Here is a 121,896-nt window from a genome sequence, read left to right on the forward strand (position 1 = left end):
AATATTTCTATGGGTTTTAAGATGTATATTGTAAATATACACACTGCTGTAATTCATAGATTAATAAATATATATATATATATTGTACCCTTACATTCAATAGCTCCTAAGTTGACTGCTTTCACTTGACAATGTAATAGTACTATTTTTCCTAATAAGGACATTCGTAGACCTTCTTCTGGGTCTCTTAAGGTAGAAAATTCAATGGTGAAAAAATATTTGCTACATATCTGTAGGGATCCACCTTAAACATGATTTTCCAAACGTTTGCATTAATGGATTATATCAAATCATATAAAAGACCTTAACATTCTTGAGTTCGATGAATTTTGGACAAGAAACAATTTCAAAATATTTTTTTTAAACCATTTAAACTCATATGAAATATATATGATTCTCAGTCCCATAATAAAGTTGACTAACAAGGACAGGAACACCAATACTTCAATCAGCTGACATTAATGATCATCATAACCTAGATATATACATGTCAATACATATTTGTGGTTTTGACTTCATAGCACCATATACTATGCACTTTAACTTCCTTTCGCATGTACTTTTAGGGGGTTCCTTCAAATATTGACATTTTTCAAACAATGTTTTTTTAATCGCAAGTGGGAATTCCCTGATTTCTATACTTTTTCAGCAAGACAAGTTTGGCTTTTCTTTGTTGTCTTTTTTATTTTGAAATAAAAAAAAAACAACTTGTGTTTTTTGATATTTCAAAATTGGTTAATTTTATGTAATTTAATCACTCCCGGTTTTAGTTGGATTCGTGTTGCTCATCATCTTCATACATAAACAGTTTTCTAATATGGGTATACTGTTGGTTGTCACTTTGTTGGTTTTTTTGTCAAAGCATTGACTGTTTGTTTTCAGCGGAACTTGTTAGTTTGAATATCTCCTTGGTATCTTTCGTCTCTAATTAAAAATATTATTGAAAAGAAAACAAGCTTTTATACAACCACCAGGAGTAAAATAGTGATTTCAAAAAACAAACATTATTTGATATATGGTTCCTGACTAATGTTTGAATCATTTTTTTTTTATATAAAGCTTTCACTTCAGAAATTTAAATCATCCATAACAAAGGTTTGTTTTTTCCTGCTGCTTTTCCCATTTGACTTAGCACTTTAATATTTATAGAATGCAGCACTTTTTTCCTATGATTTTGCAAACACTTGCACTTAAATGTACTATAGCTGAAAAATGCATTTCTTAATGTCAAACTCATAATATTCCATGTCTCGAAGCAATTCAAGGACTGTTAATCTTTAAAGAAATTGATATAGGGGTTTTAATCGTTATAGATGATACAAACTAACTTCCGGTTGTAGCAAGCTTATTCAAACTGTTTAAATAATAAAAACTAATATATGAATTTATCTAAACGTATTCTTAAATGAACGATCTATTAGCACATTTATCGTAACAAAAATTGTCCCATGGTACGTTGAAAACGGTCAATGAGTGTAGCTTAAAAGAGGGGCAAAAGATACCAGAATGACATTCAAACTCATAAATAAAAAAAATAGAAAAAGAACAGACAAAACATAACATAGAAAACTAAAAACTAAGCAACAGGAACCCCACAAAAACCTATGGGTGAACTCAGATATTTCAGTATTTGGTTGGGAACCATTGTTGATTACGGCCAAACTTAACTTTGAAAAAACACACACTCAAACACATGCACATGCTGACTTTCCTTATATGTTTAATTTTGTTCTTTTTCCCCAAATTGTCTCGGTCTTGAATTGTCCCTGAATTTATGCTCTACTTTGTTTTTTGTTACACATTTGTACCGGTAGTACACTTCTATGCACTTCTTTGACGATATCACGAAATATCTGACTCATAGTGTTCCAGTATATTCAAAATCGTTCAACGGTTGGTGATAAAAAGATAGAATTTATGACTGCATCTGCTTTCCGTGACTTCAATGCATATGCTGATATAGAGAACACTCTGCATTATTGCTATATATTAAAACTTGAAGATGTGGTGTTTGCCAAGGAGGCATCTCCACCAGAGAGAACCCTTCTGTATGCTCAAATTGTCTATAGTCTGCACAAGTGGAAAATTGCCTCACACACAGTGTATAAAAAGACACTCTGATGTCCCGCTAAGTCTCTTTAATCATAATGTCCTTTTAGCTATTTTTGTTTAATGATGTCTTTTGAACTGATAATTTCCAGACATTATTAAGTAAAAATGAAGCAGAGGTAATTAGGTTTCCAACATAGTATAGAAAATTTCAGCCAGACATTTTTTTTTAATTTTTCTTTGTTGATCTTATCTTTTTAATAATTTATAAAAACAAAGTTTGATCTTGTAAAGTAGGTTATTTTGACACGATTATCAAAGAAAAAGATTTGTCTGGTTTTTTTTTTTATATACGAACGTAACAGTACACAAAAGAAACTTAAAACAAAGTTAATTTTGATAAGTGCTTCTTAATGTCTGTATATCACTTTTAAACTTTTGTCATCCATTTCGACGGGTTTGACTTGTTTTTGGTCTCATAAGAATTCATACAAAACCTTCTCAAAGACAGGTCAAGATCTTCAATTTTACTTTCGGTTATTTGATGTTCTGTCACTCAACAACCAACATTTCAGTGAGTGCTTGCAATTCATATATCCACGTAAACCAAAACTAGAAGATCTGCTTCATGTCTTGATCATTTAGTTGTTCCCATGGAAACGACATCATAAAGGATTTTCCCCCACAAGATGCTTGCCATTGTAGGCACAGAGTCGGGAGACTTTGGCCTTTGTTAGCCCGTGTTCACATTGACCTAAACTCGGTGTTGTGTTAGTGTAACTCACACGTAAACTAATCACAATTGCGTTCTCATTGATAAAACTCAATGTTTTTATGTAGTTTAAATCATGTTTTGTCTACATGCAGTCGATACTCAATGTAGGCCTTGTGTAGGTTAAGTGTACACAAAACTAGGCATTGAAAAAAAATTTTTTACCATGTATATTTAAGGAAGAAACGATTTTTTATTTAATTGGATGTTTATGACAATTATTAATGAAGTTCTTTACAGGGTGTCATGTTCTTTTTTTCTGCGCGAATGTTTTCATTCAGTTTTTTTTTCGATGCTAACAATCAAATAATTTTTTTTTCAATATTGTATAATACTGTATGGGGAAACTCTGAATTCAGATCTATCTTTTATCATCTGTATGACCAGAATATTTTATATGAAACTGGGGATAAGAATATTTTTCAGGAAACACTCCACCCCCTTCCCCCTTTTAAATCAAATGATCGTTCCTTAACTGCTAGAAAAGTTGTCAGAGAAATGTGTATTCGGTTTTACCAGAGACATATAATACTGTATTATATGTCTCTGGTTTTACGTAATGAACATTTAAATGACATATAGTTTACAAGTGTGCACAAATCTTATGAACAGGTAATTAAACAAGGTGTATAGATGTGAACAAATTTAATGTGAAACCAGTGTACATTACGGTAAACTAATTGTAAACATGTTTACTGTACATGGCGTTTGGTAAGAACACGGCCTTAGTCTTGTATGATTTTTAGTTTTAGATCATTTATATGTTTTGAAGTTTAGTATGGCCTCAATTATCACTGAACTAGTACACATTTTTGTTTAGAGGCCAGCTGAAGCCAGCTGAAGCACGCCTTCGGGTGCGGGATTTTCTCGCTGTGTTGAAGACCCATTGGTGGCATTCGGCTGTTATTTACTCTTTGGTGGGGTTGTTGTCATTTGGATGCATTTCCAATTTCTATTCTCAATTTTACATACATACAACAAAACATTTTTAAAATAGTTTACAGTTTTGTTTTTTAATCATGTAATGAACTTGAATCAAAATCAGGAATGTTCTATACACACTTCAATCAAACAATCAAGTGTTTTATGTTTTACAATCTATCATATACTTCCGCTATCATTTGTGAGTACATAAAAGTCATAAAAAAATTTGAACAAGACATAATTGTTTGACCTTTCTTAACTTAACCCACTATGTATTATTACAATTTGACTGTAACTGTATGTTAAAATAGATATTTTTAAAGTATACATCTATAAATATATTTTTGCGGTCTAATGATTTACATATATTTTTATTCTTCCTGAAGACAAATGTCTTGCTCGCTTTTCTTTTGTAATAAAAAAAAAACTATAATCAAAGAAACAAATTAGTATAACATAATTTACAAATGTAAAAAATAACAACAACTTTAACATCAAACTTGTTGAACATCTTATATTTCGTCAATATACACTTTCATTTTCTGACAGGATATTCAAATCATTCAGTAGATCAGAAAATTAGAGCTGTTTTACTGTTACATAACTGTTGAAATTACCAGTTATTGAGACACATGTAATTGCAATAAAGGGACATTATGATATATTTTTTGTAATTGGTCAATAATCAATAAGATTGATCACAAAAAACTAACTTGTTTTACACGTGAATACGATTACGATTTTAAGCTTGAAATGTGTTGACTCCATTTTGAATAAAAAGGTTCAAATAGGTGAAGAAAGTAGGATCGGAATTTAAAAGGTTTTTTTTTCTAAATATATCGAATTAGGAAAGCTAACATCATAAATATATTAACAGTATTTCTGAGATATTCATTCTCAAAAATTTACTTCGGAATCTGTATTGTTCGTAGGGGGGTGAACAACCCAACACATGCAATGAATGTATTAAAAAAACTCATTGGGTTACTATAGGATGATTTGTAGTTGGCAACACTTTGCAAGTTTTGATTCTCAATCCTCTCCAATTTCGTTCGAGCGTTACTAGTAATGAAATTGAGAATAGAAATGGGGAATATGTCAAAGAAACAACAACCTGACCAAAGAGCAGACGACAGACGAAGGTCACCAATGGGTCTTCAACGCAGCGACCCGCACCCGTAGGTGGTTCTCAGTTGGCCACTAAATAAAATTGTGTACTATTCCAGTGAAAATGTAGGTCACACTAAACTCCAAAACATATAAATGAGCTAATATCAAAAATCACAAAAGATTAACAAAGACCAGAGGCTCCTGACTTGGGTCAAGCGCAAAACTGCGGCGGGGTTTAATATGTTTTGTGAGATCTCATCCCTTCCCCTATACCTCTAGCCAATGTAAAATAAAGAAACGCATAGCAATATGCAAAGTAAAACTCGGTTTAAAAGATGTCCGAGTCCGATGTCAAAAAAGGTAACAAAAGAAACTAAGCAAAATGACAATGATACATAAATTAACAAAGGACTACTAGCAGTTGCTTACATGCCAGCGACAGATTTCAATTAAACTGATTGAAAGATTTTGTCTTCATAATATAAAAATCAAGTACAATCCCTCTCGTTATTGGTTTATTATCATACCATCATAAAATATATGAGAAGAACATAACCCGATCATGCCAAAAACTGGTTTTAGAATAGATAAGACTAGTCCTTTGTACATATAATGCGCGTCTGTTGCACACAATTTTGATTCTGTTGTCTTTGATAAGTTTATATATAAAAAAAATATATCAGATAGACCTTATGGGTACAATCTTTAAATCAATTTCTGAATTATATTTTTTAGATTAGATGGAATTTAAGAAATTATAAATTCTGGCAGAATACAGTAATATAATACATTGAAATATAGGATACGGAATTAAGTGCACGTTGTATGATTAATAGGTTAAATTGACCAGTAAGTGTCTGGACATGAATAACATGACATTAATGGTACATGAAAAAGTCACAGTGGACGGAAACTAGAGGTGACAATTATTTTACCCATCGGCCGCAGATTTGTCTATGACGTCAATCACTCAATGTCTTTAATCGAAAATTACAGGTACTATGTATAATACCCTTTTCATGTGGTTTTATTAAATATTTTGTGGTTTATTGGTCTGATAAATTGTTATTGCTGAATAAGCGATGTGATTAAATTATGTCATGAAAATTCAATAGGTATTTTTACCATAAAAGACAACTTAAACTATTGTGTAATTATAATCTGTATGATATCATATAAGTAATACATTATTAACGGTCGTAAAATCTTCGTACCAGAATTTTCTTTTTATTATGTGCAAGTGCAGATTAGGTGTTTGGCTCGTGCCCATCCGGTTTAAGTTCAAAACCATAATAACTAATTCGTAATTAATAAGGCAATGTAGGAAAATTGAGTACAAAATAATAATGATTGTGCACTTTTAAAATTCATGCAGAATATAATAAATACGCTGTCATTGCCTATTTGTGTGGTCCAACTTTTAATTTTCTTTCAAGGCAGTATTTTAATGGATATTATTATTGAAAAATGTTTTTCAAACCAAGCAAGGGTTTTTTCGTCAAAGCGAATGATTGCATTAAGCAAATAGGAATATAGCTTAATATTTTGGAGATACTATATAAATCAAACTTCCAAGAGCCGTTTCTAATTGGGACTTTGTTAATATTTAAATGAAATGAAAAGAAAGGCAAATGATACCAAAGGGACATTCAAACTCATCAGTCTAAAATAATCTATCACGCCATGGCTAAAAAGGGAAAAGACAAATAGACAAATACCATAGAAAACCAAAGAATGAGCAACACGAACCCCACCAAGAAGAAATTAAGGCATAATTGATAAACCATGCTGCATTTGTTTGACAGATATTACCTGCACAGAAATGAATTTAAACGTAGCGTCCCCAGGAAAGAAAGATAAGATTTGCCCATATTTACTTGAAGTAAATTCTCTTTTGTACTTTCATGGTTAATATTCATAATATCGGTTTTTATTCTCAAAGTTGCATCAAACTTTAAATAGCTAAAAGCTGCAAAATAAAGACAAGTAGCTTTTGAATTAATAGTCATCAAAGGTACCAGGATTATAATTTAGTACGCCAGACGCGCGTTTCGTCTACATAAGACTCATCAGTGACGCGCTCATATCAAAATATTTAAAAAGCCAAACAATCATAAAGTTGAAGAGCATTGAGGATCGAAAATTCCAAAAAGTTATACCAAATACGGCTAAGGTAATCTGTTCCTAGGATAAGAAAATCCTTAGTTTTTCGAAAAATTCAAAGTTTTTAAATAGAAAATTTATAAAAATGTGTTCTCATTAGCAAAACCGTCAACACTTAAACATGCATATGAAGTGTAGATAAAAAGGAACATGCTGCACAAAAAGGGAAGATAATTAACAAGATAAGCTTTACAAAAAATTTTAAGTACTAATTCTATTTAAGAAAACGACCTTAAAAGGGTTTGCTTTTTATATGATTTAGTTTGCATGTACTAGTATTTTGAAATAAACATTTTATATATCATGTCACCATCGGCATAATGTCGGTGCTGTCTTAGTTGTAAAAGCATTTTAAAATATATGAAAAAAATGACGCGGTGCTCTCTTACTTAAATGTAAAAATGTAAAACAAAATGTACATTATTAAAAATAAAAAAAAAAAAATAACCAGAGTAAAGGATCGTGAAAATTAACATGGAACTAAAGTTCCAACCCCTTAGACAAAGTGACACTATATGTTCTACGCTATTTGTATGTACCTTATGTTAGTCTTCGGATTTTACACATCTTTGGCTTTCAAAAAAAAAATTGATTTCAGGGCTTTGATGATTAATCCAGAAAAGCTCTTCAGACGCATGTTAAAAAGTTTGTCTTTTATCATTGTGTTTTAAAGAAAAATAGATAAAAAAAACATAGTACACCAAATGCAAAGAAGGTGAGCAATATGCAATTCTTAAAAAAAAATGTATGTCAAGAGCTTTAAAAAAACATGCATTCACACGAAAGCTAATTATAAGTGTAATCACGTCTAACTCTAAAGATTCGAATTTATAATATTCTCTTTGTTTATATTAATTAGTTTCAGAGTAGGATCAGTTTTCAATAAAATACATAAACAACTGGTATTGTGTATCGATAACTGTTATAATTCATTCGCCACAACCTTTTCAATTCATACAGCAGCAATGAACATACAAACAACCATAGGACACGTTGAAGATTTTTAAAGGAAATCAGAAAGAAAAAAACTCATAAAAGATTCCAGACTAATAATTTGGAAGGCCAGATACGCACTGCATCTACAAACCACTCATCAATGGCGCTACAATCTAATCAAGTTGAATGAGCGAATACGCAGTTGAAGTAAGTTTATCACCGCACATTCCTCAAGTTTGTGCTAAATACGGATAAGGAAATAGAATTCCGGAGTATAAAAACGTCAGTGTTTCGACTCATTCAACATTTCATTAACAGTGATTTTGCAGAACATGAATGATATGGTTTGTCAACACTGCTGACTACAGGACTGGTGATACCCCCGATAACGTTACGTCTGCTATCAGTGGAAAAGCACAGTGGTTGTAAAAAGTCACCAACGATACAAGGCTTTATATGCGTTAAGTCTACATTGGACTCATCAGTGATGCTCGAATATGACATTTGAAAGACCAAATTAAAAAGGGAAGTTGAAAAGAATCAAAAATAAAAAACTAAGACAGAAAATATGGCTTAAGCAATATATGCCTGCGGGGCAGAAAAAAACCTGTTGCTTCGAACAATGCCAAATTTTCAGTTAATAAAAATATCAGATTTAATCCATCATTTTCCACATGTATAAGGACATTTCAATACCATGCCAGGAACATGACAGTTATGTCCCATTCGTTTGATGTGTTTGAGCTTTTCATGTTGCTATTTGATAAGGAGCTTTCCGTTTTCAAAGTTCCTTGGATTTCGGTATTTTTGTATTTTTTCTTTTTATCAATGATATTTCATGTCAATACAAGGAGATAGTTGAAATAGCAAGACAAGGGACAGATCGTGGACAAAATAATTTGACATACAACTGAACACATATCTTCACACAGAAATATTAAAAATGGAGCAACACGACAACAATAAAAATTGTACTTAGACAGGATACGTGATTCATGCTTTCCTAGTGCAGCTATCGGGATGGAATGGTTATAAGTAAAACTCCGTTTAAAATTCGTATTCAATAATATGTCACAATGGATGACAGGTCATGATATTGCCACAATAGTTAACTGATGTTTAATTTCATAATACGATGAAGAAGACAAATCAAGGAAACAAACAAAACCTATTATATTATATTGTAACTCTTTTAGTTCACGTGTTTTTCCTGCTAAAGTAACATGCATATAATTTATTTCTTATTACTTGATTGGCGAAGTCATGTTCTAGTTGATTACGACATACAATGTTATGACGTCAAGACTCCACTCCCAGCTCCACCATTACGTTCTTAGTAAAAACCGCACTATACACTTCGTATGTGTCCTCCTAAAAGTGACCTCGACCGTGAAGTGCTCTTTAGTACCTTGAAAACTTCTGGTAAGTTGTGCGTCTGTCATTTCATTGGGATGTGTACGACTAGGAAGATATTGACTGATCATGTACTCACATTGAGGGTGATGCATGCTGCATGCATAGCAGTAGTAGCTTACTCTGTCAAAGTACCTGGTCTCGTTCATTTTGTTGTTTGTGCTATTCCCTTAGGTTTTGTTTATATCCTTGATTTGTCTTCTTCATCGTATTTAAGATGACATTCTTGGATTTTCCTTTTTTATTTTGGACTCTCTTTGTAGTGTTTTCTGTAAAACATTTTATAACAGCAATATACGAATTCATGTTTGAAAAATTACACGGAAACGACAATCAGACAAATTTATTTTAGTAAATATCAGTTATTTGCGTTGTTAAAAATCGAATCAAAAGTTATAATTCCTGTCTCATATATATATTTTATTTCAACATGGCAAATATGTTAACCGAAATTTGAAATGAATATATTCAAATGTTAGGGTTGTCAAAGTTGGTTAATGAAAATAACTTATCACAAACATGTTGACTTATAGCCTAGACGAAAAGGTAGTAGCATTTTAATTGGTTAAAATACATATGGTTATAGGATTTAGTTTAGAAGATAAGCAGAGGAATACGTAAATTTGATTACAACACAATTAAATCTAACTGATAATAAAATTATACATTTACACGACCGATGAACACTAGCAACGTATATTTGTTTCGCCTGAAAGATGTACATTTGTACCTCTAGAATCTTTGTTATAAACAATGTTATAATATCTGTTCTAATTCGAACACATATTCAATACTAATTATTCCGTTAGGAAAATTATACTGTAAAAAAATGTGTTTTAGGGGAAATAATATTCCAGAATACTTTTTTCCATTTTGATCTTATAATATTATGAAGGAACTTCTTTTTCGTGACAACACATCTGAATCACTGGCGTTAAACTTAAAATCACCTAACACTACATACATGTTATACATAATCAATTAAATAATAAATATGACAGAAGACTAGATTCTTTAATATAATAAAAAGATAAAGAGGTAATAACAACCATACAAGATGCCAACATTAGATCAGGCACGTACATTAGTTTGTGAACACTCCCCCAACACATTAATCATTGAGAACTTTTATACACAAGAAAATTCAACCCAGAAATAAAAACCTTATTTAAATTGTTTGCAATACAAAACAATAGAATTTATGCATATTTTGATAAATGAAAGGTGTAAATAGGAACTAACAACACTTCGGTGTTGACATGAATATCAATAATGAGAACACATTATATATTTTTTTCCTTAAACTCGAGTTTACTGAGTGCTGTTGTCTGAAATCATCTCGTCAGCAAGTACAACAGGGGTTGAAGTCATAAAACTTTGCTCAGTGCTCGGAGCACAAAAATCATGCTCGAAACATGAAATCTAGCATTTTGATTGGTTGATTTTCGAGTACGAGTACAAAAAACTGACTTGAAAGTTTTATGACCGCAAGGCCAGAGCTTCGTCTCTTATTTTACAGCACCTGTACAGCTTTAAGAGTCAGGTGGGTGATTACAACCGTTGTAAAAATAATCGAAGATGTACAGCGACCAAAGTCATCAGAACGCATTTATATATCAAAACGTTTGACCTGTTTCACAAGCACATCTCATTTAAAACCTAAAGACCTTTGTTTCATTAAACAAAATCAAAAATGGAGAAAAGTGTCTTGTGTCATGATGAACAAATCTTATTTTCTAAAAAAGTCTTTTTCACATTTTAAAAAAGACATGTGTCTGAAATTGACAATATCAAGACAGTTTAGGCTTTTTTTTAATTGTCAACATAGTTGTTTTGTGTAGTTCTTCTTGTGTTTTTACAGACTGTGCGCATTAGTAAGTAACTAGACTGCGTTACTTGCCTGCGACTTATTTTATTATTTATAGACAACTGTATACAGGGGATTGGAAGAATAAAGTGACTCTTGTACTATTCTTTCACTTCACTGTGTTATGCATACGTCTAAAGAGAGACCATTATATCAGATCCGATCCACTCAAGCGGAAATTTCACTGGAAGAGTGCTTTCCTTGTTTTTATCAAACCCTTTAAAGTTAGAAATGTGTTGGATTCGTTTAAATGACTGAAATTACTCCTATTTCAATCTACTGCAGACAATGCCTTAACCATATGAATTTGGCAGATGTTTTCCACATGTTCCTTTAATTCTTAAAGTGTTTGATTTTATAAGTTTTTATGGACTTCCCTTTTTTTACTTTGCCCACACGTATTTTTTGTTATACTTTTTATGTATGAATGTACATATTTATTTTTAAAGTTTGTCTTATATACACTGCTGATTATTTTAACGCGTTATTATACAAAACTATCGCGATACTTTTGTATATTGTACAAATGTAATCTATCGCGATATTTTATTGGAATTAACGCGTTAATTTTTGATATTTGTACAATGATGTTAACCAATCACAAGCGCGGTTCTAGATTGAATCTGAAGAGACAAGGGAGATAACATTAACAATAAAAAATGTCATCTTTGGCGCAAATCCACGGCTTACTAAACCGGGCAAGAGAGAGGACAGCTCCAGATCCCCAACAAGAAAATGAGGATTTTGTTTCAGGGTAATTCTAGTTTGCAGTATTGGATAGGGGTTTGAAAGGGATTGATGCCGATGATGGACCATTTCATTTTCTTGGTCTAGTAGATGGGCCACTCTTTTTTCTGTCCTTCCATCAAAAAAGGTTTGTGTAATCTGCCTGCAATAAGCTTGCACTTACATGTTATGTTAAACATGTCATTTGTTTTTATCCCAAAAATAACCAATGCCACAAAAATGTTTCTTGTGATTTTGAATGGAAGATTTTCAGACACTCATGAGGGGTGATAGGATGGATTGATCCCAATTTAAAAAGCCTTAAATAAGTCATGGACCATTTCATTTTCTGGGTCTAGTAGATGGACCACTCTTTTTTCTGTCCTTCCATCAAAAACAGTTTGTGTAATCTGAAAGAGCTTAAGCTTGACGTCAACTCTGAAATTTTGCACAAACTGTCATTGGTTCTAAACACAGCGACATTATAGATTTGTGTCCCCCCCCCCTTTTGGGTTCTTTTAGAGAAGAAAATGTATTTTGCAGACGGTACATTGAATAAAGCATTGGAGGTCCAGACATCAATTTCTCTTGTTACATAATATATCTCCTGCTTGTAATTGAAAGCCTTTTGTCATTTTTATGGGGCATCGGTGGCCAAGTGGTCTATGTTGTTACTACTGTGATCACTAGCCAGTCAACACTGAGGTTGTGAGTTCGAATCTCGCTCGTGCCAGTGCACTCGACTCCAATCTTAATTGACTAGGATTGTCAGTTTTCCTATCGAAGGTCAGTGGTTTTCTCCGGGCACTTTGCTTCCTCCAACAATTAAAACTGACCGCAACGAAATAGCCCAAAAGGGGTGCTTAAAAGTGGCGTTAAAACACCAAAAATCACTTTTGTCATCTTTATGAATTTTCTTTACCTTGGTTTAAAATAATGTGTCAAAATTTCTTGCTTAGTTTCAGACACTTTCGTCAAAATAATAGTGCCAGGGCTGGATCTGTAAGACCAAAAAGAGCCTCTGTATTTACAATCAAAGCTGTTTGTATGGATGGACCTAACTACACTGAAATTAATCCAGGAATCATCAGGAAGATGAATGAAAAACAACTAGGTAATGAAGCAACCATTCAATGTTAGTAGATTATTGTTTACCTCACCATTGCTTTGTGTCAATATATGCATTTTTATGCCCGACCTATGATAGTAGAGGGGCATTATGATTTCTGGTCTGTTTGTTTGTTCAATCATCCGTCTGTCCCGTATCAGATTAAAGTTTTTAGTCAAGGTAGTTTCTGATGAAGTTGATTCTTGTTTGTATATGTTGTCAACAATTATATTGTGGTATGAATGTTTTAATGAATGAATGAGGTGGTCCTCAATGAAAATAAAAAAGATAAACCTCCACCACGGAAATTATTAACATATATGTCTAATTGGGTTTAAGATCAGATCAATATCCCACAGAATCCCATTCTCTAACCAGACTTGGTATTTATAAAGACATTGGGTTCTCGGGGTATCAACCTGATCTAACACCTTCTTATCCCTATGTTATTTATATAATACTAGAATACACCCGCGAAATCGCGGGCATATATACAGCTTGTGAATTATTGTAGGATATTTTTTGTAAAAGATATTATGTATGGAGAATATCATAAAAGGTATCAAAAGCCCTCTCCCTTATTTGTTTCCTTTCTGTTAAATTCAATTATTTTCGTGTTTCTGGCCTTAGACCACAATTATTCTTCTCCTTTGCTACAATGCATCTTTTGGTAAAAGCCAAATTAAATCAAACTTTACACCGCTTCAAACATGAAATAAATGTAACTGCTTATATAGAGACCATTATTAGTCTAATAAAATATGCTTCAAGGACAATCCATCAGTGCCTTTTCTTTTGAGAGCCTTATTTACATGCAAATGGTAGGATATGAATTTTGTATAAATGACTAAGACCAACTCAGGCTTATTTGAGGTGTGGTCGGAGGGGTCCTGATCCCGAAATCCCGGGCATAAAAATATGAAATCCCGAGATGCAGAATTTAAAGAAATTCGTATCCCGAAATCCCGAAATTGAAAAAAAATATATTCCCGGATCCCGTAAGGATCAATCCCCAAATCCCGAGCTTAAAAACACCTGATCCCGACGTCCCGAAAAAGGTCCTGCCTCCCTCTAATCTCTACCCTACTTTCATTTTTGCCAAATCACTACTTTCACTTTCAACAATAAATTTGTATGTCCATTTATGGACATTATGTTTTCTAGTCTGTGAATCCGTGCTTTCGTTCGTCCGTCCGTCCGTCCGTCCGTCTGTCCTGCTTCAGGTTAAATTTTTTGGTCAAGGTAGTTTTTGATGAAGTTGAAGTCCATTCAACTCGAAACTTAGTATACAAAAAAATATGTTCCTTACGTCGTAACTACAATCCCCTTCCCTTTCATGAATGTGACCTACCGAATTAGACTATTTACCGGATTTGTTATCACATAAGCAACACGACGGGTGCCACATGATCTGCTTACCCTTCCGGAGCACCTGAGATTACCCCTAGTTTTTGGTGGGGTTCGTGTTGTTTATTCTTTAGTTTACTATATTGTGTCTTGTGTACTATTGTTTGTCTGTTTGTCCTTTTTCATTTTTAGCCATGGCGTTGTCAGTTTATTTTAGATTTATGAGTTTGACTGTCCCTTTGGTATTTTTCGTCCCTCCTTTAGTAAATACTAAAACACACCCGTGATATCGCAGGTCCGTGACTGAATTCAATATATAACTATGCGTATGCCTTATTTTAGTATTGGTATTGTCATCTGATAAAGTCGTGCCGATTATAAGATGCACAGTTTTCTGTGCTTTCAAAATCTATCTGTTTGAACCCGTCAACCTCGAACCTATCAATTATTGGTAAAATCAATGATTTGGAAAACAAAAGGGCCTGGACTGGAGTATTTTTTACTCAACAGTATACAGCAAAATTCTAAATACACCGTTTGGTGGTGCGCCTATCAGATGCGGGACGTACAGATAAGGTAATAGGTAACAGGTGAATATACTATTGGTATCGGTGTCGGACTCGATCCGGAACTTCTTAATTATTGGCAATATTAATTACGTGGAAAACAAATGGGCCTGGAGTGGTGTAATTTTTAATCAACACCATTGTACTATATTAGTTATATATAAAGTTGAACTCTTTGATTCATCGTTTTTACGTGATGACGGCTGACAAATTGGACCTCGTCATTTTAGTATTATAGATAGAATTAACAAGTGAAACTGCGAGCTACTGCTCACTGATGATACCCCCGCCGCAAGTGGATAATATTAATAGTGTAAAAATATGCAAGTGTTCGGTAAACAGGAAGTTGTCGAGTGATGAACCTGAAAACGCATCACACGGTATAGCTGACTTATATAAATCCTGAAATCAAATTTCAGAAATTCTTGTATTGCAGTTCCTGAGAAAAATGTGACGAAAATTTTCAACTTGGCTATCATGTGTAAAATCATACAAGTGTTCGGTAAACAGGAAGTTGTCAAGTGATCAATCTGAAAACGCATCACACGGTATATCTGACTTAGATAAACCCTGAAACCAAGTACATCCTTAAGATTATAGTTCACATCACTTGCTCCTCGATATTTTATATGTCGCCGAGCAAGTGATGTGAACTTAATGTAATCAGATTGATTCTGTATGAAAACATGAAGGGAAATAAAGTATTCTCTATGAGAACATGAAGGGAAAGACTGGAACATGTTGCACAGCACTATTCTTTAACTGTTAGCAGACCCTAACCCCCACCCACTGAGCCGAATGCACTGCCGGACGAAGGGATATTACACCTCAAACTATTGTATGTTCGATGAAATCAATTAAAATTATTCAAATTTTGACCTGAAGTTAATGTTGGTTAGATTGTCTGTCTCTAAAATATCTGATGATCCCAATCTAAAGCAATAATCGACTGTCTCTTTAATTCTTTGTAAAAACCTATCTCAGTCTCCGTGGATTCCAGCCATTTTGCATTAATTCCAAAACATAGAAGTAACAAAATCTCTCATTGGATGATGCTTATTTCCGTATTATCGCGATAGTTTTCATAAATATCGCGTTAATAGTGAAAACTAACGCGTTAGTTTGATAATATTTCAAAGTAAAAGCAAAAATGAAATATCGCGATAGTTTTGTATAATAACGCGTTAAAATGAAGAAATAACGCGTTATTTTAGCAAAATAACGCGTTAGTTTAACAAAATAACGCGTTAGTTTTTACTAACGCGTTAGAATATCGCGCAAATGACACGAACGGCCACTCATATCTGATGTAATAATTGCAAACATTGTTAGAAGCAACCCGTGCCGATATACATCAGCAGTTGTTTATTCAAAAACTTAAACGATTGAAAAACTCTTCAAAAACAATTAAACATCCTGATGAAATCTACGCTGTAGATAGGCGGTGAAGTCGCTCAATCACGTATTAATTAACCGCAATTTGTTTTTAAATTCTTTGATATACTTAAATGTATATGTATGTCAAAATTAGCCAATTGTTCATCTAATTTGCACCTGCAGTATAGTGCAATTTATTACCATTTATACGTGACCAAAACCACAAGGACATAAAACACTAGTTTTAGTACGTATACATGTAAGGTTCAGTTTCTGCGTTTTGTTTTATTCTGGGTTAATTTCTGGTTTTAAATATTCTAGCTAATAGAGAAAGGAAAACTGTCAACAGCAAAAATAATGAACAGGACAGTTATCTTCTGATGTGAATTATTGTCCTTATATGACGATGTTTACATTTGTTCATGTGTTGGACTGTTAATAAAACAAAATCCCTAAAACAGCAAAAATTATCAATACGCGATTTAAAAATAGGTCAACTTAACCATTTTTTTATGGAAGATATTGTCCCTGACTTATGATTTTGCTAATCGTTTTTTTTTTTGTTTTTTTTTTTTGTTTATTGGACAATAAGTATAGTTAACACAGATGCTTATAATTTCACTGATCTTGATTAAAGCGAAGGGATCTCTAAAGACTAGCCAAATTACGTTACATATGTTAATGTGTGTGTCTTAAGTCAGGAACATTGCAGTGGGAGTCTCTAAATATATCTTAATCTGTTGTCATGAAAGGAACTAGTGATGATGATAGATATTTGAAAGGAACTTGACTAAAGATGACGAATTGCCATGTTATCCTAGTCATTTGATGTCATGTGATGTCTTACTTTGTTGTATAAATAGGTTAAATCCATGAACATTTTTAAAATTTGCATTTTTCAAAAAAATGTGCATAATTTATTTTTGTTTCATATATGGCATGAGTCAAGTTTAATCCTGTCAAGTACTACTGAAAAATGTCACATATATTTCTTTGCACTTTAAATTATAATCATCACTGCGTATAGTAGCTTTAGTAACCATGTAACCTCAAGTTTCAAGAATATTCTATAGAAGCACCAAAATTAAAAAAAAAAAGAATTGTGTTTTGAAACACCCTAGATATATGTTTATGACTGAGAAACTTTTTACTGTAATGAAATCATAAAAATTTCCTACAACTGACCTTTTTGTATACAACGGAATGTGATGCAAGGGGATTCAGAAATTAATACATTGTGAACATACTTTTCCTTTGTTTAGGTGATTGAAGGCGATTTGTTTTTGTCGTTAGGTTACAATCACAATGACGATTTCTTGTATCTTTATTATTAACATTTTTCTTCGAAATTCGATATATTGTTGTCCAAACGAAATATGATTTTTTTCCCCAAATTAATGTCTGCGTAACACTTTTCAATGGCCTTACATCATTGAAAAATCTGCCTTTAGTTTATAACCTGGAAATTGTAAAGTCAGAAAAACGATACTAGAAATATACTTCTAACACGTAATTATGTACCCTTCGGAATTGTGGGATAAAGTGTAAGGTGCAAAAGTAGTCCAAAATAAATATTTAAATTTCTAATTTTTAATATTTGTATCAAAGTTGAATTGTATCACAATGCACAGAAAACCACATCAAACAAAGCAATTTCGGTGCGTGTGGTTACTGTTCATCTAAATATTAACCACGGTGACTGAATTATAACACAAGGTCATGTAGTCATAATGTGAAGCAACTAGAAATCATATAAATCATGACTGAAACCGTTAATATTATTTTAACAAAACCACATTATACCTAACGGCAGAATCTTCTTATTGAAAACAGTTAAGTATTCATAATTTACGCAATTGAAACAAACAAATGATGCAGTCATCATGTCAGGGCTTACAATTTATGATAAAATAGTGTAAAAACAAATTTTACTAATTTGATGTGCCTTTCTATCATCTAGTACAGTTCTTGTCGGTAACAAGATGCATATCAATAAAGGGAAAACCCGCGAGGTAAAGTAGTACGATAGGTCAATAAAGCCTCATCAGTCACGATTAACACGTTACAATACTGTCCAACAAATTAGAACAAAAATATGAAACGAAAGATGTCTGGATATCATTGTTAATTAGTCACCAAATTATGATTATGCTTAAAATACGTAAAAATTTAATGTACAAAACCTTTTGACGTACTTTTTCATATTACCTGGTAATAAAAAAAAAGGATAGAAAATACTATTGTAGTTCATTAAAATTGAATTAAAAAAAGAAATTCTAGTAATTTCAGAAGTCTGTTCTGTAGGTTCACGAAAAAACGAGTTTCTTGTAGTTTTCATACTTTAGAGGTTAATATTGTTATGTTTGAAATTGTATAAAGATAATTTGAACTATGAAACGGGGCCTTCATGAAAGTTGCCTTTTTATTCTTACTTATTAAAAAGGCAATTTTGCTAGTATGAGTAAAACAAATGTTTCAAAATAGTTGCATTTTATTACTTTTTATATAACCCTGAATACAGAATTTGTTATGATTTATTAAGGAAATTACTATTCCCACTAAAATATTTGGGGATCGCGACAATTTAATTTTTACTAGTTCATGGTACTTTGCTATAATCGATTTTGGTAAAACGTTCATTTCTATAAGATCAATGCAGAGACAAACTTTTTAATTTAATTCAAACAGTTGACCATAATTTGAGTGAATATATAAAAATACTGAACTCCGAGGAAAATTCAAAACGGAAAGTCCCTAATCAAATGGCAAAATCAAAGGATAAAACTCATCAAACGAATGGACAACAACTGTCATATTCCTGACTTGGTACAGGCATTGCCAAATGTAAAAATAATGGATTGAACTTGGTTTTATAGCGATAAACCTCTCACTTATATTACAGTCGCATCAAATTCCGTTATTTTTACAACGATGCGTGAACAAAACATACATAATTGGTATAACAGTCAAAAAATGTTTACAGCAGTCATCACTGTGTTACAATCTCAAGACAAACAAACATTTACCAAAAAAAAAGCATCTATCGAATCAAAAAAAAAAAACACGTTCCTTGTTTCGCGTGTTTGGCGTCAGAAAATGCAAACGTCACAAAGGAAGAATTTTGTCGTAAAATGTCTATTCAAAACAATTTTAATTTCACATAAGGAATTGTGGTATGCAGGAAGAATGCGTGCATAGTTTTTAATGTTTTTCTTAGTATTGTAGCCAATTATTTTTACATGTGTAAAGTACAAATTAAAAAATTCTATCAAAGCCATCTTCTTCGCACAGCCTTTAATTGTGCATAATGTGAGATCTGAAAATATAATAAATACATCACCTGTATGTTATATCTATGAAATTGAATATTGTTAAGGATCTTCACAGAACTCATTTTCCTTGTCAATATGTTACCTCCCCGTAGCCCGATTAACGATTATATCATAGCGATGTACCCTTATTTGAACATTAGTTAACATTATTCTCTGCGCTGTTTTGTTCACAGGTGACACGGTCTCATATCCTCTGTCGAGGTAGCAAATTAAATTGCGTAATTAACCTTTACATCTCATTTATGTAAATTATAGAGTGAATCATCAAATTATATAACAGTCTATTATTAATTTTAGTTTTATGATCGTTATAAGTGCCTTCATCTGAACTGTTATAAAGTGACTCTTTATATACCACAACGTGTAGGAAACAATATGTCCTCAAATAAAAGATATACATTCTTTTTGTATAAAGGGTACGTCTTATTTATTCCTATTTCCTGGTGTAAATAAAACGATCAACATAATTTTGTAGTTTGGTTTGATTATAACCAAAAAAACTTCGTATCATAAGCAAAATGATCCTAGAAGTCATTACTATAAGTTCGCAAATACAATTTTGTGTGTGATTATATTAATTCTGTTTATTTTCATAATTTTAGGGTTTGTATAAGTTCTCCCAAAGTAAAATTGCAAAATTTCTAAACTCCAATGGAAAACCATTGTAAATTGTGTGAAGATAATTCAATGTTATTTCAACGAAGCTACCATGTCAGATGAACTTCTATTTTTATACATATATATCAGATTAATATTTTGATATGATGGGTGATGTGGAAATCCAGGTAATTTTGTGAAAATGTTCACAGGTGTTGCACTTTTATTTTAACTTTTAACTTTTTTATTTTTAATTAACCCTGACTACAGTATTTGTTATGATTTTGGTACCTCATTCGTTTTTGGAATCCTAATAATATGATTCATTCAATTCTTTAAGATATCTTTATTTGCTATTCATCGGATTCGAAAATCTACAAGATCATAGTATTTGGCTATATACAACAACTGTAAAACAATCAAATTCGAGGTTTCAATAAAATAACAGTTCTGAAGGATTCTGTGATGACTGCAAAAGTTACAAAATGTTTGCATTTTGTATTACGAAGGGGATTCATAATTGTGCAAAAACAAATTTTGAATGTCTAAGTCACTTGACTATTTACTTCTATAAAAGAAGTTGTCAAAAAAGAGAGAATGTCTCTCTGGTATGTATCTTCAAACTTTACTAAAATTGTCAATTTATAAATTTTGAAATTATTATGAAACTAAGGTTTCAACTCCCTCAGGCAAAGTTGGCTTTAGATGAATTTGGCTATTTATTTTAGGTATTTTTGACATAAAGCTCTTCAACGATTTTCGGTACTTATACATCTTCGGATTTCAAATGTTTGGCTTTGAGCGTTCCTGATGAAGGTAAATCCAGAAAAGCGCTTCGGACGCAATAAATTATAAAACGTGTTGTTTTCCATTTTTTTCACAATCAAATATTGTGAACAGTAAGTTAGACGAAACAAACAAAGTTTGGCAAAAACACAGAAAACTAAAAATTGAGCAACAAAAGCCAACCAAAATTCAAGGGTTTATTCAGGTAGTCTGGAATGGTAGGAAAGCAGTAATCGCTCCTGTTCCACATATTGCATCCGTCTTGGTGCTTATGTACGTTAAAATCCAATGTTAGTCTAAGAGGGCAAATGTTTCTATCAAAAAAAGAAAATATGTAGTGTGGTAACAAAAATCACATAAATGATTAAGCTGTCTAAAAACAAAAATAACAGTGTTGTTAATAAGGCACTAAAATTTAATTGATTTTATATTATAATTTAACGTACATAAACTTCTACCTTATATAATCGTATCCACTAGTGTAAATAACCAGAGCCAAAGTACTACTGTCTATCATCTAAATAAGTAATTAGTTCGTGCAGGAGGTATAGATCAAATATAGTAACAATAAACTGAGTCGGTGCTGTGATGAGTTCACGAATAAAAATTTACACGTGTGTTTCTTGATTTATTTGTAGTTTTCTTCCTAAAAACTAAATATTAGGGAATAAATATCTGCTTTATGACAACTTTATAATTTTTCACGAGACTTTCATGTCGATAGGATTTCTTATTCTTAGTAATAACATTTGCAATTTTGTTGCGATGAATTAAAAAAAAATGAATTCTGGTTATTCAGGGACAATGTTCTTACACGTTCGTTACTAGCGTATATTTCGCTCGGAATATAGTTTAGTATTATATATTGACTTCTTTTACATTCTTTATAATTTATTGTTCGACATTCTCGCTTGAGCCAGAACGGCGAAAGTGAGAAAAGCAATCGAATTGAGATGACCAGTGATAATCTGTTTATCGCTATATTACAAATGATGACGGTTTCATTGACAACCGACACGTGCGTCTTTGGTTTCTAGCGATAATTTTTCATATCACTACTGTTATGGGAAAGAAAATATCAGTCAGTAACATCAAAGGAAGTTTTCGTAAAATAGCGATAAGCGTGATCATTTACGGAATTCCTCTTTATGTGGTATTTTAGATTAAGGAAATCCAGATATATTGATCACTGCGATTATAATGCATACTTATTCACGATATATAGCTTAGAACAAATCCTGTTTAGTACATTTTGTTTAATTTATTTAAATGAAAAAATTGGCAGAAGAAAATAATTTTTTAAATATGCTTCTACAGAAAAAAAAAGGCATTAATTCAGATGAAAATCATGAAAAAAATGTTTAAAAAAACAAACAAAAGGAAATAGGACCGGTCAGACGGGTTGAAAGAACCTTAAATCAATTTTATCTTTAAATGTACTTTAAAGATAGGTGGATATATATGTGCCTGTCCCTGGTCAGAAGCCTGTACTTTAGTGGATGTCGTTTGTTGCTGTGTAACATATTTGTTTTTCGTTCATTTGTTTTGTGTACATAAGTTTTGCATTTAGTCTACTCGTTTAAATTGTTTTACATTTTTGACTTCGGGGCTTTAAATAGCTTACAACGTGGTATTGGCTTTGCTCATTGTTGAAGTCCTATTATAGGTGTTAATGTCTTTGACTTTTTGTCTTATTGGCAATCTTACCACATCTTCTTTTTTCATTCATGCCTAACCATTTGAACTTGTATTTGATCGAGAAAAAAAAACACCATATAAATCAATGTGGTGAAGATAAAATCTTAAATGAAAGTGTTTTTTTTTTAACCCTTGCATAGATTATACCATATGTTTGAAGACAATCTAATAAAAAAAAAAAAGGGGGGTAACAGTAGTATACCGCTGTACATAAATCGATTTAGAGAGAACAAATCCGTGTTAAATTGATACGAAGTCAGGACTTTTACCTGTATGCAATGCAATGGCAAAAACTCACCACTTGTTAAATTTTAGAAACAAGTCAGGAAAATGGCCATTGTTATATTATAGTTCGTTTTTGTGTATATTACATTTTGATGTTGTGTTTCCGTTGTGTCGTAGTTCACCTCTTATATTTTATGTGTTTCCCTCAGTGTTAGTTTGTTACCCGGATTTGTTTTTTTTCTCAATCGATTTATGAATTTCTAACAGCGGTATACTACTGTTGCCTTTATTTGTTATATTTCAAAAAATATATTGTGGAGGTTAAAAGTATGATATTTTCGTTAATATAAACAAACACGTCTGTTCAGCCATAACTTTTAATAACAACTCAAAAAGCCCACGGCGACGTCACTGAAGTCGCCAACGTCGCCAATGGTAATGTACAAACTTAGGAACGTCGTAATCCCGCGGTAATCTCGACATACTGGGGGCCACAAAAAGTGCAAATTATCTTAAATTTCACATTAACTGTCCATATTTGTAAATAAATCAAATTAAAAAAGTCTCTATCTCCATGAATGAACTAAATTGAATTAACTAAGTTCTTGTTCACATAAATGAAAAATTGAATTAACTTCGAAAGTCCTTTTTAAAATTGTTAAAGTTCTAGTCTTCTTCATCATTTTCGTCTACATTGGTTATCCACTTTCGTATTTTCTCCCGGGCCTTGATGCTCGCATTTCGTTTCGGTCTAGTACTTCTTTGCGTTGTGTCTTCATGTTGCTCGTCAGTGTGATCGCTTGAAGCATTCGAACGTGTCCCCGATACTTCCAACGGAAATAGTTTAACGATCGGTCGGGATGTCTCACCATTGCTTGTCTGTATCCGTGCTGCTCGTACATGTCCATCATTGCCTCTAATAAGTTCATTTACTATACCTAGTTTCAAATTAACTCTAGGCGATTCATTGTGTATTTGAACTATGTCCCCAATTTGAATAGATTGTTCGTTTTTTCCTAAAGTTTTGTGAAATTCGCGCAATGAAGTTAAGTATTCGGACTTCCATCTGGTCCAGAAGTGTTGTATTAATAAAGTTTGTCAGTGTGCACATTTGTTGAGTTCTTTATGATTCATATAGGTTGGATCGTTGAATTCCTCTATGTCTATTTGCGGATAAGGCAGCGCTGATATTCTTCTACCATACAAAAGATGAGCGGGGGTTAACGTCTCGCAATCTCTGATATCTGATGAAAAATATGTAAGTGGCCTGTCATTTAAAATTCTTTCTATTTCTGTCACGACAGTCTGTAGAGTTTTCATACTAACTTGAGTTCGTCCAAGTGTCTTTTTTAAGCTTGTTTTGGTTAGCGCAATAAGTCTCTCCCAGAATCCACCATACCAAGGTGCGCGTTTTGGTATGAACTTCCATTCTATTCCTCGTATAGACAACGTTTCTTTTAGGGTTGCCGATTCACATAATCGTTTTAGTTCCTCTGCTCCTGCAATGAAAGTAGTTGCATTATCTGATATAAGTGTCTTAGGTATTGATTTGCGGCTTACGAAACGCCTAAAAGCTTGAACAAACGAATGTTCGGTTAGGTTCGGTACCACCTCTAGATGAACGGCTCTGGTAGAAGCGCAGGTAAACAGGCATATATATGCTTTTGTTAAAATTCTATTTTCGTCTCTTACAAGTAATGCTCCTGTAAAGTCCACTCCAGTGACTGTAAAGGGGGTGCTTCCTGTAATCTGATTTTTGGTAAAGGTGGTGGGTCTGGTGCAACGTACGATTTTCCATTCACTTTGCGGCAAATAACGCATTTGCGGAGTAATTTCTTTGCATACTGTCGAATAGTTGGTATCCAAAACGTTTGTCTTATATAGGTGACTGTAGCATTCATTCCACTATGAAGTAATTTTTCGTGTGCGTCCAATACAATTAGTCTAGTTAACGGATGATTTGCCGGTATAAGGTACGAAAATTTCGCTGATTCTGGTATTGGTGCGTTGTGTATTCTCCCGTTACATCTGATAAGACCGGATTCGTCTAAGAAAAGTCCCAATTGTCGGACTCTGGGTACTTTTGTGTGTCTGTGTTGTGCTCCTCTCAAATATGACATTTCATCTGTATACGTCGACTCTTGACAATCTATAATCCAAGTATTTACTGCTGTTTGAATTTCATTGACCTCCAGTGGTCCGCTTTTTCTGGAAATCCTATCCCGTCCACAGTTGCGGATAAAACGGATGACATAGGCGGTAATACGTAGTAATTTCATGTAAGATCCATGGTTCGAAATATCCAATATATTTGTTATACTGCCTAGACTATTTTGGTGCGTCATATCCAAGTTGTCTATTTCCTCTTCACTTTCGCTGTCATCTACTTGTGAGGTCAAAACGGTGTTTTTTGCGCTGTATAGTTCTGGCCATTTTGTACTATCTGTTAACCAATTTGGTCCTTTCCGCCAAAGTATACTCTGGTCAAATTGTTCAATTGTAAGTCCTCTTGTAAGAAGATCTACCGGGTTGTTATCAGTAGGGCAATACCGCCATTTGTATGGATGCGTCAATTCTGTTATTTCCTTCACTCGATTAGCTATAAAACGTTTCAAAGTCTTCGTAGATGTTAGCCAATGAAGAACAATGCTGCTATCTGACCAAAATACAATTTTTGGATAATTAAGTGTTGAATGAAGATGTGCAGCTAGTCGTGCGCCGATGATTGCTGCCATAAGTTCAAGTTGTGGGAGGGTTAAACATTTGACTGGTGCTACTCTGGTTTTCGCCATTACTAAAGTTGTTTCGTTTTCGTTACACAAATAAGCTGCTGCGCCGTACGCCTTTGGACTTGCGTCTGTAAATACATGAAGTACTAATTCTGTTGATGCTGATGGCTTGCTAAAATAATATCGAGGAATAGTGAATTGTATTGCCTTTTCCAAATCTTTGGTCAAATCTATCCACGTAGTCTTTAAATTATCTGGTATAAGTTCGTCCCAATCTAATCCACATTTCCATAACTCTTGTATCAGGATTTTCGCTCTAATTGTAACCGGACTAAGTAAGCCAAGTGGATCATAAATCTTTGAAGAATATTTCAAAACTTCTCGTTTAGTAACATGTTGAAGTAGTTCCGGTGTAGGAATGTCACGCTTAGGGTAAAAAATCTCGTCGCTTCGACTGTTCCACAACATTCCAAGTATTTTTGTATACTTATCCGTATCTATGACATTTTCCTCTTTAGCTAATTTTAGTAATTTAGCACTGTTTGAACTCCATGATCTCAATTTGAATCCAGCTCCAGCCATCAAGCTCCTTGCTTCTTTGAAATACGTAAGTAAATCTTCCTCTTTGTTCATACTATACAATATGTTATCAACGTAAATATCTCTTTCTAGACTCTTAGCTGTTTCACTGTTTCCGAATTGTTTCAAATGTTTCTGTATTGTGGCGTTGAGTATAAATGGCGAAGACGTCGCTCCAAATAACACTGCTTTGAACCTATAAGTTTTCAGCTGACTTCCTGGGTTTGTAGGGTCACTAAGCCATAAAAATCGGGTAACGTCTCTATCTTCTTCGCTCAATCCAACATGTAAGAAAGCTTTCTCAATATCAGTACATGTAGCAAACTGGTTGGCTCTAAACTGTACTAGGAGTTTTGTCAAATCATTTAATTTTGGTGGGGTGTCCATCAGACAATCATTTAGACTTGGATGACTTGTTGATTGACGACAACTGCAGTCGTATACTATTCGTATAGGAGTGCTAGATTCCTTGTGTATAGGGTGGTGTGGAATGTAATGAATTTTCCCGCCTTTTTGTTCTTTTTCATCTACTGTCTCAACAAATCCTCTGCGTTCCTGTTCGGCGATTACATCTCCATACTTCTTTAGTAGTTTAGGATCTTGACTAAGTTTCTTAATAACGTTCTCTGTTCTTCTTCTTGTGACTGTATAGTTTGATGGTAGTTCGTCATGTTCCTGTTTCCATGGCAATTTTGCAAAGTATTTATTACCTCTGAGTTCAATCGAAGTGTTTTGATATGTTTCCAAAAAATCCGTATCGTCTTCGTCTGTTTCCTTCGAGTTAATACCAATCGATTCCAATCTCCAAAATGCTTCTATATCATGCTCCTCCGTTTTATGAGAAACAAGAATATTAAAAATGCTAGTACCCATCAACGAGTTATCCCTCTTGTCGCTTACTGGACCGGAAAGTAAGAAACCTAACTTTGACCTCACGGCGGTTGGACCATTTCCCCGTATGACTTCATCCTCGACTAAGTCCCAGTAGTAGTCAGCTCCGATCAATAACGATATTTTGAAAGACTCTTCCTGTGTTACCGGATGTGCTAACTTAAGACCCGGAAATAATTCAGTCCTCTGTTGATGTGGCGAATATTGTTCTGCAAAGGTACGGCAATCATTGGTACAATTAGAACGTGTATCGGTATTTTCTGCCCTGCATCTGTTTCTACGAACACTGTCGATTTATCTAAATGTCTTACGTTTTTGTTTCTATCTCCAAATGATGATAACTGTAGAATTTCAGTTCCTTCTGAATGTAAATTAAGTTTTCTAGCTAAATCTTCAGTCACAAATGATCTCTGTGCTCCCTCGTCAAAAAGTATATGGGTGTCTCTACATGAGTGGTCTGACCATACGGGTGCTACTGCAGTTTTTAAAAGAACCTCGACTGACGATGAGTATAAAATTGACGTGTCCTCTTCCTTCTGATTCATGTCATTTACCAAATGTACAGATGTCTGATTAGCTTGTCCATTGTTACCATGAAAATTCATATGCTGTTGGCTGTAATTTGTATTTTGCACGCTTTGTCTACTCTTGTCATTATCGTGGTTCTTGCTGTTAAATTGGCGTACAGTACACAGACTTGTGTGGTGTCTTTTGTTGCAATTTCGCCATAAATGTTTTGACTTACATTCATTTATACGATGTGTTCCAAGGCAGTTGAAACACAATTTCTCCCGTTTTACAATGTTCATGCGTGAAGCTGGATCCGATACGTTCGCGCAATGCGCTGGTGCGTGTACATCGCGGCAGAATACACAAGGTTTAGTGTCTAAATTCTTGCGTATATTTCTTGTATTTAGAGCTTGATTTTGGCGGGGTTTTGTTGATTTAGTTCCGGTAAAGAAAGATGATGTACTTGGTAAATTGTTAGAAGTTTCAGTGTCTTGTCCCGCATCAATTATGTTTATTTCATTGCAAATACTTTTCCGGAGGTCTCGTAATAATCAGTTTTCTGTTCCATGTTCACGGGCAAGGTTTTTTTTAATTTCTCCCGGTAATTTATTCAAAATAATTGGTACAAGTAGTGTTCCGTACGAGTCTTGTGATTGGCCTAAAGGTTCTAGCCCTCTTACATAAGTTTCCATTTGATCATAGAATTGTCTCAAACTGACAAGATGGTTTCGTGGTGATGTAATTTCTAATAATGCTTGTATGTATGCTTGCGTGATTTTGTGTGTTTGTCCGAATCTCTCCTTCAATAAAATAATGGCGTCTGCGTAGTTTGCATTAGTAAGTGCAAAACCAGCTATGGTGCGTAATGCTTCATTCTGTAACTGCGCTTTGAGGTAATTAAATTTCTGGACATCGGTCAATGAAGGGTTTAAATGTATGGCGCATTCATACGACTCCCAGAAAGTTTGCCACTCTAATATATTCCCTGTGAATATCGGAAGTGAGAGTTTGGGTAAGTAGTGATTCTGATTGCTTGCGGATGTATACGAATTTATATTAGTACTCACTGTGTTACTAGCTTGAGAGAACGGATTTTGTGACGACTGCGTGCATGATTTTTCTGTGAGGTTTGTTGAGACGAACGGATGAGAGTCAACATTTAATATTTGCGATGAAGTATCACTCTGACGTGTCTTTGATGTGGTATGAGTATCTTGAATAAAATTTCTTATGTGTCTTATTTTTGTTTCTAACGTAATACAATACTCATCTGAGTCTAGAATTTCACTTTCAATATCTTCTGCTTCCGCTAGGTTGAGTATCTGCTCATTCAAATTTTTCAGTATCTTTTGCTTCTGAAGAAGGTTTTCAAATGTTGCGTTCAATTCTTCTGGATCGAAATCTGTATCTTGCTTCGCTGCATCTATCTTCCGAATAAGTTTTGTAACAGCACTTCTGTTCCCTGATCTTATCGACTTGAGCTTGCTTAAATCCATTAGTCACGGTACCATAAATGTGGAGGTTAAAAGTATGATATTTTCGCTAATATAAACAAACACGTCTGTTCAGCCATAACTTTTAATAACAACTCAAAAAGCCCACGGCGACGTCACTGAAGTCGCCAACGTCGCCAATGGTAATGTACAAACTTAGGAACGTCGTAATCCCGCGGTAATCTCGACATATATAAGCTCCAGTAATATATTGAAAATAGTTATAAACATGAGTCAGATTACGTTTGCTGGTAAAGTAAGACTTTTTATGCTTTATCATGCTTTACAAGCTATTTTTTTCTAAGTTTTAGGGAAACAATTTGCGAACAAATAATGAAAGTTGATTTTTTTTGTGATTTATCTGGCTTTTGTTTTGCTGTCCAAATCGAGCGTTGTCATCGTTCCATCTTTGGCTCCCTTCGTGTAACTTTCTTTCTGCCCAGTCATTAGTTTATTACGAAAGATGCTAAATAACCTCTAATAACGCTAATATATTTGGAAATGATGAAAATAGGAAATATACAATAAGGTACTTCATTATTGGTTGTCTGTTGTTTTTTGTTGGTGACCTTCGGTTGTTTTCTGCTCTATGATTGGGTTGTTTTCTCTTTGACACATTTTCTATTTCTATTCTCAATTTTATGATTGTTCAGTGTATTGATAGACGTCATGTTTCGGCCGCAAAGTTTTATATTGGCATCAATATTAAATATTGTTAAATTTAAAGCCAGTCTATTCAATATAGGTTGCTTTGTCTGTTGCACTTATAAGTCATTGTTGAAAAACTCTTGCTGACATAAAGGAAAGACCAGATGTATTTGCTTCTTGAAATAAAATCTAAATCATGGAATTTATCGTAGAAACATAATGTCGTTAGACTATTTCTGAATTAAGTGATCTCTGCTTAGCTTTAATCGTAATAATCGAATTATAAATCGCAGAGATGGCAATAGTGTTTATTAAGCAAAAATTTTAACATCCACTTTGTAGCAAACTTAAATTTTATTTGTTAAGATTTTTTGTAATTCTAAATTCTTTTACATGAAATTAAAACATCTTAAATGAACTACAACAATAATACTAATCCAACAACTAAATGACAACATGAATAATTACAGTGCCTATTCTAAAATTCTAATCAAAGCAAACACTTTAATGTAAGGTCTTAATTTATTTTTGGTAAAGTTTTGCATTTGAATCATAAAATGAATGTCTTTCGGTTTACTGCGGTTAGTTTTATGTATCTCAAAAAAATAAAATATAAAATACCGAACTCTAAGGAAAATTCAAAACTGAAACTCACTTATTTAATGACAAAATCATAACACCAAACACATACAACGAATGGAAAACAACTGTCATAAGAAGGCATTTCCTTATGTAGAAAATGGCGGATAAAACCTGATTTTATAGGTAGCTAGACCTCTACCATGTATGAAGTTTCATAACGGTTAAATATATAGACAATGATGTATAAGCAAATGACCTGTTCTATTGGTTACTTGAATTTTTTTCTAGTCTTACACGTGTCTTCTATATTCCTTTTGTTTTAAAAACAAATCTAGGGAAATTAAAGATCAGGCATTGTTTTCCCTGGTGTCATTGATGAGTTTTAATTAATTTGATAAAATGAGTAGGTCAAACATCCAATTCTAGATACCATTTGAACTTTATCATTTTCATATATTATGTGTACATTGGACGATGCATGACTATCAATTTTTAAATTAATATTTATCGACAAAGTTGTATTGGAGGCTTTATATAATAATGAGATGTGGTACGGTGTGGTAATATTGCCAATGAGACAACTAATAATCAGAGACATGAATGTTAACAACCTAAATTGTATGTACTCTTAAAGAATACTTTATTTTACAATAACTATTAAGCCCAGTTTTGTTAGCTGTTAACTGTTAGTAATTTGATGATAAATGTCCTGGAGAAATTAGTAGATACTGTGATATAACATAATAACAGTAAATCACGTAAAGGAAACTTTAGAGTGAGGTCAAGTTCAGTTTTTCATCTTTGTGTTCAATTCCAAAGGAATTTACAACAGACCGACACATTTGATGTTTTAGCTGTCTTTTTTACCATTTGGCTTCCAAAATGTTTGTCTCAAATCTAACTAATTAGGATGACATAGAAAACACGTCTTGTTAAATAGTACGGAAATCATTTCAGGTTTTACTTTTGTTATGTTCTGTTCTGTTCTTGTTTGGGTTTGTTATGGGGGAAAGAGGGTAGGGAGGAGGAAAGTTTTGTTATTTTCTCTGATGTCGTAGTTGCTGCATAAATTTGAGGGGAGAACTTACCTACCTCTTCAATAAAACTTGTTATACATTAAGATTCGATGGAAGCAAGAACATGATTCATTGTGATATTCTTTGTAAAAGAATTAGCCCACTATAATCCATCAGTATATATTTTTTTGATATTTACCTTTCCTAATAAAGATTTATTTTTAAGTTAACTGGGGAAAACAAGTTCAAAATAATAAGTGCATAATGCGAAATGATTGAGTAATGTTGGGTTAAAGTTCATTAAGTGTAAATAATTTATTAAGACTATATGCACTTTTGTATGTAAAAGAATTGTACTTTGCTATTGGAAAACATTCTGAACATTGTGGTCAAAAATCTTTCTTCAATCAAATGTTAATCCTCCTTGATTGCATTTTGTGATTTATCGACTGCAATACAATTCTTCGGTTACTCTTATCACAGCTTTCAAAACGCATTGTTTTACCTAAGATAAGGGAAAGGTATGTACATGAATCGATAACTATATGATATAGTTATACCCCACGCAACGAAGTTGCGGAGGGTATAATGTTTTCGACCCGTCCGTCCGTCCGTCAGTCCTGTTTCTTGTCATCGCAACTCCTCTCAAACCACACAACAGAATTTCACGAAACCTTTTCAGATGAAAAGGACATGCTATGTAGTTGTGCATATCGACAGAATATGCGATTCAATTTTTTTATAAGAGTTACGCCCCTTTGAACTTATTTGCTTAATGTACTACTGCAACAGTTTGTCATCGCAACTCATCTGAAACTAGACAACAGAATTTCACGAAACCTTTTTAGATGATAAGGACATACTATGTAGATGTGCATATCGACAGGAAATTACGATTCAATTTTTTTCTAGGAGTTACCCCCCTTTGAACTTATTTACTTTATTGTACTACTGCAACAGTTTGTCATCACAACTCCTCTGAAACTACACTACAGAATTTCATGAAACCTTTGAAGATAATAAGGACATACTATGTAGATGTGCATATCGACAGGAAATTACGATTCAATTTTTTTTCTAGGAGTTACATCTCTTTGAACTTATTTGCTTTAAGGTACTACTTCAACAGTTTGTCATCTCAACTCCTCTGAAACCACACAACAGAATTTCATGAACATTTGTAGATAATAAGGACATACTATGTTGATGTGCATATTGACAGGAAATTATTATTCAATATTTTTTCTTATACAATTTTTTTTTCTTACACTTATTTAATTTCTCCAATGACAATGTGGGGACGTGGGGTATGTGAGCGTGCTCACTAAGGTTCTTTAATTGAACATACTTTTGACTGCTTAATTTTTTGTAAAAAAAGTATTTACCTCATATCAAGGGTCGTTCGTCCATTACGAATCCTGCTTATCTTAATCCGTAGAATAAAACGACACATGTTACGGTGCTATGATGTGATAAGCTGCAGCATGATTCACTCTTATTTCTAGGAGACACATTTATAATCGTCACTTACTTTTCTTTTTATTCTTCTAGCTGTTAGGAATATCTTCATTGTTGATGTCACTTTTGTCTATTAGGATATAAACAGGATTTTTTTTTACAAAATTTACTTCTGGATACTATCTTATGATCATAAACAAGCTTCTGTCAAAGTTTGGAAGAAATCCAGTGTAATTTAAGAAAGTAATTAATGTTTTAAAAACATTAACCACAGAGTGAATATTTGTGAACGAATCAACTACCAAATCTTCGTCAGAATCATCATGTCGTCGTATTTTGCCTTTGCAACGACGACGCCGACAACGGAATGTAGGAACGCTATGTATTGCTTTTGCGACAAAAGTCGCAGGTTCGACAAAAATGAAGAATAAATTGTTGCGTCCTTAGCGCTTTTCTGGATTTAATAGGCTTTCGTCAGGAACGATCATGCACAGAAATAAAAACAATCTGTATATACTTTGTAGAACGGTCAATGGCGAATATTTCAAGCTCACATAAAACTACAACATAAACAGAAACTCTACATAAACTATAGACATCGTTTTAAAAAAACAGGTATTTTTCCCATATCAATGCAGAATTGAATTCCCCAAATTAATCTAAATAAAAGAGAGTCGAAAGATACCAAAGGGTATATCAAATCATAGCCATAGGGTAGATCTTCATTTAGGATACTCTCATAAACACTTTAGTCGAAGACTAACAACAACATAATACAATCAACGACAAGACAAACAACAGTCTACAGAAAGAACATATGACGATAAAAGCAACATCAACACCGCCAAAAACCTGGGATGATCTCAGGTGCACCGGTCGGATTGATCATGTAAGCACAATTTGGGTGATATGTTTATCATTGTCAAATTTAAGGAGAACAAGACGCAGGACGGGGCTGTAGGCATGACAATTGGAAAATAATCGTCGTCATCTATCAAATATATATATTCAATAATGGTCAACCAATTCGTGATGGGACTGTAAAAGTATCGCTAGACTGAACTACACGATAGCTATGCATAGTACTAAAGTTAAATGCGTACGAAAAATTGATATGGTTCAAAGGGATTTAACTCCGAATAAAAGCATGTCTACTTACCTCACAACGCTTTGTAATATACAATTTACATAATATATGAAATACATTATCTGAAAATGTAAATATGATGGGTTTTCTTTTTAAAGTGTTCAAAAAAGAATTTTTGAGAAGGAAGACTTGAACATATATCGTATGTCATTCATAATCTCATGTTGATGATCGTGAAGATTGTATGTAATGCTGACCGACCATTTTTCTATACTAAGTCCAGTCAGTTGTTTGATTTAGAATTTCGTGTGTTGTTTTTTATCAGGTTTAATGGCTTTTTGCTGTTTTTAATTTACCTTGGAAATGACTGTACCATGTCAGTGCCAGTTGTTATCCATTCGTTTGATGGGTTTGAGCTTTTAATTTTGCCATTTGATAAGGGACTTTCCAGTTTGAATTTTCCTGGGAGTTTAGTATTTTAGTGGTTTAACCTTTTAGCTGAATTATTTGTTCTTCTTTTATATTGGTTGAATGTGATATGAAAAGGGACAGATTCAGTGAATATTGGATCCTTTTAATAAAAAAAAAAACTTTTTTATAAAGGTCACGCACCTTCCCTAACCTTAAATTCTATTTATCCCTGATGAAGACTTTTTGTCATCACACATAAGTATTGTATTACAATCCCAATACTAGAATAACATAACTGCATCAATTTAAACAATATGATATAAACTCCTACATGCTTATATATATGTGACTGAAATCATGCGTTTGTCGATGCGATCCTAACTTTAGGTCATCCATCGTTTGTCTCATAGTTTAGTTCTCATCCATCCTTGGCTTTCAAACATTCGGCTTGAACGTTTCTGATCAAGGTAAATCCAGAAAAGCGTTACGGACGCATAAAATGTATAACGTTTTGTTATCATTTATTTTTATAAAAAAATATATATATAAAAGAAGCAGACTATCTGGTCTATGCAGCCTCATAAATTGAAAATGTCTTGCCCTCTATGAAATGGGATTATGAACCTAACGTAAAGTCAGTGTAGCTCCAGTCATATTAAAAATGATAAAAGTAAAAACTAGTTACATAAAATATATTGTGTTCATTGATATTGATTGTAATGTTTAATATAGAAATATACAAAAGTTATTTTTTTTTTACTTTTAAATCAGGATTTAAAATCGAGTTTATTGCTTATTTGACAACACCATAAGTTTCTGTGCGTGAGATCCACAAGTAGCATTGTCTAGTCAGTGTTTGGATTTAGTTTATTTCATTCTTTGGAATGTTTTATATAATTGTAGATTGTTGTGTGTTTGTTAATCTGTTTAATTTATTGTAAACATTTCCTGACTTTGACCGATTTAAAGCTTGTCATATTGAATGAGGCTAGTTTAATTTAGAAGGGGATGGTGTGTTGACCTCTTAAATGTCTTTCCATTTTGTAATGTACATGGGTTTCACTGACGGATACTAATAATTTTGGTATTTTATTCAAATAAATATTATAAAATCTATCATAAAAGAATAATGTCTACTTTTTTTTATTAATAAAGCTATCTTAAGTTGTCAAGAAAAATTACTAGTATGATATGATTATGAGTTACTTGGTCCAGTTTATATACAAATAAATTCCTTTAAAAAAGCGTTTAATCCTTATAATTCTTTAAATTGTCATTTGCCCACACGTAAATTCCATCACATAAAAATTGTTTTTTGTGCCATTGAATTGGACATGAATATATTTTTTGATTAAAGCAACAAAATGAAATTTGCTACATGAATATGCTAAAATATTGGAACAACACTATATTTCGTGTTAAGTCAAACGCGTTTCGAATTGTTGTTAACGGTATCAGGCTTATAATTTTATACGCCAGGCGCGAGTTTCGTCTACATAAGACTCATCATTGACGCTCAGATCACAATAGTTCGGAACACAAACAAGTTTAAAGTTGACGAGCATTGAGGACCTAATTATCATTCAAATGAATGTTTTGTGTTGGTTTTCTTTGAAATATTAGGGGTAAAAAAAAATTATCTTGTTTGATCGCAGAGTATCTATTTACATGTATATTGTCAGAAAATATAAAATAAGCTTAAGAAACAAGACGGAAAGCGAGGCTTGTTGGGCTTTTCTTCTAATTCGTAGCAAGTAAAAAACATGTTATGTTTCCTACAGTGTACATGTATTATTTTATCCTAAGATTTACACCCGGTACTTGAGCGTTAGTTGCTTAAATCCAAAATAATTGCCTCTGATTTTTTCAAAGAAATCGGCTTATTTGAAACGCGAACAGCGAAGCAGACCCCAAAAAGAACTGATACCCAAAAAGATATATCCATATAACAGCTTTTTAAACATAAGAGCGAACACCAGAAGTATGACCAGAGCCGTTTCAGAAGACTTGAATAATTTTGCTTTAATTTTATAAAAAAAAATGAATTTTTAGCAGATAAAATTCTTGGCGACTAATGGTCCACTAGCAGCAGTATTGACCTAAATGCTTGCAAAATGAAACTAACACTTTATACATTTTGCATCAAAAGTGATTTCTTGGATTTAGCTTTTGTACTCATATTTCGAGATATACAAGCTTACAGCTATCAATGACCACAGTATCGGTACTCTTATTCGGAAAGTATTCTAATTCACACATAAGTCAAATCTTACCTACAACCTCACTCTAATCAGCGTGTTTTATTCATCACTTTAACTTATAACACACACAGACACGCCATACACGTACTTGTGGTTTTCATCATCGACAACTTCAAGTCTGAATCTTCTGACTTAACTTGTGATAATTAATTTTGCTTGCCATGTTTAAGTACGTGAATCTATGATAGTCAACAACACTTATATGTCATCTAAGGGACCAAATACATTTTATAAATAGGGAACATAATTTTAATTTGGCAATAGATTCTGAGGATTAAGCCAGACACAAAATCAACAATGATGCCAGGCTTATAGTTTTGTTCGCCAGACAAAATGGCATGACCGTAAAAAGACTTGAATCCTTTAGCCGAATATATTATGCTTTGAAAACGTTGAGTTGGTGAAAAGAAGAGCTTTACAACTCATTGGATACAAAAGTGTTATTGGAACAACAATATATTTCGTGTTAAGTCAAACGCGTTTCGAATTGTTGTTAAAGGTATCAGGCTTATAATTTTATACGCCAGGCGCGAGTTTCGTCTACATAAGACTCATCATTGACGCTCAGATCACAATAGTTCGGAACACAAACAAGTTTAAAGTTGACGAGCAGTGAGGACCAAAAATGCCAAAAAGTTATGCCAATTATGGCTAAGGTAATCTAAGCCTGGGATAATAAAATCCTTAGTATTACAAATAATGCATACCTTTGCAAACAGTTTCTAAAAATGACTATATAATTGATATTCATGTCAAAACCAGTGTTTAAATGTGTATGCAATATTCTGTTGTTAATCAAAGCGTCTTTCAGAGATAATAGTAAAAATATATACTCAACGTGCTGCAGTATGAATCAAGTGTAAAATATCAAAAATTTTATCTATATGTTTGATGTATTTAAGATTTTGATTTTGCCATTTGATTAGGGACTTTCCTTTTTTAATATTCCTCGGACTTCGATATTTTTTTTATCTAACTTTTGTATATCAGATGGATAACATTTCATCAAATATCATTATCCTTTTATTTGTATACATATAGATTACTGTCTCTAGAGTACAGTTTGAGTCTACATGTTTTGTGTTATAAATGTACTATTCTAGAAACAAGATTAAACGTCAACATATTTATAACAGTACAAGAAGGCGAAGCCTAGAAAATCAGCATTTGGCTAATTAATCCTATTTACAGCATACATATTCACTATTGGCTGAATAGTATGAGTGATATAGCGTAAAATGTGCACAGCTAAATGACGTAGCTAGGTACTGATACGTCCCGTCATTGTGTTATTGTGCTAAGGTAATTTTTGTATTTTTGTCTTTCATTTTTGCTAATGTGCTTTGGGTATATGCCTTTTTGTTGATTTTGTTAACACATTGGTTTGTTTTTATGGTGATTAAGATTATCACACAATGTTGACTGCTGTCCCCCTATTTTGACAGTTTTACCAATTATCTCTGTTGTTTTTGTTCACACATTGGTGTCAATATAATCGAATTATGCGACTGTCATACAAGTGAGCGGTTTGAATAACTGTAAAACCAGGTTTAATGACTATATATAGAGTTAACGATAACCTTCAGAATAGGGAGTTTACAAGCAAAAGTTTAGATCAAAGAAAATATACGTAAATATATGTGAAGGATATGTGTTAAAAATAGAAAATACGTATACATTTATTTTGATTAATATATTCAGGTAGGTATAGCTAAAAAATTTACGCTTTTAAGGAAGTGAGTTTTCTCCCTTTATCAAAATTAATTTGCATTTCATTTAAAATGTTTAAAGCTATTGCATATTTTTAAAATGTAGTCTCTTATTCATTCAACGACAGTACTATCTACCCTTTGCTAGCATTATTCATTTAAAAAATTGTACATCTTTTTTCTTATTTTCAAATTTTCATCGATATATTTAAATATTTTTTGTAAAAATAGAAAATTTGGATTTTCCTCTTAGTATTTAAACTTCCTATTTCTTAAGTTATGTAGAGGCTTCTATGCTACTGGGGCCGCTCTTGTCATGCACAACCCCGCAACAAAAAACTTAAACCAAAATACCTAGTATTCCCAAATCATACCAACCCAACATGCATGCCAACAGTCTAAGTCCCCAGTAGTAAAGCGGTCTCTGTTTCCTTTTTCTTTTTCTCTAGACTATTCACTGTTTTTCGTTTACCAAAGAGAAGGAAGACACAGTGTGCATCTATGTATTATTTTATATATGTCGCTGCGAAGTATATCATTATCAAAAACTGTGATATATGAGCAATTAGTAGCATAACATACGTTTTTTGTAAGAAAGGCAAAGAAGTAAAAGATTTTAAATGACTTAGCTCAATCTCAGCACACACGACTGAACTGTCTGGATGAATTGGAAAAAAACTGTTTTAAAGAATTACAAAAAAAATGTAGTAGGCAATTATTAGGTCTAACATTTAAGCTCTGAAAATATGTCAGAACAATCCCAAAGTACTGAATAAACATAGCCAGTTATGTCGTATTAGCGGTAAAAGAAAACTCTTCTAAGGTCAAAGCTCGGTCTCTTCTGAGGAAACTTTAAAACCAAAACAAAACACCCCTAAAAAAATCATTTTTTTATTTAAATAAGGCCGTTAGTTTTCTCGTTTGAATTGTTTTACATTGTCATATCGGGGCCTTTTATAGCTGACTATGCGGTATGGGCTTTGCTCATTGTTGAAGGCCGCAAGGTGATCTATAGTTGTTAATGTCTGTGTCATTTTGGTCTCTTGTGGATAGTTGTCTTATTGGCAATCATACCACATCTTTTTTTATATTTACATGTCCTCCTTATTATTAACCCCTTTATATTTTCAGAACTCTTAATAGTCTGTAAGTTTTGTCGATACATTGAATTAACACCGTTATCTTGCGTACTCTTTTATTTTTGTAAAAATGGTTTTGATAATATACAGATAAATCTTCATTTTTGTCAAAGAAGATGTTTTGAACAGGTCTCTTAAATTCGAGAATAAAACAAAATGTAATAAATCTTAGAAAAACCCACACAACAGATGTTCTTTATGCATTTTAGATTTATGTATTTTTTAGTATAAATGTCTAAGTTTTTTTACGTTAGGGGAAGCAGCAACAACTGCTAGATTATATTCATTTTATATCTTTCATTGCATTATCGAAACGATGAAAAGCCTTTTTCTTAACAGACAGACAAGTTTTTTGACAAATGTTTTCCAAATGTTATAAAAAATTTCTAAATCTGTAAAGCATTTTTCGTAAAATGTGTAATATTTGCATTTCAGGTGAAATACATAAATTTTTACATGTTTTGGACGTCATAGTCACATAAAAAGTGACATTTTTGTTCTCAAGTTTCTTGATGGAAAAAAATATTCTTTTATCAATAATAAGCTTGATAAAAAATAATTTTCACATCGAATTAGTTTACTATTTGGTACTTTAAAAAAATTTAGTACCAGTATTGTTTTGCACTAAACACTTCATAATGATCTGCTGTCCTCTTCCTCGTCATCATACAAGATGTAAGCCTCTCTTTCAACATTTAAAATGCATTTGAATTTATTGACGAAAATAGGATCAAGAAAAACCTTCGAAGAATCCATTGAACATCGTGCTGATTTTTTAATTTGTTCTGTTTCAAACTTTTTTACGACATTTATTGATGTTTTATTGAAAATTACGGTGACTTTATTATGATTAAGGGAAAACGAGAAAAAAATTCAGCGTTCTATAAATAGTTATCAAAGGTACCAGGATTATAATTTAATACGCCAGACGTTCGTTTTGTCTACATAAGATTCATCAGTGAAGCTCAGATCAAAATAGTTATAAAGCCAAATAGGTAACAGTTAAAGAGCATTGAGGACCCGAAATTCCAAAAAGTTGTGCCAAATACGTCTGAGGTAAGCTATGCATCAGATAAGAAAATCCTTTAACTATTTTTGAGTAACCAAAATGAACCATATGAACTGTTTTGGTATAAGTATACGTATTTTTTTGATTTCGGTCTGTGTGCGAGTGCCAACTGTTCTAACAAAATATACAAGTGTTCCTTTGAAAATTTTAAGTGTGGATTTGCATTGTGTCTTGGTATTTATATATCCAATATTCCTGTATTTAGTTATGATGTTTCTTTTGTATGCTCGTTTGGATATAGTGTGGTGCATTATTGCTTGTTGTTTGAATTCTATAGTTTCGAAACATTTCACATATGTCTTATTTGTCAGTATAGTCAAGTTTTTTATCCATGGATAAAGTATTGTGTAAGTCTGAATTATTTAAGCTTTGTAACAGCGTTTATTTAAAAAAAAAAAAAAAAAAAAAAAAAGTTCAATACCGTCATTACCATAATGATTGTTTGTACTAGTATTTTGAAAATAATTATATGATTTTCAAGACCATATATCCGTCACATAAATAAGTCACTGTTTGTGTTGTCCTATGCTGTCGTTAATAAAAGATGTTCGTTGATATTCTGCTGTTTACATGTTGTAACGGCTATTATATTACTAGAATGTATGTGTGAGTTTCTTTGCGCTGAGTGTTCTTCCGTTTGTTTGTGTTGCATTCCTGTCTCACAGTGTTGTCCTTTTAATCAATATTTTTTTAACATTGTCATATAAGCTGAAGGGTTTGGCTAGCAATAAAACCGGGTTAACCCACCATTTTTTCGTAAAATGTCGTAAACCAAGTCAGAAAAATGGCAGTTGTTATCAAGTAGTTACAGTTCGTTTGGTTTTGTTGCATTTTAGTGTTTCTGTTGTTACGTTTTTTTCCTCTTTATGGGTTATTTTGCTAGAAAACTAGAAGTGTATGAATCAGTTACTTTTAAGTCAACAAAGGCGTCAGATGTTCTGTATAATTATTAGTAAGTTTTTTATTTCGTTTTGATTTCAAAACACGAAACGTGTTATACACATTTTCTTCTACCGTTAAATCATCGATATTTCAAATAACTAAGTTAAATCCTACAATGAGTATTTACATAATTATATCATTTGTCTAAGTGCAATAAACGTTCAGTTTTGCGATAATAAGCACATCCGCTTCATTTGAACTCTGGTTGATAGTTGTCACATTGGCAATAACGTCTTCTTTTTCATTTAGGAGCTCTCAAATTTACTAAAAGAAAAAAGTTAACGTGATCGAATCAACTATTTTTCAATCTCTTTGTCTCTTTTAGTCAAAGTTAGAGTCTAAAGTAGTATAACAATGTTCTTTTGTACACTAATCACGATAAACATAATTTACTTCCGCACTAGGCTTGACTGTATATCTTATATATTTTAATTATCATTACACCCAATTTACAATAGCCTTGACAAATCTCACTACTAGTCTTGTTTGTAGTCTGATCGACTGTCTTCTCTACTACTTAAGTGTCTATAATTGTTCTTTGTATCCCAATGAATTCTTTAGAAATTTATTTAGTAACGCTTCGAATACCAGGAAATCAGTTTGTTTGGTGTATATAGCTCATCAATTACTTGATTACTCTTTGTTACCTAATCTTGTTTGCTAATCATTATGGATCACATGTAACTCTGAAGGCAAGTTTGTTTCGAAAATGAGTTGAATTTTCATGTTTGAATTGTTTCACATTTTTAGCTCACCTAGCAACTGGTTGTTAACTGAAATATATGAGTAAACCATAATCGGAAGGACAACATTTTTTCTAACCCGTGAAGGGAAAACGGTAGTATTACATTTTCCCAGCATTAATTCGGCCTTTTGTGTATCCAAGGCAGGTGAAGGAAGTCAAATTAGGAGCGCTGTGATTGGATGTAAGGGTACAATATATTTTTTTTTTACAATATGAATTTTGAAACCTATTGAAATATTTTCTAGAGAATTATTCGAAAGACTTCCACAATTTCATAAATTTGGTGCAAAATCACGGTGTGCATGGATAACATGATTGCTTATTTAAATCTGACATGTATTAGGTGAATACTACTATGCCCAAAACAGTAATATAAAATGAAATTTAGTCCGAGGCTCTTTATAATATGATAATTACTTAGCAATCAACGGTCATGTTAACTAATTATCTGGTATTCGAAGCGTTACTAAATAAAATTATGAAGAACTCATTGGGATACAAAGAACAATTATAGACAATCAAGTAGTAGAGAAGACAGTCGAGCAGGCTACAAATAAGACTAGAAGTGAGATTTGTCAAGGCTATTGTAAATTGGGTGTAAACATTATATTTAGAAAGCTTAGTATTATGATGTCTTTTTTTTTTCAATTGGGTCAATCGTTATCAAAGGTATCATGCTTATAATTTTATACGACAGACTCGCGTTTTGTCTACAAAATACTCATAACTGACGTTCAGCCAAACAAGTATAAAGTTGATGGAAATTGGGGACTTAAAATTCCATAAAATTGTACCGAATACGACTGAGGTAATATATGCCTGGAATGAGGAAATCTTCGGTATTTCGAATAATTCATACTTTTGTAAAAAAAATAATCTTATTTCTAAATCGAGGTACTATTGAATGTTTTTATTAATTACAGTTCTTATATATATATTATTTCCATAAAAAAATGTACAGTATTTTATATGCATGCAAACATTTTCAATATGGATAATTGACCTTAAACAAAAAATATGATGTGGATGTCGATATAATTAGAATTTTCTGAATAACAGATTAAATTTGTTTTCTGAATCTGTGTGTTGAATGTATGTCTTAAAATAATAATGTATTACTATTGGAATAGTATTATAAATAACAGTTGAAACAGTTTTAGGAATCACCACGTGTTTTCATAAGGGAAAGCTTGTAGTACTTTTTTTATTCTAATTTGAATTTGAATTGTAGATTTGCGTATAATGAAAGGCAACAGTAGTATACCGCTGTTCAAAATCATAAATAGCTTGAGAGAGAACAAAATCATGTTTACAAACTAAAACCGAGGAAAACACATCAATTATAAGTGGAAAGCAACGAATTCATAGAACACTGAAATACAAAAAAAATCAATCAAATATGCAACAAACATAAAAACGAACTATTAGATAACAACTGCCAAATTCCTGACTTGGTACAGTTATTTGTTTATGTGTGTTTTTCATATTGGTATTATCTTTTGTAGATTATGTGTTATGTTCTATTATATATCATTACGTCAGCATTATTTAATTGCGTAGTGGTATTAACAATTTGTGGATTCTTATCAATTCTAAAGAACTTCTGGACAATTTTAAATCTCGGTCTATTTCTGAAATGAATTCTAACATACTTTTGATTTTAAAACCCTGTATGGCAACATTGCCCATGTGAAATTATAAAATTGTTTTGTATAAACATTGAACGACAAAAATTCTTACTTTGTGACGTATAACTTTTCTGACGAAGCAATGAATGTGTTTTTATTTGATAGATGTTTTTGGTTTTTTTTTTTGTAAAATCGTAACACGGTGATGACTGATGTACCCATATTTTGACTATTTTATCTATTATGTCTGTTTAGTTCACGCATCGTTGTAAATATAACTGAATTTGATGTCGTAAAAAGTGAGAGGTTTTGCATTATAAAACCAGGTTTAATCCACCATTTTCTACATTTGAAAATGCCTGTACCAAGTAAGGAATACGACAGTTGTTGTCCATTCGTTTTTTATGTGTTTTGTCATTTGATTTTGCCATGTGATTAGGAACTTTCCGATTTTGTTATCCTCGGAGTTCAGTATTTTTGTTATTTTCATTTTTAACAACATTTGACGTATATTTGGTTTCTTTGCTTGTTTGACTTATATTTACATTAAAGATCCAAATTTGTCATCGGGTTTATCAGACCCTGTTAGAGTCTTGCTCATCTCTTTCACATAGACATTTTTATTATATGGAAGAAATTTACACTTTATTTTCGGTTAAAAGTAGTTTGTTAAAAAAAGGATATTTTGAATAACGGTAATTAACGTCACAATGATAATGTCCATTAAATACTTATCTCGCTATCCTGTTGCATATGGCGTGAGAGATGATGAAAGATAATCTCTTCATGTATCGCAATCCTGTTTCATATAGCGTGAGAGACGATCAAAGACAATCGCTTCATGTATCGCGTTTGTCACAAGACAATGCATCTTTTGTCTTGTGATTCGAGTTTCAACTGTTCATGCTTAGTAGATAAAAAAAAACAATTTTGCTGGTTACTAGATATAGCGATAAACATTTCGCCCATAATTCTGGAATTAGGTGTTAACATTATTCAGGTTTCAAGATTCTGCGATTTGTGGAGGTTGAGAATGTCATAGACATTAAGTATTAACATACACATGTACGTTAATCAAGAGAAAAACATTTCCTTCGTGTTTTTTGACTGAAAATCAACTTATTTTCGCAGATACTTTAATTTGCATTTAGTTCCTTCTAACCCATTTCGCGGCGATTCAATTTCGCGATTGTAAATATTACTTGATGAAGTTAAATAAAGAAAATTTCAAGTTTTACATATTTTGGACGATTTATATTCGCATTTTTTTTTCTCGCCAAAGTCGAGAAAAGTAGTTAGCCTATAGTATAATGAATTGGGTTATGGATGTTGACAGAATAAACTACTGTTGCTTTTATGTATCCGTAAAGTGTTATGTGCACTGCTATTTGACTATATCTGATTCTGTTTTTGTCGATTGATTGCCATATGATCATGATTGATTATTATATCACTGTTGGTCAAAAGTACAGTAACGGTGCTATATAACAATGAAATGAAATACCCGCACAAAGCGATTTTTAATTTCAGATCCACAAAAACATCTGAAAGCCAGAGATGTAAAAATAACGTCAAAACATTAGGATCTATATATTCTAAATAGTCCTAAATACAATAGTCAAATCCTTCAATTATGTCTGCGGAATATGAAACCTTAGTTTCTTCATAATTTATTGACGAAGAATGTTAGATAACTAAGTTAAAATACTGATATCATATGAAATCAAGCCAATGAAGAAGTTTGTGGTTTCTTAAAGTTGGTTATTCTACGATCTCAATTCATTTTATATATACAATAAACTCATCATAGATACCAGGGTTGAAATTTTGTTTTCGCGCTTGATGCGCGTTTACTTCATATTTTTTAATTAACATTTAAATAAGAATGTGTCCCAAGTACACTCTGCCCCATCCGCACTATCATTTTCTTTGTTCAGTACACGGTGAAAATGGGGTAAAATCTCTAACTTGGCATTAAAATTAGAAAGATCATATCATAGGTAACATCAATAATACTAAAATTACGAGGTCCAATTTGTCAGCCGTCATCACGTAAAAACGACGAATCAAAGAATTCAACTTTATATATAACTAATATAGTACAAAGGTGTAGATTAAAAATTACACCACTCCAGGCCCTTTTGTTTTCCACGTAATTAATATTGCCAATAATTAAGAAGTTCCGGGTCGAGTCCGATACCGATACCAATAGTATATTCACCTGTTACCGATTACCTTATCTGTACGTTCCGCATCTGACAGGCGCACCACCAAACGGTGTATTCAGGATTAATATGCTATATAGTATTACACGGGTCATAATCACAGGGTTGACACTACTTAATTGTCAAATTGTTACCTATTGTAGTATTTTAATCAGTTAGACTTTCTAAGATAACAATACGAATACTAAAAATCTGGACTAAAATAAGGCGTATAGGTACAGTTTTCAAATTGTTAGCGGGCATGACGTAAAACAGCGAATCAAAGAATTCAATATTTATAACTAATATACAATGCTGTTGATTAAAAAATACTCCATTCCAGGACCTTTTGTGTTCCAAATAATTAATATTATCAATAATTGATAAGTTCCAGTTCGACGGTTTCAAACAAAAAGATTTGAAAGCAGAGAAAACTGTGTATCTTATAATCAGCATGACTTCAGTCACGGACCCGCGATATGCGGGTGTGTTCTAGTGTTTACTAAGTTTCAAGTTGATTGGACTTCAACTTCATCAAAAATTACCTCGACCAAAACCTTTAACCTGAAGCGGGACAGACGGACGTACGAACGGGCGGACGGATGGACGGACGAACGGACAGACGAACGAACGGACGCTCAGACCAGAAAACATAATGCCCATAAATGGGGCATAAAAAACAATACACACATTTAGTTTAGGTGAGAGAATGTGTTATGAAGCACTTATGTGAGAATGTATCTGTGAAGTTGTTAGTTGAATTATAACCTTGAAATTGTGGTTGGTAGTTTATTCAAATCTATAATTTGAAACTCTCTTTTGCAATATTGAAGTTGTTTGTATTTTTGTTAATGGGCAGATATTGCACTAAACTGACTTTTTATGAGTTTCATTATAAATGATTATTAATTGATGGAACGTCGTTTTTGTGAGATTGCCTGTTTAGATCATTTAGCAATTTAGGAACACTTCTAGTGGTGTGATATCTGTTGCAGGCATATAATGCAGATTTTCTTTGCATCTGTTCATATCTGAGTATATCATTTGCATTTTCGTTTATTGTGTTTATTGAACTTTAATGTTTCTGTTGTTTCGTTGATTTCCTCTTATAGTTGATGCATGTCCCTCAGTTTTGGTTAGTAACCCAGATTTGTTTTCTCTGAATCGATTTATGACTTTTGAACTGCGGTGTATTACTGTTGCCTTTCTTTATATAATCTGGAGGGTTTAAATCAAAACATGTCAAGCAACATGAAAAGTTTGGTATCACATTTGTTTTGTTATCTCTTACTTATATTAATTTTGAGAAAATATTGAGTTTTGTCTAAAAGAGGGACGAAAGATACCAGTGGGACAGTCAAACTCATAAATCGAAATAAACTGACAACGCCATGGCTAAAAATGAAAAGGACAGACAGACAGACAGACAATAGTACACACGACACAACATAGAACACTAAAGAATAAACAACACGAACCCCACCAAAAACTAGGGGTGATAACAGGTGCTCCGGAAGGGTGAACAGATCCTGCTCCACATGTGGCACCCGTCGTGTTGCTTATGAGATAACAAATCCGGTAAATAGTCCGGTAGGTCACACTTATGAAAGGGAAGGGCGGGTCGATTTGCTTTTGAAGCTAATTGTTTTATATGCGTGTTCTACTGTAGATCTTCATATAGTGTAATGCCGATTCGATCTGTTCTGAATGCGACCACGAATGTTGTAGTAGAAATCTAAGTGTTTTTTTCTTATTTGAAAAACAAGCACAATGTCTGAGTCGATGTCTTCTTGAAGCTTACTGCAATAGTCCGGTGTGCCAAATTCTTATTTGCTGTGTTTTAGATAGAAAAGAAAGTAATTTATGTAAATGAAAAACAGTTTCGGTTCTAGTCCTGCGGGGATATTGGTGTTATTAGAATTTGTGCAGAGTGTATTGCCTAGATAACAACTCATTGGACTCTTTAAGAAGTTGACCACCAATTTTGTAGTAGAAATCTTAAGTGTTTCCTTAGACATGGAGTCTCATGTGTCCGAGTCGAACTATTCTCGAAACTTTCTGTAATCGTTTTTTGGCAGGTGTATCAAAATTCTTATTTGGAGGTGTTTAAGATGGTCAGGCAAGTAATTCATGTAAATGAAAAAGAGACTCGGTTGTAGTACTGTGTCCTGCGGATCTAGACGCCTGATGTTACAAGAGCTTTGTTCTGATATTATGTGTTTAGGGATTCTCTTGAAGAGAAATGATTCAATCATCAATCGAAACATAACTTGAAATATCTGTTATGACTACAAAGCGTATGAATCAGATTTAGAAACTAAATAAAATAACGAGACCTGTTTGAGTACATGCAATCTATATCCCTTTCCAAATGCAATAAGTCAGATAACATTCATTACGAATTCAAAGAAAATTTATAAAGGAAACCTGGTCGTATAGCTAGCTAAGCCTATAGTGCAATAACTTATGTTTGATTTTATAATTGATATGTTTTTGACATTCAGTTGTCTTGTCTTTCATCAGTCGTAGTTCCTATGGATACCAACGTTTTTTTTGCTGTTTTTTTTTCAACTAGGACATACTTTGTACAGATGTTCTCGTGAAGAGTGACAAAGATAGCATTATAATTCAATAAGGTCATATACTCTCATAAAATCATTCAAATGTTTTAACTATGCTGATTGCGTCTGTTCTCTTTTGAACTCACTGGGGCTTTTTTTTACATTTAAGCAGGAAAATTGAACTGATAAAGCATATAAAATTATCTCAAAAGTGTTCTTATATATCCTTCCTGGAAATTTTGTCCGTTTGTCTTATCAAAAGTAGGATTTTTTTCTAATAGACATGTTTATGGCATAACAGCAGAACACATCAGATATGAAGGTGATGCTTTACTACAAGGAATTACCATAATAATCAATAACATATGTAAGGAAGCCTCAGTTCCAGATTGCCTAAAACATGGAATACTAACCCCAATCTTCAAAAATAAAGGGTTACCTTGTACTGAAACATGTGTCCTCCACAAGAAATACATACTTTGAATTTGAGATCAATGATACAGCTATGCTTCAGCCAAGCTCGGCTCCTCATATAGGAATTAAATACAGCTCTGACTTAAAGAAAACAATCAACATTCATATTGAAGGAAATATTTCTTAAGCCAGACGAACAATGTATAGCCTGATGGGGGTTGGTCTTCATGGAAAGAATGGGCTCAACCCAATTACTTGTTTACACATCTTTCAAATATATATCCTACCTGTCCTTATTTATGGACTAGATATATTATTTTCAGACAAAAAAACACATAGATCCATTAGAAGTATTCTATAGGAAAGCAATCAAACAAATCATATCACTGCCAAATAATACGGCAGATGCAGCGGTCTATACTATGACAGGAGTTATTCTAATACAAGGAACAATACATGAAGCTGTCATAAATATCTATAACAAAATATGTGGAATGGAATCCGCAATAGAAAAGGATCTAGCTGAACGACAACTACTTATGTCTGGTTTCAACTCTCAAAGCTGGTTCTCAAAAGCAATATGCATTCTAGTCCAATATAATCTACCTTCAGCTCATGATCTAATGCTCAATCTGGTCAATAAAAATTGATGGAAAACACAAGTAAAAAAACCAGTTGACAATGTCTGGCATGATCAATAGAGAAGACTAGTATCCTTATCTAGTTTTCTCAATTATCTATCCACTAATAATATACTCTGGTGAAACACTCATCCTTGTATTGCGAGTGTTGGCACATCATCTCAGGATATAAGTCGTCTTCAAACAAAACTAAAGCTTCTTACAGGAGCCTACTATCTTCAAAGCAACAAAGCTTCATTTAATCAAAATAGTGTAGATCCAACCTGCTTACTATGCAAAGAATCCGCAGAAACGGTAGATCACTTCCTTCCTGAATGTAAACTTTGCATGATACCCGCATACCATACCTGCATTAACTTGAAAGCTTTCTTTTGTAGCTTTGGAAACTGTACCAAATGCTTTAATCTTACCAATGTTGTAATAGACGCACAGCTCATTTTAGATCCGAGTCACTTATTATGTGCTTGTGGTTGCAGATGCAAATGCACCGACAATTGTTTTACGGTAGAATACATATCCAGAAAATTATGCTATGCTTTACATGCCAAGAGAAATGAACTCTTAAAGACTTACCCGTCTAGCAAGCGTAAAGGTCACCGACTGTAGCCAACGTACACTCCACGGGGCGTACATTTATATTTTTTATATTTCATATTTTCAAACTAAGTATATATAGACATATAGACTTCTTGAAACCTTATTCTTTACGAAGTGCTCCTTTGAAGGAGGGATTTCCTAATACAGATACAGATACAGGGACATATTTAGTGTAAAACATAAGCAATATGGCCAAAGACAAGAACTCTTCCAACACATTCAATTTTAATAAAAAGAACTTGTAGTATAAGAAAAAAAAGCTTGAAGGCAATATTCATATCAGTAATGAAAAAAATAATATTTTATCACTCTTGGGCTAAAATAGTTTAATGATATTATAAACAGACAATAAATTATAAATATCCAAAACCATTCTAAACAGCACTTATATAGCAATATTTTCATTCACACAGACTTAAACTCCTACCTGAATTGTGATAAAAAAAGAAACCAGAAATTCGGCTAATAAATTTCTCTACATTGATGAATTATACTAATTAAAAAGAAGATATGAAATCCTAATGGGCCAATAAGGAAATATATAATCCTATATAACTGGTTTGATTCCCTGTTTTAACGTTTATTTTTGGTTTGTTTTCATTCCTTTTATGCATTTTACAAAAAATCTTATTATTTTTGCAATAAAATGTTATTTGCATTTTTATGTTATTTTTATTTAAATAAATGAAGTTTATAAAACAGATTTATTAATTATAGGCAACAGAACTTGTTCAAATAAAATCTCATTATATAAAAAAGAAGTTGTGGTATGATTGCCAATGAGACAACTATCCACAAAAGACCAAAATGACACAGACATTAACAACTATAGGTCACCGTATGGCCTTCAACAATGAGCAAAGCGTGAGCTATAAAAGACCCTGATAAGACAATGTTAAACAATTCAAATGAGAAAACTAACGGCCTTATTTATGTAAAAAAAATTAGTCATATAAGATACAAATCCAGGTTAAAAAACCCAGAGGTAAATCACAAGACCTACAAAGAAGGGAGAGTTGGTGCAATAACAGAATAGGTAGCTCTCTTTATGCATGAATCACAAACTGTGCAAAGGATCTGGTTCACTAATTCATAAGTTTAGCCATTAAAATCTAGAAAAAAAACAACGCAATAATTTTAAGGAAATTTGAAAGTAAAATGCCCAAATTTTTCAGAAAAATAAGAAATAACCATTTTAAATAGTGATGTATGTGTGCTGTGTAGATTAATGAGTAACAACCCATATTTTTTTGATAATTTGGCAAAAATCTAAGACAGATTTCCCAAAAAATTAACAGTTGTGCCACCCTTTGACATAAAACCTCTATGCTGGAATATTCTTTGTGTAACATTTTCTTTCCTTTTCACCCAAAATTTCAATGGATGAGGGTTAGTGCCATATATAAAATAATGAACAAAGATTGAAAAGTTGCCTAAAGAAATGGATTTCAAATAAATTCAGTACCTATTTTAGGCAAAGATATTCATAGATAGGTAGAAGATGTACAATTATTCTTATCGACCTTTTAAAATAACATATTTAGCAATACATTTTTGAACGGCCTAATCAAACAATTTAAAAAAAAAAAAAACCTGTTCGGGGCAATTTATTGCGGTTACTGATTCCTTTTCGCTCCGTCAAAATGTCATAATTATCAAGTCATAAATAGACATTAATAAACATTTTGTTCACCAATAAATATTTCTTTTCTTTTTTTTCAAAGACATTTCGCCGATAAATTTCTTTTTACTTTTTTCTCAGAGACAGTCATCATGAAAATGTTTGGCAAATAAGTATATAAAACAAAGGTGCTTGAAAGGTCACATATTCTAGCTACCAATATCAATCAATAAGCTATTCTATATGTTTTGTCATGGATAACCAAAGTACATGATGAAGATGGATTAATTATATAATACATTAAATGTTTAAAAATAAATAAGGAAGGTAGAAATAAACTTATGATTTACATTTTAGAATCTATTAGGCTATATATAGGCTAATGCCATTTATAGTTGTTTTTTCAACATTTTTCTTGTATGATTTTACCTCTCATTGACATTTATGTCTGATCTCATTTTATTCAGCAGTGTTTCATAAGCCAAAGGTATCTGCTTATGCCATTTGATAAACTCAACATGGATACCAGGATTTAAATTTTGTACAAAAGACATGTGTTACATAACTAAGACTCATAAGTGATGTTTGAATCAAAAAGGTATTATTAATAATTCAAGTATCAAAACAGACAAGTTTTCTGAATAACATTAGAATTGCAAACACATCTTAACTCTTTAACAATCAAATTACCATGGGTTGTACAAAAAGAAATTAAACAAAATTACAAAAAATTATGCCCATGGTTAAATTGTCCAAAAAAATCACTGACAATTACAGGAAAATATAATACCAGGGTCATTTACATTTTAATTACAAAACATTAAAAAAAGTTATTGAAAACAATTTTTCATCAATTTAATTACATGTATATATTAACAACAATCATAATATGTACACCTTTCCCTACCATAATGCTGTAAGGAGTACACAAATGTATTTGATATTAAAATTACCTACTAATAAATCTATACAACAATCAGACTATATCAACACGCTAAATAGTTTAGGAACATCTTTGCCAAGTGACATATACCTAAAGAAAGGTTAAAATCCCTTCTACTACATCAATTAGTTAATTTGGTTTGCAAAGCATGTTTTGAATTTTTAAGAAGGACTGAATTCACATACAGTTTATTTAATGCAATAGCATATACTTATTACATCAGTGTTCTCTATTTTTGTATAGTATAAACTTGTTATGTACTTTGTACTTATATTATCTCCTAGGTTATATACTTTGTACTTATATTATCTCCTAGGTTATATACTTTGTACTTATATTATCTCCTAGGTTATATACTTCTTATATACGTACTACTTGTCTCTTTGCTAACAATATATTACTATAATGTAAACCAAATTATTTTCAAGGAAACATTATTTTACATTTAGCCTTTTCTATCTCAATTTGCATGATTTAATTTCGTGATTTTCAAGTTTACAGTGAGAGAAGGAAAGATCCAGGTTTGAAATTTCCACAACAATTTATAATCGTGTTTTTTGTCTCTTGTGAAAGTTGTGAAAATAAACCATTCATGAATATTAATTGGTTTACAGTATAAATATCAATAATGCATTATATAAGTTACCTTCTCATTATTCAGTTTTGGCAAGATCGATAAAATCTGCACACGTTTTCAAAACCCTTCTCAGGCTCGCAGAAACAAATATTGTAATTTTCTGTACAATATATTTTATTTGGTTTCCATGAACATATCTTTTTCTCAATAAAAACCATAACTGGTACATAACTCATTTGTTTTACTTAACAGATTGCTCACAATTTACAACCATTCATTTGAATTACAACTATTATGATTTGTCAATTAGGAATAATATTAACCTGCAGTGTGTAAAAGCATATTATCTATATAAATTACAACTTTCATGATCGTTACAATAAATTATAAGCTTGATCTACAATGTATATAAGCATAGTTTTTAGCAGTATTTGTTCAGATAATTGATTGTAGTAAAAAACACAAATTGCATGTATATAGACAATTTAGATATAACCATAGATTTCTGTTACACTTTAAATAAACCAACATTTTCTTTTTGAAATCCAGAAATAATGAAACCTCAACTTGTCGAAACTATTATGATACTTCTATTATAGCAATAATTTTAGCTAGAAAAATGAAGAGTCAACAAATAAAAACACCTCTTTATTCTAATATGTATGGCACTTTAAGGTACACAAGTTGGAAACATTTTATACAAATTACATAATGTGAATTATCTATAATTATAATATTATATAAAACTTAATTATAGGTAACATTATTGTCAAAGCAGGAGAAAACCATCACTGATAGCATTATATAGCACTTGTTTGTGTATAGCAAAAATAAAGATTTATTTAATGTCAAAAAAACTGTTTTGATTTTTATGTTTTTCTTTGTGCTTATTTTCCCACCTTCTCATCTTTAAACATTAAGTTATCCATACACTGTAAACGAGCTGAGACAGTGGGTTGAGACAGATTATTGAGCATTATGTTATTTCAGTTTTTTTCGTCTATACATATTTTAGAAGGTAACTTCCAACACTTGAAAAACCATAGAGCTTCATTGTCAAGAATTAATTGTAAATTGTAATAGTAAAACCAAGTTACTGCTTGCAAAAAAAATATTTACTGTCAAATCATGTTTTTGATTTTTAATATATTATTCATTGTCTTTGTTTTTCCTTTGATAATGGAAAGTTTTGCATAGACAACAACTTATATATTTTCTAATCCTAAGAATGCTGCAATTTAATAACAGAACAATATATTTATACAAATAAAGCATTTGCCGTCTGCAGGTAAACATTTCAAAAAAAAAAATACTGGTCACAAATTTAAACAGGCAAATTATTTATTTATGTACTTGTCACATTAAGAAAATCCTTTTAATGTGTAGTTGTTTACATCAATAGAAAAAAAAATCACACATCTAAAATATTTTTTCTCAAATGTATTGTATTTCTCCAAACATTATAAATAAATTGATTCCATGTAAATAGTCCAATTTCCATCGGATAAGTAAGTCAATTATGTACACCTTTGTGAAGTCATTTACCATATAGAGAGGACTGCCTATATCCCTGTACTATCAAGATTCAACAAGCATCTTTAAGATCATCATTGTGCAGGATGATCTAGAAATAATATTTGTTGTGTAGGTACTTAATTACAATTCCCTAAAGACTATAGTTATAAGAATTTACTTTGCCAAAAAAGTTGTGCAATATAACATCTAGTTTTATATACATTCGCTCAACATGGGAAGAAACTGACAATGTCTAACAATGCACGAATGATGTCAACCAGAACCATAGTTTTTTTTAAGGTAAAATTCAACAAAACCGAAAGTGGTCTATTAAAGAAGTCTATGTTTGATCTGTATACTGAATGGGTGAATCATTCACAATTATATATTGTACTTCTGATTTTATACATTCTTGCTGGACTTAAAGTTTCATGGTGTAAAATGGAATGTTTACATGATAAGCAAATTAAAAAAAATCTAAAAATCTACTACACTTCAATAGGTGAAAATATAAATTACTTGAGTACTCTAGACTAGTGAACAATCACACATTTGAAAAATGCAAACACCCTAATGGCTACAAGAGGTAATAAAAAAAGTTTTGATGAACACAGCAGCTGTAAAACAAAAAAACAACACAGTTTTAATACAAAAGTAGCAAATTATTATAAAAAAAATCAACAAAATACACCAACAGCCTTTAAATAACTACAAATATAAAAGAAAGCTACTAAATTATGTCTTTTTTATGTAATTTCCCTTACAAACAGTATTATTCATATCAGTAACAATCAGGATGTCATCTAATTTTCACATACTAAATATACTATAGCCACAATTTTTGTTATATTTTGCATAACAGTATATATTATGCTTACCGGGTATTTGGTATTATGCATATTTATAATTCATTATAAAAAAGTGTCTCTGTAGTTTTCAGAAATAAAATTGTCTATTTCTATTTTCAAGTTAATGATATTCAGCAACTAGACATGTAACATTCCAAGTTTACTCCATAACTATTTCATTTTGATGAGGTTGTGCATCATATCAAAGCTGTTCCCATCATCATGTACTATGATTGTCTTTTTATTTTCATCAATCGTCTTTAGATATCCAAATTCGTCTAAACCAACAATTGTTACCTCCTTCCCTTTTTCCATCTGTAGTCTCACCTTGACATTGCTGAAAAAAAGAAAAAGTAGTTTTATATAATAATCACAAATAATCATGCAAACCTTTAAAATGGGTGAAAATGGGAAAAGAGGTCAAGCAGGACACATGATATTACAAGAACAATTACTGCTAAGATAAGCTGACTATGGGATTTTTTTTTTCGCAGCCTTGCCACCAAAAATTTTTTTTTTTGCCTTTTAGCCAAATATTACCATGGTAAATATGAAGTAGAAATCAAAACCCTCATTTGAATACATTATTTGCATGCAACATTTCCTAAAATCATAATATTCTATTATGGAATTTTACAAGCATAAAAAATATTTTTAGTTTGCAGCACCTAATCAATTATGGCAGCAATCCTTTTGCGCCAATTACTGGTTTTCAGGAGTATATTTGCGCCAAATTTTGTTTTTCAAATGTATCAATTGTGCCAATATTTCACACTCATTTGCGCCAATTTACCTGTACACATATCTATCATAGATATTTACTAGGGATGTCAAAACATCTGAAATGTAATACTTGGATACTCGGTCATGATACTCGAGTACTCGCAAGTACTCGGATGAATCTGAAACGTCTATTGAAAAGTTTAGATTTTTGTAAGGACGCAGTGTTTTGTTACCTTTCATAAACATATTAACAAAAGACAAATGTACTACAAACATTGCTTGATCCTCTTTGTGTCATTTAAACAATGATTTACCGACCGCCGTTTTTTTTTTTACAAATAACCTATCATAACAGCAATCATTGTTTGTTTGCGTGTTCATGAACCAAATTCCAACAAAATCAAAAATATTTGCATGTAAAGTCCGGCAAAGTACACAATGTATGTGTCATCTGTTCCTGATGAGTTGGTATTTTTTATGATACGACATGTCCATTAATTTGTCAACAGCAATGTTGGACTTCAAATTACTAGTGCTTTTTCGTTTTGCTCAGTCTTACTTTTGCTGTGTTTAGTTTTTTACAATATCGTTTGTCTGATTTTCTTTTTTTTCTACCCATGCCGTTGTCAATTTATTTTCGACTTTTGGGATTGAATGTCCCTCTCGTGCTTTTGCCTATCTTGAAATTGTAATTTAAACAATTATAGATAAGCTTCAAATACAGAGCAATTAAATCAATTTAAATGTACATTTCATACCAATCAAGTTTACATAGAAGGTTTGATTAACAAACAAAGGTAAGTTTGTTCGGCTTGTGGTGAGTTAACTTTTACTCCAAAGTGTTGATCCGTGTACAAACACCGTTAAAAATGTCTCTAATCAGTTGCATAGGGTTCCCCGCAGTTCACTTTGATTTTGTTCTTGTTTGGAATATGTTCTAGTCAACAATTTCAGACGAAAAACTGTATGACTTTTTATTTTTTGTTACAAGTTGTGCACATGAAAAGGACGTTGCTGGTATTATTATAACTAATAGTATCCACAAGATATACATATTTATGTTGTAAATTAGTTTTAATTAGTTTTTCGAAGGGGATATTTCAACTGAACCAAAGTGATTGGAAATGTGAAGAGAAATATCTCAATATGTTTAACAGGCAAACGAGTATCCGAGTACTCAAACTGTACTCGAGTACTCGGCCTTCCGAGCGAGTACCCGAGTACTCGAGTACTTGTTGCCATCCCTAATAGTTACTCTTATTGTTGGGTTGAAAAGTATCATATGTTCGGATATATTTCCCCATGAAGATGAACATCTGGAGAGAAATGAATTAAAATGCATTAGGCAGTTTGCTGAATATTTAATAAAGATATACCAATAGAGAAGAAAATAGAAGCATTTGCTGATTATGTTTTAGCCACATATGTTGATGAAGTAGTGCTTTGTCCTCACTATCACTGGGGTAAAGCTGATGACCGTAACTGCATTCACGGTCATCCCAAGATGTCGGATGAAAAATTAGGTCAGTTTCTGTATTGTCTGTTAAAGTGTTTCTATATCATTTTCTTTACAAATCATACATTGAAACGATGTAAATTTATAAAAGAATCACTCGGAAATCACTAATTACTTCTGATAAATGTGCATGAAACGGGAAATTCGATTTGAAAAAATCGCCAAGATGACCGTAAATCACAATCGAGATGACCGTAACAGAATCAGCGATTCATAACAAGGCTGACCGTAACTGCTTTTAAGATGACCTTAATTTGTAAATGATGACCGTAACTTTTAAAGGATGACCCTCAATTCTAAGAAATATCCGTATTTATATAACTATCTTTTTGTATCAAATGATCGTGTTGGTATACACATATTAATATGAGAGTTTTATCCTATAGGTAGAAGAAAATAAGACGTGCTTCAAATGCAAAGATTACCATATGTATCTTTTTTACAGTAGAGGGTTCAAATTTTAAAATGAATTGGCCAAAAGACATGCAAATGAACAGGAAGGGAACACATGCTACAAAAGTGCGATAAAATGACACCTTACAAGCATAATGAAAAAAATGCGGTGCACAGCCTTCAACTGCTCGACAAAAGATTTTTTTTTGTTTCTGGGATTCCTTTTAATGACATATAATAAATACACATTTTTAAAAATGCCATAAATTGCATGTACACCCATTGATATTATATCGTCTTTCATTTTGTCGTGCAAATAAAATAACAGAAATATTTTGAAAATATCATTCGAATAAACTAGTGAAGGTGAGCTCCAGCAAAGTAGATCCTTAAAATAGTATTGTACGAAAAGCGTATCACAAGGCGGAACGTTGTCAATTTGTATATATACAGAAATGTTATTCATACAGTCAGGATTCTACTTCTTCAAAATTATCTCCCCATTACGCCAGTTCATGCTCACAATCGTAGAAATGGAAGGCATTGTAGGGATGACGCTCTGCCAATTTTGCTCTTGAAAACTGATAAATTTATCCACATAGCACCATTACGATCGATCGTTATATGTCAGTTATATTTTAAAAGACAAATGTATCTACTAGCTAATGAGCATTAGTTAATGATCTTGTCTGCATTGATTCGACTTAAAAATATTGTCTGTTTGGATGTCAGATGGAATTTTTTGAAAATTCTTAAGCATTTAAAAAAATTTGAATTAAATATTTCGTGGAAGGGCAGACTAAACATTTTCTGCGGTTGAAGATTATAAACCCTAGTTATCACACACAAGAAAATCATATTTTTTCTAAGATATCCATTTTCATCATCCAAATTAAAAGACTGTCGTCAAGTACTTTTAGAAAAAATAGCTATTCGAACACACACTACTCTGTTTTTGTGATTCACATAATGGAAGGGCAGACACGAAAATTTCTGAACTAAAAGATTGATATGTTCTCCGTCCGTGATAAAAAAAAATCGGAGGTTATGCATTTTCTACATCCAACTTATAGATACTATATATAAAAAAAGAAGATGTGGTATTATTGCCAATGAGACAGCTATCCAGAAAAGACCAAAATGACACAAACATTAACAACTATAGGTAACCGTAAGGCCTTCAACAATGAACAAAGCCCATACCGCATAGTCAGCTATAAAAGGCCCCGATAAGAACCATGTCGTCGACTTGATATCTTATTGTTTTGCATTACTATGTAATAGATACATTGAAAACTTATGCAAATGGTGTTTTTAAAATAAGTAAATTGTCGTTTTATTTGTTTCTATTAACTTTTTAAAATTTTGTTACTATATCAAACATTACAGTTAACTTTTATCGCTTTCTCGATAAACACAGAGCTTCGATTCTTTTGTTCTATTTCAAAAGTGTTTCCGCTTGCATATATCAAGACAAATTAAGATTTTAATCTGCTTCCTCTGGAACCATACACATGGGCTCGATTACCAAATATTCGTATGTATTATTAATGTTTTTAATGCTCCATTTATTGGCATTATGTTTTTTTGGTCTGTGTGTACGTTCGCCCGTTCGTCTGTTTGTTTGTCCGTTTTTCCAGCTTCAAGTTAAATAAAATTGAAACTTAGTACACACTTTCCCTATGGTATGATCTTTTTAATTCTAATGCCAAATTACAGTTTTATCCCATTTTCATAGTCCACTAAACATAGAAAATGATAGTGTAGATGAGGCATCCGTGTTCTAGGGACACATTCATGTTTCTTCAAATTTTCGTCGCATCGCTGTCAATTTGTGTTAAAATTTTAACGTCGATATCAATAAATATTTCATTGTTAACGAGAAATATGCAATTTATTATCATTGTTATAAATTCTTAATATGGCCAATTATATTATAGTTTAAAAAAAAGAAATTTATGAAACATATTTATATCCGCTAACCGAGCCCCTGTTGAGATCGACAAACTCAACAAAAAAGCTTTGAATACAATACGGATATTTCTTAGAATTGATGGTCATCCTATAAAAGTTACGGTCGTCCTTTATAAATTACAGTCAGTCTTTACAAATTACGGTCATCCTTTACAAGTTACGGTCATCTTTTTACCAATCACGGTCATCCTTGTTTTATGTTACGGTCATCTTGAAAATATTTTGATTATGATTTACGGTCATCTTAACGATTTTTTCAAATTGAATTTCCCGTTTCATGCACATTTCTCGGAAGTAATTAGTGATTTTCGAGTGATTCTTTTATAAATTTACATCGTTTCAATGAATGATTTGTAAAGAAAATGATATAGAAACACTTTAACAGACAATACAGAAACTGACCTAATTTTTCGTCCGACATCTTGGGATGACCGTGAATGCAGTTACGGTCATCAGCTTTACCCCAGTGACTATGTGTATGGGCTTTATTATTATTAGGAGTTACTATGAACTGTTTTATGCATTTCAACCTTCAATGTTTGTGTTTTGGGACAATAAAGTAAAGTTACAAGCTACAAGATACATTAAATTGGGAAGTACCCATGCAGCAGCAGTAAGAAGAAAATATGTTTTAGAAAAGGAAACATTTGCCGTGAAAACTGCTGGTTCCAAGTCCGAATAAAGGAGTAGGGAAGTCATTTTTCTTTTAATGAGCGCAATTGTATGTTTTGTTTTTGGCGCAAATGATACCATGTAATTTCAAAACATGTGGCGCAATCGTGGCATTGGAGAAAAAAAGTTGTGGCACAAAAGGATGCATTTTGGCGCAAACGGATCACTCCCTCAATTATCAAGTACTATGAACGAGTATAACTGTTAAAACCAAGATGGAAACCATTAATATGTATCAAAAAACATTTCTTTTTCAAATCTGTCCTTTACACATGTTTTCAGACTCCCAAAAGAAAAAAAAAGAAATGATCTTGAATTTCTTGCATCAATTTTCTTCGATTAAACGCATGATATGATTAAGAAATTCAAATTACTTTTCAAGGTTGATCTTAGTTTTTGACCATTTATGTAACATTCTACCACATGAAATATTAATAAGTCAATGATACTTAATATTTCTAAATCATTTAACATGAGAGGCGTACATAAAATTCTAAATAAGATACTGTCTTTTGCAACATCTAAAATCCACCACATAAACTTTTATTATTGGGTAACAGACAGATTAATAGAACATTAGAGATACTAGTGTATTAGGTATTCTAGACTAAAGTACTGTGAAAGGTGGTTTTAAGAAATAATTTTGAAAAATTAAGCTATTTAAAAAAAAAATTCTGGGTAAATGATGAATTAGATGAACAATAAAAAAAATCTGATGATTTTTCACAGACAACTGAAGTTTTTAAAACAAGTAAAATTTGGTTCTTTGTGTTAATTTCAGCCTCCACACATAAAAATGTATTATCAGTCATTGATTTAGATGAAGAGCAATCAAATTAGTCATGTGTAAATAAAAGAAAATTCAATGAAACTGCATTATGTAAACACTGCACAAATATTTTTTTGTTTTTTAACTGCATGTCCAGAATAATGTTATTTTTACAAAATTGATAACTTAAAAATATTAACTGTCTCTTCAAAATTCTGCAATGCTTAATTAGTTCAAATAGGTAAATAAACTTTGCATTGCATGTTTTGAAAACATTTTAAGAACAAAATAAAATTCTCTGGCATAATTTTTTTTTTATCAAAGCAGAGAAGATGGTTACATTGAAATTCCGACAATTGACTTAGAAATAATCTTTTTAATTTTTACTAAAAAAGTACATAACAGCGATTCTCAACACTTCAGTCAAAATCTGCAATACGAGGGGCATACCCGGTAGTTAGCTCCCTTTATACAACCCCTTAACATATACTTAAAATGAAGAATGAAATAATCTAACAAATGGCTTTAAAACTATAAAAAAAGATAAGTGCATCAATACATATAATAGATTCTACAATTCAGGACCTTAGGATAACCTTTCAATGATAGTGGGTACAAGACAAGAATAGCTGTAGTTAATTTTTAACACCATTTATGTAAACAAAGATGAAATGACAACACACCACTAGACTAATAAGAGCAATGTTTCATATTTGTAATTAAAATGAAATAAGTGATATTTGAAATCGACACCTATATTAACATGAAGAAAAAAAAGGCGTTGGCGTTCTCATTGTCATGAGCCTTTACATATATGGATATGTGGGTAGTATAATTCCATCATCTGTACTTTTTCTATTAAATTTCTCTAGCCAAATATTAAAACTAGTTAATGGACTAAGCTCATGATCAGAAGTGTAAATTTTAAGGGATCAGATTACTTTAATTCTAAGTGCGATTAGAAGTAAAGTGTTGCAACTTGAGAATCTGAGAACCAATCAACCCATTTACTTTCATATTTAAATACAAAACAAAAATCATGACAAAATGGTGCTTAAGTGCATTAATGTCAATTTCACCCTTGCAATTCAGAGTTATGGTTCTTGATTGATTACATGGCATAATGGTAATAGAGGTTAATTTGTTTTTTTCAGTTTTCGTTTTGCAGTTCAGGATGTTTAATGTTTCACAATAACTTGATAACTGATGAACCAATTCATTTCAACATTTAAAATAAAAATAGAAGATAAGGTATGGCAAAAAAGGGTCTCTTGTATCAATTCATAAGAAAACACAGCTTTTTTTGGTTTACTCCATGACCCTAGAGAAGCTGTATTGATATTTCCATGAATCAATTAACCATAAGAACAGATTTAGAAGGGATATTTACTATGGACTAAACAGCCCTTTATAGCTTGCTGCCCAGTGTGAGCCAAAGCTCTTTGTTGAAGACCGTACTTTGGCCTATAACAGTTTACTTATACAAATTATGACTTGGATGGAGACTTGTCTGTCTCATTGGCACTTATACCACATCTTCTTATATTTATAAAATAAATGTTTTCTCACCTATGCAACCATCTTTTGTAATAAGATTTACAGAAACTGTTATAACCTTCCTGTTGGAATTGGTCAATAAGTTCCTCCATGACAGTAACTGTCCTTGCTATAGACTGTTCTACTGATAGTTCTGGTAATTTTGTTTTCTTGTCATTGTTGTAACTATTTATCACATCATTTACACAGATTGTTGGATTTTTGTTGCTAACATTATATCCACAACCTAAAAAATGATTAAAAAAAAGATAATGTTAATTTAATTATAGGGTCTATAATTTGTTTGATGGCATTAAACCTAGTTTCATACAACTCATTGGTTTGTAGCGTGATATAAGAAAATACCATTTTCCCACAATGTATGAAAATTGATATTCACAAAGTCAAAGACAAATTTAATTGAATCCACAGTTATATTTTCTGCCTTTCTTGATGGGTTATCAAGTCCTGCTATAAAATAAATTGTTGTGATCTAAAATCAGTATATACTGCCTTAGGGATGGAGGCAAAGAACGGTCAGGACAGTGTCTGAATTATATTTCTCTGACCACTCAGTTCTCTTCCTTATTTTAATCAGCCCTCAAACTCCTATTTCAACATTTTAATGGATTCTGGTTGGATTATTTAAACATAGACAGAAATCCATTATCTGAACAAGTTCATTGTCACCAAAAAAAACCAAAAAACATTTATATAGTGTTTCCATATTAATACAAGATGAGATGAACTTAATGTATCCTTTCATCAAATAATATTTTTTTCAGTGGAAAAGAAATAATCTGCAAATGACAAGAGGATATTTACTTTTAAGTGAAAAACAACAAAAAACTAATGATGTGACAAGAACACACAGTTTTAACAATGTCTTAGGTCAAAAGGGTTTCACCATGCCCATATTCTCCTATATATACGACCTTGATTAAATTTTTACCGAAAAACTCAAAAATGTGTACAATTTTTTATGGTTATTATAAAAATATTTGTATGACATGTCATTACTAAGAAATCATTGTTTATATACAAATATTGAAATGAAGTCTCATTTTGTCCTATAAAACCATATCTTATTATTCATGTAAAAATTCATTAATGTCTTTAAACAGTAATGACCTTAGAAGAAGCATAAATCATAAATATATTTCATAATCATTGCAAGAAACTGCAGACAGTTCTTTCAATAAAGAACTTTAAGAGAGTTTCTATAAAAAAAAAATGTGTTTTCTGTATATGAAATATATAGGAGATTTTACTAATAATCATGAAATGATGGAATACTTTTGACCTCTGGCTTTTGCACTGACTATAGCTTGATCTTTCTGTACTTGCTAAATCATCCTTCGATTTTCAATTTTACAAGAACCACACTGTAAAAATAATATTAAGAAAGCATATGTGCATTTTTTTTTCATATATTACCATAAAGAGATGCACAATAAAATAACTGTTCTCAGGCCAAATAATCCTAAAACTCAGATCTTCCAATTTGTCTGATATCAGCCTGTGGTATGAACAGCCTACAAAAAAGGCTGAATGGAATTCTATGACTTGTTCAAAATATATTTTACTGAAATTTTTCATATGATCTTACCAATAAGGGCATGTAGATTTCCATTCATAGTTGTAGATCTAACAATAACTCCTCCTAATTTCATTTTATCACTGTAGTAAATATCGTTAGGCCATTTTAACCTCAAATCTATATCCTGAAAAACAAACAGAAAGTGTTTAAAGACCAAACAGCCTATTTATTTCTACCAGTGATTTCTCCTTAAAATTTTGTGTGAAGGTATTTCATGATTTGAAGAACAAAAAATGACGAAAAAAATTGGGGGTCACCGACTTAGTTTTGTCACTATAGCAATCTCAGTTTCGTGTTTTCCCGAATATTAACATATTTGCTTGTTATCTAAACTCTCAAATAAATGCTTTATATCAAACCTACAAGCATAATTCTTGTTTCACGTTAAACAGTAGATTTGTAACTTTCAAATACAGGTTCAAGAGTTTAAGCCTCATATTGATTTGATCTTTAAAAATATGATTTATTTCATTCCCGCCAAAAATAAATCATAAAACTGAAAAACGTTTCCAGTATTAAAAAATATCTACCAGTGATTTCTTCATAAAAATTTAAAGAAGGAAAGTTCCATATGAACTCTTCAAAATAAAGCAAAAAAAAGTGTATGTCACCGATCTTTCAAAAAAGTTATGAGTAATTTTTATGTTTTTTTCTCGCTCGTTTTGAAGAAAAGAGTTGTCTTTCTTCAAAACATTGCATCTGACGTCATAGTACAAACTTTCCTTGCTTCCTTCACTATTTGAAAAAAGAAATCGCAAATTGGACGTTTGAAACCCACATTTAAATTTTCAAGAATAACAACTATATTCACCTACTTTATTATCCGGTAATACTAGAGATTAAGCATGACTTTTTGTATCAGTTTCATATCTTTATGATGTTGTTGCCGCACAATATAAATTTGTGACCTTCAGAAACACCATCTGTCGGAATGGAAAATTGTTTGAAATAACCTTTCACGCCACTTTTGTATTGAAAGTCTGTTTTTGTCCTCTGTCCCACATAAGCAAAATTATTGAAAATTGAAAAAGAAATGAAAGATGGCACTGGTTAACTTACAGAGTATTTGACTATATCAGACTAGATGCGCTAGTTTCTTTTTCGCGTCAATTTCAGAAGTTTGCCGTCACGAACTCATTTGGTACTGTTGAAAGACGGACATACAAAAGCATGGGCGGAGTTCTTTATACCATTATTTTTCCCGACTAAGACGAACGTTTAGAAATTATTGCATAGAGTTTGTGAATTCATTATTTTTGAATATTTAAGTTATAAGGAAATTAAAATTAAAGGTATAATATATGAATGAAAGTTTTGATTCTAAAACGTTATACATCTATCTTAAAATACAATCCTTTTATTCAGATTACCTCATGTGTTTTCAATAACGAAACAGTAAATATAAAATACAAAAAGTTTTTGATTCAAAAATTAATTTTGAAATAATTTTCCGTTGAAAACTACAAAGTAAGATTTCTCCAACAGGATAAAATACAATAAATCTAAATTGCTCATTTTGGAAATTAAAACAAAGAAAAGGTTGCTGTCGGCATTGGAAATCGAAATTTGTTTTCAATCTTTCCGGTCACAGTTGTAGCTAAATGAAAGGCAGCGATTTTATGTAAGATATTATTATTCTTGGTGCAATTGTTTTTGTCATAAGTTAAATTTACAACAATTTAGTTTTAAACACCAAAAATTTTGATTTTAATTCACATTCGCTGAGTATTAGTTTTATTAATATTTTTTGCCTTACTGCTAATTTCCTAATGCATGTAGGATAAAACTTTGGTTGACTTCCTTGCTTTGTTTGTATTAATGTTTACTCAAGCTCTGTAATTAAATAAGATTGACATCTTTATATATAGGTATGAAAACCTGTATATATGCTATTTAATTGAATTGGACGATATCAAAATATAATTATACAAAATATACAAACAAAGCAAGCAGGCAACCCAAAGTGTTGATCTACATACATTATGAAATTAACTATAAGTTTCAGTGAGATCAGACGATATGTTTTTCATTTCTCCTTAAGACAATTTGAAATGAAACAAATGACAAACAAAAATGACCCTTTGTCATCATTTTATTTTTACTATAAGATTTTGTCAAATAAGCAGTATAAATAAATTTTAACTTCATTGCAAGATCTGACATTATTTTACGAGAATCCTCCAGATATCAGTTACATGCAAATGTTGCCAGTATGTCAAAATTTTTAGGAATAATTGATTATCGGTCTAACCTTGTGAACACTCAATTTTTGAAATTTTTGAAAAATTGTCACTAAAATTAGAAGAATCATTGCATAAGGAACATGTTTACTAAGTTTTAAGTTGACAGGACTTCAACTTCGTCAAAAACTGTAACCAAAAACTTTAACCTGAAGCGGGACAGACGGACGAAAGAACGGACGGACGCACAGACCAGAAAACATAATGTCCATAAATCGGGCATACAAATAACTTTCACCTAACCTGTACACAATCGGCGCAAACGAAAGACAAAATCTACGCAAGTGAAGAAGAAAACAAGAGGCTGTCACAACGACAGCAAACTGGATTTATTAATATTTATTTGTGTCCTGGCAATATCACAAGAACCATTACTGATGAATGGTGAAAGTGAAAATCGTCAATATCAAATTTGACCTCCATTTTGTCATCAGTATCAACATATTAAAATTTGAAAAGCTTAGATTGAATGGTTCATGAGTAAATGAAACAACTTGAATGGAAACGCCATTTTACAATCTTTCAAGAACCATAACTCCTGAACGGTAAAAGTCAAAATCGTCATTATTGAACTTGACCTCTATTTTGCCATCAGTAACAACATATAAAAATTTCAAAAGCTTTGGTTGAATGGTTCATGAGAAAATGCACGGACACGACTGGAAACACCATTTTTCAATCTTTCAAGAACCATAACTCCTGAACGGTAAAAGTCAAAATCGTCTTTATTGAAGTTGACCTCTATTTTGTCATCAGTAACAACATATTAAAATTTGGGAAGCTTTGGTAGAACAGTTCATGCGTAAATGCACGGGCACGACTGGAAACTCCATTTTTCAATCTTTCAAGAACCATAACTCCTGAACGGTAAAAGTCAAAATCGTCATTATTAAACTTGACCTCCATTTTGTCATCAGTAACAACATATCAAAATTTGGGAAGCTTTTGTAGAACAGTTCATGCGTAAATGCACGGACACGACTGGAAACTTCATTTTTCAATCTTTCAAGAACCATAACTCCTGAACGGTAAAAGTCAAAATCGCCATTATTGAACTTGACCTTCATTTAGTTGTCAGTAACAACATATTAAAATTTTAAAAGCTTTGGTTGAACGGTTCATGAGTTAATGCACGGACAACATTTGATTGCCGCCCGCCCGGCTGCCCGACTGCCCGACCGCCCGCCCGGCCGCCCGCCGTACATCCCCAAATCAATAACCGACATTTTTGTCACAAAAATCCGGTTAAAAAATGAAAGGCAGATAGACGCAAATATTAGACAAAATATACGCATGTGAAAAAATAAAAAAAAAAATGATATGCAGAACAGAACAAATGCAAAAAGTCGAGATCAAAATTTATATTTTATTATTTTTATTAGAACGAAGGTTAAATATAGTGTAGTATCTATCTTATGTGTCCATTTGTGTTAAATTTTCACAGGATATTAAAGTAGCGCGACACATAATAGTTACTCTTTTCTTGGGAGACGTAGTGTACCTACGTAGCGTATACCATGTTGGAATCCGTGAAAAACGTGAAATAAGACGTTATAATTTGATGTTTTTTCATTGCTAGAAACAACGTCATAGAGCTTTTATGTCACTACCAAGTTGCGTTAGCTGATGCGCATAAACAATAGGCTGTTTGGTCTTTAAGTTGAACCCAACACTTTCACCAAAATTAATTTGGCAATTTAAATTTTCATAAAATTTTGTCAAATTATTAACTTTGACCCTTTAACAAAAATATAAAAATTTCAAAAATTTTTAACCAACCGTTTTATCAGAAAAATTACACTGGCTATATAGCAGTTTGACAAACACCAATTTTGATCATTGAGAAGCTTAATATTCCTTTCACAACACAATGTTATTAAAACGTTTGGCTGACTTTACAGAGTTATCTCCCTGTAGTGTTAGGTACCACCTTAAATAGTCATTATGTTGTCTTTTTATTGAATTATAACCACATATCCTTGTATTCCTTATGTAAAACATGCAAAACAAAACATTAAAAAGGTTTATTAATTTGTCTATGTTCACTTCATATCAAGCAAAATACTGGGTAGATCATCTGATAAAATGGAAGCTTGGAACATTGAATATAACAATATAAAGTCATAATTCTTCACATTTTCCCGACCATTAATATACAAATAAGATGTGGTATAGTTGCCAATGAGACAACTATCCAACAATCCAGCAGAGACAAAAAGACAAAGATGTGAACAAAAACTAGTAACCATACAGCCTTAATCACTGAGTAAAACCATACTCTTTTGTAAGTTTTAAAGGTCCTGGTTTGCAAAAAAAATTTAAAATATGATACATAGCAACAAACAAGTTTGTGAGCTCTCAGCCCTCCCCTAACATGGAACTGTGGTTTAACAGTACAGCATAAGGACAAACTATGAAAATCAGTATGGAAATGGCTGGAATAATCAGATCAGTACTAAAGGAACCAGATGCTCTGCAGGGTGCAGCTTTATACGACCGCAGAGGTTGAACCCTGAACGGTTGGGGCAAGTATGGACACAACATTCAAGCTGGATTCAGCTCTAAATTTGGATTGTGATTAAATAGTTGACACAGCATATGTTTCTGACACAGAATGAATGTGGTCTAATGAACTTAAAATACTTTTTTTTCCTTTGAGCAATTCACTATGCTGTTGAATATTAATCCTCTCAAAAAAATGTTTGAAGAAATTTTCTTTTTATTTATGAAATCTGAAATGAGAAAAATTTAACCCCCCCCCTCCTTTTTTTTCACATCCCTTTTTCCAAAACTGATCTCAATTCAAATTTCTAATGGAGTTTGCAACAATAACTACTCATTTAAATACATCATAAAATATTAAAATGTAACAAAAGGTGCTTGTTATCACTGAATGGTAAAGATTGTTTTAATTTATCAGTTGGTAGTAAAAGTGAATATACATTGTATATTGTATAAAACAATTATTTAAGTTGATTCAACTACTATTCTGGACAAAGAAATAAAATTTCTTGCTATTGCACAATATTGTGCAATTAGATATTTCTTGCTATTGCGCAATACTGTGCAATTGAAAATATTTCCTATTGCACAATACTGTGCAATTGAAGATTTCTTGCTATTGCGCAATACTGAGCAATTGAAAATTTCTTGCTATTGCACAATACTGTGCAATTGAAGATTTCTTGCTATTGCTGAATACTGTGCAATTGAAAATTTCTTGCTATTGCACAATACTTAATATAATAATTTTGGATCCTGATTCGAACCAACTTGAAAACTGGGCCCATAATCAAAAATCTAAGTACATGTTTAGATTCAGCATATCAAAAAAGCTCAAGAATTCAATTTTTGTTAAAATCAAACTTAGTTTAATTTTGGACCCTTTGGACTTTAATGTAGATCAATTTGAAAACGGGACTAAAAATTAAGAATCTACATACACAGTAAGATTTGGCATATCAAAGAACCCCAATTATTCAATTTTTGATGAAATCAAACAAAGTTTAATTTGGACCCGATTTGGACCACCTTGAAAACTGGGCCAATAATCAAAAATCTAAGTACATTTTTAGATTCAGCATATCAAAGAACCCCAAGAATTCAATTTTTGTCAAAATCAAACAAAGTTTAATTTTGGACCCTTTGAACCTTAATGTAGACCAATTTGAAAACGGGACCAAAAATTAAGAATCTACATACACAGTTAGATTCGGCATATCAAAGAACCCCAATTATTCAATTTTTGATGAAATCAAACTAAGTTCAATTTTGGACCCTTTGGGACCCTTATTCCTAAACTGTTGGGACCAAAACTCCCAAAATAAAACCCAACCTTCCTTTAGTGGTCATAAATCTTGTGTTTAAATTTCATAGATTTCTATTTACTCAAACTAAAGTTATGGTGCGAAAACCAAGAATAATGCTTACTTGGGCCCATTTTGGGCCCCTAATTCCTAAACTGTTCAGACCTCAACTCCCAAAATCAATACCAACCTTCCTTTTGTGGTCATAAACCTTGTGTTTAAATTTCATTGATTTCTATTCACTTAAACTAAAGTTATTGTGTGAAAACCAAGAATAATGCTTATTTGGGCCCTTTTTTGGCCCCTAATTCCTAAACTATTAGAACAAAAACTCCCAAAATCAATCCCAACCTTCCTTTTGTGGTCATAAACCTTGTGTCAAAATTTCATAGATTTCTATTTACTTAAACTTAAGTTATTGTGCGAAAACCAAGAAAATGCTTATTTGGGCCCTTTTTGGCCCCTAATTCCTAAAACGTTGGGATCAAAACTCCCAAAATCAATCCCAACCTTCCTTTTGTGGTCATAAACCTTGTGTTAAAATTTCATAGATTTCTATTCACTTTTACTAAAGTTAGAGTGCAAAAACTAAAAGTATTCGGACGACAACGACGCAGACAGTATAAAAAAATATACAGAAATAGCAATAACACAAGAGTACTCCCAGTTACTGAAAGTTAGTTAGCCCAATATCAAGTACCAAATTAACCTTGTTATCTCTTTGGAATTTGTTTCACATTTTGTCATACAAGGGCCTTTTACAGCTTACTATACAGTACACTAGGTTGTACAGTCAGTCCCCTATAGAAGTTTACAGCTTACTTATACAGTATACTAGGTTGTACAGTCAGTCCCCTATAGAAGTTTACAGCTTACTTATACAGTATACTAGGTTGTACAGTCAGTCCCCTATAGATGTTTACAGCGCTAGCTTACTATACAGTATACTAGGTTGTACAGTCAGTCCCCTATAGATGTTTACAGCTTACTTATACAGTATACTAGGTTGTACAGTCAGTCCCCTATAGATGTTTACAGCTTACTATACAGTACACTAGGTTGTACAGTCAGTCCCCTATATATGTTTACAGCTTACTTATACAGTATACTAGGTTGTACAGTCAGTCCCCTATAGATGTTTACAGCTTACTATACAGTATACTAGGTTGTACAGTCAGTCCCCTATAGAAGTTTACAGCTTACTATACAGTATACTAGGTTGTACAGTCAGTCCCCTATAGATGTTTACTATACAGTATACTAGGTTGTACAGTCAGTCCCCTATAGATGTTTACTATACAGTATACTAGGTTGTACAGTCAGTCCCCTATAGATGTTTACTATACAGTATACTAGGTTGTACAGTCAATCCCCAATAGATGTTTACTATACAGTATACTAAGGTTGTACAGTCAGTCCCCTATAGATGTTTACTATACAGTATACTAGGTTGTACAGTCAATCCCCTATAGATGTTTACAGCTTACTATACAGTATACTAGGTTGTACAGTCAGTCCCCTTTAGATGTTTACATCCACATCGTTTAAAAAGTTGCCTTACATTGGCAATCATAACACATCTCCTTATTTTATATAAGAATCGTTTTCATGAGATGAAAAATATTTGTTCACAGAACCAGATGGTACTTTTACACCCAATCACCTGATTTTGTCTGAATAACAGAACTATTTCAGAGCAGGGTATGAATAAACTCATCATAGATACCAGGACTAAATTTAGTATATACGCCAGACGCACGTTTCGTCTACAAAAGACTCATCAGTGACGTCGAATCCCAAAAAGTTAAAAAGGCCAAATAAAGTACGAAGTTGAAGAGCATTGAGGACCAAAATTCCTAAAAGTTTTGCCATATACAGCTAATATTATAGCAATATTGGCACTAAACTTTGACAAGATATCTTGGATTTAACATAAGTTTTACGATTTTTTGTGTTTTGTTTTACTTAGTATGAGAAAATATGCAAAATACAATATCTATAGTTGTCAATTTCTCTGTTTTGAAAAAGTACAATATGAAACTAATAATAAATATCTATTATATTTTATTAATGAGTACATTTTTTGTTTTTGAAGATAATTATATCCCACTCACAAGTTTTAAAATAAAAATTGTTCTTGTAACTGCTTGAACATCAATATATCTGACAGAAAATGATCTAAAATAGAATTTAAATGGGAACCAAAGATTTCCTTCAAATACCATAGTACAACAATAGGACACTTTTCCCAGCACTCCTGTTACTAGTAAACAAAGGCTACAAATTTTATAAAATTAGTATTATTATTGTAATTTATCATAACTATTATATTGTCTAAAATAAAATAATTGTATGGAGATTGTAAAGAGCTAATATGCACTTTTATTTATTGTCAAATATTCAATAATTATTGTTAAATTTGGCTTGAAAAACAAAAGAAATTTTGGTCTGTGGGCATGAAACAATATGCAGTTCCATGTACAAAAACATTATTCATAAAACAACATAATAGAAATTCAGATTCTGATATTTTATTTCTGTTATTAACGACTAGTTTTAGATTACTATTTCCTTAAAAATCTTTTAACTTTTAAAGTAATGAGTTTGATTTAATGCAAAATATGTTGAAATTACTGAATGAAATTATCTCCCCTGAATTGAACTTGGTTTCTAATTTCTGCTTTATGCTTGATGACATAATTTCTTTTTTTTCTTCCTACTTTTGATATGAGAAAAGAGAATCTTTATGTGCACACAAGCTATTTCAATCATGAACAATATCATTAAGGACAGACATATACTTTCAACAGAATGGGTGCCAAAAGTCTTGCAGGAAACTGCATACAAATCCTGACAAACTGAGTTATTGACACTTTTTTTTCTGGTGGAATTCTTGTTGCTCAATCTTATTTTTTGTATGTGTGCTTTTCTGTTAATTTTTTATTTTATTTTATTTTTGTCACAGCATTGTATGACTTTCTTCAACATATAGTTTTTGATTGTCTTACTTCTTCTTCTCCCGCTTTTTTATCTGAATTATTTGTTTAGTAAAAACTTGGTAAACTTGGATTAGGGTTTAATTGTTTGCTTGTGGGGATATATCAGTATTCTAATTTGTAGTTGTCCAGTTTTATTAATAAGGAATTGAAACTGAAGTATATAGAAAAACGTCTCTGCAAACAACAGGTCAATACTTCTTTTAGTATTGTTGTGTTCATTACTAATTCAACAAATAATAATCAAACCAAATGTGGACTTCTACAACACTTATAAGTATTGTGTAAGTAATTAGAAATTGTTTAACAATTTTTTTCAGAGAAATTGCACCTAATTTAGAAGACAAAGTGAAAAATGTCAAGGTAAATCCTTAATGTCATGCAATGCTCGTCCATTTCCTTTTCCTTATTGGGGGCCCCTCAGGTAAAAATAAACAGAGAAAATCAATACACACACCTGTACAGTAAAACCTTTTCGTTCTGATATATTCAGTTTCAGACAAGTTTGTAGGAAACTTCCAGTTTATTCATTTTCATAGAATATTTACTTTTAGTCAGTAATTTTTATCTTTAAACAAGGATCCAACATGATATATAAACTAATTTATCTTTCTACATCCTGAATTGTACAACTAATTTATTTGGTATTGTCACATTTTGTGTAATTTACGTCATATGTAAATAACAGATATATTTCAGTAACAAATTACCCTCAAACACTTTAAAATAACTATGATTTCAAAACTGACCGGTCAAAATTTGACTTCATATTTAAAAATACCAATTTTGAGAGATAACCCTGTTTGTTTTCACTGTAGCACCATGAATCAATTATTTGTAAACAATCATTTATGTGAGTAATGGAAAGAATTCTGAATCACAAAATTTAATTTAAACAGGTATATATATATAAATCTTCTCTCACACACTACTGAATACTTTAACATTTTCCTGGGGTGATACATTATAGAATAATAATAGGTGATAGAAAGGATACTAAGGAGATATTTACCTGTTTGGTAGTACATGTACAGGTATTGATGTAGTTAATTAGTAGATGACAAAAGTGGATACCGTTATATTGGTAAAAATCCTTAACACTTAAAATTTGTGTAGAAAAGTGATAAAAAATTTGATTATTCATAAGAGAATAATAGTGACTGGACATTAATAGGATATACCAGTTGGTTTCAAGTGTCTACCTTAAATATTCTGAGTCTTTGACTATCAGGAAATCAATACAAAATGGTGGTTAAAGACAGGACTTTGGAAATGCACAAGAAACGTGAAGAACTTGGGAGAAACAGTAAGAGATTTTCATTCAAAAAGAAAAATACACCAATGGATATATTAATGAAGAAAGTGAAACGTATAGAAAATGATTTGATAGAGATACAAAGCCATGTGACTGAAGTCACTAAACTTCAAAATAATCTCTATTGTTCGCCATTTGTCACACAGACAGAATTAAAAAAGATGGAAAAATTATCTGATCATATTTTAACTGAATCTGTAAAAATACGTAAAGAAATTGAAGCTTTATCCAACAACAATAATGAAATTTCAGAAGCTGACGCATATCAGAAAGTATGTGTGAATCAAATTGAGAGATTGTCTCATCAGCTTCGCGAGATTATGAACACTTTCCGAGCAAATCAGGCAGATTATATCGACAAAACTAGGACAAGGTTTCAAAGAAAGGTGGAGATAGTATCCAAGGAGGATAACCCCGATATTGACATGAATCAAGTTGACTTCCAAACTCATTCAGTGTTTACCGATAATATCATAATTCAAATGCAAACTGCCAAATCTGACCTTCAAGAGTTGGAAGATAGGGAGAAAGAACTCCATCAATTAGAAAATCAAATCCATGAAGTTAATCAATTATTTAAAGAGATGAATGTGTTAGTTGGTGAACAAGGTGACATGTTAAATAACATCGAGAAAAATGTGGAGGAAGCTGTTGTACATGTGACCAAAACAAATAAAGTGTTAAGACAGGCTAAGGAGTACAAGTCATCAGCAAGAAAAAAGAAATTTATATGTGCGGCTATCTTAGGTGCTGTGGTTGTAATCACAATTGTAATTCTTATTATCGTATTTGCTTAGTGAAGTTAAACCTACCTCAGTGGTGCCATCATTGTTATCTAATTGTCACTGTTAATTTATTTTCCATAATATACATTATTTTGTAAATTGATTATTTTTTTAGTAAAATATCTATATGATTACAGAATTATTTAATTTGCATTATTTTGCAATCTTTTGCTTTCTTTTGCAATGTTTGCAATCCTTACAGAATTTCACCTCTATGACACACTTAATGCAGACTTGGCCTAAAGTCCAATGACATATTTGACGTAGACTTGGCCTAAAGTCTATTTTTTTTATCAGCAGATCTCTTTATCAATAATCCCAACAGAACTATCAAATATATGAACAAAGCTGACAATGACCAGATACAAAGGATTAGATCTATACTAGCCTAAAGTAAAATTTTACACTGAATCAATAAATATTTCAGAAAACCTAGACAAAAACTTTCAAAAGGGCAGTCACCATCTAAACTATAAAGGGTTAAGCATTTAGCACAATACATGACTTTAGCAAGAAGCAATTAAAACACGAATGACACTGCACCAATAATAGAGTAACCCTACTGAATTATTTCTTTATTGAACAGCACCTGTTTCCTATCTCTGACTAACTGTGTATCAAAAACCCTGGAGCATTTAAACATGTTATTTTAAACTGAAGATGTTTTATTTGTCTGGTTTTGGTGTCTAGTTCAGAGTAAACAAAAATCTTCAAGGAAAGCAAATTCTGGAGACTGAACTGCTTGTCTGAAGTTATCACAAAAATATCAAGAACAAAATGAAAGAACCTTTTGTAAGAAAGCTAATGTAATGCAGTCCCCATATAATCAGCACAAGAATATTTTACAATTCCTACTCCTAAGAATATGGTCCCCCATTTCAGATATTTCTCATTATCGAACTTATCAGCCATTATGATAAATAAAAATCTTCAATTTTGAAGAGAAACCAAAAAAGGCAATCTTGATACAACAAAGTGATGATTGACAGACTAACAGACAGAATGACTGAATGGTAGACATGACAAGAACATAATTCCCCCTCCTCCCCCACAATTTTCTTCATTTGATAACAACAATTATCAAGCTTGCTTAATCATAAATTGTGTTTAAATAACATTTAAGCATTGTATAGATTTCTACTATTTCACAACCTTTAAATGTCAGTGTTTGACCTATGTAAAAGCTACATGGACAAATAGTTTATCTAAATATACATGCCTAGTTAACCTTTGACAGACCAAACCTGTTGGAACTTCATGTGTGCAGTTGTCCATAAGTCAATAAATATATATCATGTATATAGAAATCCATAAAAACTATATATAAATATTTTTTTTCTAAAAAAAACATTATATGTTCTACAAATAGTATGTTATAAAACTATGTATGAATATAAATAAAATAATCACTAATGTCTTAGAAATCTTAATATGAACACATAAATAAACTCATCATAGATACCAGCACTAAATTTTGTATATATGCCAGACGCGCGTTTCGTCTACAAAAGACTCATCAGTGACGCTCGAATCCAAAAAAAGTTAAAAATGCCAAATAAAGTATGAAGTTGAAGACCATTGAGGACCAAAATTCCTAAAAGTTTTGACAAATACAGCTAAGGTAATCTATGCCTGAGGTAGAAGATTACGTTATATGACCAATGTCCTTAGAAGGCCAAATAATGACCCTTCCAAATTTGGTTGAGAATTGCATCAATATTTAATGTAAAGTTAAATCTTACAATGCTCATTTATTATTTAAAATATACCCTTCTTTACTAAACGCTTCAAAAATATTTGAGTAGAGCAGGATACAGTCACTTATCATCAAATGCACATATTGTTTCGCATAATAAGTTTTTTAACAGATTGGAAACTTTATCTTTGTAATTGAAAATATCGGCATTTCTAATATTTTGAAAGTGAATCCTCTTCCCAGAGTACTTTAATTCAAAATACTATAAAACATGTAAAAAATATAGAAGAAGAAAGAATTTCTCAAATGTAACTGCAACATAATGCCAAAATTCATGCCAAGGACTAAATAATTTCCATATTGTTATAATAGCCACGACAGTGGACAAACTTTGGACAGGTATTTTTTCCTTGACCTTGTCTAACCACCATTTCAAGGAGCCACAAGAGTTCTGACTAAAAGACAGATAAGAAAAAGCCAAAATTTCAAGGAGCATAATAAAAGGACATTTTAAGTCAAGGGCACCTTTGGACATAGGTCAGACAAAAATAAGAGTAGTTTACCATAAATACAAATGCAATACTGTACAACTTGTGATTTACCACTTAGGCTTTATCAAATATCACAGATAAAAATATAAAGAGACATGGGAAGAAGAAAAGTGCAATCAAGTCCTATAATTTGTTTTCATAATCATTTGTCTTTGAAATGATAGTTCAAGGTCATCTTCCTACAAATTTAAGTATGTCCATCCCTCAATTGTAAATAAAGTGTCACAATACAACTAATTTAGCCACTTAATTGGTAATAATAGTCAGAGAAACAAAAATAGGGATATTTCTAGTTATAAGAGACATATGACAAAAATCATGCAGACTTCCGTGTTGGAATATAATTTTTCATATTTTGTGGTTAACAAGTTTGCTATATAACTGAATAATATCTCTTACAATTATGGATTACCTAACATCATGATAAAAAAAACATCAAACACTCTATCTAAAAGTATAATCAGGAAAAGGGTTAGGTCATATAAATTGATTTTATTTCTTTATAAACAAAACTCAACGTAAACACTATACTAATGATCACTAATATATAGGAAGATTCTTAGGATGAACAATCTGAGGATGAACACGTTACTATTTCCCATGATGCTTTATATTCACTCTCATAATATTTATTATATTAGACAGATTGTAAAGGATTCGATAATTATCATAGTATAAGTATAAATCTGTAATTAAATAAGTACAAAGCAAATACCCTACAGAAATCACGTCTCATGTCAATAGCAAAGCAATAAAATTGATAATCTGGTATCTAACCTGCCTTCATATGAGTAATCATAAAAGGATGCATTCTAGTACAGTATATATATTATAAAAATATATCTTAAATATTTCTATTTGTATAAACTTTTGGCAAATTTGTATTGACGATGTGATTTTAACAGTTGATTGGAGTTTTTATATCTAATTGATAAATTGAAGGATTGCTAGAGGGATTCTGTTACCCAGAAGCTTAAATAAAAACATTTGGAATAACTAGATTTATGATTTTGCAAATATATGCATTCTATAACAGCCATTATTCAAATTAATAGAAGAAATTGTGTTTAGAAATATTCTAAAATATGACTTACTATTCTATTATTTTATGCACATGTCAGAAACAGTTCAATATTGAAAACAGAATATTGTGCTGAACTTGAATAATTGGCTAGCATGCAGAGATAGTATTGTATGTCTATGTCATGAAGCATGTTTAATACCAATCAAACTGCAGGTGACTTACGATATTATATACTGCACTGCTGAGAGATTTCTTAAATCATTACCAAAAATTATTGTGAAAATTAAAAATGTCAATCTTTTGTCAACAGTAATTTTATACTGTCTTAAATTTCCTTATATAAAGAAAGTAATTTAATGGCAATTTTCTTGTTAAGCGCCATGCTGGGTGACGCTGGTCGTAATTGTTTTGTTTTTTTGCACAAACCGCATATTGTCATGTCATAACCAGATCCTTGTCTCTTCATTAGGGTAAAAATATCTAGACTTGTTCTCAAAGCAGACATAGCCAATCCTAACTATTGACCAAATTAAGTAAAAGTCACAAGTATTAGCTTTTAAAAAAGCTTCTTTGGTTGAATTAACTGGTAATTTCAATCAAATATTTGAATTAGTATAGCAAAAAAAGTACTCTTAATATAATAAATTAGGAAAACTAATAGAATTTGATAATATATGTTGCAATCTCATCTTTTCAGGTTTGTTATAGCACATGGACTTGAGTGTGTAGGTAAAGGTAGTATCTCTAGTTAGCTTGCTTTCTAGCTAAAACATGATATCATTATTAGCTAAGGTACAACCCTCCTGGGGCCAGAGTCAATACTCAATAGTTAAGCAGAGCACCAATCAAATTTTATGCCTCATATAAAAAAAGTGCCACACTCTCTCAAATTATAGAACCCTTGCAACAACTATTTTAGGGGTCTGTTATAATGGGACCTGTTGTAAGACAAAATGTCTACCCCTATCCAAAATACCATTGTTTTCAAATGGCTTGTCAAATCTTCCACCCCTCATCCATGTTGTCCCAACTTGCAGTACTTGCCTATTGCACTGATTGATATTAGATAACTTTCCATTTCGATGCATTTCAGTCAAAAACTTTGGTTTTAATGAACATCACTTCTGCATTTAGGAGCCTCGTTACTTTCGTTCCCATGTTGAGCAAGTGGTTGGAAAACTGTGATGCTATATTGCACAAATTATTCGGCAAATTGAATTCTTATAATTGCCAATCAGCACTTGTATTGTTAGGGAATTATGATTAAGTACCTAAAGAATAAACATAATTGATAGTTTATCCAGCACAATGAAGATCACTAATACGCTTGATCAACATCAATAGTGCAGGGATACAGGCGATCCCCTCTATCTGGTAAATGACGTCATAAAGGTACACATAATTGATGAGTATTTTCAGGTGATGGATGACTCTAAAGTGGTCTATAGTTTCTGATCCTAAATATGCATGAAATAGTTGCCACTGCACATTAAGCAAGCAACAATCAATCCAGAACCATAGGACATTTGAATGTTTTCGTTACATGGTAAAAGGGGAAGTAACTCCCTTATGTAAATGAATACAATTTATAAGAATTGTATGTTCATATATTTTGTAACGGTTGAACTCTTTAAATAATTGAACCTCAGACAAGACAAATACCTTATGAAATCCAACCATTTCAAAGTGTTTTAATTTATTGTCGTCTGGTTCTCCCCAGGTGATAAAATTAAAATGATCATATTCTGTTCATATATACCATAATAGCAGTGAAAATTATTATATTCTGTTATATATCATAATATCGCGACAGACAGTGGTCAGCATGAAAAATTATACTGTCTTGAAGCTTAAAATTACACAGAAAAAACATAAAAGTACAAAAAAATTGTTCTGTAGAAAATGGCATTTTTCTTAATATATTTTTTATATAATGTATATATCATATTATCGTGACAAGACAGGGTTCATCATGAAAATTATACGACGTTGAAGTTGAACATTACAAAAAACCAGGTGCTCCGCAGGGCGCAGCTTTATATGACCGCAGAGGTCGAACCCTGAACAGTTGGGGCAAGTATGGACAAAACATTCAAGCATGATACAGCTCTGAATTTGGATTGTGATCAAATTTTTGACATTATATGTTTTTTTTTTTACACAAAACAAATGTCAAGATTTTACAAATCAATTAAAGATTTCTTCAAACTTTTTAAATCTAAAATTAAATAGTTGACACAGCATAGGTTTCTGACACAGAATGAATGTGGTCTAATGAACTTAAAAGTTTTTTTTTTGCCTTTGAGCAATTCACTATGCTGTTGAATATTAATCCTCTCAAAAAAATGTTTGAAGAAATTTTCTTTTTATTTATGAAATCGGAAATGAGAAAAATTTAAACCCCCCCCCTTTTTTTTCACATCCCCGTTTCCCTTTTTCCAAAACTGATATCAATTCAAATTTCTAATGGAGTTTGCAACAATAACTACTCTTTTAAATACATCATAAGATATTAAAATGTAAAATAAAGTGCTTGTTATCACTGAATGGTAAAGATTGGTTGGTAGTAAAAGTGAATATACATTGTTTATTGTATAAAACAATAAAAAAAAACTTCATCAGCAACATTTTATATTGGCAAATTTCCAATGAAGTTATTTACATAAAGTTATTGGCAAATAAAAATAGAAAATGACATCATAGTCATGTCTGGCAAATGTCCAACATACATTATCTAAAAACATTTTAGATAAGATAAGGAAAAAAAGCTTCATCAGCAACATTTTATATTGGCAAATTTCCAATGAAGTTATTTACATAAAGTTATTGGCAAATAAAAATAGAAAATGACATCATAGTCATGTCTGGTAAATTTCCAACATATATTATCAACTACTATTCTATACAAAGAAAGATAACTCCAATTGAAAATTAATTGCTATTACACAATATTGTGCAATTAGATATTTCTTGCTATTGTGCAATACTGTGCAATTGAAAATTTCTTGCTATTGCACAATACTTGATATGGAATCCTGATTTGGACCAACTTGAAAACTGGGCCCATAATCAAAAATCAAAGTACATATTTAGATAAAGCATATCAAATAAGCCCAAGAATTTAATTTTTGTTAAAATCAAACTTAGTTTAATTTTGGACCCTTTGGACGTTAATGTAAACCAATTTGAAAACGGGACCAAAAATTAAGAATCTACATACACAGTTAGATTTGGCATATCAAAGAACCCCAATTATTCAATTTTTGATGAAATCAAACAAAGTTTAATTTTGGACCCCCGTTTTGGACCAACTTGAAAACTGGGCCAATAATAAAAATCTAAGTACATTTTTAGATTCAGCATATCAAAGAACCCCAAGGATTCAATTTTTGTTAAAATCAAACTAAGTTTAATTTTGGACCCTTTGGACCTTAATGTAGATCAATTTGAAAACGGGACCAAAAATTAAGAATCTACATACACAGTTAGATTCGGCATATCAAAGAACCCCAATTATTCAATTTTTGATAAAATCAAACAAAGTTTAAATCTGGACCCTTTGGGCCCTTTATTCCTAAACTGTTGTGACCAAAACTCCCAAAATCAATACCAACCTTCCTTTTATGGTCATAAACCTTGTGTTTAAATTTCATAGATTTCTATTTACTTAAACTAAAGTTATGGTGCGAAAACCAAAAAAAATGCTTATTTGGGTCCCTTTTTGGCCCCTAATTCCTTAACTGTTGGGACCTAAACTCCCAAAATCAATACCAACCTTCCTTTTGTGGTCATAAACATTGTGTTTAAATTTCATTGATTTCTATTTACTTAAACTAAAGTTATTGTGCGAAAACCAAGAATAATGCTTATTTGGGCCCTTTTTTGGCCCCTAATTCCTAAACTGTTGGAACCAAAACTCCCAAAATCAATCCCAACCTTTCTTTTGTGGTCATAAACCTTATGTCAAAATTTCATAGATTTCTATTTACTTAAACTAAAGTTATAGTGCGAAAACCAAGAAAATGCTTATTTGGGCCCTTTTTGGCCCCTAATTCCTAAAATGTTGGGACTAAAACTCCCAAAATCAATCCCAACCTTCCTTTTGTGGTCATAAACCTTGTGTTAAAATTTCATAGATTTCTATTCACTTTTACTAAAGTTAGAGTGCGAAAACTAAAAGTATTCGGACGACGACGACGACGCCAACGTGATAGCAATATACGACGAAAAATTTTTCAAATTTTGCGGTCGTATAAAAACCATAAAAGTACAAAGAATTTGTTCTATATTTGAAGAAAAATGAATTTCTTTTTTAAATAACTTTTTTGTTATTTGTCCAGTGCTATTCACAGAAAAATATTTAAATACAGGTATACAGGTATCATTTAAAGGTCTGAAAAATATGCAATAATTTGTGAGATTGTCCATTGCCATTAAGTAGTATAACCATGCCATAGTTACAACCACATCATCAGATTTCTGATGGATGGTTGTCTCATTGGCAAAACTAGCACCTCTCCTAGTTTTTGAAATGAAAAAAACAATAAAGTACAAATATTTCTTTTATATTTGAACAAATAAAATTTCTAAAAAAAAATAGTTTTTGCAAACTATGTTTATAAGTCCTGGCTTGACATTTAAAGATATACAAACATGATCAAAAGGTCGGAAATAAATAAAATAATTTGTCAGATTGTTCTGTGCCACAGTGCCATAAATTGTGACATACCATTATTTCTGTGAATTAAGCAATCAACTCTTGCTTCCTGCATGATAGTCCTTATATTAAATAATCAGCAAAGTTAAGCTGATATAACACCTATACAATATTCAAATGCGTGCTATAACTTATACATCAATCAAAAAATTATCCAGGGATTTCTTCATAACGCTGCATTATTCCATCAAAATATGGTGTACATAATCGGTATTTACTTGTAAATAATTATATACACTACTGGGATTGTATTTGCTTAATGGAAAAATTACACCTTTTTTATTGGATTTACATTTACAAAAACATGCTCTTATAGTATGGCTTTTGTGGGGGTAAGATCAAATTCAAAGTCACATTCAAAATTATACATTTATAGGATGTACTTAGGCGAGGTTAGGTGAAAATTAACAAATTAAGAATTTAAAATGGATACTACAAGCTGGTAGAGCATCTATTAAGGATAAAAATAAGCTAAAAATATTGATAGGTCATGGACCTCCTTTACAAGATATTTGAGATTTAAAATATTGCGGGAAAAGACTGACTCGGACTTTTACCTTATATTTGCATTGGTATTACAGTGTATTTGGGTCTCAAAACAAAAGAAAGAAAATCAAGAATCTTCGAAAATTTTGGTAAATGACCTTTCATGAGCTGTTAAGTCTTATATGAAAAAATAAATGGGTGTTATGGGGCAAAATATTTCACATTGTATTGAAGGGAAAACACCAAGGAGTCCGAACATTTGACACAAATTCCAAAACCTCACCTAACTACATCCTTAAAAGTATACAAGTACCAACAATATTTCGAGTTAAGTCTTTTACTATAAGGATTCAAAGTATGTTTCTTTTCTAATAACTTTTAAAATTTCTTATTTCAAAAGGTTCTTCATTATTTTGAGGTTACCTGTTTAGGATGTTAAGCAATGTATGAAGTCTTATTTCTGAAAAGTTTTAGCTGAATGTGCCAGCTACTTTTTATCAAAGCACAATAAAATCTCTGAGACAGTTATTCAGACTTTATACCAATATTCTATAGTTTCTGATCAAACTGTATTGAATGTCAAGGGTATTTTATAAATGTCTCAACTTACGGTAGTCAGGAGTGTTTATATCAATCATTTCAATTTAAATATCTTTATTTTTCATTACATGTATATCAACTTTTTCTGTCAATTGTTTTTTCTATTAATTGTATACATTTCTGATATTAGTGTTTTACAAATTAAGAAGAATACACTGTGTCACGATTTTATTCATGCAAGAGCTCTCATCTTGGTCATCTTGGTTATTAAAGTGCTTTATCTAGTGTCATTAAGCATGGTTAGATAAAGGTTATAAAAGCAGACATTGTCTTCCTAAGCAAGTGTCAGACACATTACTGGACAGAATATTAAGATAAAATAAATGATTCTTAATTGAATTTGCCATGTTTTTATGACAAAAAAAACTAATAACTAGCTGATTAGTATGACAGAGTCCAAAAGCAAGATCATTAAATAAAGTCAAGCCCTAAACATTTGACAGTGCTAGCATAATTAGTAGTCATTATTTCATATTCAATATGTGTTGTTATGGGAAATGATAGCTATTAACAGTTTCACTTCTGGTTGTGGTAAAAAAGCGGTCAATAATTTACTTTTTATCTGTCATAGTCGGAATAAGCTGGAAAGATTTTTTTCATTGTCTAGATATTATATGGTCTAATTCATGAGGTAGATGATACCACTACAACTAGATAAGCATACTTAATCTAACCTTCAGTCTAGGTCAAAAAGGTGGGCAACTAAATTAGAATTTTACCACCACAATATGAAATTAACAAGTAAAACTAATTTTTGGTCTGATATAAAAAAAAAAAAATCTCTTTTATACTAAAGTTCTGGATTTCATTTGACAAACCAATTATCAAGACGTTTGCAAATAACATATATTTTTTTCAGCTTTTACTGATAATAACTCTACATATAAGACATCATCACTGATGGATGAATAAACCACAGACAGACAGACTATTCTAAGGAGTAACATACATGTAAGTCTTGTGTGACACAATTTACAACAGACAAAAGACCATAGCATCTGTATGACCTGTTACCATTAATGCAACACAAAAAAATTAAGACTTAATTAGAAAAAAAGTCTGAAATGATTGTAAAATAGCACATAAACTTTGTAAAATGATTCAATTGATCCTAGTTTTCCCCCATCTAGGACATAAACCTACAATGAAAAATGTGCAATAAGGGGGAGGGGTGTGAGATAAACATAAATGGAAGAGCAACCCAACAACACAAGTAAATGTTCATCAAAGGTTACAATTGAATTGTGTTAACCTTTACAATAATATGACAATAAAGTAGACTTTCAAATACCAAACTGTGTTAGTTTTATTCTTTTTTATCTTATCATTATAAATGAGGCTAAAATTTATAAAATATTCAACAAGCCATAGTTCAAGCATATCTGATTGTTCAAAATGAAATATAGATCAAACACAAGTTTTACAACTAAGTTATTTAGTCTTCCTTAAAACTGGAATTGAAGATTACAGGTAGAACCAACATAAGGCTGTATGGTGACCTACTGTTGCTTACATCTATACACCAGTTGGACTCAGGTGGACAGTTGTCCTAATTCCTTAATTTTACAAAAGCAGTCTGAACCAAAAACATTTTCAACTTCTAGTCCAAAAACTAATATTCCAAGACTAGTGAGGGATGCTTCCAGACAGGTCAATATAGTACAAATATCACATTTGTCATAAATCCAATTTAAAATGGTGCCATCTAATAATCAAAACTATAAAATATGTACGGTCTACGTCAGTCAACCCATGACAAGTATTATCAGAGGAGCAACTAATCATTCTCTACTAAAATAAACTGCATAGGTTGCAAATATAGTAATGAGTGACTCCTGTGTTATCAGTATTCCCTCAAGAAGAAATGCTATACAGATACTTTATAGAAAATATTCAGATATGGGTTATTATATCAGAAATAAGTAACTAACTCGTGTGATTATCTCCCAACGTAATAAGTCAATTTTATAAAATGTCTTTTAATTGTATATTACGATGATGAAAGTATATCTATGGCTATTTTATTGGGTAGTTTAAATCAACATTATTTCTTTTGAAGAATGTTAAATTTTCTGTTTATAAATAATTCAATTCATTTGTAACATAATAAAAATGTCTATATCAGTTAAGGGTGTACTTAAGTCTGGTTTCAGAATTTGTGTCAGATGTTCAGACTTTTTTCTTTTCTTTCGATATGAGACCAAAATAATACCAATGCAAATAAAAAAAGAAAAAGTCAGAGTGTGCCTTTTTCCCATCATTTTTATTTAAAATTAAGTATCTCAAAAAGGAGCTCCATTGCATATCAATATTTTTAGCTTATTTTGTTCTTCCGACTTATAGTATCAATTCTAAATTCTACGATTATTATTTTTTTTTTATTTCATCTTAGTACATCCTTTAGTATTTTTAAGATATATGTCTGATAAAAATCATTGAATGCAAACAATATGAACCAATATGAACCTACGAAGTCTTATACTATAGGACTAGTTGAAATATGTGATAGAACTCTTGACATGCTTTTAACATATTTTCAATTATAATAAAACTGAGAATGGAAAAGGGGTGTGTCAAAGAGTCAACAACTCAACCAAAAAGCATAAAACCGCCCAAGGCCACCAAAGGGTCTTCATCACAGTGAGAAAATCCCATTTCCAGAGCTGACCCCTAAACATTGATGTATACAAGTTTGAGCAGAATGGACACTACACACAAAATATACATTTGAATTAACATCAAGGTCATAACAAACCTTTTGGTTTTTGAAGTTTAAAATCATTTTAGAGGGTTTTCTTTGACCTAAAAGGTCGTAACAAGGATATCTCCAAGACAGTTTATACATTTACAGTACTGGATGTGATTTTAATACTTAAGATATGATTTTACTTGAAGTGTATAGAACCACTATAAAGATCCCACAAGAATGTGTCCATAGTAGACGGATGCCCCACTCGCATTATCTTTTTTTTTTTATGTTCAGTGGACCATTAAATTGGGGTAAAAACCCCTAATTTGGCATTAAAATTTGAAAGATCATATCATAAGGAACATGTAAACTAAGTTTCAAGTTGATTGGACTTCAACTTCATCAAAAACTACCTTCACCAAAAAATTTAACCTTAAGCAGGACTGACAGACGAACTAACAGAGGAACAAATGAACGACTGAAAGGACGGTTGAATGGACAAGCGGATGCACAGACCAGAAACATTATGCCCCTCTACTATCCTAGGTGGGGCATAAAAAATATGTCCTGACACCTCCATATATTATTCTGAACTATTTTGCATTAGGTGACCATTCTGATACACCATAAACTGAAACTTGAAAGTAACCTTCAATTATTTCACACAAAAAATATCAAAAATACATGAAAATTCAACAGCAGATAATCAGTTAGATTGACAATGTGATCCAAGTATACCCTTTACTTCTTTTATGGAATTGTATATGCAGATTAAACTTCTTACACAACGGTACACTATACTTTCTATAAAATCAATTCATTTCTATGGGATATCCTAACCTAGCTGTACCATATAATACAATTATGAGACATGACTCACATGAGTACGATATCAATATTGCTATGGGATATCTTAACCTTTAACACTGGACCATACATTTATGTGTAATGGCATAGATCTCAGTGTTGCTATGTGATATATATCTTAATCTTATGGTACAATTCTTGCAACAAACAACATAACAGTATTTCTATGGGATATCAAGATCTTTGTAGAGCAATGGTACAATTTTACATTTAAGGATTTAAGCCTGTTTTTCAAAGGATTTGAAAAATACAGGCTCGGTCTGTTTTATTCCATTCTTCAATTTTAATCCAAGTTAGTTAGAATTCCAGAATAAGAAGAGCTGGTACCATTCTTGATAGTTGCCTTGTTCCCCAATAGAGACACAGATTTCAGATGTTCAAGGACATTTGCTGCTTCTTAGAAGTGTTCTTATTTCCCCCTTAACAGAAGGGATGCAAAATGCTGAATGACAAAATCTTCAAAATTAGTCTATGTATCTAACGGCCCAGTAGCTTCCCTAGACAGTGATGTCATATGCTGACTGGGTCATGTTGATTCTTTAACTAATGGGTAAGTAGTGTTCTGGTTCCCTGTACACAACCAGAAATTTCAGATGGTATGGGAAGGATGCAGTTTATTTTACCTCATGGCAAAAACTGGTTCCCTTCCACTTGACAGATACTGGATGACTTAAGGAAAGATAATTCTTCTTACCTGATAGCCTGGCAGTGAACTGGTTCCCTCCCTCAGGACATAAATGTAATGATTAAAGGAAAGATTCTGTCTTTCTTACCTGATAGCCTGGTAGAGTCTTGATTCCCTCCACCACAGCCAGGGATGTTAGGTGCTGCAAAAAGGATGCTGCCTTTCCTAAATGACTGCTTAATGGAAGGCACACATGTATGGTAAACATAGCACAACCAGCAGGACTCAACCAAAAATTATCTCCCCTTCCTAAAGATAAAAAAGAAATCTATTGACATAAAGACAACAAGCATTCTAAGAGTATTGCATAGCAATGCATAATCCCCTAATTGTTAAAATTTTATTGTACTGGAACAAAATGCTAACTTGATCTTAAACTTAAACTATATAACAAACATCAGGTCAATATCTTAAAGCATGATGAAGAAAAGTGTGGACAACTGATTACCCCAGTGATTTTTTCAAGTGCAAGTGAATTTTTCAAGGAACACTCTGCACAAAATCATCAGAGTGGAACAATAATTGAACTTGATCTGTAACTTGTCATGATTAAACTATATACCAATTATGAAATCAATATCTATTATACTGGAGAGAGAAAATGTGGAAAACTGATTATTTTAGTGAATTTTTTTAAGTCCAAGGACCATAACTCTGCACAAAATCATCAGACTGGAAGAAAATTTGATCTTAATTTTTAACTTGTCATAATAAAATGCTTCTCTGAGCTCAGCCTGATACAACCGCAGAGGTCCAACCCTGAACAGTAAGGGCAAGTTTTGACACAATATTCAAGCTTAATACTGTCTGAATTTGGATTGTGATCAAAATTTTGACATAATATACTGTATAGCGGGGATTTTTCGTGGTGTTTATTTTTGCTTACTTTGGTGGGTTAGTGGGGAACTCGCAAACATAGCCAATCTTTTAAAAAAAATTGAAAAAAATATTCTTGTAGTACAAGTTTAGAGAGATCTGTACACTTTAACACAAGTTATTGACTGGAAACTAGAAAAATGCTTTTTTAGCCCCTTTTTTGGCCCTAATTCCTGCATGTTTGGTGCTCAATCCCAGCCTTCCCTTTGTGATATGGAACCTTGTGGTACAATTTCAGAGAGAACATACACTAATACACAAGTTATTGTCCAAAAACTACAAAATTGATGCTTTTTGGTCCCTTTATTCCTAAAAAGCTGGTACCATAACCCCAAAAATCAATCCCAACCTTCTTTTTCATGTATTGAATATTCTTCTAAAATTTCATAGAGATCCATACACTTTAACTAAAATTATTTGTTCAGAAACATAATGTGTTTTCAGACGACAACATAGACGACAACAACGCTGACATCAAAGCATCATAAGAACGCAAAAGCAATTTTGCAGTCATATAATAAAACAACATACTGTGGATTCATTATTATTTGTGGATACCAATTTTCGTGGATTTCGTAGATACAGGTGAACCACGAAATCCAATGTTCAATGAATAACATATTTTCTGTAGGTTTGTATGCAGACTTTGCCAAAACCACGAAATTAAATATCAACGAACATGTAATTTTTCCTCTATCCACGAAAATTGGTACCCACAAAAATAAATGAATCCACAGTACCAAATTTCATCTTAATATCTTCAAGCATGAAGGAAAAGAGATTTGCTGGACTGACAGTTGAACAGACGGACAGACAGACAGACTGTTATGGCATAAAATCAACTAAAATTTCATCTTGATTGGCTCTGCTTCAATTTTACTACTACGGACAGTTATGCCACACCTTTCCTCAAATCCTGGATCGCCTCTTCCTAAAGTTTAAATAAAAGATCATACATAAAAAAATATTAAAATGTAGAAAGTCTTATAACAACAACACTTTAGGGACTGCTGCAGAAATTTATTGATCGACATGTTTCGATGCCTAGGGCACCGTCATCAGGATAAAATCAATACATAAAATCATGTTGAAGTACAAAATCGGGTTGTTAAAATTTAAACGTCACAATGTGAGAGTTCATTGCAAGTATGTAAATAAACTATAAAAAGAAATTCAAATAAAATGTTTTTGTTGTGAAAATGTTTGTTAAAATTATTCTGCCATCTTGCAATGAACTCTCACTTTCACTTTCAGTATGTTGCTATTAATAACGTTACTTACCATTGTAACATTGTGACGTTTAAATTTTAACAACCCGATTTTGTACTTCAACATGATTTTATGTATTTATTTTATCCTGATGACGGTGCCCTAGGCATCGAAACATGTGGATCAATAAATTTCTGCAGCAGTCCCTAAAGTGTTGTTGTTATAAGACTCTCTACATTTTATGTTTTTTATCATAATGACCCTGCATACCCTCGGGTATCCACTTAATGGACTCTATCGTACTACAGACTCACCAGGCGTTGGTTCACTTTCGTTTGTAATTGATTTTATTTTTTTATCGTGAACCCCTGCATTCCTTAAAGGGACCGCCGTTGCAACCAGCGCTAATCATACTAGCCATTCCCACAGAGTAAACAAAGTTATATTTTATTGAGGCACCCACAGGAACCTTCTGAGAATGCTGCCATCAACCACAAGAAAAGAAATAGATAATAACGGACCATCCCCCATCTTAACCCAAAATGAGCCTTAAGGGCATACGATACAGTTTTGAACCTGTATTTACAAGTTGATGAAAATTTGCATATAGGCTATTTTTTACCTCATTAAATCAAATATGTAATAAAAAATATACCTTCATGTGCTACTTTTTGAGTAAAATGAGGTCGAAATTTTGTATATTTGCTCAAAATTCAGATTTGTGTCCGTTTTTTCTTTTTCGAAAGAAAGAAACAACTTTTTTGTTTTAAAAGATAAACACAAAATGGTTTATGTTAAATAATCGGTACTTTCTGTATTTTATAACTATCATTAAAAATTATGCAATTTTTATTCCGAAATAACTCATATTTATCAAATGTTCATGAATAGAGGAAAAAACGTCTTTTTTTGCTGCATGTTTATCAAAATTAAAAAAATTGCGCTATTTACAGTTTTATAAAATTTAGGTCACATAATCTCCTTGCAAAATGAAACAAATTGCTGTTTTAAAAAATAGGGGTCCATGCACTCGTTTTCAAATTAAATCAGTTTGAATGATAAAAATCAGTCGAAAAATGCCTCTTTTTTCGATATGTCAGAGTTTGACGTCGCGAAAAAAACATTTTACGTTAGCAACGTCATTACCTTTCCTGTAACTGTATCGTATGCCCTTAAGGAGGAAAAGAACAGTGATAGGAAATTATTTCTCTAACAGAATTCATTTGAAATTAAATGCACCGATTTCGTATTCTTCAAATTCAATCTGATGCTCCCGAAAATATGTTAATCAAACATACAACCCTCGAGATACAACAAAATTGTATCAACAGCAGGGTTCTAGCAGGAATAAAAGTGCTTTTCCAGTATGAAGATAAAATGAGCTCAAATTAAATAATATGGGTCTCTTAATTTGTACAATTTTATTTAAACTGCAGTTTATATCTTATCCAAATAATGTTGCCTGTTTTGACCATGTTAAAAAAAATGCAAATCAAAAATTCTTCTAGTAAATGTTACCAATTCCTTGCAAGACATAAGTTCTAGACCAACAGCTAAGAACTTTAAAGTGTCAACAAATATAATCTAAAAATGTTGTTTTGGGGCATTTTGTTAGTTAAAACATAGGTTATATGACATTGAAGATTAAAAGTTGTAGAGTGCCTTTTGATAAATTTATAAAGTATTTATTCAGCTCAGGGCATTGAAAATGTACTTTTTCAACGTAACCAAATTAAAAAACTTATTTCATTGAAATGCAGTTTTTTCTTGATAGCAAAAATATATATTCACTTCTTATAAAAATTCAAATGACTAAAATAGACATAATGATTGATGGGGAATAAATTAATAAAAAATGGTTTGTTATAAATAAAATTTTTAAAATTTTTAAACTGTTTCAAGCCAATTTCTGATAAAAGAAAGTGAACTAACCTAAATTGTTGATTTATTCTACAGATGATTATTAGAAATTTATCAAGTAAATTATAGGCCTAACTTGAATACCTTTTATATATTCATATTTATATTTATATTTCATTTTTTTTGTAAAGATCGTGTTAATCCTTAATTAATCATTTATCTTTCCGACATAATTTACAAAAACACTTTATGTAATATAGATCAAAAGTAATAGGCAATCAATAAATCTATCATCCTTATATATCAAACATCTAATATATTTGTGTATTCAATTATGAGGTCAAGTATTTGTGTATGGAGATGTTGATTGGGTCTGTACAATAATGTAACACTGATGTTGATAAGTAATGTGGTCAATCTAATTGACAGTTTAGGAGGTGGGGCATTGTAATTTAAGGTCCACCTTGTCCCTGACTGTTTGGTGATAATGACAGTTGTCAATCATACTAGTATTGTATCAATACCCAATTACCTAATCAAAATGCTTAAAAAAAGCCTGCACATCAACACACCTTAGTAACATACATTCTTGAATGAACTGCTAAAAAAAAATACCCATTTTTTGCAGTTTATATGTCATGTATGTGTATTATGTGCACATACATGAGAACTATAGGGAACTATATATATTTCAGTGTGAATACATGCAGTATCGTCAAGTTATTGGAATTCCAATGGGGACTAACTGTGCACCACTTATTGCGGACCTGTTTTTGTATTGTTATGAGTTACAATTTATGACTAAAATTAGCAAAGACCCATCAAAACAACATTTGATACAAAAATTTAACAATACTTTTAGATATTTGGATGATATATTGGCTCTAAATAATGACGACTTCAGTATGTATACTAAAGAAATTTATCCTGTAGAACTTACTTTAAATAAAGCTAATGATAACAATGACCACTGCCCTTTCCTCGATCTTGATATCTATATCATAAACGGGAAGCTTAATACAAAAATTTATGATAAAAGAGATGATTTTTCATTTCCTATTGTTAATTATCCATTTTTAGATGGTGACGTTCCCTTGTCACCATCTTATGGTGTTTATATATCTCAACTTGTACGATTCGCTCGTGTATGTAACAATGTATTAGATTTTAGCGAGAGAAATTTATGTATTACTGAAAAATTATTACACCAGGGTTTTCGATATCACAAACTGGTCAAAACATTTACTAAATTTTATCACCGGTATAAGGAAATAATTCGTAAATATAACTCAACATGCAGACATCTTATACGTTCAGGTATTTCACATCCAAAATTTTATGGAAATATTCTTTATAAAGCACAAAAATGTCAGTATTCTCCTCAGAAACTAACTAAACCTTTAAATAGACTTATTAAAAGGGGATATAGTTACGATACTGTTGTCAGGTCATTAAAGATTGCATATTTTGGCTTTAACATTGATTCACTGATAGGGTCTTTGCATCGGAACTAAACACATTTATTTCTAAAAAAACAGTTGTTGGCATGACACGGGTTATGTTCTTCTCATATATTTTATGATAGTATGATACTAAACCCCTAACGGGAGGGATTGTACCTGATATTCATATGATGAAGACATAATCTTTCAATCAGTTTAATTGAGGTCTGGAGCTGGCATGTCAGTTAACTGCTAGTAGTCTGTTGTTATTTATGTATTATTGTCATTTTATTTATTTTCTTTTGTTACATCTTTTGACATCAGACTCGGACTTCTCTTGAACTGAATTTTAATGTGCGTATTGTTATTCTTTTACTTTTCTACATTGGCTAGAGGTATAGGGGGAGGGTTGAGATCTCATAAACATGTTTAACCCCGCCGCAATTTTGCGCCTGTCCCAAGTCAGGAGCCTCTGGCCTTTGTTAGTCTTGTATGATTTTAAATTTTAGTTTCTTGTGTATAATTCGGAGTTCAGTATGACGTCCATTATCACTGTACTATTATGCATATTTTAGGGGCCAGCTGAAGGACACCTACGGGTGCGGGAATTCTCGCTACATTGAAGACCCATTGGTTGCCTTCGGCTGTTGTTTGCTCTATGGTCGGGTGGTTGTCGCTTTGACATATTCACCATTTCCTTTCTCAATTTTAGTAATAGTAGCTAACCTGTCGTGTTGTTAGGGAGGCCAGTGCCTAAGGAAAGATTTAGAACAAGTTCCAATCTTTCCAAAAATGTGTGCAGTTTGTTGTCTCATACATGTAAATGACCTTCAGAAATTTTTAATGTTGTTGTTCTCAAAAGATCGACTACAATGAAAACCTTTATTACCTTTGCCATTTGTCTGGACAGTTGAAATGGTTATCAGACCGTTGTTGTCCGGACAGGAAAACTGTAAGCTGTAAACAACCATACATAATCATTAAATACTTTTTCTCAATAAATGCCATTTATATTTTATTGCAACTATTCCTGGACCCACTTGCTTTTAATTTTTCAGTTTGATTTGATGAAGGGAGATATATTTATATCATAAAAAATAAATCAGTTACAATTAACAGGAATAAATGTATCTGTTTACCGTCGCAGTTGTCTATTCTAAATTGTTTGGTTGCTGTCCTATTCAAGTTTACCTAACACCTTTCATTCATTGCAACATCACAGCAATTCTACCCAATGTTCTATTACTATTTTAATTTACGCAATATAAACATGCAATTTTATTTTTGTAATTACCTTAGTGTCAGGATATATGCATGATGATTAATATTTTAATCTTTTAGATGTATTTCGAAGACAAAATAGTATGAAAGCTCATTCAAAGTTCATTTGCTGAAATTTATAAACTACCGTTTCATTCCCCTATTTTCGTGATTTAACTGATGCATACACAATTGCAATCCTATCCAAAGAAAGATAACTGTTGCCATTTAACTAAATAGCTCCACTATGTGAATAAAATAATATTGTTGTACTGTCAAAAAAGATATAAAGACTTTATAGAAACAACTTGAGAAATAGCCCTTGAAAACACATGTGATAAGACATTCAAGCAACTATATTCAAAATAGTGATCACCTGGTGCAAAGAATGTACAATATAAAAGACATATATCCATATCTATATAAATAAGGTGATGTTGAATGATTGCCAATAAGGTATTTATCCACAAGATTGCTTGAAAAGCATTACTAGAAATGAAAAGACATACACAAATGTCCATAGAATTTCACAGGTACTCCTATTTGAAAGAAACTTATCATTATTGGTAGTTTAATAAATGAACATTGAATAACCAAAAAAAACTATGGCCACACATTTTTTTTAATGAATGGCACTTTTTAAAAAGCTGAAATTATCAGTAATTTGTGGGCTTCTAAATTTTACTTCCAATGTTCTGTTGGATAATAAAAATTCAAAGTATCTTTAAACAGGAAGTGACTATCCCTTGGATCTGAAAACATTAAAGTTCTTTTATTAAAGTTCTTATTAAAATATGTAACAAATTTAAAGATGGACCGACATCACTCTTTACAGTATTTAAAAAAAGAACCATAGTATTAAAAGGAAACTGTTCCCTAAAATTATAGCAAAACGTTTATATTAAATCCCATGGTGATATCAGATCCTAGGGAAGTCTAAATTTCATCTCATAGAGACATAACTTGGGAATGTAACCAGTATAAATACATATTGTTGCAGTGAAAATTGACTTCTGAGGTAAGCACAAAGTGAAGGTAGGGGTAGTACAGAATTTGAGTACATGTTTAAACTCTTACTACTTCAGGAAATATGAATGTTGAAACCATTCCAAACAGCCCTATATTTTGACCTTTGAATTACTGTAAATTCAGAAATTATTGCGTGCATTTATTATTGCAATTTTGTCATTCAGACTTAAATGTGATTTAAAGTTTTACAATTTTGAGAAAAAATCCTGTTTTATTCATATAAAATATTTCAAAATGAGAGTTTTAATTTTTGCGTTTCAACTCTGTCGCATTTTTTGCAATAATAAAAACCTCACAATAATTTCTGAATTTACAGTAGGTCCGAGAACACAATTAATTCGTAGTGCATTTCTTTTAGAACATAAATGAAAATTAAAAAAATCCCACCTGCGCTTTCTCAATGAAATGTTTACAGTGTGTTGTACTACTTTTGGGACAAATTATATCAAAATTATAGAAAACTTCATCGCCTCAAACTCAAAATATGGACAATTTTGTGTTTAGGGTGTCTTGAAATCTTTTGACAGCTTCCGAAGTGCTAATTTTTAACCTTTTTCAGCTGGACCGAATCACTACTTTCCTGTAAAATTCTGGACCCAAATTTTTTTACAGTGTAATTTCACCCCCCTACTTACAATTTGAGGCATTAAACATGGAGAAATAAATTTGGAAGGGGTATAAAAATTATTGGCAAGTAACCCACTGTTAACACTAGGGACTATATTCGTGAACAACGAAAATCAAGGGACGACAATTGTGGTCTCGGACCTAATAGGATAGAAAGAGTTGACAAATCTTAAAAAAACTTGGTATGACCAAAGCTTAATTAATTATAACACTGCTTGCAAAGTTTCATAACAATAGGATATATATTATAGACAATATGTTAAATTCAATACTCATCTTTGCGTGTTAAATTTTGACGTTAAAATTGAATAATTTCAACTATCAACATTATGGGCTTTGGAAATTTAAATATTGCAAAAAAATACTTTTTAAATGCCCTAATATATCATTTATTATGTACTGAAAGCAATAGAGTACTCATTTGATTTATCAGACTTAGCATAATTATTCAAAAGTGAAATTTATATCAGCCTGGGCCTAAAAATTGAGGTTTTTCAATGAAAGGGGGCCTTACATGAAGATGTAATATTTTCCAGCAATTTTAAATTTGTGGAGCTTTTTGGTTATAAATAATCCTTACATATGTATTGAATGTACTTTAAATGGAAAGAAAAGTCACAAATAACATATCATATTAGTTTAAAAGGGTCTTAAGCCAAGTAAGACTGGAAAAAAATAAGGGTCAATTTAGGCCGTGCCACATATTTACATTTAAAAATGCATATTGAGGCTATAAGAAATAAAAAATTGTGTCTTTTTTATCATTTCTATACTCATGTGACATGATACAACAAATCTGAGCACAAGAAGGCTCTTGCAATTAACTTTTCTTACAGAGAGTATGGTCTGATACAAAGATTTTTGCCTTTTTAATGAAATACTTGAATGCAATTTTAGTCTCAACAGGCTTATATTTAAACCACTTGCTATCCTACAGAAGAAAAAAAGATATTATGTGAGATGGAACAGGTACAATAGACATTGTAAAGTGCTTTGGATACAAATTTAGTGAGGTCTTAATTGTGGACTTCAAATTTTATGTACCAAGAACCCCACTTTTGACTTCATCCAAACAGGGCGTTAGACAAGGGTCATTTATACAACACATTTTGTACATATTGTCTGAGATAATCTTCTTTTCTGTAGATTCTGAGTTCATAAACAAGTAAAAGAACTAGATAAAGGCATAGAAACACAAGTATTGACACATGAAAACCTGTCAGATAGAAAGTCAGGATGCCATGTATGCATCAATATTGAAAAAGCCTTAAAATGCCTATTTTGACCATAAAATGCCAAAATTGGTAATTTTTGCAGAAATTCTATAAAATAAAAGTTTAAATCCTTTAGTTTCATGCTATTTGACAAATTGACACCACCAAATCATTTAGGGAAGTTGCCAAATTACAGATTCTATTTTTACAGACTTCACCTCTTAGGTCCGAGAACACAATTAATTCGTAGTGCATTTCTTTTAGAACATAAATGAAAATTAAAAAAATCCCACCTGCGCTTTCTCAATGAAATGTTTACAGTGTGTTGTACTACTTTTGGGACAAATTATATCAAAATTATAGAAAACTTCATCGCCTCAAACTCAAAATATGGACAATTTTGTGTTTAGGGTGTCTTGAAATCTTTTGACAGCTTCCGAAGTGCTAATTTTTAACCTTTTTCAGCTGGACCGAATCACTACTTTCCTGTAAAATTCTGGACCCAAATTTTTTTACAGTGTAATTTCACCCCCCTACTTACAATTTGAGGCATTAAACATGGAGAAATAAATTTGGAAGGGGTATAAAAATTATTGGCAAGTAACCCACTGTTAACACTAGGGACTATATTCGTGAACAACGAAAATCAAGGGACGACAATTGTGGTCTCGGACCAGTAGATAGTATTGCATATCAACTTTCCATTCTAGGATATAATTCTTTTATGAAACTTCATGGTAAAGTGGCAGTTTTAGCCACAAAGGGAGTTCCCATGGAAAATTGCATTGTCTATATTTACAGAAATGCAACCTATAGTAATGCCTTAATGGCAATTAACATCTATGCACCACAGAGCTTGCAAACAACACAAAAATCTATTAAAGAAAAAAGATACCTTTCTAAAACAGGCATTGTAGAATGTATAACATCTGTATAAAACACAGTGTTTCCCAATCTTTTTGTTGACAAATTCTTCCAGTACAAAGCCTCGTTGAATGGAATTTTCCCTGAGTCACTGGAAACAACAGGAAGTAAATCCTTTGTTGCCATAACAACCTCTCCTGGTGAGATGAATTTCAAGGTCAAACTTGTAGATTTAAGTTTTCCTTCAGTCAGACGCTTCTCAATACTTGACATGATGGAAGACTTAAGATCCTACAGAAAGGGAAGAGATTTTTTCTTTATTTTCCAAACTTATTTTTCATTTTCCAAGCTTTAGTCGTAGATGAATTTACAAATGTCATACTAGTTTTTGGCTATTCTATTAGGTTCTTTGGTATTTGTTCTCATTAAGGAGGTATGAATATTTCTATTTCTTATTATGAAGCATTCTAGTTTATAAATTTGCACTTCATGTATTTTCAGCTTCAAGATAGATTGATATGAGATTGAGTATATTTCAATGAAAAGATATGAATGAAAATTTAACAAATTTTAAAGAAAGAATAGAAAAATAAATAAAGATGAAAATTAAACAAAATATCAAATACATTTAGTGTATGGAGTAAATAAAAACATCGGAAGATCATAATGAGTATAAGTTCACATCATAAGGGGTGAAGCTATAAGGAAACAGGTAACTTTATCAATTTAAAAGCTGGAATTAAAAAAGAATCAAATACCAAGATGACACTCTCAGACACAATCTGATTTACTTCCATTTAACCACGACTGATATGAGTGTTGTCAATCTTAATCTTAATATTAGGTGTTTGAGATTACCAGGTATTCTTTTTTTTTTCAAAATCTTAGTTCATAGTGAAAGCTACATAATGTTTAAGGGATGATGGTATGAGATCTCTTCAGTTTTGACTAGTTTGAAGGCTGGTGATGTCTGATCGACCAATTAATTTTATTACAGCCAAATGACTTGAGTGTGTAGATAAAGGTTAAAGCTTTAGTGAGCTTGCTTGCTAGCTGACACATGAAATCATCATTAGGTTAGGTATACTACCCTCATTTAAGAGTAGACTAATTGGACAGATAACCAATCTTTCTGTGTGTAGGACTAAAGAACTCCGAAAGGAGGGTAGTTTGCTTAAATGTAATAATGATTTCACAGTTCAGATAGCAAACAAGCTAGCCAAAGATATAACCTTTACCTACACGCTAGATCTCAAGTCATTTTGCTGTAAAAACTGGGTAGTATTACATAAATTTGTTTAAACTAAAAGGTAGGCTGGCATGTGTTATAACGCAAAATTAACTAGAAAATATTTGTTGAATAATGTTTTTCAATAGATGTAGGTTTGGTATATGCTTTTGTGAGGTTTACTTTGGTTGTACCTAAGAATAAAGCTGGTAAAGGGTTTGTTTCAGTGTTAGCAAGAAATAGAAAAGATGACTTTAATTTAAATATTATCAAGGAAATAAGATGGTATAAAACTTACAGGGATTTTAGGCCAAGAGGCAGGTTGCTGAGGGATTTATCTAGGATTAGTATAGCCTAGTGTGAGGTGTGCCTTATATTTTGCAGGATGTAGGCTAATGTGAGAGTAACTTCAGTTTTAGAAAGAAGGTAGAAGGTAGGCAAAGATTAACAATATTTCTAGTCAGAAAGTATGCTAGCATTTTATTATAATTTAGCTAGATGGTACAGTATCGGCAGGTGATAATGTATTCTACGTTGTATTATGAGATACAAATGAGGCTATCAGATGTAGATTGATGAAAGATTTTTGGCTGGTGAGAATATACATTAACTATAGTGATTAAGTATGCTGGTATATGATTTCTCTTTATTAGTTTTAACCAAAAGGCAGTAAGATTTAAATTTTGGTTCTTATTGATCAGGTATGATGGTGTGAGGTTAACCTTAATCAAAGCAAAAACATACACTGTAACCTGTCTAATCCAACACACTGGGGTCCAGAAAAGAATGTCGGATTAAGCAGGGCGTCAGAATAATCAGGTTTTTCTGAAAGGATAGGTATATTTTGGGACCATAAAATGTGTCGGTTAAAGCAGGGTGTTGGAATACTCAGGTGTCAGATTAGGCAAGTTACACTGTAGTACTTTAATCAGTTCTAGCTAGAAGATAGTATGATTAGTGACTTTACGAAAGGACAGCTAGTTGTTAGGATTGTATAGTTCTAAATTAGTTTGAAGGGAGGATGGTATGAGATTTACCATATTTTTGTAACAGAAGTAGGCCACTATGAGATCTGCCATCGTTTTTGCTTTTTAACTGAGAGGTAGAGTGTTGAAAGATTTAACTTTGGTTAAGCTAGGAGGTAGGCAGATATTTGATGTACCTTATTTTAGCTAGGGGGTAGGATAGCAAATAAGTTATCATAGTTTATTACCAGTTAGGCTGATGTGAAAGATACCTTAGTTTTAGCTAGGAGGTAGAGCAAGTTTTACCTTTGGTTAAGCTAGGTGGTAGAGGAAGTTTTACCTTTGGTTAAGCTAGGAGGTAGAGGAAGTTTTAACCTTTGGTTTAGCTATGAGGTAGGTTGCTGTAAGATGTACTGTAAACCAACTTATTTTCCCGACTTTCACAAGTAGAAAAATAAGTGAAAATAGATCGTCGCTTATATGCAAAACTCAGATCTTTTACTATTAAACCACCCCGATAAGTTAGAAAATCACAAAATTAAATAGCCGTAAAGTGGACTACAACAGGTCAAATGTGAAATATAGTATCCGCAAAAATAAGTTGGTTTACAGTACCTGAATTTAAGCTTGGAGGTAGGATAGCGAATGTGTTACCATAGTTTACTAGCAGAAAGATAAACTGAAATTTACCTTAGTTTTAGTTAAGAGGTAGGCTTGTGTAAATATAGGTGTCTGGTCTCTATCACAATTATATCCCATTCTCTTCAGTAAAGACGACAACATCTCTAATCTGACTGAATTAGATTCCTTCAGAACGTTAAACATCTCTACAGTAGCAGCTATATCAGTGGGATCTTGGTCTAGTAAAACCTAAAAATATAACATTACCGGGTCATATAAAGTAAGTTTTACTGGTATAGCATGAAAATAGTTTAGTGAATATAAAAGATTTTATTTATTAATGTATTTTTGTTGTGATGTTTACTATTCATACAGTACCATTCAAAAGGACCAACTCTCTCACACCCTACACCAAGAAAAATGTCGGAGTCACTCCGAAAAACTCCGATATTCCTCCCAAAATGTTGGGAGGAAATTGGGAGTAATCTCTCCCAAAATCAGGTAAATGTTAATTATGATAGTGAGTTCACTCTCTACACTGAGGAATTAATTGCCCTTATCATACTTTGATCTCTACCGGCACACGACTGATAGGGTAATTGGATTACATGACAGGTAAAGGTTGAAGTAATTAAGAATTATATTTCCGGTCTAATGTATCAGTTTTAGTGTCAAACAGGTGTATAAATTTAAATGTCTTTTAATACTAATTAAGTTTAATTTGTGGTAATAATGAGTCAAAATATTTTCGTATTTTTTGTTTTCTTATCTAAAAATATCTTTACCTTAACAAATGCTTAATGTACTTGCTTTTAAAAAAAAAAGGATTATAAAATATTGTGGAAGACGTGAAAAACCCAATATTCTACATCAAAGTTAAAGTCTATATTTGAAAATTATGTGTCTAAAAGTTTTGTATATATGCAAGTAAAAAGGAAAATGTATTCACCATTTATTAGGCATAATAATATGCAAGTCTACGGCATTTTCTTTTTACAATTATCTTATTGCTGGAATGAATAAAAGATTGTTAATTTTTTCAATTGCATTTAAGTTTTATAAAAAATATAAACTACTTAATTTTGACCTCGATGTCTTCACCAGTAAATTAATATTTTATTTACGAAATGGACATACTTGTGTAAAAATAACCGGAAACTTCTGATAAATTAATGAGAGCAGTTTAAAGAAAATCATAAGAATTACGTGTCTCAAAGTTTTGTTTATGCAAGTAAAAAGGAAAATATTATTCACCATTCGTTATGCTTAATAATTACGGCATTTTCGATTTACGATTTGTTGGCAGTACTGTAGGATAATACATGTAATACATTTCGGTTACAACAGGAAAACTTCCCCAGCTGCATTAACTCGTCTTTGTATAATATTTATTTTCGCAAAATGAATGTAAATTTGTGTATTTTGAACAGTGATCTTAAAAGATTTTAAAAACAATTATTTGCCGTGTGAAGACAATTCCACGATACACATCTCAGTTATCAACAGTTTGGACTGAACTTGAACTTGACTTACTTAACAATGTTAAATACTAAAAATAGTTGACATTAATTTAATTCACAGCACGAGTTTTTTAAAGGGCGGGAAATAATATCGCGTACCAGTAAACTCAGGTGACGTTTCTAGACGACCGTGGGAAAAATTCATTCAAGGTTTCTAAAGTTGCAGAACGACATTTTTGTGCAATCTTATTGAGGTTCCAGAAGGTCCTTTTACAATTGAATCGGAATCTAAAATATAATTCTTTTTTGAATAAACGAGAACACATCTTTGGCTATTTGAATTTTAATGTTTTATCTTTCAAAAAAGGACGTAGACCTGAACATTAGTTATACGTCCATGGTCAATAATATAAATTTATGGTCGATGAAATATTGAAATTATGATGGAAATTGTCCCGGGTGATCAATTGTGTTCAAATGACAACAATACTATAAAGAACTGCCAATTGTAGGCGGTTGGGAAAATTTGAAAATAAAATGATGACTGATTTAACTGGAATAGAATATTATGATGGGCAATTATGAGGTTTGGTAATAATTAAAGGATTAGTGACCTATCGGATAGCGAGAAGCGGATTACTTATCATCACAACTTTTAACATCTTTTGTAAACGTAAAATTATTGAGTGCATAAACTTGTCAAAGACATGAAGACAGGTAGAATTATAGTAATTTAATGTGAAAATATTTTAACACTTTCCAAATTTAAATGACGAAATTGATATAAATACTTTCGTCAATTTGAAAACCGTTTTGTAAAATACGAAAATGACGAGCGCTATCAATATCACTTGAAGTTTCTTTTCGTAATTTAAATTATTCAAGTATGTTATGTACCGAAATATTTTACATTGCTCAATAAATTAAGTTTACATGTTGATGAATCATGTTACCGTAAAAACAACATGATTTTATTAGCCAGTTGATTTTTAAATAATGGACAATTAATGCACCGATATTGCTGATTGCGTAAGTCATAAAAGATTCTAATTGTGTCAAAATTGTCTTTGTTGAAAGAACACAATGTATGACCTTACCGGAATGTAATAGAAACACAAAATAACAAGTATTTTCTCCTACTTTTTCGTATGTACATTTTATTTTAAAGATAATAGCATAGGACAAAAACATATAAGATAATAATTATCTTCTTCTAAATGATAATGTCACATCTTTATCTGTCAAAGAAAGGAAAACATTTGTTCAATTTTTAATACCGTGGTTTTAAAGCACACCTGTGCAATCAAGATTGATTAAATGTACATAGGTAAATTATCTGGGTAATCCGATTATGTTGTCACGTGTCATTAATTTTTAATACATCCGATGGGCAATAAATCAATTAACAGCCACGCAGTGTTGGGAAAGAATCTTTGGAGGACTTTGGGAGTGAAATCCGCGGTACTCGGTGTGATTCCGAGAAAGACAGAAATCGGAAAAAAACGATATCAAATCGATCCGTTTGAATGGTATTGTATGCGTTTTAATGTTTATCAAAACAAATCTTAAAAGGCTTAGCAGTAAAGATTCTAATAAATCATCTTTAAAATACTATAAATTCATAAATTATTGCACTGTTTTTATTATTGCCAAAAATGTGACAGGGTTAAAATTCCAATTATTAAAACTTGCATTTTTTAAATTTTATAAATCAATTAAACAGGATTTTTCTCAATATCACAAAAATTAAAATTACATTTTAGTCTAAAATGACAAAATCGCAATAATTTGAGAATTTACAGTACATGTATACTGTAACTAAAACAAACCTGTGATAGTATAGCTCTCCCCTGACCCTTACAGTACATGTATACTGTTACTAAAACAAACCTGTGACAGTATAGCTCTTCCTTGACCCTTACATTACATGTATACTGTAACTAAAACAAACCTGTGACAGTATAGCTCTCCCCTGACCCTTACAGTACATGTATACAGTAACTAAAACAAACCTGTGACAGTATAGCTCTTCCTTGACCCTTACAGTACATGTATACTGTTACTAAAACAAACCTGTGACAGTATAGCTCTCCCTTGACCCTTACAGTACATGTATACAGTAACTAAAACAAACCTGTGACAGTATAGCTCTCCCCTGACCCTTACAGTACATGTATACTGTTACTAAAACAAACCTGTGACAGTATAGCTCTTCCTTGACCCTTACAGTACATGTATACAGTAACTAAAACAAACCTGTGACAGTATAGCTCTCCCTTGACCCTTACAGTACATGTATACTGTTACTAAAACAAACCTGTGACAGTATAGCTCTCCCTTGACCCTTACAGTACATGTATACAGTAACTAAAACAAACCTGTGACAGTATAGCTCTCCCTTGACCCTTACATTACATGTATACAGTAACTAAAACAAACCTGTGACAGTATAGCTCTCCCCTGACCCTTACAGTACATGTATACAGTAACTAAAACAAACCTGTGACAGTATAGCTCTCCCTTGACCCTTACAGTACATGTATACTGTAACTAAAACAAACCTGTGACAGTATAGCTCTCCCTTGACCCTTACAGTACATGTATACTGTTACTAAAACAAACCTGTGACAGTATAGCTCTCCCCTGACCCTTACAGTACATGTATACTGTTACTAAAACAAACCTGTGACAGTATAGCTCTCCCTTGACCCTTACAGTACATGTATACAGTTACTAAAACAAACCTGTGATAGTATAGCTCTTCCTTGACCCTTACATTACATGTATACTGTAACTAAAACAAACCTGTGACAGTATAGCTCTTCCTTGACCCTTACATCACATGTATACTGTAACTAAAACAAACCTGTGACAGTATAGCTCTCCCTTGACCCTTACATTACATGTATACAGTAACTAAAACAAACCTGTGACAGTATAGCTCTCCCCTGACCCTTACAGTACATGTATACAGTAACTAAAACAAACCTGTGATAGTATAGCTCTCCCTTGACCCTTACAGTACATGTATACAGTAACTAAAACAAACCTGTGACAGTATAGCTCTTCCTTGACCCTTACATTACATGTATACTGTAACTAAAACAAACCTGTGACAGTATAGCTCTTCCTTGACCCTTACATTACATGTATACTGTAACTAAAACAAACATGTGACAGTATAGCTCTCCCTTGACCCTTACATTACATGTATACAGTAACTAAAACAAACCTGTGACAGTATAGCTCTCCCCTGACCCTTACAGTACATGTATACAGTAACTAAAACAAACCTGTGATAGTATAGCTCTTCCTTGACCCTCAGCCTTTGGTTTGATGTCAACAATCATAGCTTGCCCATCTTTATCTTGACATAGGGACTGAATACACATCAAATCTTTTACAGATTCCTGAGGCAAATAACAATAGCGCCCACATAATAGCGTAACCTTCTTCCATTTCTCATAATCTACGACAGAAATATCAGGATGAGTACGAAGTTCTCTTCTTGGCACAAAATCAGAATCTAATGAACTTCCAAAGCTTATTACTTTACCGCCCTGCTCAATAAACTGGAGAAAAGCAGCATCTACTCTGTCATACAAATTGTCACATGATACAACAAGTAAAGCGCAGTTATCTGCCCATGGAATTGAGGCCACCTGGTCATGTTTCAAATGATACAGGATGTAGCAGTCTGTATTTATACATTGTTCAAATACTGATTTAATATTTTGAAATTTTCTTGCTGAGTCTTTCTTTCCAGCATACACTAATACATTTGGGGGTTTGGATGTATGACTTTGGTCGGGAGGAATAAAAACAGCTGGCATGGGGATCATTTCACTTAACGCTTCGCCATAACCACTCTCTCCCATCATCCTTTGCAAATCATCTTCATTTGTTGCTATAGAGTCAACTTCATCATTGTCAGCCCCATCTAAAACCTCTTCCATGTTACCAACACTTCTTGATGATGCCATTGATTCGTTTGAACATCTTCCAACCTCTGTAGCCTCATCAAAATTATTCATCATACTACATTCCTCATCAGTTTTCTGTACCAAGTTACTGGCATGGCCTTCTACATCTATACCTGAAATATTAAAAATTTTAAATGACTTTTTTTTTAATGTTGAGAAATACATTATCAATACTAAAGAATTAAAATTAGAATTGTTTTCAATAAATAACAGTATCTATAAAAAGCTGTTTATAACTTTTGTATGAACTGTTTTTATGAACAATTTTGCCTATATCTATCAATCACATTCTGTAAATTACAAAAATACTGTTAATTATATATCCTTTTTGTTGTTTTTACTGTTTTTATCTTAATTCAATCATCCAACATTTATATACAATAGATACTGTATTTTACATATTACACAAAAATATTCACAAAACAATGTTTTGAAGTAAAATATATAATCAGCACAATAATTAAGAATTAAATGCTATGACACCTTCAGTCTCTTGCACCAGAATATTGTTCTTCAAAAAATGTTTCTCAAAAACATTTCTCATGCATCTAACACCACACAAGTATTCATACAAGTAAATTATATAATAATACATCTGGGTGAGTATTGCAATTAGAACTTGCATTCAAACATCTGATACATATATCTTTAATGCACTTTTCCTAAAACAGCAATAATTTGTCTCAAATGTTTTGCTCATTCTTCAAAATTTGTAATAATAAACGTGCGCAATAATTAATGAATTTACAGTATTTGACATTCAATAACTAGTGTTAAATGCTGAAAGAGTTGGAATATCAATTTTTCATGAAGAGGCAATTTTAAGGGGAGATAACAAATGTTTAAGGAATTTAAACAAGAATGGAAACACCTTGAAACAGTGGTCCTACCAGTTTATCATATACTCAAGCCACATAAAATAGAGTAAAACTGTCATTCCCATTGGAAAAACTTTAAACATCAAAGGTCACTTACAATGTACGGTTGTTTGCTGCTTTGGGCCAACTAAAATAATATGCGCGGCTCAAGTATTTATACCTACCCTCCTCTTTTAAATATTTTTTTTTTATATTTTTAGTAAACAATGCATTATTGGTAAATTCTATATAAACAAGAATGTGTCCAAAGTACACGGATGCCCCACTCGCACTATCCTTTACCATGTTCCATGGACCGTGAAATTTGGTAATAATCTAATTTGGCATTAAAATTAGAAAGATTATACTATAGGGAACATATGTACTTAGTTTCAAGTTGATTGGACTTCAATTTTATCAAAAACTACCTTGACCAAAAACTTTAACCTGAAACTCCCACTTTCATTTTCTATGTTTAGTGGACCGTGAAATTGGGGTCAAAAGTCTAATTTGGCTTGCTTTAAAATTAAAAAGATCATATCATAAGCAACAAGTTTACTAAGTTTCAAGTTGATTGGACTTCAGCTTCATCAAAAACTACCTTGACCAAAAACTTTAACCTGAAACTCCCACTTTCATTTTCTATGTTCAGTGGACGGTGAAATTGGGGTAAAAAGTCTAATTTGGCTTTAAAATTAGAAAGATCATATTATAAGCAACAAGTGTACTAAGTTTCAAGTTGATTGGATTCAGCTTCATCGAAAACTACCTTGACCAAAAACTTTTACCTGAACGGACGGACGAACGGAAGCACAGACGGACGGACGAACGGAGCCACAGACCAGAAAACATAATGCCCCTCTTCAATCGTAGGTGGGGCATAAAAATATCTAAAGAATATTTTTTTTAAGAGATTTAAATCAAAAAAGAGGAAAGAGGAATATTGGGTCACTGGGCAACAATCTTACTGTAAATCTATTTAATTACTATATCATTTAATACCAATAATACATACTGAGTACTTTCTGTACAATGAGATCTTCATCTGTAGACAAGGCTAAGTCTGAAAATGCCACACACATGGCTACAAAATTCTCTTGAGAACATTTCATTATTATACCAAATGGAGGTCCTGTTTTCCATGCTATTGGTCTGCCTAGGTCCAACATCTAAAATTATAGGAACAAAAGCTATACATTTAGAAAAGTTTCTAGGTATATGTATACTTCTTGGGACCACCATTATACAGCATACAGTGTGCCAACTTATGATAATAAACAATGCATGTCCAAGATGACAATTTACAGATTGATTAAAGTTTCATTGCAAAAATATTCATGGCTAGACATAGGTTCTGGTTTCTATGCTTGCAAAAACTTAAATATGTTTGTTCTTTGAATATATCATATGCCTAATTATATAACTATCAATCAACCTTAATGTATTTGACTTCCAACATGTCCAATGTCCTTGTAAATGATCAGATACCAAATAACAAATCTGATTTTTAAGATTTTAATATCAATATCAATGGTTACTTGCAATGACTTAACAAATCATTACTTTGAAAAAATTAAAGAAGAATGTGTCCAGGGGACAGATGTCCCCACTTGTAAACATGCAAAAGTAAATTTTCATATTTAAACCTACTGACGTTTTCTTTTCCTTGAAACTTAATAACATTTGATTCCGTATTTTGTCATTAAAGATTGTTCAGGAGTTTGAGTGCTTTCACATTGTTAAATAACAAACAGAAATGGTAGAACTCGAGAACAGTAAAAGGGATGAAACCAAAATCTAATCTGTGATTACTGTAAAAATCATTGTTATGTGTATAAGATTCATAAAATTTGGTTGAGGCAAAATAAAGTCAATAAGTTTGGAAACAGCATATTCACCAAATTTTCCATCTTTAAAGGGACATAACTCAAAAACGGTGAAATTTCTTGAATTTGTCCTAAATTCATCTTTCTCTTACATTAGTTTTCATGTTTTTTGCTTCCTCCTCCTCCATATATTCTTGAGCATCTTCAGGTCTGATAGATTCCACTAATACCCAAACATCTTCTGATGATTTATCATACTGATGGGGTTCTAAGGCAAAGTAGGTAGTCCATTCAGTCAAGTTTATTTTTACCTGTAGGTATAGAATAAAATTTCATTACGTTTCTTCTTAGAAAAAATTCTAAATACAGTCAGCAGTGGCAGATCCAGAAGGGGGGTCCTGGGCTTGGAACCCCCCTTCTATTTTGACAATCAATGCATTTGAATGGGGACATATGATTAGAACCTCCCCCCCCCTTTATCCTGGGTAAGGAACCCCACCTTTTCAAAAAGGATGAATCCCCCTCCTGGTCAATAAGATACCATTGAAATTCCACTGTGTACTAATATAACACTAGTGTAGTATCTCATACTGTGAAACAGAAGTGTGGGTTGTCATGTAGTTCTGGATCATAAATGATAACTTTGCATAATTTCTATAACCTAAGTAGAGCCCAAAAATTGATATGGCCATCATGGCCCTAATTGTACCAACCATACCAGGTTCTTAACGTTTGTTTAGATAAAAAAGAAAGGTGATATAGATGCCCTGTGACAGAAAAACACCAAAAATCTTCAATTTTGGACCTATATATTACATGAATATAGTGGTGAAATACTATTGAAATACAATGTAGATAACCAAGCAAAAGTTCAAGCATTAACAGCACTATTAAATTTAGCCAAAAATGTTAAGCATTTACTGGATATAAATAAAAATCCAATAGAGAAAAACACAATTTTTTTTTAACTGATAATATAGTTTTAGCCACTGGTTCTAGGCTTCTAGCTATAGAACATTTCACCTCACTGATTCATAAACTGGTTATTGAAGTTGTCCACCAGACAAAGATGATTAACAAGGATTTGATAACACTAGCTTTTAGATATGAGATGTATCATAAGTGTAAGCAACATCATGGTTTTATAATTTGACCAATGTCAAACTTACCTTCGGAGTTATTTCTGATAGTATAATCCTGGAATCACGGATGTGATTGACCCGCTGAATGTAAGACACATTTTTCAGTAGTTGGTCAGTGAGCGTGTCAAAAGTGCCATATTTATGGGCTAATACTGAACCTCGTTGGAAAATGTCAGTGATTGTCTTTCTATACAGTGTATGTTTACGTGTCCTACGTAACCAGTGGACTGCATATAAATACAGATATCCGGCTGTTATGAACATCTTATTATCTTGTCATGTAGCATTCAACATCCATTTCATTCTACAAAGATACAACATAATGAAGAATTAGTGTGGCTACATTATTTTATATTGTTTGGAGTTGTTAACATAATCAAAACTGTAATCTTTGTTTGCTTATCATGGTGTAAGCTATAAATGAGTTCAGACAGTAACACGAGGATAAAAATAACCATTTAAGCTTGTATGCTGGAGACTTATTCCCACATTACCTTGTAAAACAATCTTGACACTATGTAGTTATGCCTTACCAATATATTCAATCATAAATTAACCACATCTTTAAATTTAAAATGAGATGTCTCATTGGCAAACATACCACATCTCCTTATTTTATACTAATAAAATCTCTTAATTGCTTTATTTAAAAATATCTGTTGAGGCCAAAAACTGTACATTCTGTATGAAGTTGTGTATTGAATAGGCTATTTGCCAATTCCCGTAATTGACCCTGTAATTAGAGATACCTTTTTTAATTGTCTCCCTTATGAAGGACATTAATTTTTATTTACTTTTATTTATTTTATTTATTTTTATTTATAATATAATCCCATGTAATCAGTAATCATGGTAATCATGCATTTTCTGATTACAAGTAATCACAGTGTAATTGATTACAGTCTTTGTCAAATATTTTAGAAACATGATAGATATCTTTTACACAGAAAAGGACACTTGTCTTTGCAATCAAATTTTACACGTTACACTGTTCAGCCATCTAAAATTAAGGATATAAAAAAAATCACCAAAAGTTGCCTTTTTAATGACGATTAAAAGTTTATTAGAAATTATTTAATATTACAATATACATTGTAATCATAGTTACCCAAAGTAATCATGATTACTTTAACATATTTAATTAACAGGTCAGAAGTCATTGGAAGTAATCTAATTGCAGTTAGGGGTACTACTTGTACAAGTGTATTTTATTTACTTGAAGAAGTAAAAAAAAATATACACATATAAGTAAATAAATAATGTTTGAATAATCTCCCCTTAATTTTCTAAAAAATTTACTTGTATAAGTAAATTTTTCTTACAATCCCACAAAAATCCTCAAGTTTTGAAATGTAAAATCATGCCTTTAATGATTTTTCCCAGGTTTGCTCAAATTTTTTCATTAAAGTTCAATGTTTCATCTCATTAATTCATCAAAGAAACTGATTGAGCAAAGATCTTGTATATTTGCGCAAGGCAATCAAAAATTGCTCCTTTGGGGCTTGTAAATGAGCAGTGTTATGAAGATAACAGACAAATGGGATTTTCTTTGTCCATGAAATAACACTTAAATGATTAGTAAAGACATCTGTAAAGGGTACACAATTTAAAATTCTATTAGAGCAAAGAAATCTTAAAAATTCAAGAAAAGAAGAAAGGATGATTTTTTTACTTACACAAGTAAAAAATTCTGAATGCCTAAGGGACATAACTAACTAAGCCAATTTTTTTTTTTACCTATACAAGTAAATAAAATTCACTTGTATAAGTATCCTACAAATTTACTTATATGTGTATATTTTTTTTTACTTCTTCAAGTAAATAAAATAAACTTGTACAAGTAGTACCCCTGACTGTAATGTAATCCATTACATTTTAATTTCAGTCATTCAGTGTAATTGTATTATGATTACAATAAATAAGAAAAGTAATTGTAATTCAATTGATTACATATTAAAGTAATCTACCCCATCCCTGTAACATTACATGTATGTCAAAAGGCAATAATTCTACTAAAATATCAATGGTTGAACACAGTCTTTTTAATATCAAAATTGACTATGTTTACCATGTTTACTCCAAGAGAACCTACACACTTTATTGTGCAACTCAATAATATTCAATGCATGGTAGTACCTAAGTATATAAGGAGTCAGTGGAAAGTTAGAAGCATTGCTTAAACTAGTAACGTTTAAGTAATAAGTTAAATATAAGGTCTTCAATTTGAATTTCTTTCAAATTGTGGTTTAGCACTTGAGAGGTTCTAAATGGTCATTTTTGTGTACTTAAAAGCAATTTTATCTTTGAAATCGGAACATTATGTACACAATTTAGTCTCATATGGCATTTCTGCATTGTCATTAAGCAATATAAGAAGATTATATAAGATATATGTAAAATACTTTGTAGGGGGTGCAAACTTGTCTGTACGGGATTATCGTTCCTAATTTTATTTAAACGTTTTCATGACTATGAATTTTAGCTTTAAAAAGATGTACTTACGTACCGTAATCAGTCTTTTTATTCCGTTACAAATTATATTTTTTTAAGAAAAAAAAAAATAATGTATGAAATCATTGTTTATTACATCTGCTTGCATAATAATATTGAAGTTGAAACTAACAACGATCACGTGTATCCTGTCAACCCCTGAAAAACATAATATTGTCTTCTTGACTACTTCCGCAAACCGTGGTCTGGTAAAATGATATATTGTTATAGTGTATGTTAATCATCAATATGTTCAAAAATATTTCCTTGGATTTTATAGAATATCAAAAGAAACAAATAAATCTTAAAATGAAATAAGAGGTATGTTATAAAAAAAATCATTATTTAGAGCCTGAAAATGCATTCTTCTAGTAAAATTCTAAATCCTTCGAAATTATGCTACTCAGTTAATATTTCTATTGATAAATTAATACAGTTTGGATCAGTTTGAGTTCAAACAAGTTTCGACATATATAAAATCAGCTCAAATTGTTTAAAAAAACACAATTTCAATGAAAAATTAGTTTTAGTAATGATTTGTCGTTATTCTTGATTGATTTACGGATTTCTCCAGTAAATATAGAAGGATTATAGATATTCATGGGCATTTTACATAGACTGCCATAGAATAACGGCTAGGTCGGTTCCATCTGTAAAATATTCAGTATGTTTCCGAAACATAAATTCGATCAAGATCATTTATTGTTATATAATTTACATATAATGATGGCTTTTACGAGACATTTCAGTCGAATTAATCCTCCATTGTATGATGCATAATCACTGGCCGGGTTGACATGCCTCATTCGGTATCTAACAAGAGCAGCACTACACTGTTGTAACAGGAACTGGCTGCCACTCACTCTACTTACCATTCAGGGGCACATGAAGTCACCTCCGTCGATTTTTTTTTAAGTTCTTATTGTTAAATGGAAAATTGCTTGTATTTATTTGGGTGTTTTTTAGCCATTGACCAGTTGTGGTCTGTTTGGTTTTTTGGGTTTTTTTTTTTCGAATTATGGTTTTTTATAGCTCCTTGTAGGATTTCCCCAGGCAAAGATTACCTTAGCCGTATTTGGCACAACTTTTTGGAATTTGGATCCTCAATGCTCTCTAACTTTTTACTTGTTTGGCTTAATAAATATTTTGATATGAGCGTCACTGATGAGTCTTTGTAGACCGGCGAAACGTGCGTCTGTCGTACTAAATTATAATCCTGGTACCTTTGATAGCTATTTCAAACTCTTTGTATAAGCCTATGTTTTACCGAAACAAACTAAAAATTACATATGTTTTCATCTTGTATCGTTTTTGGTATTGCATTAGCCTATCTCTAAATATTAATGAGGCCAAAATCAACGTGTGACAAGATCTCGTGAGGCTATTTTGTCCGTTTTGTAATTAAGTCAAATAATTGTGGTTCCTTGACGCAAATATATTAGTCACAAAACATCTGAAAGTTGTAAAGTCAGCCATAATTCATAAAACTTATCGATTTTCAAATCATTATAAGTTGATGAAAACACGACCTACCATATCTATATTTTGGATATTTTGTACCAGAAAAGCTCAACAGCCAGGAAGTGCCAGTGAATTTCTACTTGCTTAACCATTCGGTTGAGATTAAATGGTTTACCAGTCGTGAATCTGATTCCTAAAAATTCTAAAGATCAACTGCAACTTCTTCCATCACAATCTTTACAATTTTGCAGTGTTTCAAAACTTTTGATTTTTGACCATTTACACTACTTCCCCCCCAAGCCCATGATAAATGGAAAAATGGAATACCTCGTCTTATTAAGTAGAACTCTTTTACTTAAAATATAGAAGATCCTAGGGCAGCAACCATTTGATTTTCTGGGGGGGGGGGGGGGGGGGGGCTATGGTTTTTTTTTCTGGACAAATTTTTTTTTAAAAAACAATCTATTTTTTTTCGCGACAAGTCGAAAACAATTTTTTTCTTTCAATTTTAGCATTACATGTAGTGGCAGCTGAGGGTGAAACAAACAATTTTTTTTATCTCAGAATCAAAAAAAAATTATTTTTTTCTCCAAACACCCCCCCCCCCCCCCCCCCCCAGAAAATCGAATGGTTGCTGCCTAAACGTTTCTATGTAATTAAATATCCCTGGCTTCTGAATGTTCAGGTGAAAGGGTTCCTTGGAAAAGTAATTCCGAATTTTGTACGCACAAACTTTATACAGTGTTACACAGTGAGTAAAACCATAATATGAACAATGATATCATATACCAAAGAAATCAATCTGCCGACATGAAAACTTGCTCGTTTATATCAGCCGCTATTTGCAATAACTTCCCCGCCATATTTTGTCATAATGAGACAATAAAAACATTGATTTTCCATTTGAATCATGTGCAATTCTACATTTTGAAATAAGGAATTGTCAAATTCAAACAAATATAATTTTTTATATGGAAAAAATTCTTTCAAAAGAAAGAATGAAGTCATTAAAAAACAAGAACCAAACGCAAATTAAGATACAATGAATTTTAAATGTCATGAAAATTACAGCATCGAGCGACATTATGTCATATAGATCAACCGTGAGAAATCGGAAATCAAAATAAAATTTTATGTCGACGATGTCTATACATGCATATAAAGACGTATTAACATATAAACTAAATGACTTATTGTTGGCACTCAAATCAAAACAGTTGGAAAGTCAAATCAAAAACGTAGTTGAAGAGCCTTGATTAGAAACCAAAAAAAAACATGTACCAAAACTGGCAAGGGTCGTCTATGCCTGGGGTATAAGAGTTTTGAATAGTTCTGCGTTTTATAAACATTTATATTTTGAATATCAATGATATAACATAGTCACAATCAAGTGCTTATAACTAGCCTGGTGAATTATATCTTCCACCTTTCGAGTTGGACATTAGGAGGTACAAAATATGCCTTACTAATTTTAAAAAGTCGACAAGAGACAAGACAATTTTATTCTTTAAAACACATTGGTACAAAGAATGAAATAATAATACATGGTATGCAAAATAAATGGTGTACATGACAAGATAAGAATGTTACAATTATTATACAAGATCATTTAGTTATCATAATAGAAAAACAAAAGACAAAGGCTAAACAGGGAGACCTGCTAGTGAATTTATAACCTTTATAAATTTACATATATTTTAACTTATTTCTATGTGTTGTTTGTAATAATTTACAAAATTTGATTACATTTACTATAACAATTTAAAAAAAAAAAGTTTTCTCGAGTCGTCGAGGGATCTTAAATTCAAAATGAAAGTTAGGTTCGTCACCTAATTCTTGAAACTGACTAAATTAGACATTCTTTCTCTATCTAAACCTATCCATCTTCCAGTTTCATGATGACCAGTTCTAAATCTATATATATATATAATATCAAACATATAACCCTATCTGTGGGACTGTTATACTATATAGTTCCAGCCTATCTCTATCTGGTAATAGATCTAAATATTTTTCGAATTCAAACTTATCCTTATAAAATCTATATGATTAAAAAAGTAAAAATTATATACGTCATCCACGGTGGGATTCGAACCCACGACCTCCGGATTAGAAGTCCGGCGCGCTATCCCCTGCGCTACGCGGACATAATAAATATTTGGCTTATTTAAATAGTACTACCTGACTTGTAAATAAACAACATAACCCCATTGAGCACTAAACTTTTTATAAAGAGTCGATAAACATTTTTTGGTGCAAGAATGAAGAAATTTTTAAGTTTTTGTTGGCTTTTACTTATTGTCCTTTTTGTTGTCAGTGGCGTAGCTAGGCGGAAGCTCGGAAGCCAAGGCTTCAACATCGTTTAGTCAAAAACAAAAAATCATAATAAAAATAATAAAAAATAAAAACGAGCTAGAGGTATGAGAGAGAGGGAGGAGACTCCGAGTGAAAGAAAGTGAAGGGGAAAATAAATGGGCACTGTGCGGTTAAATAAACAAAAAGTTGTAGAAGTCAACGAGTCGATATCACTTCTCAGACTCTCGGCGTTCGTTCCCATCACCAGCGCTTTATTTCCCCTCTTTTTATAGCAGACGAATATTGTGTCTGCAGGGTGTTCTGCTATTTACAATGCAACGCAGAATTGACAATGCCTGTGACCAATTTCACCGCTGAATCAACGCAGTTTCAGTGTCATGTGCCGGGTTAAAACATATCTGCGTTATACGATGACAACCGAACGACTTTCGGGGCTATAGATGTATCCTTCACGCGTACAAGGAGACGTCCATTGATAAAGTAATTGACATTAGGGTTGCTTTTTTGTTGGTGAGAGAGATTGACTCTGACCAGGGACAGTCTATACTAGTTAGTATAGAAAGTCCCTGCTTTGACTCTTTTAATAATTCATATCCACACAAACAATTCAAACGAGAAAACTAACGGCCTGATTCATGTACAAAATAATGAAAGAAAAACAAATATGATACAGCAACAAACGACAACCATTACACTGAATTACATGCTCCTGACTTGGGACAGGCACATACCGAATGTGGCGGGGCTAAACTAATTTGAAGGCATCATCCTGCCCTAACCTGGGTACCCATTATATTAACCTGAATATATTGTTTACATCTCATCACCAAACAATTTTTAATGGTGTGGTTTTTGTCGAGCCTGCGACTTTTGTCACAAACGCGATCTTTACATTCCGTCGTCGTCGGCGGCGGCGGCGGCGTCCAGAAATATTCACTGTGTGGTTAAAGTTTTTGAAATTTTAATAACTTTCTTAAACAACCCTGGATTTCTACCAAACTTGGACAGAAGCTTGAATATGATCAAAAGCTAGTATCTAGAAGGAAATTAAAAAAATATATATTTCCTGTTTTTCCGTATATTACTTATATATGGACTTAGTTTTTCATCCAGTTACATACAGTCTGCAGTTAAAGTTCTTAAAACATTTATTAGATTCTTAAAGCAGGCGAGACACTGGTCTTAGCAAATATAACCTTTTTATCCCACTGGAATCTCCTGGTTTTTACAGTTTCTTTGAGGAACAATATATATTTTTTCACAAAATTATCTGACTTGTATCAAACAAAAATGCTTTTGACTACACCTTAACATTCAATATTTTCAGTTAATATTTGTGGGTCTAAAACCCTAAAATCCCGGAGCTTCCGGGGGCTTCGCTCCCTGGTCCCCTATCAGGGCTTTGCCCTGGACCCACTGGGGGCCTTAAGCGGCCCCCAGACCCCCTGCCTATTTTGGCTTCACCTTCAACATTTGTCTAGCTACGCCACTGGTTGTGGGGATGTAGAAATTACAAAGCCCATGTATGTATGTATGTATGTACTCGAGATTCCGCCAATTTTGACGCACCCCTTGATCTGTTGATTGACTGCAAGGGTACAGCGGATCCATGTACACTCCCGAAGGATTAATGACATTAATGGAGATATGTCCTTTACAATATTATCCCACCACCAGAATAATCCCCACCCAACACCGCCCAAGGGAGCGTGTAGGACACCGGGAAGTCTGTTATTATGGTGGAGGAAGCCGAAACTTAATTAAATCTTTGGAATGGGAAAATTTAGAAATAAGAAGGAAAAAAGCTAGCCATGATTAACTATATGCTGTATAAAATAAATTGGGGTTAGTTGAAGTTCCTAAAGACAATTTCACTGGGGTAAATGTGATCTCCGTAACTGCAGTTACGTATATCAAAAGATGGCGGAGGATGTTTCTGGTCAATATTTCTTTTGTCAACTTTGTAATAGTAATGTATAACTAAATTTGAAACTGAAATACTAAGTGTTTTATTCATAATTCGACCGCTAAATGGAAAAAACAGCCATCTAAAATATCGTGTTGATATGGGTAACTGAAGTAAATAAATTTTTAATGATATCCGTAACTGGAAATTTTGATATCCGTAACTGATTTTATTTCTAAACAATTCAATCATGTTTGGTATGAAATATAAATGTCTCTGGTTATTAAAAGTGTAATATATTTTAATCAGAAATGTTCTTCGAAGACTTAAAATTATATATGTGAAAATATTGATCAGGCTTCCAATTCTGTATTTCTATATAGATATAGGTAGATGTCGTGTCAGTGTCAATGAGTGCCTCTCCATCCAAATAACAATTTAAAAAAGTAAACCATTATAGGTCAATGTGCGGCCTTCAACACCGAGCCTTTGCTCTCACCGAACAACACGCTGTAAAGGGTCCCAAAATTACTAGTGTAAAACCTTTCAAACTGGAAAACCAACCGTCGAATTTATATAAAAAAAAACCGAGAAACGAGAAACACGTATAAATTACATAAACAAACGACAACTACTGTACATCAGATTCCTGACTTAGGACAGGTGCAAACATTTGCGGCGGGATTAAACGTTTTAATGGTAACTATATAGTCAGTAGCATGAATTGTGAGATAGAGGGCGGAAATTTGGTAGCTTTTAATAGATGAAATATAAGCAAAATTGAGAACGGACAGTCAGCCTTAAACAAAAACAAATATCAAAATCTCAAACAAATTTATTACAACTGTCATATTCTTGATTTGGCACAAGCATTTCCTAATGTAAAAAACTGGTAGATTAAAGCTGGTTCTATAGCTAGCTAAACTTGTATGAGTCAGATCAGATGACAAACAGCAAGTATATAAACACTAAATTTCAAGACCCCCAAGAGTGTCTCGGGATTGGAAGAATGGTCTCCATTGGTCTACCTTCCCCTAAACAATGGCCAAAGTGGGGCGTCCGTTTTGCTGTCCAGGATGCACAAGTACGCATCCACGTTCGGTCAGAATGGGAACATTTTTTTAATCAGATGCCTCGTGTAGAGAGAAATCCGTGCTTTTTTGTACGTTAATAATCCTTGTAACATCTCTTTGAGGGGTCCATAAACGGCATGTGGCAAAGACAAACTTTTTTCCCTATTCAATCTGCCATTCCCGTGGCAGTCCAATATTATTCGAACTTCATCCAGGACGGCCTCTCATGCAAGACTTACCTACTGTATCTATGTTTTTGCTCGTCCTGAACATATATATAATAAAAAAAAGTAATGTGGTACGAGTGTAAAGAGACTCTCCTTAAAAGAGACTCCTCAAAAGAGACTCTCCTTAAAGCTCATACCACATAGTCTGCTATAAAAGGCACTGAAAGGACAATGTGACACAATTCAAACAAATCAACTAATAGCCTTATTTTTTATAAAAAAATAACGAAAAACACAGCAACAAAAGACAACCACTGAATTGCAGGCTTCTAATTTGTGTCAGGCCTGGGCAAATACAGGATGTGGCGACGATAAACATGTTACCTGGTGTCCAATCCTCCCCTAACCTGTGACAGTGGTGTAACGGAACAACATAAGAGCGGACTTAAAAATCAGTTGAAAAGGCTTAATCTTCATGTGAATGCAAATAAAAATATCTTTTACACAAAAAAGGCGAACGTGGGAGGGTACTTGTACATAAAAAAACCAAGCAGACTCTAAACAAA

At 32.1% G+C, this 121,896-nt stretch overlaps 2 protein-coding genes and 1 non-coding gene across 3 annotated transcripts; 1 reads left to right on the top strand and 2 right to left on the bottom strand.

Annotated features, from left to right (window-relative positions):
- Positions 1-54,253: 54,253 nt before the first annotated feature.
- Positions 54,254-114,359, bottom strand: LOC143071972 (biotin--protein ligase-like). The gene is made up of 12 exons (XM_076246703.1): positions 114,320-114,359; positions 111,945-112,221; positions 110,928-111,086; positions 109,965-110,118; positions 107,403-108,205; positions 102,719-102,898; positions 99,867-100,126; positions 95,731-95,798; positions 89,543-89,703; positions 65,007-65,121; positions 63,431-63,644; positions 54,254-56,151 (listed from the first exon to the last, which is right to left on the bottom strand). Exons 2-12 carry the CDS (start codon positions 112,179-112,181, stop codon positions 55,986-55,988), a joined length of 2,517 nt encoding a protein of 838 aa, XP_076102818.1. The 5' UTR covers positions 112,182-112,221; positions 114,320-114,359; the 3' UTR covers positions 54,254-55,985.
- On the top strand, positions 74,794-77,426 carry LOC143071971 (syntaxin-1A-like). The gene has a single exon (XM_076246702.1). It carries the CDS (start codon positions 75,285-75,287, stop codon positions 76,149-76,151), a length of 867 nt encoding a protein of 288 aa, XP_076102817.1. The 5' UTR covers positions 74,794-75,284; the 3' UTR covers positions 76,152-77,426.
- Positions 114,360-117,942: 3,583 nt separating the features above from the next.
- On the bottom strand, positions 117,943-118,015 carry Trnar-ucu (transfer RNA arginine (anticodon UCU)). Its single transcript has one exon. It is a non-coding gene; the product is annotated as a tRNA-Arg (tRNA).
- Between the last annotated feature and the right edge of the window lie 3,881 nt (positions 118,016-121,896).

The sequence above is a fragment of the Mytilus galloprovincialis genome, chromosome 4 (genome assembly GCF_965363235.1).
Source record: "Mytilus galloprovincialis chromosome 4, xbMytGall1.hap1.1, whole genome shotgun sequence".
In the NCBI taxonomy this organism is placed as follows: Eukaryota; Metazoa; Mollusca; class Bivalvia; order Mytilida; family Mytilidae; genus Mytilus; species Mytilus galloprovincialis.

What these genes read in the sequence shown, in the direction of transcription:
- LOC143071971 (XM_076246702.1), top strand. Translation starts at nt 75,285, where the DNA reads ATGGTGGTTAAAGACAGGACTTTGGAAATGCACAAGAAACGTGAAGAA.
- LOC143071972 (XM_076246703.1), bottom strand. Translation starts at nt 112,181, where the DNA reads ATGTTCATAACAGCCGGATATCTGTATTTATATGCAGTCCACTGGTTA. An exon ending in TATCAGAAATAACTCCGAAG is followed by an intron (nt 111,087 to 111,944) that starts GTAAGTTTGACA and finishes CTATACCTACAG; the next exon opens with GTAAAAATAAACTTGACTGA. An exon ending in CATTGTACAGAAAGTACTCA is followed by an intron (nt 108,206 to 109,964) that starts GTATGTATTATT and finishes TTAATATTTCAG; the next exon opens with GTATAGATGTAGAAGGCCAT.